Source organism: Mesoplodon mirus (assembly GCF_964341445.2).
Source record: "Mesoplodon mirus genome assembly, chromosome: 14".
NCBI lineage: Eukaryota > Metazoa > Chordata > Mammalia > Artiodactyla > Ziphiidae > Mesoplodon > Mesoplodon mirus.
This window is the reverse complement of record NC_138990.1, coordinates 28,350,821-28,494,999: the sequence shown is the minus strand read 5'-3', so window position 1 is coordinate 28,494,999 and position 144,179 is coordinate 28,350,821.

Sequence of the window (144,179 nt, the reverse complement as noted above, 5' to 3'; positions counted from 1 at the left end):
CCCTATGTGAGACGGCCAGGGGATTAGGAAGATGGAATCAGGCCCCATTCAGGAGGTTCGGAGGGGGGCTTTTTCAGAAGATTCTTCGGAACAAAGGTTGCCAAACTAAGTAGCTTTTTTTTTGTTGCTTAGCTCTGCCTTATTGTTACCACAAAAGCGACCTTTTCCACTTAATTGGGGCTTTAGAATTCCACCTCTATTGTGTTTGTCTATAAGAAACACTCTGCAGAGGGGCTGTGTAAGTTTATGAATATAAGCATTCTGCACTGGGTGATTCCAAAGCTATTTATGTATTTGGATCCATGGATATAAGTTACTCTAATAAAAATATTCATCATAAAATACTCATGGCAACAATAATTAGTTTCCATATATTGAGTTCCTATTATGTATCTAGCAGGTGCTGTAATCGATGCTTGGGGTATTTTGTTTCTAATGTCACAATTACTTGGTTACAGACCAGAATTAGAAAGCTCCAGTGGCAGGGAAGCCATCCCACACCACCAGCCAAGGCCGCACACTTCCGGCCCACAAGACATCATTTATAACATTTTTTGATTCTGCGTTTTTTTGTTGTGCCCTAGATCTCCAGTGAGGTTGTCAAGCCTGAACAGACAAGGGATTAAAATGTGCATCTATTTGTATACACAGCTAAAAATGCAGATGCCTGTAAGGGGCCGAGAGGAAGCACAAATGTGCACATGGGAGCTGGTGTAAGACAGCAGGGAGTGGTGAGGCCTGAGGAAAACTGGAGATGAAACACCTCTCAAAGACACTTTCATCCAAACTGATTGTATTTATGCATTTCTAAACACTAAGCCAACCTCAGAAAACAGTTCTGGGTCTGGATTTGGGGACAGGGTCTCCCAGCAGGAGAGTTCCCTGCTCTGTCAATGGTACCAAGGAGATGTGATAAATTTGGGACCCTCCAGCCACCTCCCACCCACGGACATGGTTAGGTACATGGGGCTCTAAAAGCCAGGAGTCTCCAAGTTCAGGTCTGATCTCTGGCTTCCCTGCAACTCTGGACCAGGGGTCTTCAGCAGTTGGCCTCAGATGGGGCAGGTGCTCCCTGCTGCCACCATACCTGGCCCACTTCACCCCTTTGTGCTGGTGGCCTTGCCTGCGTGGCTACTTGAGTTTGTCATCTCTGAGCTGGAGAGAGTGAGCTTCCCGGGGACTACTTTTCTATGCTCAGGTCCAAGGTGACAGGAGCCCTGACCTTCGTCTCCTGTCACAGGAAGAGTCCACACACCTAATTCACATACTGAGGGCTGCAGAGTCTTAAACTAGTAAAGCATTGAGAGATTCAAGGGCATCCAAACATTCATTTTATAAATTTTATGTTATGCCAAAAACAACAAAAAAAAAGCATCTAGCTACAGGGTGTCCAAGAAGATCTTGCTCACACTCTGCAGTTTGCATGGATGAGCCTGGATATTTTATACATAAAATATCATACAAATAGGTCAGCAACTGATAGGGCTCTTCAGAGAGTGCCTTATGTCATATATTTAGTTTGAACTTAGAAAAACAGAAAGTAGTCTGTTTTTACAGAAAGTGTTGAACTATCCAGAAAAGCTCCAGCAAAAAGCCTGGATGGATTCTCTGTCAAGGGAACTGAGGCTTTGTCTAAGATGGGGGGCTGTGCACCCCCTGCCCTTCCTGGGCTCCCTTTGGTGACCCACAAACTGTCATTAAGCCCATCGAGGGACTTAATGACTGTTAGTAGATCAATCAAGTACTTGAACCATTAAATTGAATCTGGACATTCTACACCATTTTATAGAGTGGAATATTCACGTCGCAGCTGAAATACTTCCAAGAGTTGGAAGTTAGATTTTGAGTGATCTCACCTCTTAGTACAATGGCCAACGGATGGCCACAAAAGAAACAGACAAAACCTCTTTGCATCGACTGACTGAGAAGCTGCAAAAGCTCTGTTCTAAATGCCCTGTCTTTAGTTCTCTCCAGACAGCGCTGAGTCCTCACTGGAATCCAGCTTGTTCCATATAGTTATATACATGAATATATAAAAGTATAACTTTAACCAGCTCCCTTGTTCATATCCCTAGTTCTCTCCAGATTAGAAGAAAAATATGCACATGGAGAACCATTGCTATTATTATAAGGAAATGTACCAATAGTGGAAGAAATAAGAAGTGACAGTTGACAGGGGGAAAAAAAAGCAACACTGAGAAGCATGAGGAACCAACTTGAAAACTCAAGAGATGCAGCAGCTTAAAGTTGTTCAAAATAGTAGAAAACCTCCCTGCAGAACCCTGAAAACAGCACTGTACTACATCACAATGTATGATGTTTGCTCTTAAGAAGAAAGAAAGTGGTATAATTAATGTTAAAGGATTTCTATACAAAATGGTCAAGGCTTTAAAAATGTTCGCCTTTCTGGGGGAACTCGCATTTCCACACTGACTCATTTCCTTACTATCTCAGATGCCTGACATCTTTCTTGTTTTAGCCATTAAATCACTTTTTTCTATAAAACTATGAAAATCGTGTAAGAGAAGGTGTGGCATGGAAGCCAGCCTTCCGCACCTCACAACCCTGCACCAGATCTTAGAGATGCAGCCTCTGTGGTCCCTTCCTGGTGTCCACACTGTCTCAGCATGGACTCCACTGATGCTCACTACCTGCTCTAACCCCTCTATTCTGGGGAGTCTACTGCCAAGATGGAGAGGCACAAACACATTAGGGGAGAAGGTACAGAAGTTCAGATGAGTGTGCAGAAAGAAAGCCTTGTCCCAGGGGGACCTGGCAGCTGCGGTGACGCCGAGGAAGAATGTCCAGCCCAGTTTGGGTCAGGACCAGAGAAAAGCCTTCGTGGGAGGGGTAATGATGCTTCACGTGTCAGGGCATGAATAGTCATGAACTAGTAAGGTAATAGGGGACACTGCATCGAAGCAGGCAGAGCTGCGTGAAAACAGCCCAAGGGAGAGACTTGTCGTGTGTACGTGCACGCGTGCAGGACTGCATAAAATTTTCTATTATTACAGTAAGAATTTTGAGACAGAGAATGGCAAAAATGAGGCTTGAAAGGCAGAGCCAGGCCCTGGGGGTTTTCATGTCCGCACAAAGGAGCCTTGATTCTGAGAAGCAGAAGCCTCAGCAGGGTCTCTCCCTGGTGCCTCCTGCCAGCCACTGGCTCTGGAGAGGAAGGCCAGTGGATGGCGGGTGGGGAGAGGGGGCGGGGACTCAGGACAAAGCCTGCCACCCTCAGTGGTGTCATTTTAGAGCTCCCCAGACTTCACCTGGTTTCCAGCACACAACCTGGGCCCCGGGGCCCCGGGGCCCCTTGCAAGCCAGCCCCGGCCGGGCACAACTCCTGAGAAGGTCAGCTCTCGGCCCCGATGTTACACAAAGATGACTCTCATGGACTGCTTAACTGGGATGGAAGCTCTTATTTATAAGATGTCACCTCGGTTGCCTTTCCTCACCGAGCCCCTCATGGCTGCATTTAGCTGCTTGTTTCAGGGGAACCGAGGTCTGAGGCTGAGGAAGGATTACGGCAGCCTCCATCCTAAGACCATTCAGAACAGGAGGGGCAGGGGCTCCACAAAGACAAGACCCAGCCGCGTGTCGCTCTGCGGAGGAAAGGCAGGGGCTGCAACTCTCCAGGGAGCACAGACTCCACCCCACTGCGCGCGGGGACCACACGTGGTCCAGAGCCTGTGAGACCTCTCTCGAGCCTTCCTCCACAGGGATGCTCCACCCCAAGGAGTCCTGGGACCCGTCCCTCCTGTGTGAAAAGGCAGACATCCCCACTCCACGAGATGGCAGAATGTCTGAATGAGTGTTGGAGAATTTGCCTATGACTTTCTCCCACTTGCCCACCTTTCCTTCTGGATAAAGCAGAAAACTGGGGGAAGAGACAAGGTGTTGAGTCTTTGTGCGGTCAAGCTGTAGTGATGATCTTTCAGTCTTCCCTTTCCCTAAACACGCCACCACTCACCACCCCCATCCCCATCCAACCAGCAGGAGTCCTGTGGCCTCCAAAGGCCATCACCCAGCCACTTCTCCCCTGAGACCAGGGCCCACCATTTCCTTCCAGATCCTTCTCAATAACCTTCTAACCCGTCTCCCCACTGCCATTCCTGTCCCCCAAATTCATCCTTCCCCAGAAGCCAGGGTGATCTTTCACAACACCAATCAGAGCATCTTGTCACGATCCAGTTCTAAAGCTTCCCAGCTGCTCCCCTGCACACTTTCCATAAAACGCAGATTCCTTACTTGGCCCTGCCTCTGCCTAGACCACAGCCCCCTCCTTCATCTGCCTCAGCCACGCTGGCTGGCCTCTTCTGCTCCTCACACAAGCTGCAGGGTCTACCCCAGGACCTTTGCACTGACTCTCCCCTCGGCTGGGGTCGCTCCGGCCCCTGATGTTTCATCTCACTCCCGGCTCAACGCAGTGATTACATCCTAAGTAGCCTATCTGGACAACTTAGTTGTCTAATCTTCTATCCCGCCTCCCCTGCATAGCGTATGAGCTCCCTGAGAGCACAGCCCTTGTCTTTTCACAGCTTGTCCTCAGTACTTAGACTGGTGCCTGGCACAGAGCAGGTGCACAATAAATATTTGTCCAGTGAATGAAAACAGGGAGTAGAAACAACATTCATAACTTTCATCCCCACACACTGTCTTGCAAAGAAGAACATGTGTTTTCAAAATATTCTCCACCTTTACAAAGTTTCGACAACTTCGTTTTGCTGCCCCCTTTAGAAACGACCGCCCGCCTGCCATGCCAGGCAGAGCCTTGAAGGACTTCTAAGCTCTTCCTTAGAGCTTCAGGCAGCGTCTCCTGATGGACAGGAACTATCAAGAGCCTCTCTTTAATATTGATAATTATCCATCAGTTCTTGTCACCAAAAAAAAAAAAAAAAAAAAAAAAATCTAAACACTTTAGCATCTCTTGCAGATAAATGAAGATAAAGACCTCAGGTAAGTAAGAGGTTAGAGAACTAGGATCAAAGCACCTGAAATCACGTCTTTGTGCTCCTGCCAATCTTGGAAAATTGTTTTCCTTCTCTGGACTTCAATTTACTCACCTACAAAAGGAAGGAAAATGCTGCAAGAGTTTAGATGAACGTGTATGTTTATTTCTGGGAAGGTCATGCTGCCATTAGAGAATATTATAAGGAAAATTGAAACGATAAAGGAAAATGATCACCATGAAAGTCAGGACTCCAAAATAGAAAATGTTTCAAATTATGTAGAAAACTTTTCAATTATTTGAGAAAAAATAATGAATAATGAGAGGTATTACATATATACATTGGAGGATCATGAAAGGTTTTTATTTTCATCTTTCCTTTTCCTTTATTCTCTAAGTTGTAATCAATAAGTATATAATATTTTCACATCCCCTCCTCCCCGTCCCAAAATTAATAAACCTAAAATGAAGCCAGCTAACCAGGGAACTGCTAAATTCCCCGCTTGCCCTGACAGCCTGCGACTGCAAGCTTGGAATCCATGTGGTTGTAGGATGATCTGTGAGTGCTGCTTGGTGTGAGGGTTGGTGAGAAGGCAGACCCAGGAATGGCCCCTCAAAACACTGCATCCCCTTGCCCCTAGAGCTGCATTTAGGAATGGGATTGGGAGCCTAATGAGGCCAAACAAAGGACACTGGGATTTTACTTGAACTCTGGGGAAAGAGGTCGTCTTTTATTATTGAGTTTACTAATTAGAACTGTCAGAGGTACCATCCTCCCCACCCTATAGGGAATGTTTGCTTGTGAATAAAATCAACTAAAAAAATAAATAAATAAATAAATAAATAAATAAATAAATAAAGCAGACCTGAGAGACAGGAAAAAAAGAACGAAATGCACATAAATACCCATAGATTTCTGTTGACTTCGTTGAACCCCTGGACTCAGCTGGGAAGAGAAGCAAAATCATATTTTGACCCTCCTGGTTACCTAGCCCAGTAAATGTCCCTTCACGTCTACACCAGTCTGAGACGTATTTGTCACGAGGCAGATTCTGACTCATAGACACCACCTGTCACCTGCATGTTCTAATTGCCTTCCTAGTGAGCCCTGTACCAAGTGCAGCAAAGTCCACCAGGATGGCGCCAGGGGACGAGGGCACCCTCTCAGGTGCCTCTTCTCATGTGCATGGCTAATGGGGGCAGGGCTGCCTGTGCACCCCTGGCCTGAAAGGCAGGGGTGGCCTCCTCACCTTCCAAACCAGAGGGCTCCGGACTTTGATTTGCGGACAACGTTAGAGTCTCACAGACCTCTCTGCATATTCCCCACGTCACAGCTGCAATGCGCTGTCACACGAGAGCAGAGCAATGCGGGGAATGAATACTTGAAACAATGCAGCTTATTTCCACTGGAGGCGTGGCCATCTCTGCCCACCCTCCCTTTCTCTCCTGGCTTCCGGCTTTAGCTCAGGGCTTCCGTGTCCCCTTTCTAGTCCAGGGCAGACCCAGGCTGGCAGCCATGGAACCCAGAGGGAGGCTTTCAGTGACCTGGACCTGGTCAAGCTACCTGCTCAGCCTTCTAAGCCGTAGCACCCCTGATGCCCCCCGTCCTGTTTTCCAGACACTGTGTTCCTGCTTTGGTCCCCTGAATTTTTTGTTGGTTTCCATTCCTGGGGAAGACGATGAAACACTTGGAGGCTCCGAAGTCTTTCCCAGAGGTGGACACTCTTTCTTTCTACATATGGTCAGACAAGGTTCTCCCTACTGTGTGCCAGACTCTGGGTGTACCAGGATGCTGAACCCACAGCATGGACTGGCAGGGGATGCAGGTGATTCCAATGAAATTCTGGCATAGAAACAACACAGGGCGCTTTCAGGGCGAGAAGAGAAACACCTATATGAGCCCCAGGAAGCTTCTTGGAAGAAACTGCAACTAAACTTGGTCTTAAACAATGAATACAAGTGGTACAGGTTGCTGGAGGGGGTGTTATAGGCTGAGGGTCCAGCAGAAACAGACATATGATGGTGAGAGCATCAGGGAAACAACAGGAAAATACGAGCCCCGAGCAGGTGCTGCTTGAAGCGTGAAGCAGAGGGTCCAGAAACGAGACCAGAAGGGCACAGGCGAGCAAGAGACAGAGATTGCAGAGGCTAGAATCAGCCTGGTGCGTCACAGGAGGAAGTCTGAACACAGCCCTGAAGGCAGTGAGGAGACATGACGGTGTCAATCAGGAAAGGATCAGTCATACCTGCCTTTTCAAGAGTTCAGCTAGAGGTGCCATTTGGAAGAATTTGCCAGCGATTGAAAACAGATATTTGCTTGATTATAAACCCTGTTTGCCACAAGGCTTCCTGATGACAGACCCCACCCAGTGGATCGGACATCTTGGAGACTGACCCCAATGTGGGTATGGCTCAAGGTTGTCAGACCATTTGGCCATCGTAACTGGGCTTCACCCAGACTGTTCCCCAAAGTCCCAGGTTCACTCCCATTTCTCTCCGTCCCTGAGACCTGTCACTGAGATCTCACTTCACCCAAAGCACAGGCCACCTGGGCCATGGCACTGACTCAGCACCCACATTCACCTCACAGCTGCTCAGATTCCTACTCAGGTCAACACCACAACACACGATTTTGCTCTGTTCATTTTGCAAATGGTCCGAAAGGCTAAAGGACTTCCCTGATATGATAACGCAGACATCATGGCCTTTCCAAGTTTACACCCATATTTTGTTGTTATGCTTCCTATTCCAAAGCACTGTGAGTCGGTGGGTAACTTTTAGGCACGCAGATCACCAGATCCCATGCCAAGGGTTCAGCACACAGAGGTAAACAGGACACAATTCTGACCCCAAGGACTCAAACCTGTCCCAGCAAATATTTAATCATGTTTTTCCCAAGATCACATGGCTTCCTGGTTACCCAAAGATGGGTTCTGAGTTAGAACTCAACACCCCAGACCCCCTGGTATATTCCATTGCCGCCATCCCAGTATTAATCTGGGGGCACCGTGAGAAATCGCCTCTGGGGACGTGCTAATCCAACTCTGGTCTGCTGTGACCCTCCTGAGAGCCTACGCTGGAATCCCCCAGCAGCTAGATTCTCTAGGAAACAAGCTCCCCGGTTTTAGAGGTGGCTTTCTGACCAAAGTGCATCATCAGACTAGCTCATGCTTCTGAAAAAGGAATTAGAGAAAAGGCGAAAGGCATTCGGCAAACATCCTGCCTGATAGCAGCGTCTAGTCCCAGCAGACTGACTTTCGCTCGTATGCACGGCAGAGACAAGACCCCACGGCCGGAAGCCTCATCTCACCTGAGCAGGGTCTCAGCCAGGCTCCCTTTGTCACTGCATCAGTGGGCTCCCAGCTGGGGGAGTTCCGTGCTCTAACCCGCGGCTTGTCTGGGAATCACCAATGCAGCTTCTAGTTTCCTTTCGCAAGGCGATCGTCAAAGCATCCTCCAGGCTGCAGAATGAAACCTGGATTTGGAACCCTCTCCAGGGCTGCCCGGGGTGCTTGTTGGCACACTCAGCTACGTCCGAGTCCCAGCCAGACTGCTGACCTCGCGCTGGTGCTGTGTGATATAACTCTCTCGCACGGGGAGGCATTAACTCTCTCATCCCCACGCTCGTATCTCTCATGTCTCTCCAAGATGCAGGCTCCTGCGATGCCACTGTTCTGATGCCCAAGCTTCTCTCTGCCAGGGCTCCAGCCGTGCAGGGGTTCACGATCCATCCCCTGAAAAAGATGCCAGCCAAGAGTTCATCATTTTCAGGAATGATTAATCCCAAGGCTCTGTTAAAGTTCCTCCCCTTTATTAATTAAGCCAATTAAAATATGTTTTCAGCATTAAGATATTTGTAAAGATTTGAGTGTTTTCCCATAAATACCTATTCATCGAAGTCTTTTTATTCTTTAAAAAAAAGTCCAGCAACCATTCCTTCATTCCTGTTTGTCATGTTCTCATTTGATTTACAAGAGTTTAAACTCCATATGGAAAGGATATGGTTGACTGGGTAGATATGGATATTTTTTAAAAGGTAACCACATAGGAAATTAATAATGCACATTAGAATAGGGATTATGTTATTGGAGGGATGTGAGAGACAGAGAAGAAGGACATAGCACTGAGACCAGGGAGACCTGGGTTCCAGTTCCAGATCTAACACTCATTTAACTGTGTAGATTTATGCAAGTGACATGGCTCTCAGGCTGCACCATGCTCCCAGGCTTGCAAGCATTTCGGCTCGTGGGTTGCCAAAGCCCCTTCAGCATCACCCTTTTAATAGCTTTCCTTTCTTGTGCCAAGAAAAGAAAAGCTCCCTGTTTGTGGCTTTCAGAGGCAGCGTGGCCATCAGAGGGGCAGTCACTAGAATCACTGAAGACACAGATTTAGACTCAATGCAATGTCCTTTCTGAGCTCTGTACCTAGGACAGATCTTGGAAGAGATGGGTGCCTCAGCATCCTCGTTCACAGCACGGGAAAGCACTACCTGCCACCTGGGCTGATACAGGTACTGTCAGAATTAAGTGAATTGATACATGCAAAACCACTGAGAACAGGGCTCGGTCCATGGTCAGTGCTCAGTAAATGTGAGCTGTCTTTGTTACTCTAGTCCACTGTTGGTCCTGGCTTTTCCTCAGCTATCTTACTAACATGCAAATCTCTTGTGGTGCTGTATACCCTTAAAAGTCGCAGCCCTGTTGAGATGGGTTCTCACAGATGTTTACAAAGATAAGACCACCTCTATATGCTTAGGAGGCAGGGTCTTACATTAACAAAAACAAAAAGAAACAAACACACAAAAACAAAAAATTTACTATGTGCTGGGCATTCTGTAAATCACTTTTTCTATATTATCTACTGTGTCTTGGAGCACTTTGTAAAGTGTTTCTCTTTCAATAATCATTTAAAATATTCCCAATTGTAATACTAATGTAGAAAAAATTATACAATTTACCCAAAGTGATAGATCTAATTAGTTTTGAATCAGGATAGGAACCCCGGAAGTCTGACTCAAATTCTACCTAAAACATGAAGTCATTCATCACACGAATTACCAGAGGAAGTAAAGGAGATTCCAACTAGAAAGTAAAAACAGAGATGGGGCTTTACACAGGAGAGAGAGGGATTGGCCTTTTCTCTTCAGTCTTTCTTTTTTTCATGGATAACAGGGAGCTGTAACTTTTTAAACATTTTTTTATTTTATTTATTTTTATTTGTTGCTGTGTTGTGTCTTCATTGCTGCATGTGGACTTTCTCTAGTTGCGGTGAGAGGGGGCTACTCTTCGTTGTGGTGCACGGGCTCCTCATTGCGGTGGCTCCTCTTGTCACAGAGCATGGGCTTCAATAGTTGTGGCATGTGGGCTCAGTAGTTGTGGCGCATGGGCTTAGCTGCTCTGTGGCATGTGGGATCTTCCCGAACCAGAGCTCGAACCTGTGTCCCCTGAACTGGCAGGCGGATTCTTAACCACTGTGCCACCAGGGAAGTCCCGAGCTGTAACTTTTTATTGGTGCACAAGCCTTATAGAAAGTTTAATAAGTATGGACACCAAAAGAGATACATATATAATATGATATAGACATATATAGATAGATATCAATGTCTCCACACCACACTGAAGGATAATAATAAGTAGTTAGAGCACAGCACCCAGAGCGGAGGACCTGGATCTAGGAGGACAGTGTCTTCAGTCTCCAGCCTTTTTGAGGTCACTTCCCCAGCCTCTGTTTATGAAGTTAACACTCTACCAGCTGCAGAGGAGAAACTTTAACAGGGTCCAGCTGCAGTAGCATAGGGCAGGGCAAAGGAGGGTGGGTTTAGAGCTGAGAGGCAATCCCATGATCACTGGCAAACTACCCAGAGGAATACATCTGAGGAGGAGAAACGCAGATGAACAGAGAGGGGCAGCCTTCCTTTTGCAGGAAGACCTGAGCCACGGCCAACCTCAGAGGTTTTGTGTTTTAGGGAAAAGGAGAGAGAGAGAAAGAGAGAGAGAGAGAAGAAGGAAGGAGGAAGGAAGGAAGGAAGGAAGGAAGGGAGGGAGGGAGGGAAGGAGGAAGAAAGAGAACAATCTCTTCTTCACTGGCTTGTCATTCATTAAATCAAAAATGTGCATTGATAAGTCCAATATGCTAGTCTCAGTGCTGACGATTTTTATAGATATAGGAAGAAGTCTTTATGTCCATCTTGAGTTCATTTTCCAATAAAAGGAACCTCAATTTCCTTCTAGTTCGTTCCTACTAGTTCTGAGTATTACTACATGTATACATTCCAGTCTGGGTTTTTCATAGAACTTTACCCAAGCTGTCCCCCTTTCAGTGTAACTGGTTTTGATGAGTCCAGCTAACGACACCCCATTCTATTTCACACACTATTTTCGGGAGGAAGCGCCCTGGTCTAAGGACTCATTCCAAGTCTATTTTTCTTGTGGGACCTTTAGGGACAACGGCTGTGCCTTATTCATCTGCGTCCCCCTGAATTCTAGTTTCAGGTTTCCTAACCTCTGAAACACTGAAATATGTGACTGACATCCTCTCTTTTCTGGGGGCGGGGCTGTTCTTTGCCCTAGGATGTTAAGCAGCACCCCTGGCTTCCAACTGCTACATGACAGTAGCACCAACCAGACAACTAGGAATGTCTCCGGACCTGTAGGATGGCTTTCCTCCGAGCCAAACCAGCCCTATTGGAGAGCCACCACCCAGTCTGATTTCTGGGTCTGAGTTAGTAGTTTAAAAAGTGGTTTCCTATGTGGGAAAATAATCTAAAAATGAGAGGATATATGTATATGTATAACTGATTCACTTTGCTGTACACCTGAAACTAACACAACACTGTAAATCAAATATACTCCCATAAAAACTTTTAAAATATGAAAGTAAAAAGTTGTTGTTGAACAAATATTAAATTACAAGAGGATCCACTAAATGTGACATAAGATGCAGCCATTTGACAATTAATATCTATCAATTTATTTCTCTCGGAAGGTACGTACTTCAATCATTACTTTAAGTAGTAAATCAAATGAATATACTGAACTATATGTTAAAGTATATGTTAACTATATGTAAAATACTTTCCTCAACTTGCATGTAGAGTTGCAAGAAAAATAAATGTCTGTCCTCATTGAGGCTAGCGGACAAATAAAAAGACTTTCAAAAACACTCCCACAAGGCTTTCCTGGTGGCGCAGTGGTTGAGAGTCTGCCTGCCGATACAGGGGACACGGGTTCGTGTCCCAGTCCAGGAAGATCCCTCATGCCGTGGAGCGGCTGGGCCCGTGAGCCATGGCCGCTAAGCCTGCACGTCGGGAGCCTGTGCTCCACGACCGGAGAGGCCATGACAGTGAGAGGCCTGCGTACCGAAAAAAAAATAAAAAGGGCTCTGTCTACCAGCTGATGATTCCAAACCTCCAGGCCTTTCTCCTTTTCTGGGTCACAGGCCTTTCTCTGTGACCAGGTCACAGTCACCAAGTCGCACAGGAAGTGGGCAAAGCATACATCTTCCCCTTTCTCCTGGTCCATGTTTTGCTTGCTTCTCTCTTCCTGGGACTTTGCCGTGGAGGCAGAGGATGGGCGAGCCTGACAAAGAAGGGCACCAGGTTCTGCATGATCCAGAATCAGTGCTTTTGTCATCTAGGTAACAGCAAGACATGAGTGCCACCGACCTCAGTCAGTTTTGGCAAATTATTTTCTCTTTCCAGTCAGATACATTATTATGCCCATCCTGTGAGATTTCTTTTTATAACTAAATTGTATTGATGTGTGTCTCAGTATCATTTAAAGAAAACCACATACATAGATTGAAAACATAAGTTTAAATCCCAGCTCTGCTATAAACGAATCATAGAGCTTTTGACCTATAGCTTAAACTGTGTAAACCTCAGTTTTCTCACTATTAAATAAAAAATAATAACACCCAACACTCAGGGCTGTTACCTGAGGACCCATATGCAAAGCCTCCAGACCAGTACCTGGCAGAGAACAGATCCTTTGGGCCCCGCCCTACTCTTCTTTCCCTGATCTGAATCCGTTTCCTTGCTGAAAATTGGAAAGTAACTGTCCTGTCGTGCAAATATTATTTCAACTCACTCTGTCACCAACCCTCTCGAGAAGGCAACATGATCCTCTAACATGAATGAAATGAAATCGCCCTGGCAAACAAGCTTTGTAAGATGTGAATCACTGTGCAGTGCAAACTGTAAAGGTCTTTAGCTGAGTAATTGGAGCACAGAGCATGTCGCTATTTGTGAGCTCTGGACCCCATTTCCCCTCCACCATCACTTCTTACTGGAATCCATTAGGACAAGACATAAAGAAACCTCAAACTGGCAGCAAAAATATTTCGCTCTGGTAGTTACCAGTTACTCTAGATACAAATGATTTCTGCATTGATGAGGCCATCTTTGTGAAGATAGAATCAGGTTATCTAGTATTTTTGAGAAACTGTGGACTTTGCAGGTGGGCTGCAGGAAAAGTCCTGCATGCTTTCTAGGTATCCCTCCGTGTGACCTCAGAGGCAGGAGCTCCTGGGGCAGCGGGGTGCACGTTCCACCCACACGAGAACAAGCCGAGCAGACTCTGGGTGTGGGGAGCCCAGGGCTGGCTGCTGGCTGGCGTGGCTCAGAAGCAGAGTTCTGCCCTTGAGTTGACCTCTGCCTTTTTTCCAGCCTCCCTCATTCCTCATTCCGTCATCACCTGCTCTTCAATTGCCCACCAGCAGCATCCAAGCATGTCCCTTAGCTTGGGGTAACTTTTCAAAGGACACAGGACATGCTTTTTCCTCCAGGGTCCCCAGGCAGATTCAGGGATGAAAAATGCCCATGAATATTTAATGAAGAGATGAATGTGGCAAAGCAAGGAATGCTAGAATCTGGGGGTGAGGTCCCAACCAGCTGATTTTAATTTTCAGTGAGATGTTTTTCTTTCTGGCTTCCCCCAATCTGAAGTCAGATGCAGATAAAAATATTTCACGCAGATCATCTGGCCAGCACTGAACAAAGCATGCTGACGTGGGCTGTACAGTAACATTTTACAAAGAGCCTGTGAGGTATATATATTGCAGATGAGTAAACCAAGCTCCAAAGAGTTGAAGAAAATTGCCTGATGTTGCACAGCTAATGAATAAAAGAACTAGGATAGAAACCCGTGTTAGCTGCCTTGAAAACCAAGCTGTAAGCCTGGAAGTGTACAGACATGTAAGATATTGCATATTCTGTGCATAACCTATTTAAAAATGAAATTGCTTTTAGTTTGCCCCTTAATTAGTTCATAACCATTGACCTAATGTGCTGTCGCATTTCCTGGTCTGAATTAGCAATGAGAAGAAATTGAAGCAACCCGTTATTACTATTCTATCATGGTCCTTGCAAATTTTCAATTACCCAAATCACTTCATTTCTTTAACTGCACAAGCCAGTGTCAAAAGGGCCTGGGTTATAGGTACATATGTGTGGTGTCACATGTAAAATTAGTACCATCCTTTATTGTTTTAGAGAATAGCTCTCAAAATGAGATTGCTTCCCTGTGACTTTAAGGATGTTATTTTGAATCTTCTCAGAATTCAAGGTCCTTCAAATGAAGTGAAGGTTTTGAATTCCACCCAGGTAAAAAGTGCACCTGTTCACACCTGCAGTGGGTGGGGGTCCTTACTTAATGAGGAGCCCGGGGCAGTCACAAAATGCCTCCTGACTAGTGGGTGAAGCCTGCCTTTGCTCCCATCCAGATTCGAGATGTTTGCTTATTGCCTGTAGTATGAGGTTTGTTTTTACCTCTAGCCTTCTATGCTAGGAATCAAACATCTCCTCTAGAGAAATGAGAACATTCTATTGATTCCCATCACGTCCCTGTGAAGGGACAATGATGTTTGTCCTTGAACTTCCGTTCATTTCACAGTTGGACAGGGACTCTGAGAGTCTCCGCCAGGGGGTAAGCTCCTGGACCCCAACCTCCCCCTGCAGCATCACCCACGCCACCTCGGGGGACGGCGGGGCAGTGAGCAGCATGTGTCCACCGCCCCAGGTTCCTTCCGCCATGACAGCCCACGATTGTTCTTTTCTTTACCTGGAGGTGTAACTGAGCAGAGCACACCGAGTGTCTCTGTGAGCCCAGCTGTCAAGGTGGGAGGAAGAGACCACAGCCATGCCCACGTCACTCTCCCCTCCTGAAAATTCACAAGGTCCCGTTCATTCAAGTCTTCCATCTGTTCTGCAAGAGCTACTGTGTGTTTATTCTGTGCGGGGCCTGATGATGCTTAGATCACATGGTCTCTGTGCTCAGAGGAGCACGGAGGACAGAGAGGCTAATACAGCTTAAACCTTGTCCCACCGGTGCCCTGGGTGCCAGGCCCACAGCAGAAGGTCTGGAAGCGCCAGCATTTAAGGAGTGGGTGGGCTCTGAGGATGAGTCAAGGACTCGAGAAGCATTCTGAAAGGGAGAGCATTTCAGAGAGAATTCAGGGTCGGCGCCCTGGGAAATCAGAAAGGTGGGAAGTTCGGGTGGTTGACAGGCAACCTCATCAATGTCAGGGAAGAGAAGAGAATGTAGGATATTAAAGTGATAAAGAGGAAAGTGGTACAGTTCCAGCTCTGGGGTGTCTGAGGCAGGATGCTCCTTGTATTGAAAAGACGAAGAGGGGGACTTCCCTGGTGGCGCAGTGGTTTAGAGTCCGCCTGCCAATGCAGGGGACACGGGTTTGTGCCCTGGTCCGGGAAGATCCCACATGCCGCGGAGTGGCTGGGCCCATGAGCCGTGGCCACTGAGCCTGTACTCTGCAGCTGGAGAGGCCACAGCAGTGAGAGGCCCACGTACCACAAAAAAAAAAAAAAAAAAAAAGAAAGAAAGAAAGAAAGAAAAGAAAAAAAAAAAAAGAAAAGAAAAGATGAAGAGGAACCCAGTTCTAAGGAGGAAGAAGCAATGACGGTGCTTAGCCCTTTCAAGGAGTTTGCATTGAATTGTGTCCCCCAGAAAGGTAGGTTGACATCCTAACTCCCCAGTACCTGTGAATGTGATCTGATTTGGAAATAGAGTCTTTGCAGATGGAATTAAGCTAAGATGAAGCCACTAGGGTGATCCTCAGCCAATAGGACTCATGTTCTTATTAAGATGAGGGAAATCTGGACCCAGACACATGGGGAGAAGCCTCTGTGCTGATGGTGTGGGGATCGGAGTGGGAGGCTGCAAACCAGGGGGTGCTCAGGATTGCCACAGCCTTCAGAGCCAGGCAGAGGCAGGGAGGCAGTCTGCCCGCGCATGCTCGGGCTGCCAGAATGAAGTACAGCAGTCTGAGGGGCTCAAGTAACAGACATTTAGCATCTCACAGTCCTGGAGGAGAGAAGTCTGAAGTCAAGGTGTTGGTGGGACCATGCTCCCTCTGAAGGCTCTTGGGGAGGTTCTGGTCCAGCCTCTCTCCCTGCTGCTAGTAGCTTGCTGGCACTCTTTGGTGTTCCTCGACTTGTAGACACATGACCCCAGGCTCTGCCTTCATCTTCACATGCTGTTCTCCTTGGGGTTACGCTGTGTCCAAATGCCCCCTTTTCATAAAGACTCCAGTCAGATTGGAGTGGGGAGCATGACCCTTCAAACTCCTCAAGTTGGGGCTTCTCACTTCCAAAACTGTAAAAAATAAATTGTTGTTGTTTTAGGTCACCCACTTTGTAATACACTGTTATGGTAGCCCTAGGAAATTAATACAGCTGCTAAAATAAAAGGAAAGATAAAAAGATAATTCACATAGGAAGTATATTTTGAGGGAAATGATGATTTCAAAGCAGCTAAGCAAGGGAATGGAGAAACTTGAACATGCTGGAGACGGAAAAGCAGGGCCTGTGACCCTAGGACAAAGAGGACAATGAATGGATGAATCGCAGGCTTGCATGGCATCGGGGGCAAGGATGCAAGGTTAAGGAGGGCGCTTGGGGTGGTTTTACTCACATATTCATTCAGTCACTGGTTTGATTGTCCACAGACAGGAGAAGCTAAGACAGGACAGACATGATGGTAAAACCTGGAGGGCCAGTAGGGGGGAGCACGGGGCCCTCAGAGAAATCAGGACCTTTGGAGGCTGGGGCCAAGGCTGCTATCACAGGGAGTCACTTGTGCAAGAAACAAGGGCAGTCTTTCTACTTTCTTTCCTTACCCTCCCTGACCCTCCATCCCCAGTCTGGACCTGTCACAGATTTCAACTTTAAACTAAAAGCAGTATTTCAAAGAGGAGTGGACCAAGGCAAGCTTCTAATTCAATTTTGACTTATGCAGTCAGTGTGAAGGATCACTTGCCATCTGGCATATTTCTTTCTCATCCGTGTTAGAGAAGGTTCCAACCCGTTTGCTGAACACCCAGGAGGAGATGCCGCCGCTCCTTCGCTTTCCCTCCTCGCCAGCCTGACCCAGAGCTGCCCCCAAGCTCAGTGGTGCTCCCTGGGCCCCACCCCAGGCCTTGGGCCACCCCCTGCCCCCCACCCAGAGCCTGACTCCCCCAGCACCCGCCACTGCCCTCCTTCCCCGCCAGAACAGTCTGGAAAGTCCATGGCTGAGTAGTGGTAAGGTCCTGCATGGTTTTTCTCTTCTTTAATTATTTTAGTCACACTGCATGTGCTTTGACTCATATTACAAATAAATAATGACCCATCGGTCAGAGATATTTTTACATCCCTTCATTAGCTTTCGAAATATATCAAGCCAAGTCACGTTTTTAGAAGACATCGTTTTGGTATACATTTCAGCTAAAAATCACTACATGGTTTCGGTTTCAGTGGCTGGTTTTGCAAATTAATATGGTTCAGTTCAGTTTGGGGTTCACCGTTCGGGTCAGGTCATGACCTTTAAAGCATTCCTAGATAAGGTGGATGATATTAATTTCTTATCATAATAATGCTGAAGACAGACATGAAAATAACCCTTTGTCTGTGACCTCATGGTCCTTGCAAAAATATAAATGAAAGATGCCTGAGTGATTTTCTTAAATCAGCACAAGGCCGGAGCTTCCATGGACTTGAGCTATGATGTAGGTGTGGGTTCCATTTCCAAAATAAGCAAGTTTGTGGTCCTTTAGAGATGACAGTCTTGCAGCTTCCTTTTAGAGAAAACTGGCATTTAATATTCAAATGACTCACCTAGACTGACTCAGTTTTTGGAAGAGGTAATTCAGGTGCCCGTGGGTATTCTGCCACATGGGAGTCCTGAAAACTTGAAACTTTCATCACAGTTTTGCTAAAACATACTTTGATCAACAATAGGATTTTTGTTTCATTGTCTTTGTTCTTATAATAACGTTTCATTACCAGCGTACGGAATTCTTCCTAAAAACTCTGTACACGAGTCAGTTGAAGTGTCCACCCCCTTATGAACCTGCAGATCCTTGGGGTTCATGTTCAGGCTGTGTCACTGTTACTGAATGTGGGCTCCTACGCCTGACGCACAGTGAGGCTAAACAAACCAACTCATAGGAGTTTGGAACAGAGAAAGTTTTATTGCAGGGCCAAACAAGGAGATGGGTGGCTTATGCCCCAAAATCCCTTATCTCCCCAAAGGGTTTCAGCAAAGCTTTTTTTTTTTTTTTTTTGCTGTACGCGGGCCTCTCACTGCTGTGGCCTCTCCCCTTGCGGAGCACAGGCTCCAGACGTGCAGGCTCAGCGGCCATGGCTCATGGGCCCAGCCACTCTGCTGCATGTGGGATCCTCCCGGACCAGGGCATGAACCCGTGTCCCCTGCATAGGCGGGCGGACTCTCAACCACTGCGCCACCAGGGAAGCCCTCAGCAAAGCATTGTTAAAGGTCAGGTGAGGAAGAGGATCCCGGGGATGTGATCGGCTTGTGTACAATTCTATGACTGGTTGATGGTGATCAATCCTTAGGTGCCAGAAGGTGTAGGGGCTACGGGCTCATGATCAGTAAGTAGTTAATGTCTCTCATTTGGTGGAGGTTTTTAGCATCTGAAAAACTCGGGAAACATGCACGAGTTATCATTATCTGGGTACTTCAGAAAGGAGCTACAGCGGAGGTGTGGGGGAAGGGTCCATCCCGGGAAGGCCCCAGAGGGTCCTGCTCGGTTACGTCATGTTTCAGGACGAGGGATGAACAACCAACAATATTAAAGCAAGAGAACATTCTGTACCTGAACATCTCAAAGACTTGATCCCAAGTCCCCAGTGAGAGATGAGGTATGTATACAAGGGAATGCTGCTCGTCCACACAGAAGATGAAATCTTGCCATTTGCTACAACATGATGGACCTTGAGAGAGTTGTGCTAAGTGAACTAAATCAGATAGAGGAAGACAAATACCATATAATTACACTTATATGTGAGATATGAAAAATAAAATAAAATAAAATAAACAAGGCCAAACACGTAGATACAGAGGACAGAGTAGGGGTCACCAGAGGGGAAGGGGCCAAGGGGGAGGGCAAAATGGGTGAAAGGGGTCACCTGTATGGTGATGGATAGGAAGGAAACTTTGGGTGGTGAGCACCATAGGGTATCCAGAGGTAGAACCTATAGCTAATGTGGTATGCATGAAACTTATATAATGTTATAACGTTACCTAAAAAAATAAGTTTAGAAAGAGTCCTTAAACGTTCCGTTCTTTTACTTTCCTTTATGCTTGTCTAAACCACAGAAGCATTCTGGCGCCTCCTTCAAAACTTTTCTTCCCCTGTGGTGGAACCTGGGGGGCCCCTCTCTCCCTGCCCTCCCCCTCCAGATGCACATCTTTTGAGCCTCTGGCTCCAGACCTTTCCCTTTCCCACTTGCCTCCATCTCTCTGTTTGTCTACTTCTCGTCACAAAATCTCAAAAAACAAAGCAGGAAAAAAAAAAAAAAAAAAAAAAAAACTCCTGGTGTCAGGAGTTGGTTTATGAGTTGTCATGAGATGATGGTTCTCCTGACACTGAAAAAGTAAGAGCATCATCTCCCCCTGCCACACACGCACACACACACACATACACACACACACTAATATATGTTCAGACCGGCAGTGCCCACACTAACCACAGGATGGTCCACACGAGAATTTCTGCCCTGAATCTCGCCACAGATTTCTCCACGGGGATCCCAGGCCGGGTCACAGAGCCCTCCTGTCACTCTGACTTCCGAACACAGCTGTTTATAATCCACGCAGCCCCCGCCCAGGACAGCCTGGAAAACCCCTTCAATTTTATACAGGCCTTGTCCCCAAGCCATCCCTGGCCCTGACCCCGCCCAGCAAGGCGGGGACCATGACTCAACCCAGCCCGGCGTTGGCGCTGGTCTCTGTGGGCACTCTCACCCGGAGACAGCTGAAGACCTCAGAGCAGGCGGACAGTTGGGAGGACTCTTGATTCCAAGCTCTGGGTTCTGAGCCACAGGGGAGGGAGGGAGGATGCTCCTTGGGAGCTCTCCAGGCTAAATCAATCCTTTCCCTTTCAGCTTAGAGATAAAAACCTTAAGTGACATTCCAGCCAGCGGCACCCAGGAATGTCCCCGCGCAGCTGACAGGCTTTGGCTTCCATCAGAACGTGTGGGACTGCTGGCTCTCAGACCCGCCCCTGTGGTGCAGTGAATGCCAAGAAAGTCCTGGAAATGGATGAATGAAATAGCCATCCTCCCAGCCTGTAAGCCTCACCCTGAGAGTCACTCGGCGCCCTAGCATAGCAGATCCGGTTGTGTGGGTGACAGTAATCCCTTATATTTATGTGGCACTTTTTAGCATACAAAGCACTTTCAAGTCCATCCGTGCACGTGATCACGGGGACAGCCCTGCAAGGCAGCAGAGGAACTATTCTTAGTGCATCCCCACCCTGCTGCCATAATTCCTGCTGCATTCCTCTGTGGAAACACTTCACACTCTGCTCTGTAATCACTTGCTTACACTGTGTTACGGTGGAAAGAACAAGGATCTTGGAGTCAGACCTGTGTGTGACATTTGGCTCTGCCTCTACTGATAGCCTGGTCTGAGGTTGGCTGCTTTCTCTCCCTCAGTCTTAGTTTTCTCATTTGTAAAAGTGGAGTTAAGGAGCCTATGATCTCAGCTGCTTGTGGTAAGGATTCAATAGCGGAATGCCTGTGAAAGCACCAAGCCCAGGGTCTAGAAGGTCAGACTTGATAAATACTGGGTTCTCGCCTCCCCAGGGAGAATGCCAGGGACTGGAAGGCTGGCACCACACTTTATTTTTGTATCCCCTGAGCTTAGCACAGGATTTGGTACATGGGTGCATTGTTTAAAAACAAGAGGGAACGTAAGTGCTGCACAAATCAATGGATCTTATTTTATAAACAAGTAAACAGAAGCCCAAAGTGGTTACATGTTCTTTTTAAGGGGAAACTGGATTTCTGATTCTTTTATGTGCTCTTCGTCCCACATCCCATCTCTCAAAGCTCCGTTGTTCAGTCTTCTCATTAGTTAATTATATTTCTTCTCCAAACTCAGTCTTTGTTCTGACACCTCACTGTGTCTCCTGGCTTTTTCCCAAAGACCTCAACTTTTCAAGAAAATGAAAAAGGCTCTTCTGCACAAAATGGCCGGAAACCCTTGTTGGTAGCATCCGCTGGGTCTAAGCTATAGTGTGCTAATTAGCCCAGCCACTGATATGTAGAGCAGGCACCTAGCGATGGAGATTTTCTGAGAACTGTCTATTAAGGGAGTGTAAGATAGAGCTGATGCAAAGACTGTTTTGGCTTTCTAGGTAAGTGGATACCAAATTGATGCTTTCAAGTTCAAATCTAATTATGTTAACCTTCGGCTTAAAACCTTTGGTGTCTTCCTCCATCATGTAGGATCAAGAGCCGAATCCTCCACCTGGCCTCTGAGTCCCCAAGTAGCTCTTGTACCAGGAAGCTTCCATCACTTCTCTCCCTGCCTCTTTCCCATCTAGCCCACTGGCCTCCATCTAGTTTTTTTTTTTTTTTTTTTTTTTTAATGTCACAATTTTCCCTTGAGCCTACCTGATTCATCTCTCCAGAAATCCATGCCCCTTTTTCCCTCGTTAAATTCTCTTGTTCCAGGTTTTTGTTCAAATATCACCTCCTCCAAGAACCCTTCCTTGACTGCCCAGTCTGACTCAAGCTGTTTGTTTATGTTCTTTTCCTTCCAACTTCTTATATTCGCTCTTAGGCGTACACTTTTTACTGTGGTTATTTGAGTGACATTCGCATTCCTCCTCAAAACTGTCAACTCCATGGGAACAAAGATTATGCCCGTTTTTCTCACTTTTGTGTCTTCAGTGCTTATCATAGAGGTCCTGCCTCAGAGCACATACTCAGAATTTGCTGAACAGAAATTTGTTCACTAGAAGAATGCAGATCTGAATGACTCAGAGGGTTGTTCCATACTAGGTCATCCATCCTGGCAGCAGGTTGGAAGTACAATCTGGTTAGTCATATTTGCTAGGCTTTTTGAAGCCAGAGACCTTTCAAGGAATAATAGTCTCAGAGATAAAAGAAAATTTAGACATCATCCAACCCAAGACTCCGTCTCTTCACAAACCTACTAGGGCATGTATTCCACTTGGTAAATGATTTTTCAGGCTTTGCTTGGGCTCATTCTGTGCAAGAGATCTCCATTAATAGATGTTAGGATTGCATCACCTGAAAGAGTCCTTTAAGAACTGTGTAAGGACAAGTAAAGAGTAAATGCACCCAGAAGAAATGTATCCACAAAGCTACTTTAAATCTGATAAACAAGCAGAAATGTATGTAAGAAATTATAGAAACAAACCATTCTAATTGAGGTGTTTTGGTATTAAGTTTCCATTCCTCTCTTCTGGGGAATGAATCTATCCTTGAACCAGGGTCATCTACACAAATGCCTCACTCTCCAAATTTGCCTCAGAAACTTCTGTTGCCCTGGATCGACACCAGATCTCCATAATCTACTGAGACATGACGAACTGGCCTGATCATTTCTTGCTTTGGGTATAGGTACTCTAACCACCCAAATCTCTCAACATCTCTCTCATTTGCTTAAAACTGAGTACATAAAGCATAAAATCTTTCTGCTTAAATTACAGAGGGTTCTACATGTGCATTTCTATTACTTTTGCAGGACTCCTGTGTTTCATTAATTTCCATATGTCTCGGATCTGGTGCTGGGACACGATTGAGTTTCACTGAACCATTCTATTTCTGGGCCTAATTTCTGAATTTAGACCCAGAAACAGGGAAAATCTGTGTCTCCCGGGCACAGCGTTGCAGGAGAAGTAACCTTCCTTCGAGGAGAGCTTCCTTAGCTGTTTGCACATGTCCACAACCACCAAAGTCTTCACAAACAATTATTTTCAGGCTGAATGTAGCCTAGACGGTACTACTTTTCACATTCCCTTTTCTCTATATTTTTTCCTTATTCTTTGCTACACAAGTCCCTTGACAGTGTCCCCGTGTTACAAATACAGGCTTACCCCCAGGCCGTGAGTGAATTCGCTGTCTGTTTAATAGCTACTCCATATGGAATAGATTAACACAAAAAGCTTTAGCCTTGTACAACACTCAGATGCTTTCATGTAATGGCCGTGAGGATGGGGGTGGGACGTGAACACATAAGTGGGTGCATGTACCAAGAACAGAAATCCATTGAGTTCCCCCAGACCAGACGTCTACATTCTCGAGGGCTCTCAGCAGCCAATAAATTTGACTTGAACTTTTTTATTTCATGCATTCTGCTGTTAAAGCAAACCCTTCTTTCTAAACTAAGTATAATTGCAAGATACTATTCCGAGTGCCAAAAATGTCAACTGTAAGTTGCAAACATGGACACATTTAAACAGAACCATATGTTAGATTGAAAGGAAAAATCAGAAACGAACCAATCATTCTACCTTTTGCTTAAAGAGATAAATTGCAGGGAAGCAACCATGTCAGAAAAGAATTATGGAACTGATGATCATTATGCAATACTGTATTAATGTATTTTCATCAAAAAATGTTATCAGTGTTCTGTGAACATCATCAGCCATATAAAAACCTAATGCTTTGAAAACAGAGGCATGATTCTTGTGAAGTTTATTCAACATCTAATTAGCTTATTTCATTCTGCACCAAGGTCATTGGATGAGAGTTAGGAAAGTTTGGTTTTGTTCATGGTCTGTCAACTACCGTTGTGTCACAGCTACCCTTGTGACCTTGGGTGCTGGTCTCCTATGTCACTCAGAATGATGCTTACTATCTTGATCAGGTCACATGTCATATGTCACTATACCACCTTCCACCACTCACTTTCCTCCTTGCTCAGGAATATATTATGAGCTAGGATGCTGATTAAATTCAGGTTCTGCATATGACCAAACTGAGGTGCAGGGATTTTAAGTGACTTTTCCAAAGAGGTACAGGTAAGGAATTGCAGAGTAAAGATTGTAAGACTTAATTTTTTTTTAAGACTCTGATTTTCGGGCTTCCCTGGTGGCACAGTGGTTGAGAGTCTGCCTGCCGATGCAGGGGACACGGGTTCGTGCCCCAGTCCGGGAGGATCCCACATGCCGTGGAGCGGCTGGGCCCGTGAGCCATGGCCGCTGAGCCTGCGCGTCCAGAGCCTGTGCTCCGCAACGGGAGAGGCCACAACAGTGAGAGGCCCGCATACCACAAAAAAAAAAAAAAAAAGACTCTGATTTTCTATTCGGTCATCGGACAATCTTTTCTTTATTTTAATAAGTTCATTCTGCTTTCACTAGCTCATATGTACCAAGAGAAGTCTGAATTATATCTCTACACTTCATCTTGTAGAATGTTTTTAGAGAGGGACATGAAGCATTTTTAGGTCATCATAGATAAACTTTAGGAAAAAATAGTTACACATGCATATGTAACTAAAACATAAAACGTAAAACTAGTTTATTAAATCCAGGATTTAATGGATGCTTTTGCTTAAGATGAGACTAAATTTATTTAATATTAAAAGTGAACTGATGTTAAGTAATATTTAGAAATAATTGTATATGGGAAATGTAGGCATAGCAAATATACATATATGTGAAGCTGATGCCCAAATACTTGAAAAATTGTAAAACAATGAAGTGGATGATGCCAAATAGTTCTTCCAGCTCTAATAATTCAGGAATCTGTGATTTTCCTTCACCAGAAAGAAAATGAATATATGTTTTTAAGTAACGCCAAATGTAGAATAATTGAATGATGGAAATGCAGGAAACCACTCATATGTAATCACCAAAATAATAATACAGTGGGGATTAACACTGAGCTTTAAGGAATTTCTAGCAACTTATTTTGTAAAATAGACTCATCTTGTCACTGTGACCACTTCTCTCCATGTGAGTGTCTTTAAGCTGCACATCAGCTGTCACGTAACTGTCTTCAGACCACGTCAACTTTGGCACTGTACGACTCAGGCCCAAAGTCCACTGACAGCGAATCTGGGATGAACTTGAGTCTGGGTGATGCCTGAGTTGGCGGCAGATGAGGCATCTTTTTCACTGAGGATTAACTGGCTCTGAGGCATGAAGTTATGATAAAGAGAAGTCAAAGGAAAGTTATTGACAAGTATACTACCTTTCCAGGAAAAAAGTGGCTTTCTAATCTCTTTTAAAGTACTCACATAAATCATTTGAACTCCATTTAATGAAGTATGCAAACTAATCTTAGTGCAGCTCATAAAAATTAGGTGCTTTAGAGCATTCAGATTCTCTATTAGTAATCGGTTGGAAACGTTCTCTCTAGATAGGATGTGAATGAGCAGAAGGAGAGTGAGTTTGCAGAAAAACAGTGGTCCAGCCACTCAACATATGGTAGAAAATTTCTTCCCCATCCCCGAGATTCATTTCCTTCACTAAAATTTCTCTATATCTGCCATCATCATCACAATCATCATCATCATCATCATTGATTTCTGTCTATCAAGCAACTATCATCTATCTATCATTTATTTATCTATCTACCCATCTACCTTCCTATCTACACATACATACAAGATTACTACATAATTTGTAGGACCCCAGCACAAAATGAAAATATTAAGCTTTTTTAAGAAAATTATTGAGAATTTCAAGATGCTGATCACAGAGCATTAAACCATAGGGCCTGGTGTGACAACACAGGCTGAAAGTGTGTGAAGCTGGCTCTGTATATATACTTGTGTTTTATGATCCTCATTGTTCCTGTAAAATTCCATAAGCTCAAAACCCTTAACTTCATGTGTTTTGGGTAGTATTTTATCCCACACGTGTGAATAAAAGACTGAGTCAAACCATTTTGTGAAAGAGGCAGTCAGAGCAACTCCTCACTTAGAAAGTCTTTTTTTTTTTTTGAGTCCAGATTATAATAGACAAAATATTTTTATATCCAAAAGTTCACATTACATTTTTATTTTGCCACAGAACCATGCAAATTGCTTATAATATAGGACAGTAAATGCATTTCACTGAGTTATTTGCCAAAGTGCCTTCATATTGGCTGGTCTGAGCTTCTGTTGAGTTGGTTTGCCTCCAAACCATTGTAGATAACTTGGGACCTTTAAGTTTCTCTGAAACATAAGTGGAAATGTCTATGGAAAATGGTGAAGAATAGAAACCCATAGACATACAACCAGCCAGCCACACTAGTTCTGTTGGGTCCCCTTAGGACACTTTTGATCCTCCATGGGCCCAGCCATGTTGACTTCAGCGTTCCAGATCTTTCCCTGTTCTACCAGCCCATACCTACACCGCCTGCTCTGGAGTTCTGGCTTCTGCTCCTGGCTCCTTTTCAGAATGCCTTGCCCTTCTCAATGTGAAGTCAACTCAGCTCTGGTTCTGGGTCCTGGTTTCTGACTCAGCTCTACCCTTCCTCTGCAGAAAAGCACGTCTCTGAATGGCCGTAAAGTGTGCTTGGTTCTCTTCAACTAATGATCTTATGTGTTTATAAAGTCCTGAGGTAGAGAATCATCTTCAAGATGATTAGGAAAGGGTGGAAGGTGGGCAAAATGGGTGAAGGGGGTCAAAGGGTACAAACCTCCAGTTATAAAATACATGAGTCTCGGGGACATAATGTACAGCATGGTGACTATAGTTATTAATACTGTACTGTATACTTGAAAGTTGCTGAGAGAATAAATCTTAAAATTTCTCATCACAAGAAAAAATATTTGTAAATATGTTGGTGATGAATAGTAACTAGACTCTCTGTGGTGATCATTTCTAAGTGTATACAAACTGTGAATCATTATGTTGACACGTGAAACTGATATCAAGTTATATGGCAATTATACCTCATTAAAAAAGAGAGAAAAGAAACAAATAAAAAGATAGTTAAGAAAGGAAGCTGAATGAGTAAGCCAAAGTGATAATTGCGGTTATTTCTTACCCTGGGCTCCAAGGAGGCCGACCCAGTGAGGTGAACACTTTCCAAAGTGCCTGCCTTCAAAGTGGAGTAAGCCAGCCCTGCCCTGGATCATAGAGAATAGATCATAAAGGGACCTTAAGGATCACCTAGGAATCTAACCTCTTGACTTCATATGTGAAGAACTGAGGCTCGGGGAGATTATTTCTATCTTTATAACATATATGCAAGATTGAATTGCCCACAGGATATATTCATAAACATAGTCTGGCCCATAGATGTGTCCATAAAGTCTCAGCCTGACATTCAAAGCTTCTTCTAATTTCCTCTCAACCTCACTTTCTAACATTCCTGAGCCGTATTGAACTAATTACTGCTCTTAATCACAAAAAGCACATTACCTTCTTTTTATATTTATTCATACTTTCCCTTTTCTAATGTTATTTCATCTCCTCTATTTCCTCCTAGGCCTGGTCAATTCATTTCCCACTTGCCGTACACATTTCTGGGATTCCTTTTGCATTGTTATTTAGTCTGTCAGTAATATTTAAGGCTTTTGTTAATAAATTTTATCGAAACTTACTTTTCATACACTGACTTTGATTTCTATAATGTGCTACCTGTTAGGCTGGGTGTTGGGCATAGAGAGAGGAACACAGCATTCTCTGTCTTCAAGGAATTCAACGTGTAGAAAATTGATCTAATTTAAAGGACCTTAAACAGTGGCATGTGGGGTACAATTGTTGGTATACGCTAGGGGGGCACAGAGAAGGGGTGTCAACCAAGTCTTGGAGATACCCATGAAGGCCTCCTAGAGTAGGTCAGGCCTGAACAGAGGTTCCACAAGTCACTAGAAATTCTCTAGATTGAAAAGTTTGAGTTAAAGTATCAGAAAACAGAAAGAAGAACCCCTAATAATTCATTACTTTTCCAAGAGTTTATTCTAATACTTGCACAATTATTTGTGATTTAACAGTAAGGAGAGCTCTATTTCTTCTTGCACATGATTGCACTTCTTGCTTTCCACAACAAGAAAGAGAGCTTTAGACAAGCCTATATTCCAGTTAACTACTGAGCAAGGTAACTTGAAAGAAAAAGGTGTTGCCAAATAAAGCAAGACATTCTGAGTGTTCTCCAAGTAAAGTTCACTGCATTCCATGCACATGGACCAGCATGCCATGCTCTCAGAGAAAAGCAATACAGAATTAGAAAATATTAACATTATCACAATTCTTATAGACTATCTATACCAATTTATTTTCTTTGACAAGCCTGTGAGGTGAAGGGAAAAAAAGTGATTTTTCATAAGTCTCCAAAAAAGATGAACCCAGAGTCAGAAGCAGCCTATTGTCCTAGCACACACCACGCTGCTTTATTCCTCTTCCTGTAAGGACACTTTGAAGGTGAAATTCAAGAGCATTATTACCTAATGGTAAAAAGTCCTACTAAGGCCAAGTAATGATAAATGTGCCAATAACTTATGGAAAAACAGAAGCAGCATGTGCAGGTATTACTGACCAGGGCAAGAAATGATTGATAAAAGTCTAATACAGTCTTTCCTTCCAGTTAGGGTGGGGAAAGGATGATTGGGAAAATTGTGATAAAGTATAAATATGTGGACAGTGGTAGTGAACTCACTCACTTGGCCAAGAACCCGGAGTGAAAAATGATGAGTCTGCTCTATTGATTACATGCACATGGGATGCATGAGCCAGGTTTTACCCTGTGTAGGAACAAGTGAGGGGTTCAGCAAACATCTGTGGTCTAATGGAAGCACTCACCCTGTGTGGATGGCTAATTTGCTGGTGTGTTTTAATCATGGCGGGGGGTGGATTTTCTGAAACGGAGTAGAAATACCGTAATAATTCAGCTGGTAGCATTTTTATAAGGCTTTGGAAGGCACTCTCAGGAATTGCTATTTCTTCTCTTCTAAAATCCCTTAAAGGTTATCTTTTCATCAACAGAATACTCATACTTCATTTTTCAAAGGTCTCCAATGCCCATAGAAGGATTGAAATAATATAAGCCTGGGAAAATATGCCTTAAAAACCATGGTGACATTTCTTGGCAAACAACTGACAATTTCCTACATTTGGTTTCTCTCTGATGGTAATTAGTTAACAGTGTTTAACTTGGTTCAACCTTTGAGGAGGTTGTCAAGATAATGTAGCTCTATTGCCTTTTAATTATTTTAAGCATTGAAACATTGCACTGATAGGTTCTCATTCTGTGGGAGTCAAAGCTTGTAGAGGGAAGCTGATCTGAAGCTAATGGAGGGAGAGCAGTAAACTTGCTGGTTAACTGCACAAACCCTCATCGAGCCCCTCCCATGTGCCAGGCTCTGTGCTTAAAGATGGAGAGTGGGAAAGAGGAATTAGCCATGGTTAATGCCCTCCAGAGGCTTAGACACACATATAACTAACTATAAACCATTTCATAAGTGATCCAATAGTGCCATAAACAAAGCATTTTGAAGATGCAGAGAAGGGAGCTATCTATTCTGCCTGGTAGGGTTGACAAAGTGGCCCAGTTAATGTGCTTTCGATGGAAAATGGCCAAAAACACAGCTCAAATTGGCTTAAAGAGTAAGAGAATATTTATGGAGTAGTGATGCTAATTCTTGGTCAGCGGTAGGATGGGGTTGACTTCACAGACCCTGCTTTTCTTATTCTCTGTTGGGTCCATTCAGCAGGTGGGAGGGGACTTCATTTTCAGATCATGTCAACACATGGGGCATAATGGCTGTGTCAGCTCCAATACTACATTTCTCCCAGGTTCATGTATAGTAGGCATGACACCTACACATTTCATGAAGATCCAGAAGAAGCCTTTTATATCTTATTGGCTCTGAACTAATTAGGGGGCATGTATTATTTTGATTGTGTCAATCAGAGTTCACCCACCACACTGCTTGGGAGTGAAATCAGCTCCATCCAATACTCATAGGTTAAGAGCCTTGAAAAAGAACCTCCCTCAAAAAAAAAAAAAAAAACTATCATTTTAGCAGAAGAAATTTGAATGGAGGTTGGGTGGCAAAAACAAGTGATATGTGAGCTGGATATAGAAGCTGGAAGATAGGAAATGAAGTTAGGTGTGGACAGCAGTCTGCCAGGCAGGCAGCACTCAGAGAGGGATGCCAACACAAAAGTGTGAAAACAGGGGTTTTTCAGGAAGCAGCAAACATTTGGTAAATGAATGGTGAGTCATCAAAAATGACCTAAATGCCATGATTAACAGCTGTATTACTGTCTATCTATCTTAATTGCTTATTTCTAAGGGTTTATTTTTAGAGTATGCATGTTGTCTCTTGAGAGAAATGTACATCTAACTTGGTGATTTGGATCTGGGAGACACATCCCAGGAAAGGAAGGTAGGAAAATAGGAAGTCCTCTGCCTGTTTCTATGTACAAATCCCAAAGCATCCTAAAAAGGTGTGCTACATTCATCTTCTTTCTCTCTGCCCATTCATCACAAGATAAGAGTACCGATGAATTAGCAAGAGTGAAATCAGTATGCATTGATAATTATTGCATCCACAATGGAAAATTGTTTCTTGCCCACATGAACTCTATTCCACTTCCAGACTTTATGACACCGAAATCATTGAAAAAATAATGATTGTGTCACCATCTCTATGGTCAAGACCCACTGAATAAATTACCTGGACTCATAATTTTAAGGTCTAGTCTAATTGGTCACAGCGATCGCTGTTCCATTCTCCTTATTTGAAGGCAAACTGTGGTTTAGGGAACTTTGATAAAAACTGTGGTTAATGTAGTATTATGCAAAGAAAAAAATATATGGAAATAAACTAAATTTTAAGTCTGACTCTGCTATTTTCCAGAAGGGGATACATTATTTTTCCTTCCTGAGTCCTAGCATCCACAGGGTTCAAACAGGTTTGACTACTGAGGATCACATGTATTTCCAGCGAGGTGAAGTATCCTCTTGTGTTGTTGAAAAAAATCAGACTAGGTAAGGCACTTGGTCCTTCTCGCATACTGTTTACTTTGCCCAGGGCATTATGCTTTTCTCCCCAAATCTTAATGCTTTAACTTTGCCTGGATAATTCGTACCTATGAGAACTGACCTTAGAAATGCCACTTAGTGTTTCTCTGACCCTTCTAGGAGTTCCCTCCCTTCTTTGAACACCACAGCAGCTCACTGTCCTTCCCTCCTTAGAGCCCCTTGACTGGTCTAATTCCTAGACCACTAGTCTAGTTTCCTCTTGACTCCATGAGGGTGGGAAACATATCGATGCTTTGCACTATTGCATTATTCCCAGGGACCAGCACAGAGCCTCACCTGTCACAGGCGATCATGTGTTGAATGAATGAATGAACCAGTGAGTACTTTAATGGGACATCGAAGTCATGTGCTTAATGACTGAGGTTCTAGGGTAACAGCCTGCTGAGAAGCAGATCTGTAGTCAGTTTGAAGTTACCTTGACTCACGTGGGCAAAAAGTCTTCATGATCCTTAAAGTATATGTGCACACTATTATATCTCCATTTCTGTCAATCAACACCTTAGTTTATTGAATGGGAGTTTCAACACAGAGAAAAGAGCACCAGACTTTGAAAATGCAGGCACAAGTTCCAGCTCTGCCCTTCCTAAGCTTTTTAATATCATTATTTCACCTGTCTGAGCCTGTTTACTAATTGACAGATGAAGAATAATAATCATTGTGCATATATGAAAACATAAATAAAATTCAATTTATTTACTTTCTATATGTTAATTATTAATATATATTAAATTAAGAGTTAGTAATATGTAACTTCATATATATATATATATATATATATATATATACACATACATATGTATATATAGGTGTGTGTATATATATATATGAGCCTGGTTAAGGTATTATACAAGTTAAATAAGAAAATAGAAAGCTTTGTAAAATGGAAAGTGATATTTAAAAAAAAGTAACACCACAAGACCAAATCTGCCCCTGGAATGCATGCAGGATCTGAACCAGGAGAGTTCAGGTCAACCTTGGTAAGAGAAACTTTCCAGCCCTCTCTCTCTCTTCTCCCCTTTTAGTCGTCAGTGATCAATGGACTTTGGTTGGCAAAATGAATGACCTGTGCATAGTATTCTTTCTTTTTGGGTAAAGTGAGATGCCGCAGGCAGTGGCCCCCTAGAGAATTCTGTACCGGCAGCAGAGACCCATCTCACCACAGCTCTTTTCCTTCATTTGTAAACTTGTACATAGCTTAAGGAAAATTCATTCAACATCTTGTGATTCATTACTCTTTGATTACTAAAACATTGTTTTGCTAAATTAATTTCATATCCAGAAGGCTCACAACTTCACTGTATAGGTCTTTTTAATGTTTTTGTTCTAGAAGCAGAGGGAACAGAGCCATATTGTGAACCCCACCCAGCCTTGCATACATGTAAACAAACCCTTACAAGTTTGAGTTTGGTTTAACATTTAGAATTTAGCATTCATGCTGATTCTAAATACAGTCAAAAGAACCCAACTCTCTTTCAGTAAGTGAACTTTCAATTTCCCAATAAGAAAACCACGGTATCGGACTGTGCTAAACCTGACTCAACATTGAATTTGTTGTATAATTAATATTAATTGAATATGAATTGATTTTGTTCTTTTGGCTAATGGAGTAATTTTAAAAGAAAAGCTTGTTTCAGTAATTAAGCAGATTAAAATAGACAACACATATTTCTTGTTTAATCAGTCCAATAATTGAGTTCCACTAGTTTAAATTCACATCTATTCCCTATGTAATCAAAGTTGAATGCTATGTTTGTCCTAAAACTAAAAAAATATATGGATAGCACATTTAACCCAGAGAATCACATTTCAAAAATCACCATGAGTAAAGATGTGTTATTCTTACCTAAAGTTCATCAGGGAATAGGCTTTCCCTGAAAGTGTATGTACTGAGGTTGTTTCTGAAGCCACACTAATGAGAACAACATGCCTGGGATGACACAGGCATATCACATTGCAGGCTTTATAGTACTGTGGGCCCCCACATGTAAATAAAGCGACCACAGCAACATCAACAATGGCCCAAACACAGGAGCATGTTAGCAACTGTACAACAGAGCTCACTGTGGTGCTGTAGATCAAAACAACAGCACAGCTGGGACAGAAACCTGATGTATGCAATTTTCATTCTTAAGGACCTAGAAGGGATTTAAAACTCATAGACTGAGGGAATGGGAGAGATTCCATGAGCTTCCAGCAGCAAAATTCTTTCATGCATAGAGGAAGCTATGACCCACAATATCCAACATATTATTGGAGGAGAAGAATACAGTTAGAAAACTGATATTATCTGACTTCAAGACTTACTATAAAGCTACAGTAATCAAGACAGTCTGATATTGGTGAAATAATAGAAAAAATAGATTAATGGGATGGAAGAGAGAGTCTAATTATAGAATCACATAAATATAGTCAACTGATCTTTGACAAAGGAGCAAAGGTAGTCTTTTCAACAATGGTAATGTAACAACTAGACATTCAACTGCAAAAAAAAAAAAATGAATATAGACACAGACCTTACACTCTTTAAAAAAATTAACTCAAAATAGATCACAGACCCAAATGTAAAACACAAAACTATAAAAATCCTAGAAGATAACATAGGAGGAAACCTAGATGATGTTGGGTAAGGCAATGACTTTTCAGATACAACACCAAAGGCACCATCCATGAAATAAATAATTGATAAGCTGGACTTCGTTAAAATTAAAAGCTTCTGTTCTGAAAAAGACAATACCAAGAGAATTAGAGGACAAGCCACCAACTGGGAGCAAATATTTGCAAAAGACACATCTAATAAAGGACTGTTATATAAAATACACAGAGCACTCTTACAACTCAACAATCAGAAAGGTAACAACCCTTTAGGGAACAATTTAAAAACTGGGCCGAAGACTTCAACAGATACATCATTTAAAGATGATATAAAGATGGCAAATAAGCATAAGAAAAGGAGGCATATCATATCAGGAAAATGCAAATTAAAACAACAGTAAGTTACCACTACACCCCATTAGAATGGCCATAATCCAGAACACTGACAGCACCAAATGCTGGTGACAATGTGGATCTCCCTTTCATTGCTGGTGGGAATTGGGTGCAGCCACTTTGGAGACAGCTTGGTAATTTCCTACAAAACTAAATGTACTCATCACATGACCCAGAAATTGTGCTCCCACAATCATGCTTCTTGGTTTTTACCCAAAGGAAATGAAAAGGTATGTCCACAAAGAAATCTTCACATGGGTGTTTATAGCAGTTTTCATCATAATTGCCAAAACTTGTCAAAATTTGAAAGCAACCAAGATATAGTAGATGAGTGAATAAATAAATGGTAGTACATACAGACAATAGAATATTAGTTAGCTATAAAAAGCAATGAGCTGTCAAGCCATAAAAAGACATGGAAGAAATTTAAATACATATTACCATGTGAAAGAAGCTAATCTGAAAAGGCTATGTACTCTATGATTCCAACTATGTGGAAGAGGCAAAACTATGGAGAGAGTTAAAAGAGAATTGGTTGAGAGGATTAAGGGGAGGGCAAGGGAGGGATGAATTGTCAGAGCACAGAGGGTTTCAGGGCCATGAAACTACTCTGCATAATACAGTACTGTTGGATACCTGTCATTATACACTTGTCCAAACCCACAGAATGTACAAAACCAAGAGTGAACAATAATGTAAGGAGATATATGTATACATATAGCTGATTCACTTTGCTGTACAGCAGAAACTAACACAACATTGTAAAGCAACTATACGCCAATAAATATTAATTAAAAGAAATAATGTAAACTATGGACTTTGAGTTATATGATGTCAATGTAAGTACGTCATTCATAACAAATGTACCATTTGATGGGGTATGTGATAATGGGGGATGCTGTGCATGTGGGGGGGTCAGGGGGTAGAGGGGAATTTCTGTACCTTCCCTCAACTTTGCTGTGAACCTAAAGCTGTTCTAAAAAAATGAAGTCTACTAAAACAAGCAAAATGTAGCCACCATGCTGTGAAGAGGTAATGAGGTCCCTGGATACATCCCTGCCTGAACCCCCAGGAATAGCCACGACCCACTTGCCTACTCTGTGAGGGAAGCCTTCCTTAAAGCAGATCCCACCCCCGTGCCACCCAAGGAAACCAACAAGGCTGACTCTGCATGAAACAGGCCTGCCCAAATTAGTTGAAAACAAAAATGATTACTATTCTTTTGAGCCACTGAATTTGGGGGGTGATTTATTATACAGGAGTAGGCAACAGAAGCAGGGAATCAAGAGATAAGGGCCCTAATTTCAAGTCAGCCAACAATGTATCATGAGAGCTTGGAAAATTATTTAGTTGCTTTGGCTTTCAGCTGAATTTTGCACTAAGCCAGACTCCTTTGGCCCTCAGATCACCGAAATAACTTCCAAATGTCTTCCTTACAAATACAAGCTTGCCTTTCAGAGATGCTCCTACCTAAAATATTTTCCTCTTCTCCATGGATATATATATATATATATATATATATATATATATATATATATATATATATATATATATATATATATGAAGTACAGGCTTAAATAACGAAATACGGGAACAGATTTCTTATTCAGGAAATTCAGAGCTTTACATAGTAATAAACATTTTGCTTCCTGCTTAAAATTCTTCCTGGGGAAACTCATGGAAATCGTGCATGTGTGCATTCAAGTCAATTGTTCTTAAACTCATTCTGCTGTGCACAAGTGACAGATTGGCATCTGGAGTCACCTTCCCGAGGGAGCCTCCACTTTCCTGAAGTTGTGTAAGTTCTAAGTCTGGCTGGGTACATCCACAATCTCCAAACTGTCTGGGGAGACCTGAAGCCTTTTCCCAAGGCTGGGTCTCACCTCAGAGTCACTGAGCTTGTCATAAAGGACACAGCTCCACTCCCAAAGCAGGGAAGCTATTGTGGCAACTTACTGGGAGGGGATGATAAGACATTTAGGTGAGATATTAGTCCCCTGAGGTATTTAGTGAAAGGAGGATGCCAAGGTCTACCTTTATGATGATACTCAAGGAGAGACATAAAACTATGGGATTAGAAGTCCTTCAACTTTGCTCCCCTGGATCCCCAATTCTATGAGTTTACTGTGAAATCAAGTCATTCTCAGGTTTTCTCAAAGGGACTGTTTGGCCATTGACCTTTAAAGATCTTGCTGTGAGGAGTCATTTGGAAATCTGTACAATCTGAGCTACAACCCTAAATGCTTGGGTGCCTTCCAGTAGAAGACTACAATAGCAACAGTGTAAGACTTAACCTTGTAAAACTGTGCCGTTGGAATTATCATTAATGCTGGTGATCCAGAGATCTGATTCTGAAAAAAAAAAATTATCCTGTTTCTTCTGCAAAAATAAAGCTGATGGTTACATTATTCCAGCAGCACTGTGTGATCAAGAGCCTTTCTCATCATGGGAAAAGGAAGGAACTGCAACATCAGGTAATACTTGCCCTTTTAGCCTACCTGGAACGACCAGCAGCCTCTCTGACCATTTAGACACACGCTCTGCTGGACTGGTGTTAAAAGAAAATTACCTGGTATGCACAAGGCCATTTATGTGAATGGCAAACCTCCCCAAAGGGAAGACAGACTGAGCCCATGTGTGGGGGCCTCTCCTCCATCTTGTGCAGACCACCGAGTGGCCCCCATGTGACGCTCCCCTTGATGATTACCCTGCCCCCATGCAAGATGAACTTGCTGAAATAGCGCTAATCCCATCACTCTCCTGTTCAAAATGTGTCCCTCCTTCCCTTTTTGCCTCCAGAACACAGGTCTCCTCTCCTGCTGGCCTCCTGGCCCACCTACCATCGCAATGATATTTCCAAGCAGCCCACTTTACCTGCACTTCCTTTGTCTTATCAGTGACTTATGGTTGCTTGCACATATTTCTATGCATTCCCATCTCCTTTACCTGGCTTCTACTGTTCTCCCCACGTGGACTGCCTTTGTCTCTATCCACTTGTCCAGAACGTTGAGATGAGATCAATTGCCATTTTCCCCATTATACCATCTCTGACCCTTCTCACATGAAAGGACTCTCTAGCGATTGAGAATTTACCAAAAGTTCTCTAACTTTTCTTATACAAGGCAAGACCACCTGGCCGTGTCAGTATTGAGAGCCACATCTTCCTCTAGACTATAAGTTGCTTAAGAGCAAGGTTGTACACAATGCAACTAATGCATTTTGTGTTGAAGAACAGAATAAATCACCTTTTTTGTTCTCATCCAACCTGCAAGTACAAAATAGATGGCTTGATTCAATATAGTAAAACTTCTATTAACAGCAATCAGATGAATTGAGATTTAAATTTCATTGAATCTTCACAAAACCCTTTGAGGAAAACTAGCTAGGTGTGTGATCACTAGGTTCTATGGTACTATGGGTTAAATTGTGTTCCCTAAAAAGATGTTGATGTTCTAACCTCTAGTACCTGTGGATGAGACCTATCTGGAAATTGGGTTTTTGTAGGTGATCAAATTAAGATGAGGTCTTTAGGGTGAGCCCTAATGTAATAAGACTGAGTTGTTAGAAAAAGGGGAAATTTGGACACAGGTGTACACAGGGAGAACACAGGTAAAGATGAAGACAGACATGGGGGTGATGTATCTCTGAGCCAAGGAACAGAGAAGATCACCAGCAAAACACCAGAATCTAGTAAAGAGGCCTGGAACAGTTTATGCCTCACAGCCAACACCTTGATTTCAGACTTGTAGCTTCAGGAACAGTGAGCTAATAAATTTCTCTTGTTTAATCCACCCAGTCTGTGTTACTTTGCTGTGGCAGCCCTAATGCACTAATATGTGTAGTCTGTATATTTTAACTTTATAGAAAACCACCAAACCCATAGCCAAAGTGGACACATCACATTGTATGACAACCAGAAACATGAGTATCCAATTGCTTTCATCCTTGAAAACACTTGGTATTTTTAATTTTATCCCTTCAAGCCAGTATGTCATGATATCACATTGTGGTTTTAATTTTCATTTCCCTGATTACTATTGACTGTGACGATGTTTATTTACCACCTTCATATCTTTTTTGGTAGAGTATTGATTCACATATTTTTCCATTTTATTTATGTGATTATCTCATTATTGAATCAAAAGTTAAATTCTGTATACAAATTTTTATCAAGTGTGTAGTTAGCAAATGTTTACTCTCAATATGTGACTTGTCTTTTCACTTCTTCATCAATGTCTTTTGAACAGAAAAAGAAATTTCAAATTTGATTAATTTTAGTTGATCAGTATTTTTATTTCTGGTTCATTCTTTTTGTATAACATCAAAGAAATATTTGCCTAACTCAAGGTCTCAAAAATTTTCTGCATTCTTCTAAAATTTTACAGCTTTATCTTTTATATTTAGTTCTGTATTTGATGTTAACTTAAATTTTTGTATACAGTTCAAAGGAAGATTTGAAATTCATTGTTTTGCATATGGATGTTACCTGGGTCCAGTGTCATTTGTTGAGAAAAAAAAAATTCTTTTTCTCATTAGGTTACTTTGGCACATGTGTTAAAAATCAATTAATCTGACGTGTGGATCTATTTTTAGATTATCTGTTGTGTTTCATTGATCTACATGTCCATCCTCACACCTTACACTTTCTTTATTATTGTAGTTATATAGAAAATCTTGACATCAAACATTGAGCATAGCATTTTAGAAATCTAGGTTGACTTTTTCTTTTCTTTCAGTACTTTAAAGATGTCGCTGTCTGGTTTCTGGTTTCCATTGTTTCTGATAAGGAATTGGCTGTCATCTTTATCTTTTTTCCTTCGTATGCAATATATCTTTGTAATCTGAACTTTAAAAAAAAATTCTATTTGTCACTGTTTTAAACAATTTGACTATAGTGCTTTTTTTTCATTTTTCTTGTGTTTGGGGTTTCTTGAACTTCTTGACTCTGTGAGTTCTCATGAAATTTGAAAAAAATCAATCATTATTTATTTTTACTAGTGATTTTTTCTGCTTGCCCCTCCTCCCATTTCCTTCGGAACTCCAATTACATGTATAGTATGCCACTTTGTGTTTTTCCAAAGCTCACTCAGTACTGTTCACTTTTTCCAGTCATTCCTTTCTCCACATTTCATTTTGGTTAGAGCCTATTGTTATGTCTTCAAGTTACTAATAATTTCCTTTACCTTATCTAATCTGCTGTTAATCCTATTCAATGTGTTTTTTGAATCTCAGGAGATATAGTTTTCATGGATAGGAGTCCAGTTTGGACCATGTTTATATCTTCCGTCTCTTCTTAAAATACACAAACTTTCCTTTACATTTTTTTAGGTACCACACACCACAGTGCCAGGGTCCCAGACCTACTGTGGTCTTGATTTACTGACACAAACACACAAGTTGTGTGCACCACTGTGTGGATGCACATCTGCTTCCTGAATTGTCCTGTGTTATCAACCCAAAGGGAGCCACTTGGTCAATCCTTGAGCTGAAAACCTAGTTTAGTTTGGAGTTCTGATCAGGGCATTAGGAAGCATTTGTGAATGAACTAGATTGGTGACATGTGACAAAATATTTTCCACAAAAAAGCCATCTTTCACGGAAAATGCTAGTCTCTGAAAATAATAAGCTCATACATTTTTACAGAAGATTGTGATTTTCCTCACCATTCCCTGTGTATTTCAAGTGCTATCCTTAAGAGCACTGCATTGCATGAATATTATACCAAAGCTCAGTTAGAATCAGTAATTCCACCAAGGTCATGTGTCTGATAAATGAAAAAGTCAAAATTGGCACTCAGGTTCTCAAACTCCCAGTTACTGTGGCTTCCACTTACAGCCAACAACATCAGAATCACCCTCAAGCCTTTCAAAAGTTCCTGGGCAGATCTCACCCAAGAACCACTCTGTCAAAATCCCTAGAATCGAAACTTGGCCGTGTCCATTTCTCAAAAGTTCTAATGTATAGCAGAGTGGGTTTTTAAATGTAAAGCTTATGATCTTTCTATGACAGCATTTCTAATTCAATTCAGACACCACACTCAATATTAACTGAAATCTTTACAAACCCAGATTTAGAAGAATGACTTATTTCTCTCCTACTCTCTGTTCTGCTGGTTTGTTTCCTATAGATTGATGTGGATAATTTATATTAAGCCTCTATACTCTTTCCTTATGGATACTCTTTCTTTATGTATAGAACACAGTCAAAACTCAATAAGTACTCAGAACATACCCACTGTTAACATAGTGCTAATACCATATGCAATAACATGCTGGAGAATTCTGAATTTTATATTATCTCAAAGAATTTTTTAAAAGATGCAGGCTTACCTGTCTCTGAGGCAAAGGTCTTTTACTGCTAACTTGTGTGTAAGAAAAAATGCTGCCTGATTTCCTAGCCTTGAGGCAAGGAGATTTTTCAAAGCAAAGGTCACCAATTATTTGGGTGCATAAGACGTTAAAGTTGGGAACAATATAAATGCATGCAACTTTATTGCTTTTAAAGAACATACAAAACAAAACATTGACAATAAAACCCTCAAAGTGGCTGAAAGTCCACATACACAAGAGGATCTGGAGGGAGCTTGCTTAAATACACAGATTGGAGTGAACTGCAAATAAGTGTGTCTCACAGTGCTAAAAATAGCTCAGTCTATTAACTTGCTTAAAAAGTGACCCCGAAATCATTTTTACTCTTTTGTCTTAAAAGAAGAATTTCAAACTCATTTCTCTAAGAAATACTACAACTTTGGAGTTAGGAAGGTCCGGTTGACTGTGGTTGTTTTCTACAGCAAAATCTCTATAAACATTTGGGAAGGTCGGAGAACAGTAGCTGTGTGCCTCACCGGCAAGCCTAGTGATGTGAAGCGTGCACCTTCCAGGGAGTTTTTATTGTAGAGGTGAGTGTTTGCCTTTGTAGATGGGCTTTGCAAATGTTTTGAAGTGTGTAATGTCCACAGAGTAAACATTGCCCTAATTTACTGACACTCTTTTTGAAGATTGTCCAACGCTACCACTCACCTGTAAAAAGCTAACTTTAATGCTCAGGCCATATGACCAATATTAGTCATGAGTATGGCTTGGTGATAATTTACTTGGTAATGTCTTCACAGACCAGCTGCAGTATGCTGCAACAATCATTTGTTTTGCTGGCAAGAGTTTTTAAGCAGAATATTTTCAGAACTTCAGGGAGGTAAATATTTGATTTTAAAGAGTTAATATTGGCCAAGAATTTTTCAAATGTCTCCTTGGGTTACCTAGTGTTTATTTTGGCCACTCAAAAAAAAAATTATGAACCAGAAAACTCTTGAGCCATTTTTGTGTTTCCAATTTATTTATTTATTTACTTTTTGTTCCCAACTTTTCTTTTTTTTTTTTATGTAAAGATAGTTTATGTTAAATATAGCAGTGTGTACATGTCAATCCCAAACTCCTAATCTATCCCTTCCCCTCCACCCTTCTCCCCGGTAACCATACGTTCATTCTCTAAGTCTGTGAGTCTGTTTCTGCTTTGTAAATAAGTTCATTTTTATTGATATCATTTTTTTTAGATTCTGCTTATAAGCTATATCAAATGATATTTGTTTTTCTCTGTCTGACTTACTTCACTTAGTATGATAATCTCTAGGTCCATCCATGTTGCTGCAAATGGCATTATTTCATTCTTCTTTATGACTGAGTAATATTCCATTGTATATATGTACCACATTTTTTTATCCATTCCTCTGTTGATGGGCATTTAGGTTGCTTCCATGTCCTGACTATTGTAAACAGTGCTGCAATGAATATTGGAGTGCATGTAGCCAATTTAAAATTAGTTACAGAAAACTGTTTTGTAATTGAGTTCTAACAGTTTTTTTACTGTATATATATATATATATATATATATATATATATATATATATATATATATACACATATATATAGTGAGAGAGAGAGACACTTATAGAGCAAGAACAAAAAGCCTACATTTCCAGGACAAAGCCTAGTACTTTCTACAGCTGTTGCTCTCTTCATGCTGCTCCCCTTTCCTCTCCTCTCCTCTCTGCACACCTGGAATCCTTCCACCTTTCAGAAAAGGACTCCCTAAAGACTCCCACCTCTTCCAGGACACCGTGTTTTTCCCTCCCTTGGAAGCCCCACTTCCCTCTACACATTTCACACATCTTGAAGTCCCTGCAACCTAGAGACATCACTTTTCAAGTTAAACGTTGGTTTTATGCAACTGTGCACACATTTGCCTTGTGTTCTCTCCTGGGTGTCCAGTGTGCCTGGGGCAGGGAGCTTGCCTTTGCTGCTTTATGTTTCCTCTCATGAGATCCCCCAAAAAGACCTTTATCAAATAGCATTTCAATGCACATGAACCAATTATAAAGTCATGTCTATGTTGGTGCATTCAAAGGTGACATGGTTAAAGAGTATATTCCATACTGACAAGTACATTTAGGAAAGGGTCTATTTCTATATATTTCTCTTCAAAACTCTGAGGAAAAATGTTCTAGCTTTTGCTCTTTGCATCATTATTTTTCCACTGCTACCTTTTCCATTTTCCATTAAAAGCAGAAGAACCCCCGTTGGCAAGAGTTAGAAGATGAGTGAAGAAAACATCTGAGTGGGCCAGGCTGTAATTCTTGCACACTGGAAAGGACTGAACACATACTAATCACACATGTAGAGCCCACCACATGTGTAAATGTCATAACTTTGTAAGCAGGCTGGGCAGAGAAGTGCACTCCTGGACACTTGCTTCATTAAGCAGAATCATCTCTCCTAAGAACAGTCAATGTCTTCCCCACACCCTGATTGCATTTTGCAGCCAAACATTGCAGGGCAGAATGAAAAGTGAGTTTGACTCACAGACATAGAAAACAAATTTATGGGTACCGAAAGGGAAAGGAGGGGGGAAAAATAGGAGTTTGGGATTAACAGATACACACTACTATATATAAAATAGATATCCAGCAAGGACCTACTGTATAGCACAGGGAACTATACTCAATATTTTGTAACAACCTAAATGGGATAAAAAATTAAAAATAATGGATATATGTAGCTTTTATTTCTTTTTCTTCTCTGACCCCTGGGCATATACTCAGAGAAAACCATAATTCAAAAAGATACATGCACCCCAATGTTCATTGCAGCACTATTTACAACAGTCAGGACATGGAAGCAACCTAAATGTCCTTCAACCAATAAATGGATGAAGAAGATATTGTACATATATACAATAGAATATTACTCATCCATAAAAAGGAATGAAACAGTGCCATTTGCAGAGACATGGGTAAACATAGAGACTGTCATACAGAGAGAAGTAAGTCAGAAAGAGAAAAACAAATATCATATAATATTGCTTATACGTGGAATCTAGAAAAATGATACAGATGAAATTATTTGCAAAGCAGAAATAGAGACACAGATGTAGAGAACAAACTTATGGATACAAAGGGTGGAAGGGGTCAGTGATGAGTTGGGAGATTGGGGTTGATATATATACACTACTGATATTATGTATAAAATAGATAACTAATGAGAACATACTGTATAGCACCAGGAACTCTACTCAGTGCTCTGTGATGACCTAAATGGGAAGGAAATCAAAAAAAGAGGGGGTGTATGTATCTGTATAGCTGCTTCACTTTGCTGTACAGTAGAAACTAACACAGCACTGTAAAGCAACTATACTCCAATAAAAATTTTAAAAAATAAATAAAACTAAGTAGGAAAACAGAAAAGCCAGAGCCATAGATTTTGATAGTGGGAAGAGAAGAAGAAAATCAGAGGGAGAATGGATAATAGACAGATTATTTCCACTTGTGTTTAAAAAAAAAAAAACAAAAAAAAAAACTAGTAGGCACTTTTCCTGTGTTTGAATGTCTGTAGTTCTCTCCTTAATTTGGGCTTATAGATGGCAGTTTTTTTCATGCCTTTCTGTTTGTTTATTTTGTCTCACTTTTAAAGCAACTCTGAGGTAATGGCATTGCTTTTTTTTTTTTAATAAATGAAGAGGCTACAGTAACTTGTGCAAACAGCTGCTGTGTGCTGAGCTACAACTTATGACAGCGCCCCCTTCTCCGCCCCACCAACCTCTTTCCCCTTTCAGACGTGCGTGTGCACAGGAAGGACCTGTGAGTCTTGTTAAACCACAGACTCTGATTCAATAGATATGAGTCTGGTGCAATACCTGAGAATCTATGGGTCCACCAAGCTCTCAGGTAGCGCTGCTGACCTCAGACCATGCTGTATGTAGCAAGGTACTATGTGCGTTACTAAAGCAAACTTTTCTGAAATTTAAGTATCTAGCTCTTCATTCTTATTTTTCTGGTGGTCATTTCTGACCCTCTAAAATATTCTTTAGAATTTCAGGGAGCCATTATTGTACCCATTTTATTATTTAGTCAACTTAGACCCCTCCAGTGAAAGTGAATTTTCTAAGTTCCCACAACAAGTAGAAGGTGATAGCATAGAAAGTCAAATACAATTCTTGAATTCCCTAGATTCAAACTATTTGCTTCAAATTACCACAGGTGTACCAGACAGTGCTACTCTGAGAATTAATCAAGGTCATGCAAATAAAGAATATAGAAGTCTTAGAACTTTTCCTACCGTGTAGGAAGCAGTTAATAAATGTCAGCATTTATTATTGAGATTGTGATAAACTAGAAACAATGGGCTAAAGTTAGTGAAATTGACACTGTTCAAGTTGTAGAGGATGATGGAGCATAAGCTGTGTAAAGAACTCAATATTTCACCGACAAATAACCCTACACAAGTCAATGGTGCAATGCTGCTGCCCAGACACAAAAGCAACCTTGGGTTCCATTAAAAGAAGCACATCACTCTGGACACTGGTTAGGAGGCAAATCACAAAGTTGTTACATGTTAACAAAGTTGATGCAAGAATCTTGTTTTCTATGGCCCCAAGGGGTTCATCTTAGCATATTTATCTTTCAAATAATATAAGAAAGCCTTATTGTAACTATTCCAGTTAGTTGAATTATGATACTAATAAACACCCATTGGAATAAATTCAGTCAATAAAGAAGAGTCTAAACACACAGTAACAACCAGTGTTAATTTGTTTGGTCAACAATGTTGATACTTTCCTATTTAAGGGAAAATTTTAATAGTTTAGATTATCCAACAATGACTGTTTTTGAAGCAGTGTGTTGTTTCCTGTCACTGAGAATTGTCCAAGAGCCCTCACATTGCAAGGAGATAATGGCATTGATTTGGCTGTTGGAAATTAATGCACAGAAGTGTCCTTTTAGATCTAAGATTCCTAATACACACTTTTTATTAGAGCTACCAGCCAAAGGCAATTCTACAGAGCCTAAAGCTAAGGAAATCTACCAAACCATTGCCCACATGTGTTTGAAAAGGAATGGGAGATGTTTGGGGAAGTCTCTTGAAGTGTCTGGGGGCTTGGCAGGGATTTTGAGGGTGGGAAATACTAAAATATGTAGAAAGGGTTTTATAGTGATTTCCAACAACCCAAGCCCTAAATTTGAAAATCTGTTTGTAGGTAATGACTCATTTGTCATGATTAGTTTTGAATGAAAACAGAAATTAAAACTACTTGGAATTATGTTTTAAAGTAGGATCACTTCTGTCAGGTGCTTATCACAAATAGCTATCAGGTGAGGCATGAGTTAATGAAGTTTTGTTCTTGTATATTTTGCTATACTCTTTCAAATCCTTCTTGTGTAACAGAGAAGAGAGGGAAACATTATCTAGCTTTCAATCTCCCAAAACATTGTGGATAAAATTTACTCTTACCCTTAGTAATGAACAGCCAAACACTTCATTGTAGAGCCCTTTGCATTTATTTTTGTCAGTTTCAAATGAATATTTGTCATGTGCCTAAAAGAACATGTTTAAATGGTTGTTAAAATTTGCTTCTTTTCAATTAAAAAAAGAATAAAGAACTGGAAATAAGTGTGAATACCGCTGCATTTCATGTTCATTAGTACTAAACAGCCTTAATAAGAACATGCACTAAAAACGTGTCATTCCTAATCTTTGTGAAGTCAATGTCTTGAATTGTATCTAAAGGCTTTTTAAGTAATACAAAGCTATTTAGTATTCACAGCATGGCATTTTTTTTTTTTTTTGACGAGGACAAAAGTAACTATATTTAAGCTCACACAGTAGAATACCTTTTACATGCTCCATATGCAGTTCTCTCAAATTTATAGCTCTACCCCACCAAACACTAAATTTAATACTCTGCTATGTGGTGAAATACAGACCCTTGGATCTGATTCATTTCAATTGCTTTTGAAAATTGAATAATAAATAAATGAGTAAATAAATAAATTATGAGTAAAACGACTTTCACCTTGCATTATAGAATTGTGAAAAAAAAGACAAGGGTTTTTGTTTGTTTGTTGGAGTTCCAAATTTTTAGCACTGGATGAAACATTTTGGGATTTGCTCTACAGGACTTTCAGGAAGATGCTTGCTTTTTGACAATTCTGAAAGTGTGTACTTTATGCATTTCATACATGTGACTTCCTTTGGCTACTTCACAATCCTCTGTTGATGATTGTCTTTATGACTTGAATCTTAAGTGCATAGCTTAGTATAATGCTGACATACTTTTAAACATCCCTGAGCATGTAGTAAGGCTTGAAATTCTCAGTGATAAAGTCAGATCTTGCAATGTCATTGACTTGAAGCATGCAACTCAGAGGTCAGTGGTGTTAAGTTACAAAATGTGGTCCTTAATGGGTTGACCAAGACCATCTCTCTCATCCTTCCCTGTGCCCTCCAGCTGCACTCACTCATTCCCTGACCTGCTCTTTCTCACTCTTGCCTCTTTATCTTGCACTTTTTCATTCCCCTCTTCACGTCTCTTCTTTCACCTCTCAGTTCCAGAGTCGTCTGCAAGAATCCCAGAAACCAGCTTCCGTAATACCACACCATTTTGTCTGCTGGTGTCCTCCCTTTCTTCCTACAGGGTCTGTGCATCCTGTGACCTCATTATATGGGACACATTGAAATCACCGAATACTAGACTTTCTCCCTACTGGTCTGAGAGCAGCTGGAGGATAGGTGCAAGTTCAATTCTTACCCCCAGGGACTGCTAGCTACATAGTTTGGGGGTTTGCTTTAAAATATAAAGAATTAGAAACCTTCTGGTCACATTTCCTCATTTGCAAAATTATCAGTTTGGCCAGTATTCTACTAGGATGTCATAAGAATGAAACAGGTGACTTTGTTTGATATCTCATTTAAAAATGCCTTTAATCATGGTCTTCGTGTCTTCACAAGCTCTTTGATGTGAACTGAAGACATTTCTTTTAATATCTTGTTGTTCATAATTCACAATTCTTTAAAAACTGAAATAAACATAAGATGTTTTTAAACATTATTTAGTAAGTCTTGACTATAGATTGGGCATTTTTCCCTCCAACAAAAATATATATATGTTCTATATATACATATATATCCATTCATTCATCTATTGAATCTCTAATAGGTGCTAAGAAATGAGTGACATGCCTGTGGGCTTACACATCCCTGTAGAAGAGGAAATTAGAGAACCCACCCAAGCCCTTCCTCCCCAAACTCTTGTCTTGCTCCATACCCAGTCTCTATAATTGTTCAAGCATGATACAGCATGTCACCTCATAGTCCCTCTTCCCGGGGACTATTCAACTGGATGCCAGGTTGCTATTCAACTGGTTCAATAACATTTGGTGAAAACAAACTCTCCTTTCCCTTTACAAAGTGGCATAGACTGTTCCCATAGTGTATTTTTCGAATTTCTCTTTGTAAATGAGACAAATGTCATGAAATAAGTTGCTGTGTGTGTGTGTGTGTATGTGTATAAAATAAGAAAGAACTTCTATACGGAAAACTGTACCTTTGGCTGATACCATCATGATAAATTTTGCTACAAATGTTAGAAAATATTTTTCCTTTCAAGTTATTCCTTGTTCTTATAAAGAAAAGGACCCCCATTGATGCATAAGGGCTTCAGGCCAAAAATGAACCAATTGTGAAGATACTTGAAGATCCATAAACTATAAGATAAATGAAACCAATTACGGATGCCAGATGCTGACCACTAACTGGCTGGCAGGTGCAGTTTAGGGCAGGAGTATTTTGACAAGCTAGGCAATCAAGATTTCAATGTGAATGTGACTATATGTAAGCAGCAGAATAACTCCAAATGTGTTCTGAGATAATCTGGCCTCTGGAATTTGTTTTTGCTTGGTTTTGGTAGAACATTTCCTTTAAAAAAAGACTCAACTTTATTGAGATATAATTTGCATAATTTGCATAGTGCACACATTTTTGAGTATATAGTTTGATGAGTTTTGACAAATACATACATGTACATTCACGATCACTCCAAAAAAAGATATAAAACATTTCCATCACTCGGGAAGATGCCTCTTGCTCCTTTGCAGTCAGCCCTCCCTTTCCTTATAAAACCAGTGATCAGATTTCTATCACTATCATGATTACAATAGGTTGATTTTGTCTGTTTTAGAATTTCATGTTAATGGTATCATTAGTACTCATTTCTGGCTTCTTTCACTCTATAATTTTTAGAGATACATCTGTGTTGTAGCATATATCATTTTTTCCTTCTTATATTGCTCAGTTGTATGATTAACCACAGATTGTCTATTAACCTGTTGCTGAATTGGTTTATTTCAGTTTTTAAATTATTTTGAATAAGGTTGGCATGAGCATATATGTACTAGTCTTTTGTGAACATATATTTTCAATTACCTTGGGTAAATACTTTGTAGTGGAATTATTGGGTTATATGGTAAGTATGGTAGACAGAATTCTTAAGAATGCCCCCAAGATTCCCTGCCTCCTGGGGAACATGCCCTTTTAATCCATTCCTCTGAGTGGGGTCAGGACCTGTGAATGCTGGATGTCATTCTCATCATTAAGTTGCAAAGATGCAGAGATATGCAGCAGTAATTAAAACTTCTAATCCATTGGCTTTAACTTAATTAACAGGGAGATTTCCGGGTGGGCCTAACCTAACCTGGTGAGCCTTTTAAAAGAGGCTCCAGAGTGAAAGATGTACCTGCTGGCTTCAAAGAACAAGCCACCCTGCTGCAAGGAAATCAATTCCTTGAGACAACTACCTTGGAAGTGGACCCTGAGCCTCAGATGAGACCTCAGCCCCAGGCAACACCTTGATTAAAGTCTTATGAGCAGTGGACTCAAGCTAAGCATTGCCTGCACTCCTAATCCATGGAAATTGTGAGATAATAAGTTTTCAACTGCTAAATGTGTGGTAATTTGTTACATAGAAGTAAAAAAAAAAACAGATAAAAATCAAAGGATAAACTAATGTGATAAATGTATGCATAATTTTATAAATACTGTCCAACGTTTCTCAAATATGATTGACTGTTTTACATTCCCAAGTTCAGTGTATCAGAGCTCAAGTTTTTCCTTATGTTCAACACACTTGATACATATATGTTTTTTTTATTTTATCCATTCAAGGGAGTGTATACAAGTATAGTGTTGTGGTTTTAATTTGCATTTCCCTTATAACTAATAATTAGAAGTCTTCCATAGGTTCCTTGGACATTGGTGTATCTTCTTTTCTGAAGTGTCCATTTAAGTCTTACCCCCGTTTATGTTAAACCTTTTTCCCCTTAATATTGAGTTGTACAAATTATTTATGTAATCTAGATAAGAACTTTTTTCCAGTTATAGTGATTGAGAATATTTTCTCCCAGTCAATGGCTTTTCTTTTTCTTTTCTTAACTGTGAACTTTTAAAGGGTAGAAGTTTTTATCTTTGAGGAACATAAATTTATCTATTTTAATGATTTATGCTTTGTTTGTCTTAAGAATTCTTTTCTTACCTCAAAATTGCAGAATTTTTCTTCTATGATTTCTACTAGAATTCTTAGAGTTTTAGTTTCCCTATTTTAAGTCCATGGTCTTTAGATCAGTTAGTGTAAATTTTCCAATATTTCCAACTCTCAATATATTTTGGATATTCTTCACACTTTGAATTTCCATATAAATTTTTAAAGAAGCCCAGTGATAACTTCAACAAAGCATGCATGGAATTTTACTAGGACCATATTGAATCTATAGAAAATTTGTAGAAAATAGATATCTTAAGAGCATTTAATATTTCATTTTATGAACATGAACTTTCTCTACGTATTTAGGCCTTTTCTGTCTTCTCTTAACAATGTTTTGTGGTCATTTTTGCACAGGCCTTAAATATCTTTCAAAAAATGTATTCCTAATTATTACAGAGGCTATTGGAAATGGTATTTTATGTTTAATTTTCCACTTGTTTGAGTTTAAGCTATTAATCATTATCTTACAACCTTGATAAATTCATTATTTGCCCCAGCAAATTCCTTAGAATATTCTCCATAGACAATCATGCCATCTGTGAAATTATTATGTTTTTATACCTTTTTCTTGCTTTATTCCAATAGCTGTGACCTACAGCATAATATTGAATGGAAACGGTGAGAATTATTACCCAAACCTTGTTCCCAAACTCAGGAGGAACGTATCTAGTCTTCTACCAAAAAATGTGATATTACCTGTGTTTTTGTAGATGTCCTTTTTTCAGTTGGATGAAGTTCTCTTCTCTTCATACTTTGCTGATAATTTTTTTCATGAATACATAGACTCTAGACTTTTAAAGCTGCATATAGATACATTTATAGAAGACTTTCACAATTAAATGAGATCAGAAGTAATAATCCTAATTGGGAGATTGGGATTGACATATATACACTAATATGTATAAAATAGATAACTAATAAGAACATGCTGTATAAAAAAATAAATAACATAAAATTCAAAAAAAAAAAAGTAATAATCCTTTGTCCATCCAGTCCCCTCAGTCAAACTTGTGGTTTGTAAGGAAAATATCAGTTCTTACAAGTGCAGGTGAGATGTTTTGCAGCCTCAGGTCATTCAGGAGGCACTGTACAGGTTAACAGTACATATATTTTTTCATACAATAATTACATAAATTAAACATCTCCATGGAACATTATACATAGAGTACTGGTTCTACATTATACTTTATAAAGACTGCAGCTGAAGGAGATGCTTGCCAGACAGGACTACACCATGAGCTCATTGCTTGGAAGAATTTATAAAAACATGCTCGGATGAAGTACTTCACCTATAAGAGAATTCATTGGAGTCAACTGATTCTTATTATAGAAAACTGAGTCTACATTCATTAATTTGGTTCATTTCTGAAAATGATTGTCTTAGACTCTTCCAGGCTCAGAGAATACATGAGTTGACACCATTCTAGAGCAATCATGACTTGGCAGAGGCAGTGCCATCAGAGGCACTATGCTTGAGGAGGACACACCTGGGACAGAAATGTCTATCTCAGCCCTGAACCTGCAAACATTTCTCCTGGTCATGGGCCACTGTTTTCTCACTGTAATAAAATTAGAACTGCATGGATTTTATCTTCAATCCTGAGAAATCCCAAGAAACAGAACTGGAGACAACTGGTCCAGTAAATTATCCATCACTGGTTGCCTGGATACCTGGAAGACAGACAACCAAAGAGCACTATGGAATCCCCACTCCCAGTGACTAGGGCTCTGGGGAAGAAATGCAGAGTCATCATCTACAACAGGAATGTTGGTGAAACGTTCTGTAACTTTGTTCATTCCAACCCGGGTCTGCACTTAAATACAGCAGGCACTTCAGGTGAATAAAGATACACAGACTCAGACCATGGACTCTTTGCAGTATTCTCTCTGTTACCTTAAGCATATTACCTAACCCCTCTGTGCATCACAGCAAGATTATAATATATTTGTGAGGATGAAATGTTAAATATTGGACATACAATATGTACTCACAGATTGTAAATATAAATAAATATTAATTCTAAATAAAATATTAGCTATTAGAATGATTTACATTATCACTCTTAATTATTTAATCCTAACAATCCAGTGATCGCCATATTGTAAGCTGGTTTATTTTTCTAATGAGGAAATTAGGCAACTTATTTGGAATCACAAGGGTCATTACATGATAAAGCCAAATTTTCTGCTCTCAGGTTCTTTCTACCACAGCCCACTGGGGAGATGAGAAACAGTGGAGTTAGGAAAGGGAGCTGAGGATGACAGGTGGAGATCCGGCACTGGACTTCACACGGTGCCAGCAATGACTTCACATCAAGGGTCAGTTACACTCAGGGCCCTTTGGAAAGCACCGAGTAGCACTCTAGCCTTGAGCCCTAAAGTGGACCTTTCCTACTGGATCCAGCCTGACAGAGAAGGTCTTGAGATAAAACTAGAAACTCTAGCTTTCCAGTTACATGCCTTTAATAAATCATCCAGCACATTGGAGTGAGATACTCCATAAATTCTCACTTGTGAGACCAGTACAAATTTCTCCCCCATTAGGCCCTGGCTGACTTCAGTACACCCCTAAGCCATAGAAATGTAATTGTGAGAGAATTCTCACCTCTAAGTTGTGGGTGAGCTAGCAAGCCTTCATGGGAATAGCCACTTGGAGAGGCTGATCCAAAATACAGCATATAATGTGGCTGAAGAAAACTCTATACTGGGACTCTGGCTCGGACAGCTGTTCAGGGGCTGTGCGTGAGAATGTGTCCTCTGTGGGACAGAGGGTGGTGCTGTGCCCTTTGGCTCACTTTTTAGCAGATCTAAGAAAGAGCAACCCTAAAGAATGACAAGCAAAACTCGTCAGTGTGTGGGCTGGGCAGACTGGAATGTCTTAAACACCCTGTTCCCCTCAACGTGTATCTTCCAGATGACATGGAAATGACTTGAGAGATGATAAAATGTTTCAACCTGAACAACCTCTCAAGGGCCTGTGGTCCAACCTCCTCCTGGTAAAGATGAGGGCTTAACCTCTGAGAGTGAGGTTAATGGGCCTGAGGTTAGATGTCACAGAAGCAAAGATGATTTTACAAACCAGAAACCCAAATCCAGTGAGGCCATGTTGCTTAGTTTTGTTTACAATGCTGCAGAAACTCTGAAACCAACTGTTATTAAAATTTGTGAATAGGTGGAAGGAGAAGCAAATAGATTGTCCAACTGTTTGGTAGATAAGGTGAAAGAAGGCGTATGTGAGTAAGAAGAAATGGGCTTCAGTGAGGAAGAAAGACGCTCCATCCTGAATTAAGAATTGTCCAGGCTCTGGGCTTCCCTTTTCTCAACCTGGGCAAACCACTACCCACCTCCAGGCTCAATTTTCCATCTTTAAAATACAATGACGCAAAGGGAGTCACAGCTACACGAGCCCTAACATCCCCTCCATGTTTAAAAATTCTCACCTCTCCAATGAGATAAAAGAGAACATAGAAGAAATAAGCACATAGAAGAAATAAAGAACAGAAAAAGAGAGAGCATGCAAAGTAGAGAGAAACAGAGAGATTCTTGTCATCAGCAGCCACCCAGTTTCATCTGAAAGCCAAGAGACCCTCCAGTGATGTCCCCAGAGGCAGCCATGCCCAGGAATTTTCCAGGGATCATGAGCAATTAAAAGATGCATAGTTTTCCATTTCCAGCAGACAGCTTCTAGGGCAATCCCCGGAAGGACCGGGGTGACACCTATGCAAGAATGCAGCTGCACCCTTCCTAGAAGGAGGTGTCAGGGCCTGTGAGACAGCTGTGGCCTGGGCCCATGCTTTCTGAGTCTCTCTTCATAGTCTCATGGCCTCGGGACCTATCAGGCATTCCTGGGTGTGGGCACAAATGCCTCTGACAGTGACCAGGCAAGAGGTCTTGGAAATGAGTGTCCCTCTGTATTTATAGCTGCTCCACAGTTATTTTGTTGTCTCCTTGGGTTGGACAAAAAGCTTCCATTCCAAGGCAATTCAGGTGCCTAATAATATTCTCAGCTGAGTTTCCAGGAGAGGCAAGAGTAGAAAGCGCCCAGGTCAGCCCTACCTGCTGTCACTGCAGGTACAGACGCTTTCCTCCTTTCCCACCACTTGGGCAGGTGAGGAGACAGGAGGTCTCTCTGACCCCTGGAAGAGCTGGGCCTGACCAAACTCCACACAGACCCACCACCCAGTGAGGACGAGAGTCATCTCTGTGGCATCGGACCTTCTGGAGAAACTGCTCTCATGGTCTGTGTCCCATCTCCATCTATCACATGCTGGTCAACCAGGGCCACCAACCTATTTGTACAGACAAAGAGCTGGGCAGTTTCACCTTCCTCAGAAGCTGGCCAAGTCAACGCCCTCAAGTCAACATCTCTGTTGTTCAGAGATGGTTTCATCAGATCCAACCTGTCACTAGTAACTGAAAAGAATTCAATGACAACCCAACCTGGTGTTTCTGGAGGAGGCGAGACAGCCTCACAGGGGTCTAGTCCTCATGTAGTCTCTACAGAGAACATCACACCACACCAAACCTCCCTACTGCAGAAAGATTGGGGCCATTGTCCTGATTGCTAAACCTGACTACCAGCTTCTAGAACTTGGAAAAGCACAGCTATTTGGTGTTTAGTTTCCTCATTTATAAGTTGAAAGAAATTCTAACTAGATGATTCCAAAGGAGACTTTTAGGGCAGAAAGCCTATGATTTGATAAAACCAACATATATAATGTGCATTTGTTATAAAAGATAGAGGGGCGAAGTTAGTTTTCTTAAATGTGAGAATGTAAGAGTAATGACCATGTTCTGGTTTCTAAACTGACTGCACTTGGAGCTGATGGTGACTTTAGTTTTAAAGCTTTCAGCAGATGCAACCAGTTTGTCTTTGAATCCAGGGTCACTGAGAATGGTGACAATTCTGCTGTGTTTCTATGTGAGGGACCAAGAAAAACTTTTGGAAAAGTGTCCATGGTGGGGAAGTTGTAGCTAAAGAAACGTTCTTGGCATTGTCTGTTCTGAGCAGATCGCAAAGGAAATAATCGCCCGGCTTTAGGCACTGAGGGAGGGGTTACTGGTATTACAGGCTTGGCCAAGTAGGATTTGTCCAACTGTTTTCATGGCCACTGTTCTGGAGATATCACACAGCAGTCACAGCAAGAGGTGAGGAAAAGGAAACTTCCTGAAGTCGTATGCCCAGGAGCAAGAGGAAAAGCTGAGCATTTGGGGAAACTGGTTTTATGAAAAACCTAAATAAAAAATGACTCCGTTTATCTGGAAAGACTTGTACCTAGTGAAACTGGCATTCTGGCTCCATCAGCTCAGCTGGCGTTCTCACTCCGGGGTGCTAGTTCCACCCTCCGGACCTTCAGGTCTTTGTGGGTCAGAGGAGGTCTGGGCCCACCTCGGTTGTGCCTCCTGCTCTCCTCCAGCTGGTCCAGGGGCGGCAGGCGTCCCACAAGCACAGCCAGCGGCTCCATCCTTGCTGCCTCCTGCATGGGAGACGTTGCGGCTGTTGGACCAGGTGGAGGGGTCAAGCAGCAGCCGGAAGGACACACGCCCATTGCATTGCAGCTATGTCCACAGCCGGTCCCTCCTACACAGGCCCCTGGGCAGGGCACGGAGGGAGGCGTCTGCAGCTGCTGGAGCCCAGCCTGGGACAGCAACCTCCCAGCACCGAGGCAAATGGTCTCACCGCATCTTCAGAGGGAGTCTCTTTTCCTGACCCTGAGCTTTGGAGGGGAGAAGATATGAAGCATGCTACAGTGTAGGAGTCACGATGCCCTGGGCACGCCCAGGATGGGAACCTGAGCATGGTTGGCTACCACACCAATCACCATCCTTAGTCCACAGATTTGTGTGCAATGCTGGGCCGCCAAGTGGACCACTTTAGAAGATCTGAGGGATGAAGGAGAAATCAGTATAGAAAAACTCATGGCGGACCATGATGCCAGAGTCTTTCTTACTCAGTTCCTACCATGCCGATTTTATGAATCAGCCAAAGCAGTTGGATGGATCAGATTCCCAAGCACAGGAAGCAGAAGCCTCCCCGATGGTGGTCTTTCCTTCCTCTCTCCCTTCTCTCCACCATTGGCCCCCCTGTCCTCTGTCCCAGAGCAGAGCTTTCTTCCTATTCTGAGTACCCAGAAGTCTTCATGCCTCAATGGCTTTGTGTTCCTGGCCCAGGGCAAGATCCACAGGGAGGGGAGGCTGGATTGTCTTCCATGTCTTTCTTGCCTCTTCCAGGTTATGCTGGTTCCTGGCGCCCCTCAGAGGCTGGTGACTTGTAGCTGCATCACTCTTGTTCCATGGCCATCTTTTCTCTGTGTCTTCACATTGTCTTCCTTCTTAAGGGTGTCTGTCTCTGTGGCTAAATTTCCCCTTTTTCTAAGGACAGCAGAGATACTGGACTAGGACCCACCCTAGTGACTACATTTTAACTTGATTACCTCTGTCAAGATCCTGCTTCCAAATGAAGGCACACTCTGAGGTTCTGGGGGTTGGGACTACAGCGTCTTTCTGATGGGATGTAATTCAATCTGGAACACAATTGCTCAAGTACTTTATATAAATGATTCCCTGTAAATTGTACTTCAATTCTGTGAGTTCTATGTCACTGTCCCCTTTGTGCACAAGAGGAAACCGACCCTCAGGAAGGGCAACAAGTCTTGGAGCCGAAGCTCTTAGAGAATGGCAAAGGAGGGCATGGAGCGCAGGACACACTGACCTGAATGCATATATTCTACCCATTACCCCACACTTTCTGGCATATTCCTATCATTCAAGATGCAATTCATATGCCACCATCCCCTCCATAAACCGTGCTCTGAATTCTATAATTAATAACTGACTTTGTGTTGGCAAACCTTTTCCCCACTATTCTATCTGCCAAGTATTTGCTTTCATTTCTCACCTTCAAAAATGACCTACCTTAGATCAGAACCCTATCCTTGTTTGTCCGTACATGTGCCAGAGTCCATGACGTTATAATCAGTATGCACTTGTGTAACTTGCTCATTATAGAGAAGAAACTGCCTTTTGTACATTAAACAAAGTTCAGCGAAGTATGTATTTTCCAAGGTGAAATAGGATGTTATTTCTGTAATCGGCTTGATTTCTTCCTATTGCTGCTATGGAAACACAACACTTTTGGTAAGAGAAAATGTAGTATGTATTAAGATAAAAAGTAGAATGTCATCAACAATGTAAATTCTCTTCCCTGGACTCCTTATCAATAACGGATTCCAGTCTCCACCCCGAAATAGAAACAAAATCCATGTTTAAATTTGGCGACTCCAGAACATCACTATTCAAAGTCAGCCAGTATGACTTTCTACAAGGAAGAAATGTAATTGCACCAAGAAGGAAATATTCATTCAACAAACATGTGCGTGTCACATACTATGTATAGATATTATGTAGGTTGGGATGAATGATGGGCTAGTCATGATTTCAACTGTCGAGATGCTGTGATCCAAAGGGGATGATACACATGGCCACAGTGTGATAGGTGCAAACAGTGTGTTAAATGCTACCCAAAGGAACAAAAGGCACAAAATGGTGATGGCTCACTCCTGAGGAGGAGCTGGGAGGAGTGTGAGGGCAGCTCCACAGAAGAGGAGAAGCCTGACTGAATCTTAATGAGCAGGAATTGGACACTTGAATGAGTAGGAAACATCCCACTGAAATACTGTCACTAGACATCACAGGAGTCCATAAACATTTTAAATCATTGCAGTTTCTGGTCCTATACTGGAATCACTTGGCTTAGCAGGAGATAGGAAGTGTCCACCCCAGAAATCCCACAGGTCATCTCAGGACACAAGCAATTGCTAAAGTTTATAACTTTATTAAGTCTTTGTTTTCTCTATAGTCAGACTCATGGAATACATACTCTTGGAAGAAAAGTCCTAGAATTTGGTGCTCCATATCCAACTGGATGAAGTTGAAGGACATCATAATAGTTCATATCTCCTGGCATTAAGTAATTTTGATTCTATGACCCTAAAAGCTAAAGATGAGATGATATCCAAACTTTGGCAAACAGCCCTTGCTCACTGCAATGTTAGTATTGGTTTCAACGGCCCATAAATCAAGGCCTCTTTGTTTTGAGATCTGGAAAAGGCGGCATCCAGTTTCAAGACTGTGTAGCGGGAGGTGATTAAGACCAACAAATGTTCTTTAAGATCAGTTTATTGCCACATCCCATTGCTTTATTGCCACCCTGCCTTCACGGCCCAAGAGGATGAAGTCACAGAGTCAAGAGCAAGAGGAAAAAAAAAAAAAAAGAACAAAAGGGAATGGATATGGTAGGACCATGGAAATGGGCTTGAAGTTCTTAGTGAAACCAGAAAAAAGATGAACTGTCAAACTTGAACAGACAGACATGATCTTACTGTGCCCACCCTGGTTTTCTTTCCTATGGTGTAAGCTCCTGACACCTTCTTCCACCCGAGGGAACCTGCCATGTCCCTTTTCGTAGAGGTCTCTTCCACTTGGAGGAGACGTTTTTCTGTCGGAAAGCTAAGCAAGAGAGGAGGGAAGCGTCCGGTGGAAAAAAGGCCAAGAACTAAAGATTTAGAAAAGCTTACCTCCAGCTTAGATCCAGAGAGTATCATTGTTTGACTGTTTGGTTTGGGGCTTGTCATTTATTCTAATAAGCCAACCGTTATTTACATTTTGTTTTTGTTTGAACAGAATCCTTGAACTTCCTGCATTAGAATTGCCTGGGATGTTGTTAGGAAAGCAGATCCTTGACTTCTCTGCTGTCCTAAATGTAAGCTTTGGGGGAAAGATTCAAAATCTGCATCTATAGTAAGTGTTCTGAGGGGCACCTCCACATCCTCAGGTTGGAAGCCTCTTTTCGGTACTTACTTCTGGCCACAATGGAGTAGCAAGACCGGGACTCCCCTCCCTCCTTAAACAGCTGGAGACCTGGATAAAACACATAAAACAGCAGTTGTCTGTCAGGCATCGAACAGGCTGTGCAGGACTTTGATTCCTGAAAGAAAGAATATGCAGAAGGCAAACCCCACAGTGGGTTTTCAGGCTATCCTGCTGGGAGGGGAAACCCAACCAGAGCCATCTGCTTGGGGAAAAGACACGTGTGGCGTGGAACAGCACAAAACCCTGGATGTAAACACTGTCTCCTCCACGCCTTGGGCTAGGTTACTTTTCCTCTCTGAGCTCCAGTTTCTTCTGCCCAATGGGGATTTAAAAAAAATACCCTTACAGAATGGATATCAGGCTCACAATCATAATGAGGTGGTATTGGGGGAAACACCTTCTATCTCTAAAGAAGTGCCACGCATGCTAATGCCTCGTGTACTCTGATGTGTTGTCCACTCTCATATCTTGTTGAGTTCAAATGTGTTTAACCAGGTTAAACAGCCACTTGCCTAAACTCCAAGGCTTTTTCAAACAAAGCCATTTACTTGACACTTTCCATATATGACTAACTTGTGCAAAGGGCCAGTGGTCATTCTGGCCCTGCCTGCTAAGGATATCTGCTGTGGGCCTCCAATAAGTCTTGTCCGAATATCTGCTCTGCCCCGGTGCTGGAGCAGCAGGCTTTTTGAGAATGAAAAAGCACATGTGATTTATTTCCCTAGTATGTCTGGCAAGCATCTTCCGATGCTGGGGGTATATGTGGTACACTATTATTAAGGTGCAACTGTGCCCAAGAACTCTCTACAGAAACACTACTGGAAAACATAGACAGTTTAGGTCTTCCAGAGGCGAGAAGATATACATACAAAGGAGAGTCTTAGAGGAGTGGGCACTTCCAGTTATGTCAGCTCAGAAAAGCAATGCTAATGCTTGCAGACATCTGAACCGAGCACACTATTGACTGTGACTATGGTACTTGTTTCAATGTCATCCTAGAGAGGCACTGCATGAGCACTGGTCACAAATAAAAGGGAAACAACAAAGCTCCGAACCCCCAGGCACACCTTGCTAGGAATCTGCATTCTAAAAGTAGAGCAGGATGAAAAACAGGAATTCTCAGTCCCAGATATGAGTGAGGATTGATTCCAAGCAAAATGGCATTGGACCAGTAACTCACCTCTGGGACATTCAAATGTTTTGGGAATAGGCTCCACTCCCTTTCCTGCAATCTAGAAGTTTTGAGTTGCAGTGAAGTATAAAATAAAACACTACCGGTGTCCAGGAAAGAAAGAGTTCACGTCTGACCTCATAGAACAGAGGACAAACAATCCTGCAAGCTCTGCAAGGTGTTGGGTGAGTGGTGGCTACTTCAGACACAGAGTTCAGAGATGTCACTCTCCCAATAAACCAACAGACAAGCCCACTGTAAAAGCATTAATATGACTATCCTTATTTCGAAAGCCTAACTTCAGGCAATATTGTCAAGCACAGATGCCTAATTTAGAGAGGTTAAGATTTCCTGCATCTATATTTGCATAGATGCCATATGGCAAGACCAAAGTGCTGTCCATCACCTCCTTGGGTACGACCTTCAACACACGCACACACACACATACACACACACACAAACGTATACATTGACACACACACACGGAGACATATATTTCTATTTCACTTCTGACCTGATTAATTCTGACCCTTTGTATTAAAAAATATATATTTTGTATGTTCTAAATGTCATAAAAGCCAGACTGGGTAAAAGATGTTCATAAAGGCAGGCTTCTTCAAGAAATATAATCTAAATCTTTGGAAATTTCTAAGAAAATAAATCAGTGTCCCACTGAATTCAGAGAGCACTGTCCATTTACCTGGCTTTCCCTGGGGACTTTCTATGAGCTGCCTTTCCCAGCGGGCACACCTCTTCTTGGGGAAGGCACAGCAGCACCCCAGGAAGTGGCTTTAAGGCTGCACTGGCGTGCTGAGGACCCAAACGCTCTGTCATTGCTCACCTCTACTTCACTTACCCTCAACCGTCTGGGTAGAGCGGCCCTTCTGAGGGGGTCTCCGGGCATTCACTAGAGTTTTATGAATCTTAGGCTGAAAGGCAGGTGGTTACGAAAGCCAGCAAGCTTGCAGCACACACCCACCCTCCTCATCTCCTTTGTAAACACTGCGTCTGTCAGGTTCTCAATTTATTTACAGGATGTGTTCGTTGTCTGCAAATGACAAGTTTACAGATCATTCACTGCACTCGTCTGTCGTCGTAGCACCATCCACACAAGGGCTGTTAGACTTTTCCTGTAGCAGTGTGCTTTCCTGTGAAATGTAGCTGGAAAGTGTCTAATTACACACAGGGATTCCAGAATACGGGCTCTGGGGCACACTTGCTGCTTCAGGATGGAGGAAGAAGGTGGCTTCCCCAGCTGGACTCCTTCAAGAGTTCTGATGTTTTTTACTTTATTACCCACTAAGATACTCGACACAACCCCCAATTACTAAGATCTCAGAAAAATTTCATCCATCATTAAAGCACCTTTTATTTTATTCCATTTTATTTTATTTTATATTGTATTATTTTATATTATTTTATATTTTATTTTAATTTTATATTGTATTTTGTTTTAATTTTATATTTTATTTTATTTTATTTTTTACAGAACATGTGAGCTAGTTCTAAGTGCTGGGAAGCTGACCATGTTTCTTTTCACTTTCACCTTTCAAGGCCTTGTCCATCATGGCCATGGTGATTATCAATTGGGAGATGCATGTCAGAATGACCTGAGACTTTTTAGGAATACAGATGCCCAGGTGATACCCAAGCCCTACACCATTAGGAGGCTTTGGCATAAGGCCCAGGCATCCGTGGTTCTAAGACACTGAGACTTGATGCTGACTGCTCTGTGGATGGCAGGACACCCAGCCCTCTGTGCCCAAGCTGTCACCTCTTGTCATCAGCCGCAGGAACGCTGTCTGCAGTCTGCAGCCCTCACAATCCACCGCTTCAGTTACTTACAATTCCTCCAGGGTCTCTGGACATGCAAGGGGATAATTGTCTGATGACTGCAAATGCACTGTTCCTTTTCAGACTATTCTTCTTATCTCCTTCCTAGAAATACCCCCCATGTCTCTCAAAAGCAGCTCCAGTCTCTGGGAGGTGCATTTAGTCAGCTGTGTCTTCATTTGGAGCCCCGGGTCTCTGTTTACACGTCTGTCCCTCCCTGCATCCTTCAGCTCTCCCTGCCACCGAAGCTCCTCATACTGTCTGCATAGATAGTCTAGGTGCAGAGTTGCTCTGGAATGAGCAGAGTCTCTGCCCATCGGAATCTGTAATAGAAGCAGCAGCTGGAACTTCAGAGGTGGGGCCCATCCTGGCAGATTTTCACTATTAGAGCCTTCCACCAGTGATGGGGGTGCTCAGACATGGAGGGGCTGGCTCCATGCGGGCTGTCAGAAGCCAGATCCTCCCCTTAGGGGCTAGAGCAGAGTGACCTGGGATGTGGGCTCTGTGCTGACTCGGATGACCAGGGCTGGGTCAATTTCCATCTCTGAAACTGTCTCCGATGACCACATGCACAGGGTCAGGGAGAATGGTTCTCAAGGGTGAACTCATGTTGGATAGAGACAAAAAGGTCTACGCTCAGCATAAGCCAGGATACACGCGGGGAAAAAGTCACACTCTGGGGCAGGGGCGCTCCTAAACCACATCTGACCGTTCACACACGGGTCCTGGGAGCAGCAGAAAGCCACCGAGATGCTTCAAGAAGGGGAGAGACATCCTCAAAGTTTCCAGCTAGGAAGCTCTCCTGGCAACTCTGTGAGAGACCGTGGATTGTTCTAATATTTATGTGTAAGAAGAAGGAGTGTTGTAGAAAGTGACTCTCCCACCCCAGAGGCCCCTGCAGTGCCTGACCGCACTTAGGTTAAGGAAATCTGGTCAGTTCTGCTCACTTTATAAGCTGGTCTGCATATTTGTCATCATCGGCATTCACAGCAGCATCTGAAAGCAGGTCTGGTCATCCTAGTTAGACACACTGTGGAAAAGTCTCCATCCTAAGCCCCCAAGGCTCCCTCTGTCTGCAGTAGACCATCTGCTCCAGGCACCAAAGATTCCTCCCCATCTGCCTGGGGGCCTCTGTTCACATTCAGCCCTGCTATGTGTCCCCTCCCCACTGCTGGCACAGACCAAGTCCAAGGGTAAAACCCAGCATTGAGGTCATCTTTTCTGGAAGACCTCTGTGCCTCCCCAGTGGAGAGGTGGCCGCCCCTCCTGTGCACCCGACAGCACTGCACCAAGCCTCTCCTGGTGATAATTAAATGCAATCTCTCCATTAGGACCAGTCTGAGGAAGGAATGTCAGAAACAGTATGGACCAGCTCAGAGTGCAAGGCCTGTCTAGATTACAGCACCAGTGCTGTGGGTCACCATGGGCAGATCTATCCGTCTCTCTGTCCTCAGCCTCCTGACGAATCATCTGACGGTAGCAGAGCTTCTTCTTGTTTGAAAAACATGATTGTGCGAATTAAAAAATGGAGCCCAGACCTAAATATTTGTTGAGGATTGAAACTTTTTAGGGTGGATTCAAACCACTTCTCAATTTTGCCTAAATCGCTGTTCTCTTCTGGGGGTCCAACATTCCTTGTTACTTCTGTAGCAGGTTTCTGGCCCCCCAAAAATATTAACTGACCACAGATACTAAAATATAGTAGGTGATCAATGACTGTTAGTTGAATGAATATATTTTTATCATTTTTAGAAAAATTATTCTTTTGAAAATGTATGTAAATCACATACGTCTCATAGCAATCCTTCATATCAATTTCTGTAAAATGTCAGAAAGTGTTTGTTCCTATCTGAAACAAACAATTGTTATTTTTTCCTTCTCACTGATTATCTTTAGTAGAAAACATGGTACGAGTATCCTCACATAGTAAACATTCTGTGCAAGCACTTTTTAATTTTAAAGAGAAGTTGTTGCCTTGCTGATGAGGTCTGGGACCCTGAAATACTATTGATTCATCTTGCTTTTGGATTATCTAGTTCATTCCACAGGGTTATATTACTTTTGTAGATTAGACTTCCCTTTCACTGTGCTCTCCATTCATTGGAAGCATATTGGAAAGGAAGCCTGTTACGCAGAGCTGGACGTATGCGTTTGTCAGGGGTGTTCCGCCCCTCCTCAGCCTTAGACCCTCTTGACAATGTGCCGTCTCCTCCTCGGCCTCCTCTAGATGATGAAGAAAGCTGAGGACACAGCCAGCTCCTCCTTTATGCTCCCGTATCTACATTAATCACGTTAGAAAACATTCTAGGGAGGTCTTTTGCTACAATTTCAAGATGCACCATTAACTACATATTCTAAGCACTTATTTTGTACAATACATAGAGCTGGGCTCTGAGTAAGTAAGTTAGAAAGGTAAAATTCCTGATTTCAATTGGGAAAGGGAAAAATGAAGAGAAATAAACTGTAACCGTTTCCATTAAACCATAATTTTCTTGAGGTCAAGAGTCTATTTTATTGACTTTATATTACCAAGGTTGAGCAAAGAGCATAAGTGAGACTAGCAACAACTGAAATAAAATAGACGTTTGGTGAATGTGTAATATGGGCCAGAATGAATAAGGGACTGTTAATAAGGGACAATGTTTAATGTTCATTTAAACATTAAAGCATCTTATGATCTGTATTAATATTGTCCCCGTTTATTGTTTGCAAAACTGAAGCTCATGGAAGAAAAACAATTTCTCGGAATCTGGGGCTGGGATTCGAACATTGATAGATCTGATGCCAAAGCCTAAAACCCTTCTAGCTCTGCCGGCTGGGTATCCACAGGGAAAACTAACTCCAGAATGAAATGGAGAAGAAGTTTAATCACAATGAAACTTCTAAATTATGCAAGATATCGTTTATATGTGGAATCTAAAAACATGGTACAAATGAACTTAATTACAAAACAGAAATAGAGTCACAGGTGTAGAAAACAAATTTATGATTACAGGGGTTAAAGTGGGGAGGGTTAAAATGGGAGACTGCCATTGATGTATACACACTACTCTATATAAAATAGATAACTAATAAGGACCTACTGTAGAGCACAGGGAAATCTACTCTCTGGAATGACCTATATGGGAAAAGAATCTAAAAAAGAGTGGATACACGTGTACGTATAACTGATTCACTTTGCTGAACAGCAGAAACTAACACAACAGTGTACATCAACTCTACTCCAATAAAAACATTTCTCTAAATTACAACAGAATGAGGAGACCCTCCGGGGCACGGGGACGTTAGGAGTCAGCAGGGCCGGTGGCCCAGTTCCCTGGGTCTGCCCTGTCCTCCTGGCCGAGGGCTCCCACAGCACAGCTCTACCTCCCTGTTTCCATCTCAGGAGCCCTCTGCTTCTCTCTCTCGGGCCTCAGAGCCCCAGCTTCCTGTCCCCTGTCAGGGACCCATCCCTCTTCCCCTCTTTTCCCTGACCACACAACCCTGCTTGCAACTGCTGCCTGCACTAGCATCTCCCCCGGCCCGCCCTTGTGACATGGCAGGCTCGGGGTGGAGATGGTGGTGGACTAGGGGCTGCTTGGCCAGGGAGTCTCACCTGGAGAAGCCACCACTGGGTCAGATCTGACCATCTCTAAGGACCCCTCTAGCTCCAGAATCTTGAGGGCACATCTGCCTGGCATCCGCAGCCCTCTCCCCACCCTCACCAAAGGGCTTTTGCCGGGGTCCCTTGCTGCTCACCAGCAGGGCCCGGCCTCCATTTGGCACTGGGGTGGTACCCACCTCCTCTGCCTGAGATCCCCTCAGAGGAGCTGCCCGGGATCCCCTCAGCTATGTGACAGCTTCCTAAAGTCTAGTGTGAATGTCCTCTTTCCTCGGTCCTAATTCAGCCCTGCTTAAGTGTTTCTCATAGAGGAACTTGGCCCAATGACAGGTGTCAAAAAAGGAAAGTTCCAGCCCTTCGAGGCCCATCGCTGCACGGGGAGCTCTGGCATCCCTTCCATTAAGCCCTAAGACGCCTGGGGTGCGGTCATGACGACCCCACGGCAGTGACCGCGGTTCCTTATCCTGCCCTGCACACAGAGAGGCAGGAACGGACACCCCATCCTGATGGCCCCAATCTTCCCAACCCAGACACTTTTCCTGCCATGCCACCCTGTTCTCCGCTCCTTTTCCTCTCCTTCTTTCCCCCGCCGTCTCCCCCGCCTTCATTTCCCTGCAAAGATTTTCTCCCTCTCTGCCTTCCAATTTGCACATCTGCGGGCGGTTCAGGAAACTAACCCCCTTACACCAGCCTCTCAGCCCAGCCCTGACTGCAGGGTGAGGTGTCCCCACCCAGGCTCATCGTTGCATTCCAGAGCCCTTACTGCCTGGACCAGATGCTTCATCACCCGGAGTTGCCTTGTCAGCATCTTCCTCCGTATTTACAGAGTAACCGGGCAGCAGGATGGAGATTATTCTTGTCCAGTTGCAGGAAGAGCCTGAAGCCAGAGGGCAGTGAACTCAGGGACTTCGTTTTACTAAAGAAAATGGGTTCAATGTGCACATGAATGAACTTTTGAAAATTAGCACATAAACATTAGAATGCCTCTGGGCCGTGAAGATGATTATGCCTTACTCATCTGCCTCTTTTTCACCTGTCAAATATCTGTAGAAATGTAGCAACACCCAAAGGATCTGCCTTTTCAGAACAGTTACCCTGCACAGTGGGGCTGGCTAGTTTAAGGGAAAAACATAAAGATGAACTGGGGGGAATGCGGATTAAAAATAAACCAAACACACATAAAAACAGGAACCCACATCTGTAAGAAGAAGGATGCTCTCTCTTACAACCTCTGTCTCCTTGACCCAGGCCTGCATCCATGGCCAGAGAAAGGGGCAAAGGGGCTGAGCATCGTTCTGAAGCATCCAGAACCATATCCCCTGTACCCCTGGTAACCCCAGTTCTGAAACTGCTGAAGCCAGACATGCCTGAGGGCCTGGGATGGAAGGGCTGAAGGGTCTTCTATCACGTGACTCCACCATGACTTAGGGCCTTGCTGTTCTTACCGGAAGCTAATGAAAGGGGAAAGAGAGCTTGTGGCGGACTCCCGCTTCTCAAATGTCCCCGTCTGATCGAGGCATATGTCGGTCCCACTTAGAATCCCCCAGGAGACCTACTCAAGCACTATGGTCACACACAGAGGCAAGGGGTGCTGGGAAACAAAGTTATTGGCACCTTACACCCAACGTACAATGGTTGAATAGGATTAAGTAAGACAGCAGTCAGGAATATGCTTTGAAAAACAGAAATCACATTTAAAACATTCAACCTTCTGTTGTGAAAAATATGGGTATCAGTTGTCTGAAACGCTGTGTGGTTTTTATTCTTATAAAAATTTTCCAAGTCTAAAACATGCTTCACCATTTATAAAGCATCTTCTTATATATCTTATTTTTTCTTCATTTATTGAGTGTGTTGGTGGGGAACACTGCTCTGTAAATTCCCAAATCTGAGCATCTGTGACTTCTTAAACCCACAAAAGGGATCCAGGTACATGATCAGAGCTCTGAGATCATAGAAAAGTCAAAGTGGCAGTAATTCTTTGACGGTGGGATATGAAGCAAAGGAGGAGATGAAAGTATAAAAGAGGGAGAAAATATGTAATTATAAAACCTGGGAATCCACGGAGACCAGAAAAATGTGCTGCTGAGGGGTTTCTGTGAATTGGCATCACTATCGACACCATACATTATCTGTTAGGATTTTAAACACTGAAGGCCTGACAAAATGTCATTTTTATTCCTTTTAATAAATAGGGAAAGGTTTTTTAGGGTCTCTTTAAGTGGTGTAAATAACAGGAGGGACCTAGGAGAAAATCCGCTGTAAATGGACAGGCCTGTTAATGAGGGGAAAGCGGGCTCCCCACCAGCCGTTTCCAAGGCAACGTGCGAATGGACAAGCACCACCGCTCTCTGTTCCTCATCACTGGGTGACCCCCCTGCCCTGAAGAGGAAAGAGCGAGAATGATGGGGACCTGGACTTAGTACAGCCAGCGGTGATCACAAAGCTAGGAAGTGAACAGATAATCCCTGGAAAGCTTCGTACAGCACCTGGGCCTCGTCCCGGGCACTACAGACCTGTGGACCAGGAGGGGAGTATCCCAGGCAGAGCTATACATTCTCTGAAGCTCTGACAGGAATCTGTTTTGGCCTTTCAGAGAGAAAGGGACATTTTCTTTCATCATTTATGAATCCTGTAATGACAGCATTTTTTTTTTAATTTTATGGAAGTATAGTTGACTTGCAATGTTGTGTTAGTTTCAGGTGTATAGCACAGTGATTCCGATATATGTATATGCATATATATATATATATATATATATATATATATATATATATATGCTTTTTCAGATTCTTTTCCCTTATAGATTATTACAAGATAATGAGTATAGTTCCCTGTGCTCTACAGTAGGTCCTTTTTGGTTATCTATTTTATATATAATAGTGTGTATATTTTAATCCCAAACTCCTAATTTATCCCCGCCTTTCCCCTTTGGTAACCATAAGTTTGTTTTCTATGTGTGAGCCTGTTTCTGTTGTGTAAATAAGTTCATTTAGATTCCACATATAAGTGATACCATATGATATTTGTCTTTCTCTGTGACAGCATTTTTTATATTTACAAGTGACATTATACATCATTGAAAGCTGAGGGAGGTGAGGGGTCTTGTCTTGGGTGGCTCTGTGAGCTGCTGTGAGAATGCAGACATAAGACCATGCGGCCCTTGCCCTTTTGAGACTGGCAGTTAGCGACAGAACGTTAGGAAGAGAAACATACCTGCTAAGAATCCAATGCTGGACAGAAAGTTTAAGCAGCGAGTCTGTGCAGAGCTTGGGGAGTCCAGGTGTGTGACTGTGGCGACCAGGACTGAAAGATGCTTCCAGCAAACAGAGGACCTCAATGTAGGATGGTCAATTAAAAGGCGGGGATAATTATCAAGAAAAAAATGCCAGGGACACAAAATAGAGCAGTGCCTTTATGGAATGGCGAAGAGTGGGCCACAGTGAGAAACACTGCAGAGATATAATGGACCAGGCAAATTTATCATCTCTTTTGTGTCTATTGAGAATTGTACCTTTTTTTTTTCTTTTTTAAGTTTAAGGTTAATTGTCAAAGGCCTGATTGCAGAGGTAATGCGATGTGACTAATGATTTTGCATAATGAATGACCTTGGTGTCAACCAGCAGGAAGCCAGCTTTGGAAAGAAAGTCTTTCTGTTCTCAAATATGTTAGGCCCTGACTTCTGATTCCAAATTCTGCAGAAGCATCTCGAAGAAACCAGGAGACTCAGAAGAGACGCCGCAGAAGTGGACACAGATCCCATATTTTCATGAGGCTTAGCTGTCTCATTCTAAGGTTATCTCACCTGGCAAAATATTGCAAAATTATAACCCTGATACCATCTGTAATTTTTTTTATCTTAATGCAAAGACTTCTCTGGGAGTTGCAACCTGTCGAAATGCAAACATAGATATAACCATTCAAAACAGAGAGTCATCCTAATTATGCAGGAAGATAGTCAAGGGCTTGATATGCAAAAAGTTTTCAAAGTTCTTTAAAAAGAAGGAGAGCTACAGATGAAAGGACTGCACGGGTTGAATGTATGCATTTCCCATTCGCTTCTGTTTGTGGAGTTTGCTGCAACTACATAGGAAATTTCAATGACAGAGAAGCAGCAAGCGAGAGGCCATTGTTGCTGGACTATTTGCTTTGACCACATAACCCAACACAATGGAAGGAGGGGAGATTGGTGAGCCTGCCCCAACTGTGATATAAGCATCATGAAACACTGGACCTCCAGCTCATAGGAAGGGGTCCAGTCAGGAAGTCTTTGCCTCACAGCCTGGAGAAAGATAAGGAATTCTTCAAGGAGCTGCAGCCAAAACATAGGAAATGTTTGACACCCAAAGGTTTTCCGAATCTTCTCTTATCTCGAAACTGGTTGCCTTTCTTTGAGTCTAGCATTCCATCATGATTTCTTTCCTAAATCACCAGAAGTGCTACCTTTATACCAGTGTTTCCTTTATCCCCTTGTTAAAATTTGCTGACATGTATCCAAATCTGCTGTCGTCCAGACACTGTGGCAAGCTCTATGTGGTGGTTGAGGCATTTCAGAAACAGCAGATGACCTTGTATTAAAAAAATAAAATACATTTTATCAGCTTATGTAGGGGGGCAAGCATGGCAAATGGTCAGGCTGGGCTCTTTTTCCACCCTTTTATTTTTACAGTCATTTTTGGTAATCCGTACTTGATATTTGAAATCCAGAACATGTGAGATTTTGCTAATTAAAGCTTGAAATAATATTTGAATAAAAGAGAGGAAGAGAGACCGGAAACTTTTACCCTTTGTCACAATACCAGGTGGAAAATACGTTTCTTTTTAAACACAATCGGTGTTGGGCATCCAGTCTCCCTGAGTGACATTCTGCCTCATTTAGCCACGGAAAGAATCAGCTCCGAATAAAAAACCAGAGAATGTGTTTTTCTGATCACTTGAGGAGAGAGATTGACATTTAAAATGGCTGCTCTGATACTAATGTTGTTAAACTCCCTTCCTTTGTAAGTGGCCTGTTTGAATGCAGCGGCTGTCAGTCTGTTTCATCTTCCCCTGGCAACATTTATCTCGTCAAAGTCCCCAGAAGCTGGCGGAATTGACACAGTGAGGGACAGGTAATTGAGAGGCCAGAGACAGAGCTCTCTGGAGGAGCTGTGTGTCTGCGCTGTGACCAGCCGGCCCCAGCGGTGGCCTGTGAGTGCCCAGGGCCAGGGTTGCTGCTGAAGGCCTTCTGCTGGCATGCTGCCTCAGCCACTGGCCTCTGCAAACTGGTCAAAGCCTGCGAAAAATCGGAAATCATGGCGTCCAAACCCATTATTCCCACTGAGCCCCCTATGGAGAGTAAACTTATACTTTGAGTTTTCTAAGGCAGTGATAATTGTATGATTTTCTTTTAAATAAATGCAACGTTTAATATAATAATTTCTTCCCTCGTTTGTGTCTTTTTTTCTAAATGCTTATTATGTTTCCCATTACAAAATACCCACCCAGTACAATAAATTTGGAAAATGAAGAAAAGCAGGAAAAAGAAATTTTCAAATCACTTCAAGTTCCACACTCCAGAAACAACAACTCTTGGCATTTTTGTATACTACCATCCCAGTTGTGTGTATAGATTTACTGATATTTAATATGGATGTCATCATACTATAATTTTGCCCCCTGTTCCTTTATTTTTGATTACAATGTAAATTCTTCTTTAATATTATTACAAACTCATTATAAACATTATTTTAATGACTGCCTAACTATCTCCCATAATTTACTTAGCTATTACCCATTTTTTAGACATTTAGACTGTTCCAAATTTTTCACTGTTACACACAATGCTGCAATAGGCGCTTGTTCATAAAGCAAATTCAGTTCTTTGGATTATTTCTTAGGATGGATTCCCAGCAGTAAAACTATTACATCAAAGTTTTTAAAATTTTCAATAGATTTTGGTATATATGGCCAAATTGCCTTCCACAAAGATTGCATAAGACAACTGATGTATAAACACAATTTCTACATTTAATACATATTATGTATATATTTAAGTATCAAATATATAAGTTGTTATATGTATATACATATATATATATATAATTAGCAATACGTATAATTATTAAATTAAAACTTAAAGTAATATTTTAGTAAAAAAGTGAAAGGATGCAGGATCACACAAACAGTGAAAGGGAAAGCTGTGAAAGTTAGGGGTTTGGTTTCTCTGTGTGTGTGTTTTAGGTAAAGGATAAAAGGGCAGTGGGGCTGTTCCAGGCCCAGATTTCTCCTTCCTGACACTGAGATGCTGCTTTTAGGAACCTGAGTGAGATCTGCATTACTCACCTCCCTCACCATGATTTCTGCTGTGAGCAGTCAAACATCCCTATAGCAATCATTCCTCTGGGTTATACGTAAAATTAAAAAATATATTTTGAACGGAGACTCTCATTCTGCCCTAAAACCACACTTGAGTGACAATTTAGTAGAGATGACAGAAAATAGTACTCCCCTGGCCTCTGTACATCTTAACCTCTTTAGGTTCTTTCTGGAAACATAAGCTTTTGACCACCATGTTGGTACCTGGAACTAACTCTTCCTTATTCCCAAGTTGGCTTCAAGGTCCAATTTCATTCATGTGGAAGAAGAATTTGTTATTGGAATCTTATAATGAGACTAGCCAGATACTCACTGTTGTGAGTTGAAATATATCCCCCCAAAAGGTATGTTCAATTCCTAACCCCCATACCTGTCATTGTGACCTAATTTGGAAATAGAGTCTTGGCAGATGGAAGTTACTGGGATCCTCTTATCCAAGATGACTGGTGCCCTAATAAGGCAAGGAGAAAAGAGGCAGGCAGAGAGAAGATGGCCATGTTTTGACGGAGGTAAGAGATTGGAATGAGACAGCTGTAAGTCAAGGAATGTTAAGGATTGCTGGTCATCACAAAAAGTTAAGAGAAAAGGATCCAACACATTCTCCCCAGAGCCTCTGCAGGAGCACACCTACAACACTTTGATTTTAGGTATCTAGCCTCCAGAATTGTAAGAGAATACATTTTTGTAGTTTTAAGTCACCCCATCTGTGGTACTTTGGCCGACCCAGGAAACTAATACACTCACCAACCAAATTTCCTCTTCTTAGGCACAAAGAAAGAAGGAGACTGTCCCCCAGGGCTTCTTTCTAGTTGGGTAGGGATTCTGTCTGGGTTCTGGCCAAAAGGGTGTGCACCAAATCCATACCTGGAGGTAACATATGATACGCTGCCTTCCAAGTGTTCTCTGTGAAGACAGCTGTGCCCTATGGTGGACGGGCCCTGCCACCCTTGAGAAACCTGCTTGAGACACAGCCAAGGAGAGCCATCTGACTTGCACTGAACCATGACACAAGCCAGCAACAAACTTCTGTTGAGTTAAGGCATTGTGATTGCCAGGATTTTTCCTTTTCTTTCCCCTGCAACATTATTTCACTGCTGGAAACTGACACACTGGAATGCAGGGCTATTATAATAAAAAAAAAAGGTAATATATGTGCCACATATAAGTATTCAAGTAGCAAGAAGTTGATGTTGCAGACAGGAAAGATGGAGACAGGGTGAGCAGTGGGAAATCACTTGGTTAACAATCACCTGCAGTAGCTGCAAAGGCAGGCCGCGTGTGACCCCGCATGTGTGTGCTGCCTATAATTGGCTGTGTGTACAAGGTGTTACCAGAATGAGGTGAGCTCAGGAAGAAATCAAGATGGATAGAGGTGAAATATATCAAATACAGTCAACTGTTTATGGAATCTAGATGCTGAGTGTATGAATCTTCACTGTAAAATTCTTTCAACTGTGCTGCATGTTAGACATTTTTCATAAAAAAATAATATTAAAAAGAGGAAAAAAATAGGCAATTTGCAAAAGAAATGAAAGGGACTGGAGAGCATCCAGAAACTCATAGGCTTTTGAGTTGAAAAACCTCACAACTATGTCTTAAAACATGAGACATGAAATTTAAAAGACTTGAGCAACAAAATCCCAGGAAAACTTTTAAGATGTATATAGTGACTCAGTGAAAAACTCAGATTAAAAATTTATCTCAATCTATTATTGCAGCTGGCCTCAGAGTAAAGACATTAAGTTAGAAGAGAAACACACCAGGGTAAACACAAAGAAATGAAGCAGATTTGGGGTCTATATTTGGGGAACATATAGACGTAGTTCTTGACAAATGAACTGACCAGTAGCAAATAAATCAGAAAGAAGCCAACTAAATTTTTGAGAAAATTTACTGCCAAAGACACCATAAGTCCATTTAAAAAATATTTTACTGTGCAGGACAAAACAGTAATCCTTGGACCTCTAGTTTTTCACCAGTCATAGGCAGGATTTGGAGATTATAGACGCCGCAAGATGGCACCCTCCTGAACACCCACTCCCAGTGTGGCCCTGGAGACTCACGAGGAGGAAGGGACGCACAGACAATGGAGTTGAAGGGCACTTCTCCCAGGAAATGCCAATAGGCCTGATCTAAGGGACCCTGCCCCCAAGGTGAGCAATCCACACGTCTTCTCAGCGGGTTACCCAGCTGTGCGGATGCAGAGCGTGCCGTGTGTCTCTCATCTCCCCCTTCTTCTGGTTTTCCCGTCTCCGTTCCATTCTTGTGTATGGGGTATGTTGGGACAATTTGTATTTTTAATGAGTTGACAACTTGTATTTTTTGTTGATCTTTTGACAAAACCAGAAGAGCCCATCTGGGCCTGATAGGAAGAGCTGAGGATGCCCAGGACTGGATGGAGAGTTGGGGTGTCTCCTTGGGAGGGGGTTTGCTCTGTCCTGTGAATTGGGGCAAGAGTGAAAGTGTGGCCAGAGGAAAGGCTGTGACAGGGGTTGGATTGGTGCTCTCCACCCACATCCTCCCTAGATACAAAGGGAGATGGCATTTCCAGACCTCCTTTTCAATGGGGTTAGAGTCACGTGGCTGAGTTCCAGCCAATGATACGTGGGCAAAAATAATGTATACTGTTTCCAGGTCTGCACTGCACAACCTTCTGTGCCCTTTCTTTCTTATTCTGGTGCCAGGGAAGGCACACGTTGAAGGAAGCCATGTCACAGGGTGGAAGGACCCTGGATCTCTGAGTCACTGCTCAGAGGAGAGCAGCCCAGAATATCCCTAAGCCCTGCATCGGACAGTTCTGTGGGCAACTTATTATATTTGTAAGGTGCTTATTATATTTCAGTGTTGACTGATGGCCACACGGCTGCCCAGCCTGAAAGTCACAAGCTGAGTAGTCCTTCCTGGAAATGCATTTGTGTTGGCCATTCTCTACAGCTACTGGGCCCTGCTGACATGTGCATACACACCTGAATCCATCACAGACAGTGTCCTCGCCGTGACCCTGGGCCACATGCCAGTCAGTTCTGGCCTGACTTCATCCCACGAGCAAATTCCAGGACCAGCTCAAGGCCAGCATAATTGTGGCCACTCAGACATCACTGCACACTAATCCTATGAGGTAGATAGCAGTACTGCCAGTCCGTGGGCTCTGGGAGTTTTTGTACCTTTATTTCTTACTTTGTGTAAGACTTACAGATAAGAGTGGCAGAACCAGGATTCCATTTAAGGTATGCGCACTGCAGCCAACGCTGCTTTCTTTCTATTGTTCTCAAGAGTCGTCCCTCTCCATGGATGATGTTATTGACCGAGCCCTTCTGACCTTCATGAGGCCCCCATCTCCTCACCCTCAGCATATATGGCAGTGACTTTAAATTACTTATGGTCCGTCAGACGATTAACAAAACATATACACCGTTTGAAATACTTCCAATAAAAGCCACTTGTTATATGCATTTTAACTATTTTTAACTTTGCTCTTTGGCTATGAGCCAATTTCCTAATGAGTAAAATATTAAACATTTTAAAAGATGAGTTGTAATCCCTAGAAAACAACCTTTCAAAACTTTGAAAGGACAGGAAGTGTGTAAGCAGTAACCTGGAAGCAGCCAGCTGCTAAGCCCTAATGAATAATTAAATCTTTCACAGTCCCCAGCAAGACTTGACCCTCACAGAAATTTACCAGAAAATGGAGGAGGAAGGCATGAAGAGGATTTTTCAATAAAGGAAAGAGAAAAATAAAGACTTGAAATCATAAAAGTTATTTTTTACCAGTCTGGTCATTTTAGGTCAAATGTTCCACATATCTGCCAATGCAGTTTTTGATCCTGGTTGGTTTTGTCACCCTCTGTCTATATTTTTTTACACAAAAGTGGGGTTCAATATTTTCTCTTTGGAAAATTACAATTTGGAGTAGGAATTGCGAGTTGCCTCCACTCCTCACTAGAGTATTTTATGTGTAAGTTTAGTTGTTGTCGGCTGCCATAACAAAACACCACAGATTGGGGACCTTAAACAGGAGACATTTATTCTCACAGTTCTGGAGACTGGAAGTCGAAGATCAAGGTGCCAGTAGCTCTGGCGAGGCCTCTTCATGGTGTGCAGATGGCTGCCTTCACACTGTGTCCTCACAAGATGGAGACAGAAGTGGTCTCTCTTCGTCTTCTTATAAGGACACTAATTCCATCGTGGAGACCCCACCCTCATGACTTCATATAAACTTACTTACCTCCCAAAGGTCCATCTTTCTAATACCAGCATATTGGGGGTTAAAGCTTCAACATACAAATTTTGCAGGTACCACATATTCAGTCCGTAACAATGTCTAATTTGACCATAGCTCTCCTCTAAATGAACAATTCCGTGGGCATATTTTCTACAATCATCAGGTCACACAAAGGAAAAGGCATACTGAGCCCTCCATGAAAAAATGCTATAAACTATCTTCTCCTATACAGGAAATCATTGTCTCCTCTGCACCTTTAACCACCTTTATCTGTACACGTATCCCTGCGAAGTTTCGGGTAGAAGGAAAAAGCATGGTGTGGGCTGCTTGTGTCTGGACTTCCCAGCAGAGACTGTATTCCTTGCTCCATGAACTTTTATTGTTGACCTTTAAAAAGCATAGCCAAAAATCCATTTGAGATCCTTTACGTTGAAAGTCTTTTACAAACTCTATGATAGGTCCCTATGGCTTGAAATGCCATAAATTGGCTTTGCATTATATGTAGGACTGTTGCACGTTAACAGCTCGGGATTTACTGTTTATTAATATCATGAAGCATCAACAGGTAAGAAGTGGAGATGTGAGCCTTTGTCTCTCTCATCTCAGATTCAGTCTGCCTCTCTCATGGACAGCGACTCTTGCTAATTAAATGCAGCTCAGAGGCTCCCACCTGTGGGTCACCTGGGACATGGGGCAGGGTCATGCAGATCTAAGGCTAGGCTTTTACGAAGTCAGAGACCCTTGTCTTTACCACTCCCAACTCTCTGTGTCGATTTCCTTTCTTTCTTCAAACTGCTCCCTACCTGAGTATTATCCTTAAGATATTAAAATGCTTAGTGTCTAAGAAAGGCAGTGAAGTCCCCAGGCTGATGGAGGGGAGGTGTCTGTTCCCCCTCATGGTCCAAATTGTTCTCCAATCCCAGAATCCCTGAATGATCATCCAGAGACATTCACTGCCTTCAACCCTGAGAGATGACTTGGAGGCCCAATTAGATGGATTGTTTGAAGAAAAGGGAAAAGAAACTGAAAAAAACACACTTGCAAAAATCTCAGTGATTTGGACCAAAGCAGTAGCAACAAAAAACAAATTCCAGAGGCTATGTTGTAGTCAACATATTCTGGACCATGATTTCTACCATCTGCATCCCCAGACACAGTTCTGGACAGCCATGACTGAGGTTAGATAGAGTGCCTCTGAGGCCCTGCATATGCCCAATAACTTGCAGACTTTTCTGACTGAGATATCAATATCAGCCCAACTTACCACTGGCCTCCGCTCCACAGCCTAGACCATTTCCGGAGGACCTGCCAAATCCCTCTCTTGGGTACCAGGCTTCCCTCGAACAGGAGTTTTAACAGTGCACTAAGTGATACATAATAGGGCAAGAAAGTGGGCAGATGAATTTGAAAAGTATTTTCAAAATCAAAGGGCTAACATTGATAATAAATCACGGAAACAATGGTCAAATTAATTTTGCCAGAAATTCAGTTATTCATAATGCTTCTGGGCAATAGAGGTTTTGCTGGATTTCCCAGAGAGAAATGGAACCATGTGTAGTCCCTCTTCAAACACTCTGCCCCAGCCTGTGGGGCAAGCAGTGACCTATGTGTGTTAGAATTTTTCTTTTTTTTTTCTTTTTTGCAGTACGCAGGCCTCTCACTGCTGTGCCCTCTCCCGTTGTGGAGCACAGGCTCCGGACGCACAGGCTCAGCAGCCCTGGCTCACGGGCCCATCCGCTCCACGGCATGTGGGATCTTCCCGGACCCGGGCACGAACCCGTGTCCCCTGCATCGGCAGGCAGACTCTCAACCACGGCGCCACCAGGGAAGCCCAGAATTTTTGATCCTCTTCTGGTCTTACTCTGGGTTTTAGTTCTACCCTTTGACTTGGAGTAAGAGAAAAGTCTTCTATTTTTAAATTAAAAAAAAATGTTCCCGCTTTACTGAGGTATGATTGACAAATAAAATTGTAATATATTTAAAGTGCATAACGTGATAAGTTGATATACATCTACATTGTGAAATGATGATCACAATCAAATTAATTAACACATCAATCACCTACCATAGTTATCTTTTTGGGGTTTTTTTTGGTGAGAATGCTTAAGATCTACTCTCAGCAAATTTCAAGCATACAATACACTAGTATTAACTATAGTCACCTAGCTATATATTAGATCCTCAGAACTTAATAATCTTATAACTGCAAGTTTCTTTGCTTTGACCAACATCTCTACATTTCCCACCACCATTCCCCAACCCTGGCAGCCATTCTACTCTTTGAGCCTATGAATTAGAATGAGTTGTTGTTTGTTTGTTGTTTGTTTTCTGTTTTTAGATTCTACCTATAAGTAGCACCATACAGCATTTGTCTTTCTCTGTCTGGCTTATTTTACTTAACATGATACCCTCCAGGTTCATTCATGCTGTTACAAAAGGCAGAATTCCCCTCTTTTTTAGGACTAGGACTTCCCTGGTGGTCCAGTGGTTAAGATTCTAGGCTTCCACTGCAGGGGGCACGGGTTCTATCCCTGGTAGGGGAAGTAGGATCCCATATGCCATGCAGCACAAAAAACAAACAAACAAAAAAAGAGGCAGAATTTCTCTTTTTAAGTTTGAATAATGTTCCATTGCATGTGTGTGTATACACACACACACACACATAAATTATGCATATATATTCATTCTTTATCCATCCGTCAATGGACACATAGGCTGTTTCTATGTCTTGGCTGTAGTGACTAATTCTGCAATAAATATGGGACTACAGATATTTCTTTGAGAGCATGACTTCATTTTCTTTGGATGTATATTCAGACGTGGCACGGCTGGATCACACAGTAGTTCTATTTTTTAAATTTTTTGAGGAAGCCCCATACTGTTCTTGTCAGTGGCTGCTCCAAGTTACACACTCACCAACTGTGTACAAGGCTTTCCTTTTCTCCATATCCTCACACACATTTGTTATCTTTTGTCTTTTTTTTTTATAATTGACACTCTAACAGATATGCATTGACATCTCACTACAGTTTTGATTTTCATTTCCCTGATAATTAATGATGTTGAACATCTTTCCATATACCTGCTGGCCATCTGTATGTCTTCTTTAGAGAAATGTCTGTTCAGATCCTTTGCTCACTTTTAATGAGGTTATATATTAATTATAGATATATAGGTGTAGAAAAGATTCTTAAAGGATGGACTATGTATATTACTAATCGAAGAGAGACAATCTTAGAAGATAGGAAGGAAGGATGGAAGGGAATGAGACTAAGAAGAGAAAGGACTGCATCAACTTTAATCTGCAGGTTTGAGTAATTAGTAAGTGAGAGATAGGCTTGTTTAAGTGGTGCAGATGGAGCACAGGCACTGTCCTCACACATCCCTGCAGGCTCGTTAAGATGAAAGCAAAGGTAGTGAAAGAATGGAAGCTACATGATCTACCAAGAACAAGGAGAAGTGGAGAAAAGGCAATGGCAACTCATACTGGGGAGAAAAGGATGTTGGGAAACTGATGGGCAAGAGGTGATGGATATAGAAGACTCAAAATGGCAGAATCAAGTCAAGAAGTAGGATAGACCACAGAGCAGGTCGCCATGAAAATCGCAGGTCTTTGGAGGTGCAAGGAACCTGGAAGTGCTAGGGAGCTTGGGGCAGGTCGAGAGGACAGGACAAATGGACTGAGAGAGGACTTGAAGTGGCTCCATGTGCTGGTGTCCTCCAGCAGTCCTGCCCCTCTCCAACCTCAGAAGAAAGAAAGGTTAACAACGCATACTCTAGACACAGAGATGTAAGGGACAGGTAAGGGCAGGGTCAGTACCAAAATGAGGATGATCAAGTGAAAATCAAAATACCAACCTGTGAAATCTAATCCTTGTCTCCTTCCTGGAGCTGCAAAACTACTGGCATCCAGCATTATATACTCAGAGTATAATCTTCCTCCGGGAGAAGTGGACCTTTTGTCCAACAGAGACCTTACTGTTGATAGCTGCTTGGAGAAATGGACCCCCCAGGGCAGAGCAGAGTCTGACATTCATCACCCAACAATCTCAACCATATAACAGAGCTTCCAGTCACCATCTTAGTGCCTTGTTCTTACAAATGTGCAGCTAACATTTCACCTAACATTTGAAGACAACAAGTCCTTTGCACAGAATCATAAGTTGCAAAAATGTTGGACTTTCTTAAAAACAACACAGGAGCTGGAAGACAATCAATAGATGCCTTTAAAATTGGGGAGAAATAATTTCCAGCATAGAATTCTTTACTAACCAACTCTCAAATCAATTGTGAATCATAATGCAAACTAAGAAAGTGAACCAATGAGGAGGACAGCACAGGCTCCAGTAGCAGATCTGGGAGAGCAGAGGTGAGGGACACTGGTCCAGCTTGACGCTCGCCGAGGCCAGCTGAGCAGCCATCCGAGTGCGTGATCATGTCTACATAGCATCAGGAAGGGAAAGCCCCATTAAAAAGAGAACAATGATAGAATCCTGATGGGGTTACATTATTACAGAGATGTACATTCTGGGAAAAGTTTGTAGCTGAATTAGTAACTGGTACATAAACAACCAAGCAAAAGAAAGAAGAAAGGGAAATTATTCATTCCTGGAGGTGGGGGAACATCATAAACATGTGATCACTACAAAACATAAATCGGCTATAAATAATATAGACATCATAATGTAAACACTGAATACTGATATAAGTAAAAATTGACATTTGCCATTTTAAGTGCATTGAGGAAAGGAAATTAGGTGGGAATGTGAGAAAGGAAGGTGCCAGAGCTTTCACTTTGAGTTCTGTAGTCAAGACACTCAGTGATCCTTAAAATAGAACAGAAGGCTGATGTAAGCATGAAATTCTAGAAATATTGAATGGAAATAATGACATACAAAACTTAAAATGTGGGACTCTTTGGGAAGCTGAAACAAGAAGCTGGGTGGACCTGAAAATGGTGTTTGGTTTCTTTTAACTCTACCTGCGTAATTTTGAGAAACTAAAAATTAACCACCCACCTAAAAAAAATAATTAATCACAAATAAATAAAATGAGGGGTTAGAGTAAGAAAAAAAAAAAAAAGAAAAAGGTGAGGTATCATTGGGTTTGAGTTACGACCTTAAACATGTAATAACGGAGGCTGGCTGAGTGAGCAGACAGATACACAGGAGGAAACGTTCATGTATACCCACCTCTGCTTCAAGCTTCCTGTCTGGTGCTTTCCTGAAACAAGTTTTGTAGTATTAGATGCCATTGATGCAGGCTGGTCTGACTGCTCCATCATCTACCCTCAGACCCAGAGCTCTACACCACCCCACAGAAGCGCAGGAAGCTGGCTGTGCCATGTGAAGGTGAACAGGTGTTTCTAGAAGGCCAGCAAAAGGAGCTACTCAAAGAAGCATTTGTTGGAATATTGTTTAAAGAGGCAAGATGCTAGGTAATCAAGTGATGGAGATAACCTACCAGGCATGTTAAGAGCCCTCATAAAAGACTATTTATAGAATTGTAATTCTGAAGGGGGCTCCTTCCTCCTGTGGGTAAGAAAACAAGCCCCAGCAGGCTTAGGGCACTTCTCAAGGACACAGCACGACTTAGCAGCACAGGCTAAAGGAGAGAGAAGCCAGACTTTCGGGGCCCTGGGCTGACTACTATAAAGTGTCTTAAACTTCTCCTCAGCAGAAACTAAGTATATAAGGAAAAACTCTAAGGAGTGGCATTTAGGTATTTATAGGGTCATGGAAAATGAGAAAAATGGTCAGATGTGATGCAGAGGGAAGTAGAGACTCATGGCATGATTATTGAAAGGCACTCTAATTAAACAAAGAATTATTATCTTAGAAATCCTGCTGACTGCTCTGGAAACCTCGTGGTTACTCATCTCTGGGACCATGTGATTTCCCCTCACTTAGAGCTGCTACAGAAAAGGAAACGTATTAAATACAACCTGTTGCAAAATGTTCTACATTGAATGAATAATATATGAATACAGCTTGACATTTTTAGGGAATTATTTTGTGAATTAGGCTATATTCTTTATGTAATGAAATGCAACACTTTTTTTTAAAATTTAGGATATAAATGTTTTTAATATCACTAATAAATGTCATTAAAACTTATTTAAAAACAAAACTTTTGGCAGGAAATTTACCAGATTTTCTTTTTCCATAGAACCAAGAGTCAGGGATCTCTCTAAGCAATGCAGTTGCTTGCCTCTTCAACCTACCTGTTCACTCCAGACCTGTTTGTCAAGGAAAGGGTTTCATGGCCTCAATAGTGTATCTGGCCATAAATTCTAACTGTTGTGTCTTGTGGTCAGCTGCAGTGGTCACAGTGTGCATACTGAGCTGGACCATAGTCCTGCTTTGGTCTGTGGTTTCACCTCCCTCCTGGAATCCTTTTCCCTGCTCAGTTTCTGAACCTGGCTGTCCCAGCTTCCTTGGCCTTTCCATGAGCTCCCAGAGTACATTCACTACATATTCTGTCTAGTTAAGTCAAATATTATCGGTTTCTCTTGGATGCCATCAAGTGTTTTGCTAGATACAGAAATTCGTACCAAGAGAGCTTATAAATAATAGACTCAAGGAAATAATAGAAACTAGAAATTGATACTTTGGACTGTTGTGGTTACCTAACAAATATTCAACTGGTGTTAAGAAAGGACTCTGGCGGGACATTATAAAACCCTTGATGAAATGATTAATTGTAGGCACCAAGAATGAGATGCACATTCCCACCAAGGCTTTGGGAGGAACAGCGGTCGTTGTCACAGACGTATTAGAGAACATGAGGGATTCAAGTCCTCTCAGGCTGCCTGGCCACTTAAAATGGTGCCGGTTATTCTCACTTGAGAAAAGAAAGTGAAAATTCCGAAGGAGTGAATACTTTGGCCAAGATGTGGGCTGAGCACCGGGGAATTCAACAACCATGTGAAAGAACAATTGTCCAGTGTGGCTGCAGGGATGTGTCAGGTAAAAACCAAGAGACTTTAATCTTCAGGTGGCTGGTTTATTAATATCAGGCAATTTACTTTCCCAGCCAACCAGTGCTGGCCCAGTAGGCTGAAGGTAAAGGTGACTACTTGGGCACTGATGGACAGGATCATGGACTCGGCAACATGAACATCCTTCACTAAAGCTGACCCAAATACAGCTATTTCTCAGTGCGTAGTCGGCCAACAGCAAAGATAAGCCATGAACTCTCAGAGGTTAGCTAACCACATTCAACTCTTTCTTATAGAAAGGTTGTGACTTGTCATGAGTGGAAGATGACCTCATCTGGAGAAGCATGTGCTTGCTTTCTCATCATTATCCATGAATTCAATATATCATCCAGATCCACTGAAGTTTCATTCTTGAGCAGTTCTAACAATGTGTAAGGATAACTCTCTCATGGCTTCTATTTTTTTCTTAAGATCTCCCAAAGAACAAAGAGAAATTTTACACATTTTTAAAAGATAGAATAAAACATTCTACCTTGCAATTATCATATGGGTCCATTGGATCCATTTATAAATCTAAAATACAATATGTGATCTTCGTCATCTTATTTTTCTTAGTCTGTGAAACATTTTAGTGTTTTATTGTCCTAGGAATTATTTCATCACATCAATTATTCGCAGCTCAGCCAAAAAACACTATAGTGATAAGAAATCATTAGAAAGACAGAATCGCTTAGAAAGATGATACAATGGTGAAATAAATTGTCACCCTTCAGGAATTGCACCATCTTTCAAGAAGTAATAAAATAATGTTGGAGATACCATCTATGTAGTCTACTTATAGCTTTCATTGAACATAGACAATAATTCAAAATGGTTCATTTTGCCACTAATGACTATCAAAAATCATAAAGGGTCTAAGATTCTACCAAAATTGTGAGCTACCAAGTTGGCCGACCACAGTTTCATGGTCGCTTGCAGAAGACATAGGACCCTAGATCCCAGACAAAAGACTATTCCTCAATGGAGAGAACACAGCATAGGTCATGATTGTACTGGCTCCCCTTGCCCCCTCACCCCACAGGCATTGTGGAAGACCTCAGTAGGAGCATCAGAGCTTGGGAACGCCAGACTCTGGGAAAACAAAGCCTTTATAATAATATAATCAAACCCAGCTTTGGCCCCAATTACCTTTATCACCTTGAACAGTAAAGAAACTTGACATTTTCTTTGGTGAAAGAACTCTTTCTGTCTTTCAGGGTTGTTCACTAAAAACTATCCCTGAGGGATATATGTATACATATATGATTCACTTTGCTGTACAGCAGAAACTAACACAACATTATAAAGCAAAAATACTCCAGCAAAGATTAATTTAAAAAAAAATCTTTGAAAAGTTAGATTTGGGGAACCCAACCGATGCCTTGGTTCACAGGCCTTGAAGAGGTCCAATAGATGCATGGAAATTTTCTTCCATAAACAGCAAAGAAAAAAAAAACAAATACACAATTTTTAAATGAAGCAGAAAATACGTGCAAAACACAGGTAGCAGAATTCCTCAGCACTACTGTACAATAGGGCTTTTGCTGTGAGAAAAACGTTCCATACCTGCACTGGCCATAAAGACTCCACGGGCCATTTAGAGTTGTCGGCACTTAAAATTTGAGTAGTGTAACCAAGGAACTGAATTTTTATTTGTATTTAAATAGTTTCAAATAATTTAAATTTCAATAGCCTTATGTTATTAGTAGCACAGCTTTAGAGTCTAATGTTGATTGTGAAATGGATTGCATAAATGAAAGCTCATAGTACAGACCCTTGGGTGGAAATACAATATCATAATTGAGTTATTCATAAACAGGGAAGACTTCAGCACCTAGATTTTGTGCCAAAAGCCTGGACTATCTCACTTTGTTAGAAGATATATGACAGTATTCTTTCATCTTGTATGATATTCTTGGGCCCAATTCACTTAAACAAAAAAGCGGGCTATGTTTAAATTCTTACAAAGATTGTCTTTCCTTATCCCTTTACTCTTACTTCTAACAATTCTTTCTTCTGACTTAAATCTATATATATCTTATATGTATATGTAACACATATATACATATGTATGTATATACACACACAATATATGTATGTGTGTGTGTATATATATATATATATATATATATATATATATATATATATATACACATACACACACACATATATAAACTGTCATTACTTTATGCTACCTGAGCAGAGTGGAACTTCAAAAAAATATGTGTACATATTTATATACATATATATGGATACACATACATGTATATGACTGCTTTTCTTGGTGTACACAGGGTTTAACACCATCCTGTTAGGCCTCCTAACATTTCTTCAGCCCAACAATATACTCCATGGTGAGACAGAAACCATCAAGTTAATGCTCATGAGATTGACTAGTGTTACCAAATACCCCGTTCCCAGTAGCAGATGCTTTTTGAAGCTGGAATGAACTGTTGCAGTTGCAAACCTTGTGAGGGCAGCGAGGGTCTCCTCCATAACCAGTACAGCTGTTTCCCCACGGCCAGGACACATGATTCTAGGAACCAAGGTGGAAACGGGAATGAGGACTTCATTAGCACATTCAGTGATGCACCGAAAAAAATGTGATTCGTCACTCTGGGACTCTGGGTTCTGCTTAGTTCAAGGTTTTAGTACCCAAGGAAGGAAAGTTCCCAAAAGGAGAAACAATGATATCTGAAATGAACTTTTAGCTAGATCATTTAGGGGTCCTTGTAACCCTGGATGAGTCAGCCAAAGCTTGAGGGTACTGTGTTGGCTGACTGTTCAATTCAGACAATCCATCTAGAGACCTCTCCATAGAGTCCTTCTCTTCTCGCACCAGATAGAGTCGCTCTCTGCTGATTTTGACTAAGCAGTATGACTGACGTAATCTTCCAAAATTAAACTCTGAGTCTATTCCACTGCCCAGCGCTACCTGGTAGTAAACCACAAGCAACTAGAAATGACAATGAAAATGTATGTTTTTACAACATATTATACCCTAAATATCAATGGAAAGCATGCTTTTAAGAACTGAGCTCTACTCTTAGTTTTGCATTTTCCATATTTATTTTATGCCAAACATCCCAAGCCACATTTACCTCTTTCTTCACTAAAGGATATGAACTGTTTTTTCCTCCTGCTTTACTTCTATGTCCTTTCCTCCTGCTTTACTTCTAAGTCCTTTCCTCCTGCTTGTATCTTTCAAATCAATTCCCCTAATCAATTGATTATATAAACAGAGTTTTAAATTCTCCCTATGTATATTGATTTCTTTCTTTCAATCTTCAGCCTATTGATCAAACCATTTGATCAACTGAATAAAGGAACAGTGTCATGTGACATATTCCACACTTGGGCACTTTTGCTTGAAAGAGAAGAATGCAGATGTTTGTTTTTATTTTCTAAATGATTACAACCTTAAATGCCACATTGGATATGCACATCAATAAACCTTACAAAGGTCTCTTTTCCAGGCTGTCTTCAGAGCCCCTAGGCCCAACCAGCCTGAAAACTAAATGGAAATAATATGCTATTTATACAGAGAATTTCATTTTGTAAGTAGCAGGCTCAATCCTTAACCTTTTCTCTGCCCCCTTTATAGCACTCACCACATGGTACTGTGTACCTGTCTTTCTATCCTATTATCCTGTGAGCTCTTTAAGATGCTCAACATATGTTATAGAGTGAATGATGTATAAAAAAGAAAGAAAGAAAGAAGAAATGGAGAGAGAGAGCAATGGAAAGAGGACGGAAGAATTTATCGTAAGAAACATATGGCATCTGGAACTTCCCTGGAGGTCCAGTGGTTAGGACTCTGCCCTTCTACTGTAGGGGGCACAGGTTCGATGCCTGGTGGGTGAACTAAGATCTCGCGTGCTATGACAGTCTGAAGAAACAAACAAGCAAACAAACAAAAAATAAATACAACTCTCCTTTAAAAAAGAGAAATATATGGCATCTATCCTGATCAGTGACATTTAAGAACGTGTGAGAACTCTAAAACACTTTAAATATGATTTTTTAAATATTTTTATTCTAATGTTTTTATTAACACTATTGTGCCTTTCTTTCAAATAACACTCCTCCAAACAAAGCTTGGACAAATATTAAGAGAATATTGGTTGAAGGGAATTCATATTACAAGCATGTGTCTCATTCTAGTTCTGGCCCTGGTTTCTCTAAAGAATGCGGATGAGGATTGTGCCAGAAACGGCCACCACTAATGCCTAATGAATTACATTTCCCCTCAGAAGGCAGAGCTATTTGGGACCCACAAAGATCTCCTCACTGTGTGCTCCAGGGTGGATTATTCCAGGAGGACTGGCCTTGGATCCCGAGCCACTTCTATATTATCCAGAGATTCTTGTGTTGCATTTCAAATGCCCAACATTCAGCGAAAGCCTAGGAGTCAACAACCTCTGTTACAGAAAAATATTGATTCTTTCTTTTGTTCACTCACCCAGCAAATGTTACCTGAGCCCCTAGTATACTCAGGTACTGTACCCCTGACTTCTCAAAGCTTATATTCTATGGAAGAAGACAATAAACAAAATAGTAAGTAATATATACATATTGTTAGACATCAATCATTTCTAAAGAGGAAAACAAAGCAGGGAAGGGAGTCGGGAAGAGTGTGGGTTAGCGTGGATGTAGCAAGGGCGGTACTTTAAATAGAGTGTGAGACAGGCTCTCCTCCCGTGTGGCTTTCTATGTGAGACACCCCTCCCACGTGCAACAGGCAGCCCCCAGGGGAGGCCCCATGCTCATTCGTTCAGCACAGGTGTATTGAGTTCCTAGAATGTTCCACACTGGGCCAAGTATAGGATGCGGTCAAATGAATGAAGTCCAGGCTCTGTTCTCAAGGAAGTGACAGTCTAATGGGGGGAGGGACATGCAGACAGATTAAAACGTTGTAACGAGCATCCTGCAGAGAGTGGCACAGGATGGGGGAGGGCTAGGAGGAGGGCCCCTAAGTCGGCCACACTGCTCTCCTTCAGGTACACAGGGATGGGTCTAGGCTGCAGGTAGGGACCAGGGATCCCAAGTTCTTCTAGAGCAGTATTCTCCAAACTTCAGGCCTTGATCCAGTGGGCCATGAAGTCAGTTTACTGAGTCACGACTAGGATTCCCTAAAAATTAAATAAAATAGTGTATGAGAGAAGAGAGTAGAATAAAATAAAATATTAGAGTGCATCACAAGATGGTGCAGTTGTGAAACATTTGTTTGCGTTTGTGTACAATGGGTTAAAATGTAGAATTTTTCTTGTCCTGGGTCTCCATCAAAATGAGTGTATAATCCAACGTTCTAGAGAACATAGTGGTTGACCAGGAACCTAGAACATGTCAAAGAGGCAGTCTGAACCTCAGAGATCAACTCATTCTGCTATGAGGGCTGCTCTGGAGCCTCAGAACCAGTGGGAAAGTAATAGATGCAGCTGGAGCTGCCTGGGAGGTTCCTCTTCCCCCCTCTCCTCCCGCTGCTCTAGGTGTCTCCAGGCTCCCATTCCAGCAGTGATGCAGACCAACGCACAGCACCCAGCTTCACCCCTGCAGAAGCCCCTCAAGGGCTGCCAGGTCAGTGTGCCCCACCCCGGGGGCAGCTCCTGGCCACAAGGACAACACATCTGGGACAAACCTTATCTGTCAGAATAACCTTAGGGTTTTTCAGCTGGAAATGACTTAAAAAGCAAGAAAATGATCAGTTCTAGCATCCAGGGGGATAACATCATTTAATTTGTTAAATCTAATTTGTTAAATCTATCAATGCTCCCTGAAGTTGGGTGGCCCTATGTACAATAGAGAAAACACTGGGTATTAACTAGTGAACTAGGGATTGAACCTCCATGGCTCCCTTTACAGAGCTTATGGCTCTGAGAAAAGTATTCCAGCTCTCCAGGCCACAATGGTTTTATCTTGTAAAAAATGTGTATATTAATAACCAGCTCATAGGATCTTTATGAAAATTAGAAAAAAAATAAGTCTAGACATCTCTGGGTATAGTGTCTGGCAAGCAGTAGTCATGCTAATTTAAGTTCCACTGAGTCATTTAGGGTGCATTATCTTACTGACCCTGTAATAGTTAGAGACTTGCAAAAACTCAGATTCAAGATTAAAAGGGGGCCAGGAACACCAACCGTTCAGGACAAAGACCCGTGATATTATTTAACACGATGCTGACATTGGAAAGAGAACTTCTCAGCTGGACTTAATTGATTTGAACAATTCAAGTTCACCAGACAAATCAGCCCAGGATGGCTGACCACACTGGCAGAGTTCAGTTTTCAGCATGGTTTTCACACGGCTGTGATGTTAGGAGGAGAGCAGGGACTCTGATGCAATCTCACTGCGAATGTTCTGCGCTGAGGTAATTGCCTTTCCTGGTACCAGGGTTTAAGCAGCATGATGCATTTAGGTCACATCTGGGCAACGGCATCACCCCCACTGTGGTCATTGTCTCTAGAACTCGACATGTGCACATCTCGGCAAAGACTGGACCAGCATCCCCTCGCACCACTGTGACACTCATCCCTGTCCTTTGCTCTGTGTCTGTTCTCCCGCTGCCACCCCATTTCTCACCTTCCTTGGAGCCAGACCCTGTGTGGATGCTGAGAGGACGACAAGGAGAGGGAATTCTGTGAAGTTCAAGGACTTGCTCAAGGACACGCAGTGGGGAGCTGACAGGGCAGGATGGGAGGAGTCTCCTGAGTGCTAGCCACAGGCTCCTGGGGTGACTCTCAGATACCCAGACACAGAATAAAAGTCAGAAGTCCTTCTGGGCTCTCTCTTGTAGTTATAATTTGGCAAACATACATATTTGGAAGTTTGCTCTACACCACTTTGCTTTTAAGAAAGACCCACACTAGTACCTGTTTTAACTAACCGAAAGAAATCCGAAGAGCATTTCCAGTTTTACGAAAAAAGGAGAAAAGGAAAAATAGCATCCAGTGTGTGTTTTGCAGGAAGTGCTGCAGAGGCATGCCACCCATCAGGGAGTGAGGCAACGCTGAGCTCCAATCTCCTTCCCGTACACCACACTCAGCATCCAGCCACCAGAGCTGGGAACTGTGTCCGTGAGCATCTGTGCTTTATCTCGATTTGTTCTGTGCATCCCTTAGCAAGATGTGCCCTAAGGTAACTGCTTCTTGGCTTTATGCCATTTCGGCACAAAAGGTCTCATAGGAAAGCTCTACTTTCAGAGAGCAGAGGAAACCTGTAGTAGGTCTCCATCCAAATCCGAATCCTGGAGACTCCTTGTCCTGTTATGCTCTGGCCTTGTTTCCCTTTGTGATCTCACCCTTTTCCTCTCAACCACCTTCTCCCGGAGGGTTTCTCCTCCTCTTTCCCTCCTTCAAGACCTGGCTCATGAGAAAAGAAGAAGAAATATTTTAATACTAATTTAGAAGTTTGGAAATTAGATGTGTGTTCTTTAATTATGAGTTTTTTAGTCATTTTTTTCTAGGGGACTATTTGTTTATTATAATAGAACGGTCCTTATAAAATAAAGACTTTTGAGGCTTATTGTAAAAAAAAAAAAAGACCTGGCTTATAACTTCTCTTCTCTGGAAAGTATTCCTTTATCTTCCCACGTTTGACCTTGTGCTCCCAGTGACACTTGTATCATTTCATTCACCAAACGGGGCTGTCAGATTCCCACATCATGGTCTGCCTTCCCCACAGCACGGTGACCTCCTTGAAGACTGGGATCTCATTTCTCTCCCTGATTGCCTAATTGCCACACTGAGCACATAGTAGGGACTGAGTCATGACTGCTATTTAAGTGAATGAAGTTCACATGTGTTCATTCATCTTTGAACGTATTTAATATAGAAATAAAATAAGATCAAATCACAAGAGTTGCATTAAAAGTAAAAAGAAATAGAGTTATTGCTCCAGTATGTCATGTCAGCTTGGCCTAGATGAACTCAGATTTGTTCTGAATCTGCGGTTCTATGCTTCTCAGCACAGGGCGAGGTTTTCCTTATTCTTTAATGTGATGGAATTGGTTTTCTCATTATTTTCAGCAGAACCAAAGACTCGGCCTACTTTAACAGTTTACTGAGTTGGTAAAACATTTCAAATTATGGAAAACAACACCTGACAATTTATTCTCCTGTGGCATAAAAATGGCAATATTATCTGTAGTATACACTTCTGAAATTACAAAATATGTTTGTAGTTAATGTTTAACTTTTAAAATATCACATGGACAAAAAAGTACATAGAACATATATCGTTTAAGAATAATAGTAAAAAATGAACACCTGAGCTCTAGAAAGAGCCCAAAGTTGGAAAGAAGTCTGGCCAATGATTTGAAGCATCCCGTTGCCCCTTTCCAGTCACAAATACCATCTTCCCGTCAGAGAAGGGATGACATATCATCAATTATATTTGAAAGTCCTTGTTTTCTTGCCTGATTTTATTATGTGTCTGCTATCTGTCTCCATGATTGATACATTAATTTTTCATCTGCTTAAGTGGGAACTATACTATTATACCTTTTTCCACTCGGCAGTATTTTATTTATTTATTTGTTTGTTTGTTTGTTTGTTTGTTTTGCGGTATGCGGGCCCCTCACTGTTGTGGCCTCTCCCATTGCAGAGCACAGGCTCCGGATGTGCAGGCTCAGCAGCCATGGCTCACAGGCCCAGCCGCTCTGCGGCATATGGGATCTTCCCGGACTGGGGCACGAACCCATGTCCCCTGCATCAGCAGGTGGACTCTCAACCACTGCGCAACCAGGGAAGCCCTCGGCAGTATATTATTGAGTGCCACCCACGCTGACATGCATAGCTGAGGTCCACGCAGCTTTACTGATGCACACAGCACTCCCAGTGTGTCACGTGCTTCTGTGAACATCTTTGTTCCTGTTTCCTTGGACATGTGCACCAGTTTCTGGGCAGGTACCCAGAAAGGAGTTGCCTCATCAGCTTTCTAGAAAATTCCAGAAAGCCCTCCAGTGATCGTGCCAACGTGCACCCAGCCAGCTGGTAAGACAGACACCACTGCTCCACGAGGTCTGAGGTACTGGATTTTGTTAGAAGCGTTTTCTCTCCACCCTGGTGCTTTCACTGTGGTTTTAATTTGCACGTCGTCACTGACGGACGAGGCTGAGCACACAGCCCTGTGATGGGACAGGATTGGGAGCCTGTTAAGTCAGTGGCCTGGGCCTGAGGCCCTGTGTTCTTCCACCACTCACCTTTACAGGTGGGAGGATCTGAATTAAATGCAGTGGATGTGAGTGTGCACCGGCTCCGCCTCTCACTGGAAACGTAATCTTGGCAAAGTCCCACATTCTTCCTAAGCCTGAGGAACTATAAAATGAGAGTAATAATCCCTCATCTTTCATGAGGAGGAAATTAGATGACATACATAAAGCCCATGGTGGTTACTATTTCTGGTTGTCACAACACTTTGTACGTCCCTCACTTTTTACCCCACGCCCCTAACTCAGGACAAGTCTTATCTGATGGACAATGGTTGGATGTCCAAGATACATGTTTAAAATATTTTAATATCTACTCAGTGATGTTGGAAATTTCAGCAGCTCTACCTCAAACCAGGACCTTTTTCTAAGTTAACTTTCTTGGCCAAGGGAATCTTAAGCTGCTGTCCATCTCTCTACCTCTCAAGATACAGATCAGAGAGAAATGGTGAGAAGGAAATGCTAGTAACCCAGGAGGAGGAGTGGTACCCAATGCCTTATCTAGCTCAGAAACATGTGAGGTCCCCACACGTAGGAGCAAAGCAAAGATGAAGACAGGGCTGGGAAGCCCAAGCATCATGGAGAGCGTGGGCCGGTGGTTAAACCCAGGAAGTTAAACTAAGGTGAAGGCAGAGGTCCACAGGGGTCAGATGCTGAGTCAATGCAACAAAGAAGCAAATCTTCCCAGGGGCTGGCTGGAGAATCTGTCACTCAGAGTCAGCAGGGGCTGACAAGGGGTAAGGCAGAAAACCAGTCAGGAAATATTCTTTGAATCCCAACTTTGTGTCAAGTGTCTTCCTAGGTCTTAGGAATCTAAAAACATTCTTGATCCCCACTTCCTGGGACTTAGAGGATGGCAGTGAAATTGAATGCTAAGCAAACAATGACAAATAGTATAGAATCAGTTTACAACTGTATAAAGTGACAAAAGAAACTAGAGGGTTCTAGAAGAATGTGGAAGAGAGATACTTGACCTAGTGAAGGCCTTTCTAAGAGTGAACAGGAAGAATTCAAGTGTGGAGGAACATTCCAGGAAGCAGCCAGCTGACAGCAGGCTTCATAAAGGAACTGAAAACAGTCCAGTTGGCTTAGAGAGAAGGGACCATAATGTTTGGTGAGGCCGAGAGGTAACCGAGGCCAGATTATAGAGAGCCTCTTAGGCAGGTACAAAGATTTTGTGCTTTATTCCAAGAGAAATGGAAAACCACTGGTGATTCTGACATAGAGACATCTCTTGCTGTGGCCTGTATGTTTAAGAGAGTCCCTCTGCTGAAGTACAGGGACACCCTTTTAAAGGTGACATATATATATATATATATATATATATATATATAGGTGACATTATATATATATATATATATATATATATATATATATATCTGATATAGATAGATATAGGTATAGGTATAGGTATAGTTGTAGATATAGGTAGAGGTAGAGGTAGAGGTATAGTTATAGATAGTGATGTAGATATATAGATAGGGCTTTACATGCTATAAAACATGATAGACCTGTAAAATAGTGTGCTTGAATTCCCCTTAAAAAATGAGTGTATTTCCTCCTCCTGCATTGAATTAAGTCATTACCAAAAGCATCATGCACATTTTATTTGCAGTTGAAACTGCATGTGTCTTTGAATCCAATCACACCTGGACAGAGTGTAAAGGCTCTGTTAGCAATAAAGACAACTGCCTGGGGAAGAATTAATTTCAAGTGAAGATGAGTTTATAATCCTAATACGAGAAAGACACCCCCGAATGGAAGAGAGGAGCAATTCTGAGTCAAACTCACTAGCTACCATTCATTCTTCTCAGGTCCATATGCCACGAACTCACATCTGGATCCTTGGAAAAGGAGCTGTGTGCTAAAAACTGAAAGAACGGAGTAAAATCTCTGTGGTTAAAGATTGAGACATTAAGGACACAAGGCAGGCCTATTTGTAGACTGTGTGGTGGGACAAAAAAAGGTGATGCTCCCCCACCCCAGGGCCACTGGGGGATCCTGATGGGGCACAGAAGGGCCATGGCTGCTTGAGTGTTGTGCCAGCGGAAATCTGGAAGGCAGAGGAAATGTAATAGGGAAAAACAAATCTGACTCCATATTAGATCTGTTTCTTTTATTTTAACATTTGTATTCTATTGCTTTGAGTTAAGAATGTTGCCTATAGACTGAAATATAAAGGACAGTCCATTCATGAGGCTCTACCCTTTAAGGGTATAACACTTTTCCATTCATTTAGAGATTAAAAAGTTGCAGAACAGAGAATAACATTTGTCTTGCTGGAGTTTACAGGAACATTGTGACTTGACCCGCATGGACAGCTTCAAGAACAAAGGATTCTGACACCATGACATTGGCAACAAGCAACCACACCACGTCCCCTTGTCGTATAAAAGAAGCCTGAATCCTGACGGGTGAGATGGCTCTTTGGGAGAGTGGTCCACCATCTTCTCCGTCTCTGGCTTTCTGAATAAAGTCATTAGTCCTTGCATCAACACTTCGTCTCCTGATTTATTGTCCTATGGTAAGCAGAATGAGTTTGGACTCGGTAACAGAAAGGGCAACTGAGAGGTCAGCCAGCAGGCACCAGCAATGGAAGGAGCATCAGCTGTCTCATCCCTGACCTGTTGGTACCTTTGACCAGCATGGACAGTGGCCCCATAGAATAGGAGGCAGACCTGGGAGGAGGAAAGGATGGATGTCCTGTGAGGACAAGGCTTCCTGCATCTGTGTGGGCAGGACACCATGCTGGGCTTCTCAGCCTTTGTCGAGGGCAGCTCTGAGGGTGAACTGGACTTCCAGCCCATCCCAGAGGGTGCCAGGGAAGTTGGCTTTCTGACTCTTGTTTTGACTGCCCAGGCTGAAATGGGTATTAAACACTTATGCGTATTTGGCACCAAGTTCTGTCTTGATCTTATAAGCCTGAGGCCTGTCCTTCTTTCTACCCATTCATATTTACCCATTCACACTAATCACATTAGCTCAGTTACAACTCCCCTTCTCATTTCGGTCCCGGTCTTGGCCCCATTCTCAGCTCAGTCTAATCTCTGTTTTGATATAATACCCAGGAGCTCAGAGCTCAGAGGTGTGTCATCCATGCACAGAGGAGGTTACTGCTGCCCGTTTCCTTTCTGACTCATCCTTGCTGTCATCAGACCTTCTCATGGAGGATTGATTTTCATTTCTTCTGGGTCCTCCTTGAAGCAGGCTTGTCGACACCTTCCCTTTCTCACACCCTCCTCCCTGACCAAGCGGGGGTCTTCAGGATCCCCCATGTCTCCTTTGTTCTTGTCTCCTCTTCTCTTTCTTGGTGTGCTCCAGGCACCAGCTGATCTGTTAGCCTCACCTCTGGAGAGGCATCCTGCTGGCTTTCTCCTCTCCTCTCAGCTGGGTCACTTCCCTATGTGGCCCAACGTTGTCTCTACCAAAGCATTCCATTCTTTCACTTAATCTTTCCCTCATTCATCCACTTAAGCACATATTTACTGAGCACCTAACTGTGCTGGGCTATGTATACAGTGAAGGAAGTAAGCTCAGCCCTACCTCTCGTGGATGTCACAGTCCATGCACTCATGGCATAAATATTTATTGAGCACTTAATTTGTGTTAGCCTCTGTCCTCACCTCTAGGAATATAACAGTGAATAAAACATTCTGCCTCCATTGACTGGTGAGATAGGTTAATCAAATATTCATAGTAGGAAATAGGTGATTATCTTTCATATAGATAAACGCTCTGAAGAAAAATAAATTTTCTAGGACACCTTATGACAAGCATAGGAAGTCTAGGAAGTATTTTTCTGAGAAAATGACACTTGAGCTGCTGTCTGAAGATGAAGTAGAGTTAATTAGACAATGTAGCAGGTCAAGATCTTCCCCAAAAGTCGAAATGGTTTGTTCAAAGACCCTGTGGTGAGAAGGACCCAGCACATTAGCATAACTGAAAGGAGCTCAGAGCAGCAAAGAGGGAAGAAAATGGAGAATGAGACTCAGAGGATGGGCAGCAACAGAGTCAGCAGGGCCAGACCCACTGTTAAGAAATTTGGTTTCTTTCTTAAAAGCAGTGGAAAAACACAGAAGAGTTTTTATGCTGCAACACAGAAAATGAGTTAGAGGGTACCATGGTAAGACGCTGGTACACTCGTTCTAATAGAAATACAGGTGAGATGGGAAACTTTTATCAGGGAATTGGCAATAGACAAAAATTAATGAATAGATTTTGAGTATGATTTGGAATTAAATTCGGACTATTTTTATAATTAGATATGAGTGAATAATAAATCAAAATATTTCAAGGTTAATTCCTAGATTCCTAGCTTTTACAACTGGGAGGTAGTGCCTGTATCATGAAGACAGGAAAGGTATAAGGGGACCAGGTCTAGAAGAGATTATAAATATGCTATCTGGTATGTTGCTTTTGAGATGTCCTTGAGAGATCCAGCTGTGAGTAGGGATTTGGATATGTAGAGCTGGAGCTTTCCTTTTAGAGGGAAGTTCTAGGCTGAATATATAAATGTGAAAGAGGTTAGTGGCCTATAGATAGCACTGTAAGTTGTTAGTAGAGATAAGTTTCCCAGAAACTATTACAATGAGCTATTTCTATTTCATCTCGTCCACAAGCTTCTCTACATGCTTGAAATTAGTCTTATTCTTCTTTGAATAGTCAGCTTCTATCACCTTACCCATCATACATTGAATAATAAATTACTAAAAGAATAAATACAAATAATACTATTATAAAGCAGGGTATTATACCAAGCACTTTGCAAAAAACCTAATCCTCAAAACAAGCCCATGTATAAAATAATGCTAACTTGACCATTTTTTTCTGATGAGGAAATAAACAAAGGGAAGAAGGTCAATAATTTTCTCAAGGTTAATTCCTTGGAAACAGTCAAATAGGAACTCAAAATAAGCTCTATCCAATGGCAGACTCCATACTACAACTCCTACACTCCAGGGTTTTTGTCCTGAATGGCAGCGAGTCAGGAAACCAAAGGAAAAACAAGAGTACATTTTCCATGTACTGAGGTAACTTTGTTAACAGTCAGTAAAGATAGCCTAAGTTGAATTCTGTTCTTCACTGAGTCAGACCAAGTGGTGCTCATGTCGGCCACAGTCTGTTAAATATAAAGTTCATTTGCTCCCAGTGAAGTAATCAGCAGGTACTGATTTCATCCTCAGGAGCTTCGGGGAAAGTCAACCTGTTTTATGGATGTTTAAAAACAACTGGTTTTAAGAGCTTTTTCTTCAAAGTTCACCTGTCACTGAAGAACTTTAATTCAGTGCTGGCTTTAGGATAGGTTTAATATAACAGAACTAGAAAGGTACTCTCTTTCTGGGCACAGATGGAAGACATCATCACCCTTTTCCCTCATTCTGGTCATGACTTTGCTCCAGTTACATCCTAAGTCAGTTACTTATTTGATGTCATCTTTCTCTTATCGCTCCTCTTAATGCACTCTTTTTTTTTTTATTAATTACATTATTTATTTATTTTTGGCTGCGTTGGGTCTTCGTTGCTGTGTGCGGGCTTTCTCTAGTTGCGGCGAGCGGGGGTTACTCTCCATTGTGGTGCATGGGCTTCTCATTGCAGTGGCTTATCTTGTTGCAGAGCACAAGCTCTAGACACACGGGCTTCAGTAGTTGTGGCTCGCAGGCTCTAGAGCTCAGGCTCAGTAGTTGTGGTGCCCAAGCTTTGTTGCTCCATGGCATTTGGGATCTTCCTGGACCAGGGCTCGAACCCATGTCCTCTGCATTGGAAGGAGGATTCTTAACCACTGAACCACCAGAGAAGCCCAAATGCACTGTTTTACTTAGTTACCTATACGATACATTCATTAACACATGGAAAAGCCAGATGGAATCCAAGAAGTCTTTGAATCGAGTTCTGGATATCAACCCAACTCACTTCTTACCAACTGAGTGTCCTAAGTGAATTTTGTTAAATGCTCTTCCTTCCTGATCCTTCATCTGCAATGGAAAAAAAAAAATGAAACAAATTTAAAAACCTGAACATCCAGAGGACTGCATACAATATGTGTAAGTCAGCTAAGACAGCATTTGACTTATCGTGGTAATTCAATAACTGATAGCTGTTTCTATTTTGCTGTCCTAGGATTGGCCTTCTTGGAAATTGCTACAGTAGAGTACATTATTTTTCTCCCCCAAAACCTTCACAGCTGAAGATGTTTTAAGCAGATGTTATCATTGCTCTTAGAATAAGAAATTAGATAAAAGACACTCATAAAAATGATTGTCTTGTAAGTAAAAATTGTGAGTTGAACATATGCATATCTATTTCTGCCTTTTTCCATTCCTCCTCTAAAACTACATTTAGTTTTATATATATTAAGAGACATAAACCTGCAAAATTGGGGAGAATAGGAGAGAAGTCCACATTTTGATAGCTGGAAAGCCAACAGATGAGAAATAACTGACTTAGCAGATCCAAGAAAGCCAAATCCTGAGGCTGCAGCCAGGAAAGATAAAATCTACATTAATCTACACCAAGAATCCTCAGAAGGTTCAATAACTCACAGGACCTTGTATCCTCCTCCGCATGCCTCTGAGCAACGGCTCTATTGCCTCCATGGAAGGTTGGAGAATTTTACTCTCTGAAGATGGTAAAAGAGAGGATCTTGGGATGGCAGAGGCACATTTACAAAACAAGAAATCTGGTGGAGAGAAGCCTACTGAATACGACCCTTTGAGACCCCAGCTCTCCCTCAAGACTGTGTGTCTGTGAGAGCTGGACCTCCCTCTCCAGCCAGGAGATTCTAAGTCTTCTCAAAAACACCCAGCCAGCCTAAGAAGAAATACCTAGAAGTACTGACACCAAGGGTTTTCCAAGAAATGCTCAGCCACACTAGTTGACAAACCCTGTCTAAGCACCCAGTGTTTGCACCCAGATGCAAACCAGAATGGCTTCAGATTTCCCAAAAGGAAAAGGGAACCCAAAAAAGCAATGAATAATCCCTTTGAATTTCTGAAGGAAAATTATTTCCAACCTAGATTTTTTTATAATCAAAGTCATTTCCAAACATGCTAGGTCTCAAAAAATGTACCCACCATAGCTGCTTCCTCTGGAAATTGTTGAAGAAAATGAAACAAGGGAATGAAGCAAGAAAAAGGAAAACATGTGATACAGAAAAGAGGAAATCCAACCTGAGAGAAGAAAAATGGTTCTCCAGAATGGTGGTGAAGGGAGATCCCAAGCTAACACCTGTTCACAGACATAGAGGGCAGCCATACTTTTAACTTGATGAAGCATCTGGAAAATATCCCCAAAAAAGTAAAGGAGACAGAAAAAAAACATGAGATTCAGAACTCAAGAATCCTCCTCAAGAGAAGGGGGTTCTGAGGATGACTATGATGGGAAGCCCAGGACAAGATTTGTGCAGCTTTTCTAGAGAGCAATCTGACAAAAAGAGAATGCAGTTCTTCCGGAGGGACTCCTAGAGAGAAAATATGAACTCATAACTTCCTTGATATGACTGACCTTGCAGGAATGGTATAAAGAGGAAGATATGGAAACAGTGAGCAAAGCATATAACAATCTAAAGAAATGATAAACAGTTGTTAACTTCAGGAAAAACATAAAGGAAATGTAATCACAATACAGTACAGAGCTCAGATATGAATAATATTGCATAGTCCAATAAGAATACTGAATATTGATTTAAACAAAATTTTCAAAATTGCAATTTGAGATGATTGGGGAGAGAATGGGAGGGAATGATATAAGAAAATAAAATGGTAAAGAGAATAAAATTTTCATCTGCCATAATAGGAATTAGATAGATAACATCAAAGACTGATTAATGAAAAGATAGTAGGCATATAAAAATTTGCTGAAGTTTCAGAAAAAGCTAAAAAATGGAAAACAATTTTCTCTAAATATGAGATGAGATGACATAAGGAGTAAGCTATATTTTATCATAAAACTTTTAGTTATATTCAGTAAAATGTAATTTAACTATAAAACATTTTTTTTAAGTTGCAAACATTCCAGTTCTCTAATCCAAAGGTACATATGACATAGTGTAATGAATCAATATTCAGTCCAGAAATGTTATTTAGGTTGTGGATGCTGAGTTAGTTGTAGAGTTTGTGAGTTTTGTGTTTTAATTTGGCAATCATCTCACAGCTAAGGAAGCAGTGAAATCAGTACTAGAATCTTCTCACTCTCCACAGCACAGTCCGGGTCCCACCATGCTGTTGTAGCACAGGTTTGATTGAAATGAATGGCCCTGATTCCGGCCTCAGAGTGGGCACCCTCTCTGTTGTTTTTGGAATGGTTAGCAAGGACACATAGTCGTGTTTTTCACCTGTGGATTGAACCCTGCAGCTTCATGGGGCCTCAGAAATTCCCACTAATCCCAAACAGCTGCTTTGCAAATGTATCATGAGCTCTTTATGAATTCTCTCATGCAACAAGCAGTGATTTAGCACCTGCTATTCTTCAGGCCCTTTACTATGAATTGGGAATTTCAAAAAAATGATTTAGTTGCAGAGAAAAGAGAACGGTTCTCCGTGAGAGTAGGGGAAAATATCTTGAAATTGATATCCTATGTTCAATTAACAAAATGCTTTTAAATTTACTATTTCATCTGATTCTCACCAAAAAAAAAAAAGACTGTATAGTACATACAGTATGTATTTTCTACCCTCCTTTGACAGACGAGATAACTAAATCTCAGGAAGGTAAAGTAACAGTTAAGTTTACAGAGCTCACATAGGATAGATCTGAGGCTTTGAATTCATCTTTTCCGAGGCCAAGTCCAGTCGTTTTCATGACACTAAACTGCCTTTGAAAATGATTTACTCACCCTTCTCATTCAGCAGATCAGGAAACAGAAATGATGTAGCCTGGCCACACGATAGGCTCAGAAATCTGAGTCCAGCTGTTGAGTGACTACAACAACAACTCCCTTGATTCCTATTAGCTATGCCCCTTGATAACTTCAGTGACCCCCCAAAGATTAAGCATGAGTGGTGTACAGGCTCTAAAATGCCATCACAGTCCACTGTGGTCAGCTCCCTGGCAATCGTTTCTTAAGCTGGGATAATGATGGCAGCCTTGGCTTTCACTGGACACAGCCCTGTTCTTTTCCAAGGAACTTAACATGACTAAATGGGCAAATCTGTGACCCAAGATGGAAAATTAATGTTGTGATTAGATGCATGCTTGTTCTATGTATGGTTGGGCATACTTATTTCAATATTCCCGTAAAGTTTTAAGTTTCAGTCCATTGAATTGGGCAGCTCTGCAGGCCGGGCCTATAAGACTCGCTGAATTCATGATGAATACAACCCATTCCTTATCCTGGTTCTAGGAGTTCATGATCTAGACTGAAGGACAGACAGGTGACCTGAATACAATGTGATGGGGTCTGTGCTAGAGACGTGAAAAGGGTTTCATGCATACATGGAACTGACAACATGGAAATGACAGAGCAAAAAGGAAGGAACATCCTTTTGCCCAGTTATTTACTACTTACCTGAAATCTGCTCCTGGATACTTTCACATTCATGTTTAGTGTCTACCATTCTAAGTGCATATATTTTCCCTTTATAGAATTTTTATCACAAATTTTATTTATATAGCCATTTGTGTTTTATTTAATGTCTTTCTTTTATACTAAATAGCTACACAAGGGCAAGAATTATGCCTGTTTTATTATCCACTGTACCTAATTCAAAGACTTGCACAGTGCCTGGCACGAAGCTTGATACACGCTTGTTGAACGAGCCAGTGAATGATTAAGAGTGACTGTGTGTGTTTATTCCTTCTTGTGAAAAAGTACCTTTTCAAGCCACAGGATTTTGAATCTAATTATTAGGATTATGAGTTAAATATAAGTTACTTTATCAGAAGACAATCATGACAAAGTGATTCATGAGGCTATAAACATTGCAAGCCTCAAAACTTCATTTTCAATTAAACAAAAGTCTAATTCCTTCTCTAAATGCTGTAAATCATTATGTGCAGAGTTAGGTATACACCAATTGACACTGTATCTGTCTGCACTGCTGACATGCCTCTGATGTTGAATTGTAAAAGTTGGTGAAAACAATAAAATGGCATCTCCAAAATTAGTTTTTACCTCCCTTGTATATAGGTTGGTTTTTATTTAATGATCATGACTATTTCAAGGGAATACATTGCTTCCCCAAATTCAAGGGGGGGGGGCGCTAACTTAATGACCCCAAAGTTCCCTTGCTCACCCACTCAACAGTCCTCTCAAATCAATAAGAAAATTACAAACTGGTCTCAGCTTCATCCCCATTTTCACAAAATAGCAGAGTAGTGACACAATGCCTCAGGAAGCTCTGGTGAACCTGATCAGAGTCTACTTGGATATCTCAGAGTAAAATCTAGGTTGCTGTGAGATGGACAATTCCCCTTTAGAAGGAATGCATGCTGGGAATTCCACTGGGGCCTGTTCCCCACCAGCCACACCTCTGCACCAAGATTGAAGTGACAGGAAGGGAGTGAGGGCCATTGGTGATGAGATGTGCTGGACCACCATTGCCCAAATTCTCTGCCCCAGGGAAATGCCCATCCTTCCCAGGGTAGACTGTTAACCCTTTTGAGGCCTCGGTCTGTTGCTGGGGAGAGAGGGCGAGGTGGGGTGGTGGCTACATTAGGAAAGTGGTTGAGGCTAAGCCTCCATTCCAGGACATGGAAAAACCAGAAGGAAAAGATACTAAAAATGAAAGGGTTTTCAAGGGACTGGGGAGCCTAATTCAGACTCTGAGAGATCATCTATTGAACCTAAGCCTTTGGACTTTTGGTTCACCAAAATTCAATAGCAAATACTTGAGATGCCAACTATGAAGAAGGAAACTTCTGGAAGAAAGGGACACAGACTCTAATAAGAGCAGTTCTGGCTCCCCAGGAGCTCCAATCCAGCAGAGGGTGTCAGACAACAGATAACCACAAAACCCAGTGATTGCCAAGAGGTAGAGAAACAGGCCGCGCTGATGACACAGAGGGACAAATGTTGACGAGTGTGTGGGTCGGGGAGGGGTGGTCAGAGGAAGCAGCACCAAGAAAGCTTTAGTCTTTTCTTATTCAAACCAAAACAGCTTCTAAGCACCCTCCTGTGCCTGAATGAGACGGTGCAGAGGAGAAGTGGAAAAAAGGGACTACAGTTCCTGCTCATGGTGGAGTCATTCATCATCAAATGCTGAATGAAGTAGAAAGGAAAACTTTCCAAACAATGAAAGAGCAGGTGTCAGCAGAAGGACACAGATGTTAGCTCCCAGAAAAGTCATAAGGAATCTACTGCTGCCTCAGACACACAAAATTCCCAGGGCTCCCACGTAAAGGGAGCCATTACCATTTCTACAGGAATGGAGAGAGGTTGCCCAGGGGCTGCCCTGTCCGTCTCTCGGCCACCTGGCCCTTCACATCCCCCAGTGTTGGTTCCTGTAGCACCAGAGACCAACATGCTCCATCACATCTAACCCCTTGTAACATATTCACAAACCCTTCTTCCCACAGACAAAATTGAGGTACAGGGTCATGAAGGAAAAGTTCCAAAATCACACACATATGTAGTGGCAGAATCAGAATTCACATCCAGGAGTGCATAATTCCAAATCTTATGTTTAACTCATTTTTCCCCGCTAAGACCATCCAGCTAGCACCTACTAGCACATCAGTCTTTGAAATTTTGTTCTTTTATGTTATCAATGATTTAACTCTGGAATAAACAATGATGAAAATAAGGATCAAAAAATACTCCCTCTCAGCTGTTCTGCTATACTACAGACAGTAATTATTTATAAATCCAAATCTAGAATCCAAGTTACAGGTTATTTGAACACTGTGAAACTGAGTACTTGAAGTCAATGAACATGAGTACTTCAAGTCAATGAAACAGACATGGGATAAAGGAAAAAATGATAATAGGAAAATCAGGTTTTGCCACTTTTGAGCATTTAGAATCTGAAGATTAGCCAGACTCGCTGCGGTTGTGAGAATGTTTGGCTAGTATGTCTCTGAATGGAGTCTTGATTTTCTTTTCATTTTCTCACGCAGAAAAAAGAGACACTACTCCCCAGTAACCCCTGGTCAACCAAAAGAGCAAATATTGATTATGCTGGTTCACTTTAAGGGTTTATTGCAGAAATTACTGGCATCATTAACTTTATTTTTTTTTAATATTCGCACAAGGCTTAAAAATCTACAATTCCCTCTTCGATGTAATGGTATACAATATATTAAGTGCGATTAAGCATTCCAGTCTAGGGAAATGAAGTGGCATTTGGCAAATTACTCCTACATGTGGATAAAAATACCTTAGCATATCAAAAAGGTAAATTTATCTCAGCAGTGCAAAAACAACTTCCTGCTTTCCTCAACAGGCAATGCTTCCAGGGAAGCAGCAGTTCTTGCCACGGTTGCTTTTTATGAATTTGTTGCCAATCTTTGAAATCGGGCTCCTCTTAAAAGGTAAAATGATCTGGCAACCTTTGTCTGACATCCCCCCTTAGCAGCAATCGGCTGCCCCTGTAGAAGGAGCTTAGGCTCTTTGGTTGTCCTCAACCTCAGCTCTTCTCCTTTGCCTTATACTTGGCCCACTTCTCCGTTTATCTTACCTACCCAGCCCTGGGAAGCGTTTGTGTTTGTCTTCCCTGGTGCAGGGTCTACTGAAGAAGAAAAAGACTACGCTATCGGGGTGTCTGGGGCAGCAGCAGTGGGGAGGCAGAAGGAACCCGGGAGAGAAGACAGGTTCCCAAGTATATGACGCAAATCCCAGAAGACTTCCAATTGGAAGAGTGATCACGGGATCAACTGTGTGGGCAAAGGGCACAGAGGAGCAGGTAGGATGCAAAAGCCCACGACATGTACATCACACAAATATTCCCTAAGCGCCGACCACGTGACCAGATCCGCACTGGGTGTGCCCCGGGAAGGAATGATCTATCGTCTGCTGGAACACTTCCAGTAATAAGGGGCTCACTTCCCATCAAACTCCCTCTTCCACTTATAGACATTTAACCTTGTGTAAAGAGAAAAATGCACCCCATTCCTTAGCATGTATAAGACAATGCTAAGAGTTTCGCATACTGCCTGATTTAAATATTCAGAGTTGTCAGATAAGTTAAACGTTTTTCTCTTCATCTTATAAGGAAAGCTGGGGAGGCTTAGAGAGGTTAAGGGATGTGGCCAAAAAACACAGCCAATAAGTATCAGAATGAGCACTTCCTAACTGTCTGACTGCAAAGCCTGTCAGTTATGGGTCTGAGACCCAAGGCCCCATAATTTCCTCAGAGATGGACTAGGTAACCAGTGTGTTAATTCCTAACAGGCCAATTCACATTAGATCAGTAACGATTGGAAATGGTTTATTGGGTTGCTCACTGAGATATGGACCCTGAAAGAGGAGGGCTCCTGGATTCACGGGGCTTTACACACAAAGCGCTGTGTCTCTGTGGCAGGGTTTTGGGCAATGGGGCTCTGCTTAGCCTGCATCAGTAGGTCAGACCTCACCCTACAGAATTCCACTCTCTCTGACCACTAACTGTACCCACGTCCTTGTGCAAATGACACCCCCAACGCAGGTTCAGGTTTCCATTTGTTTTAAATGAGGAAACTGCATAAGATTTTCCCCAGGAAGACTTGCAGGTCAGAATCTACACAACTGCAAGAATGGGAAGAGAAGAAGACTAAGGCATAAAGAATATGGCAGTTAGTGAGCATGCGGGGAAGGGCATGTAAAGTTGTTAGTATGAGATGGGAGAAGAAGCCAAAAATGGAGATTTGGGCTAGAAATACAAAGATCTAGTCCAAATGGAGTTTTACATCTCAACACCTGTTTTGTATGGCTCCGCAAGGAGAAATCCATCCCCATTCCCATCCCCAAAGCACAAAGAAAATATGCACACACACCCTCCTGTCATTTCTATCATTTAGACATCAGGTGGTGGCATCTGAGTAGGAGCAGATGTGCTATGCTTGATGGAGGTACATACGCACAGAGAAATACAAACATGCACACGCTACACAAACCCCGGCCTGCAGCGCAGTATCCGTATGGCCATTTATGGGACTTTTACAGAGTAAGCAGTAGATGAAATGGCAGAGTCTATATAGGTGATTTGCACAGAAATAATTGGGACCAGATCTAGCATTTGGGAAGCCAAGTGTATGATTTCACTAGGCTCTGCTCACCCTCAAACTCCTGGTGGACCCCATTTCTATCCAGTACCCAGGCTGCCCCGTGAATATCGGCAGAGAGCCAGCTCTGCTCAGAGCAGGAGCTCAAGGAAATGTTTGAGCCTGATGGTCCCTGATGTCCTGCTGGTGCTGGCAGTCAAAGCTGGCTGTCAGACAATAGGGTTATTGCAAATATTTAAGGAGCCCATCCACACTTCCTGAGGAGGGTCTGCAGGGCGGCCTTGAATTCCAACAGCCTGGCTAGTTAAGTACTTGTGTACTGGTCCCTCACAGACAGGATTTTACAGGTGTTTCCACTTTAATTTTCCTTTCAATATATGAGTTATCTTATTTAAAATCAATTTTTGGAGAAAGATGCTAGGTTACTTGCTCTCCTTCCTTTTCCCAAAGTCTCTTTCCTGACTTTTGTTTTGTTTGTGTGTGTGTGTGTGTGTGTTTTGTTTTTTGCTTTTTTTATGTCTAATACTTTAATGGGATTGTTTTTTGTTTGTTTATTAATTTTTACTGGAGTATAGTTGCTTTACAATGTTGTGTTAGTTCCTACTGTACAGCAAACTGAATCAGCTATATGTATACATATATCCCCTCTTTTTTGGATTTCCTTCCCATTTAGGTCACCGACTTTTGTTTAAAAGATCACTAGTCGGGGCTTCCCTGGTGGCGCAGTGGTTGAGCGTCCGCCTGCCGATGCCGGACACACGGGTTCGAGCCCTGGTCTGGGAAGATCCCGCGTGCCACGGAGCGGCTGGCCCCGTGAGCCACAATTGCTGAGCCTGCGCGTCTGGAGCCTGTGCTCCGCAACAAGAGAGGCCGCGATGGTGAGAGGCCCGCACACCGCGATGAGGAGTGGCCCCCGCTTGCCACAGCTAGAGAAAGCTCTCTCACAGAAACGAAGACCCAACACAGCCATAAATTAAAAAAAAAAAAAAGAGCTGGTGACACGTACGTGCGCTGAGACAGCGCGAATTGGAGAAAAAAAAAAAAAAAAAAAAACCTCAATAGGTTAAAAAAAAAAAAAAAGATCACTAGTCATTTATCAAGAACTATTTCAAATATGGTACAAGTAGAAAATGTACTATTATGGGCACCTCTGTGTCCTACCCTCAGACTGAGACTTAAAACACTGCAGATGAAGCTGAAGGCTGTTGAAGGATTCTGTTTCTCTCTCTGACTTCCAGCCACAAGTCACCCCTGTAGTGCATTTGATGTTGACCTTTTCCTTGTATCCCACTCTATTTTAACTATGTATATGCATGCAAATATGCACACACATTTTATGGGCTGAATCAGGCCCTCCTTAAAATTCCTTATTGAATCCTTACCCCACAGTACGCTAGAATGTGACTATTTGGAGATGCAGACCTTTAAATTAAGGTGATTAAATACAGATGAGGCCGTTAGGGTGGCCCTAAATCCAATATGACTTGTGTCCTTATACAAAGGGGAAGAGACCCCAGGAGTGTGTGCACACAGAAGATGCAGGAGAAGATGACTGTCTGCAAGCTGAAGAGAGAGACCTCGGAAGGAACAGACTTCACTGACACCTTGATCTAGACTTCTATCTTCCAGAACCATAAGAAAATGCATGTCTGTTGTTTAAGCCACCCATTCCATGGTATTTCTGTTATGGGAGCCTGAGCGTACTAACACAATCCACAAAATTAGAAACAGTATTATTTTCATGGTTTCTGTAGGTGAAAGTTTAAACAAAAGCATGTTATTTACATAGATGCCCTCAAAATAAACATTTATTATTTAAAAGGGAAAAATGTAACCTTACCATGGAGCAACCTGGCAGACAACCCCTTAACCATATGACGAAGGTTAATAACGCTAGTGGTCAGTCATATGGACACCGTGTACCCAGAGGCAGTGTGCGATCTCAGTCTGATCCTGAGAAAACTTTGGGCGAACCTAAACTGACAAATGTTCTACAAAATACCTGGCCAGAACTCTCCTAAAGTGTTAATGAATCTCATGAAAGACAGGGAGAGAGAGGGGCTGCCACAGGGTGGAGGAGACTAAAGGTGACCAGGGATCCTGCATCGGATCTTGGAACAGAAAAGTATTAGTGAAAACACTGGTGAAATGCAAATCAAGCCTGTGGTTTAGTGAATGCTCTTGTACCAGTATGCATTTCTTAGTACGAGCATTGTGCTGTGATAATGCAAGATGCTAACATTAGGGAAAGCTGGGTGAAGCGTGTATTGGACCTCTCTGTACTGTTTTTGCAACACTTCTCTATGTGTATAGTTATCTCAATATAAAGAGTCAGAAAACCCCAAACAAACATAATTCATGGGCACTTGCCACCTCGACTTCGAGTTTTCCGAGAGCTATGGACAGAGCAGCCCGCAGGCTTTGCAGTCAGAGAGAAGCGGCCTCCCTTCCTGGCTTCTCCCCCACCAGTTCCTGGGTGACCTAGGGGCCAGCTCCAGTGTGAAATGGATACCTCCGATACTGGCCTCACAGGTTAGTATGTGGATTAAATAAGTGAGTGTGTTCTGTGCGAGTACAATATGTGAGAGGTTCCAAAAAATGTACATTTCATTCCCCACCCATATCCTCTTGTGTTTACATTCAAGTGAGTAAATAATTGATCAAACTTCATCATTAAAACAAGAGGGGATGATTACATAAGATGAGACTTCAGTAGAACCATGGTAAATGGTGTCAATGCAACAAAAGCAATAGAGGTGAAAGAACTACCAAATGTAGCACGCTGAACAGTCCCCAGTGCCCTCCCCAACCTGCTCAGGGCCTCCAGAGCTGTTCTTAGTAACCTGTCTCACCAGGGGTCCTCTCGGGCTTCAGGGCTCAGCCAATGCGAGGCACTGGCAGAAACTCAAAAGAGAGAGAATGAGTGTATTTTCACTGTCCTCTCCCTCTGGGTCCCACACTTGTTGGGCAGCCTTCTCTCCAGGACATTCGAGAGGCTGCCAGCTGGGTTCTGAGAAACACTCTTTCTCCTTTCCCTTTAGGTGGTGAAGGGTTCCTCTTGTCACAGGCAGGGCTGCTTCTCTGAGCCTTGCTTCTCTCTTTAATCCCGACAAACACAATCAAGACCTAAGAGAGGTCTTGCCAAAAGGGTTGATTTACCCTGGATTAGTGCAATGTTTTCAGCATTTTCCAACAACTTCTGATTACCTTTTCTCCTCCTGGTGAACTTGACAATGGATGGAATTCAGGTTAAAAATAAATATTAATCTAGCAGATATGTCTGGCATCAACCTCAAACCTCTGCAGTCTTAATATTCCAATGTTGGCAACAGTGAAGAAAGGAGGGGCGGGATGGTGGCTGTAGAAAGCATGCTCTCAGGAGAAGGTAGAAATCTCTAGATGTCACATCTGTATCCAGTTAGTCATTGGTTGAATGCAGCAACCATAAAAAAGACTTCAGCATTTCCATCTGTTGGGGGGCCTTATGTCTGTGTTCTTAGATGACATCCTGAAAATAATTGTTCATTTTGTCTGAAGATGCTTTTTCTAGTGGAAGAAGAGGCATTTATATCCTCTTAGCTGTTGAACAATTGTGCTCAGGTTTATGTACTTTAACTACCATTTACTTAACAGAGATTTTGTATGGGGAAACCTAGATGCTTTGAATATATTATGCCTCTCACCACCACCCAGGAAAGTAGAGATTAATGTATTTTTCTTTTATTCTAAGACACCCTTTTATTTAACATTTCTGAATTTGGGCTATGTTTTATAACTAAGTTATTATAAATTTATAATAAATATAAAAATATTCTATCTAGTCCCAGCGAAGTGATAAAATATATTCTAATAAGAGTTGTCATTGCCATCACACATGAATTTTGTCAACTTTAAAAGGGAACTATGCAACCAATTATTATTTCAGTTCTGATATTTCCATTTATAGAGATAAGACTCAATTTTGCCTTAAACTTTAATCCTTAGATGTTACTTAAAATATCATTGAAATATAACACCTTATTCTAGTACTGGCATTAAAAAGGCTTGTACATATGGAAGATTGCATATCATGTACTAAGCAATGCAATTAAAGATGGAAAAAGTGGCCAAATATCTCAGAATAAATCATAGAATTTTCAATGCTGGGAGAACTTGATGAGACACTGAGGGACCAGATATCTAGGTTTGAAAAGTTTCCCCATAACTATTTATTTTCTGCATTGGAAGGAGTGTGGACATAATTGTCTTGAAAATTTCTACTGTTTTTCATTGAAGTCCTTGATCAATGTTTTTTTTAATTTCCTGAGACATCATTAGTTGACTAATTTTGGTAAAGTTTTATACATGCCTGATTAATGTTCAGAAAGAATAAATATACCCTGTTTATGGAATATTTATTTCTCCATCTTTTATCTGTGTCCTTATCCATTTCATATCAGATTGACATCCATATAAATTTAACTTCAACATATATATCCACATATATATAATTCATATATATGTATATATATATGTGAATTATATATATGTATATACATATATATGCATATACATGATTCAAATATTAGCATACATTAAAAAGTCAAGTTGTTAAATGTATTAATCAAATCTCCTGTAGCTGTAGTGAATTATTATCTACTTTGTTGGTCTCTGTACTAAATTGTACCTCTAGTAATTTGCTTTATATATTTTGATGTTATATTGCTAGTAATAGAAAGTTCATACCTATTTTAACTTTCCAAATAAATATTGTTCTTTGTTCCAGTTAATGACTTTTACATTGGATTCTCTTTTGGCTACACCACCTATGCTGGTTGCATTTTTATTAGCATTTGTCTAATATATCTTTTTCCCTATTCTTCAGTTTTAAACCTTTCAGAAATTTTGTTTTAGATATTTCTTTCTGACTTTAAAATGACTTTAATCCTTCCAAATTTATCATGGTTCTTAAATCAGGACTTATTTCTGAAAACTTTGTGTTTTCTATTTACCATGCTTATTAATTGTTCCCCCCCCCTTTGGTCCCATTTTTTTCTTCCTCTACAGGTTTGAATTAATAACCTCTATTTCTATTTTTTTCTAGTTGTTACTCAAACATTTGCAATAAACACTTAACTGATACCTTAAAATCTATTTGCTGTCTGCCTCACAACTGCTGCCAACAAGTGCTGCCAGCATAGCAGCATCAATTTTTTTTAAGTCCAGTGTGATTTACTCTCCTCTAATAGTAATTATTCCCCTCTAATATTTCTCAAATAGGAATTTTTCTTGTGGTGCCTATTCTTGTTTTATAAGCTCCAGTTTTCCTTTCATGGATATCTCTCTATTTCTCCAGTGATATCAAATTCACTTCTTTTCAACCACATTCAATATTTCTCTTTTGTTTGAGGTTTTTTGTTTGTTTGTTTGCTGAGTGTGTTTCCTTTATTTAACGCTGTTGGCTTTCCTCATATATTCCTGTGGATTTAGGTCAGAGGAGAGCAATTTCAGCTCCTGCTCATTCTACAACTTGAGGCTGAAAGTCCCCTCTAGCTGACACTTAAGAGCAGCTGTTTAACTGTCAGTAATACATAATCTCATTAAAAGAAACATTAGAACTGTAAATGTAAAAAAAAGTAGGCAAAATGCTGATATTATTCATTTTGCCTCAAATTAAGTTAGCAACACAAAAGTGTTGAAAAAAAGATTATTAGTATGGGTTATAAACATGTATCATGATGTGATGTACAACTTCCTATAAGAAAAATAATTCTGATGCATCTTATCACCTAATAAGAGGAACGTTTAGATTCATCATATTTTGATTATGATGTTGTAGAAGAAAGTGGCATGGGACATTATAAGTATGTTATCATTGGTTGAATGTGTGTGTGTATTATGACATACTCTATTATTTGACAAGATACAATATTAAATCTACAATATCCCTTACAATTAATGGCTTTTTCTAATCAAGAAAATGTGATATCATCCCAATTTTAAAGATGCAACACTCAAATACAAAGAGGTTAATACATTTGGTGAAGGTCACACAGAAAGAACAAGAATTTGAAATTAAGATGTCCAACCACAAAGTCCCTTTTCTTTTCTCCATGTGGGAGGTCACTTGACCTTTGCAAGGAAGGTTAACATGCTCAATTTCTTTGCAGAGAAGGAGAAAATATCTTGGGATGTGAGTGCTAATTTTCACTTCACTTTACTGACCACCCCAAGACTGAGCTAACCATCTCTTCTAAAGCTTTCAAAACACCCCCATTGTCCACTCTTGTAGGTCTTCCTAAAAAAAAAGAAAAAAAACAACTATATAATTGTTGTCATGTATTTGTTTTCCTTTGATGTTGTTCAAACTCTGGAGAATGAGTTCATTATTGCATTTTTAGTATCAAGCAGTGTCTAATATATAACAGAATATCAACAAATATCTTAATGAGTTAATACCACAATTAACACAATGCAAAATACACATATTAATAAAACATTAGGAAATAAAATAACAGTATTATGGGTGCCCTTTTTTTCTCTAGTTTCTAAAAAAATGTAGGATGAGATTTCAATATGTTGCGGGATGGGAGTTAGGGAAGCAAAAATACAGAGATGGTTAGAGTCGGGGAATCTGGGTCCATGTACTACATCTTCTACAAACTTAACATCTGGGGACTTAAGTAAAAATTAAATTTAGGAGGTTGTATTAAATGTTGTCTAAGGCCCCTTTCAGCTATCATAGTAAGTAATATTAAAAATCAGATCCTTTTTCATTGGTAAAATTAGAAATCTCTCTTCTCCCTAAGCATGTCTTATAATATTCTAATAGGGAGAAAACGGCAGCCAGAAAGACATGCAATTACAAATTTCATGATCATCTACTTTGTCCTCTTCATGAACATTAATCAAACCTATAGATGAAATTGAAACCACTATTGCACTTACACATGTCAATAGAATACCACAAGAATAACTGTCAAAGGATATCTAAGGGCATGATTGGCACACGCTTGGCAAGTAATTTGGTTCTCAAGGACCCATTTAGGGTGGAACTGAGTGTATTCACAACATGATGGTTCTCACACTGACGGGACAAGATCTAAAATGGTTATCTTCCTCATCCTTTCTTGACACAGCCAGTGAAGGGAACTTCTGAAATCATTCAATACATTTTCTGGCTTCCAGGCACTATTTCCGAGGATGATTAATCTTCTCCTTAAGTATTTACAGGACTCTTTCTTCTGCTCTGCCTAATACACATAATCGTTACCTTACAGAACATAATATGCCTCTTAGGGGCTAACATACTATAGGAAAAATGCTTAAGTACTCAGATTTCAGACTTGTTTAATGACTGGAAAGATTAAAGAGGTAAAATGAAGTCACGTAAGAGAATAAAGAACACTCAAAGAAAGATCAGACTGTTCCTACAGAGAAAAATGATCCAAACGATTGAAACAGGATCCCCCATAACTGTAGTAGTTTTGTATTCGGTTTGGAATCTCATGTGTGTGAATGCTACTTTGCCTGGAAGGTAAAAGTTATAAAACAGGAAAATCTTGCTTAACCAGAAATGTAACTAATTGGAAACCCCAAATAAGCTATTAGGGACTGCTCTCTATTCTAGAAGGAAGTAAGTCATAAGAAAAAGTCCACTTATACAGTACGGGTGGGCTCAGTAGAGTACAAGCCCACTTGCACCCCGTTCCACATATACAGGCCTATGTTCTCATACTGTTCTTTATAAAGATGTCCTGAGACCTTTTAAATTCTGGCTCTGTCCAAAGATTTGCTGTGTTCCTTAGAGCTGAAGTATTTCTGGAGGAACGTAGACTTGGCAGAAAATTTTTCTTTCAGGTTTAAACACTTAATGACTTCTTGTGAATCCTTAATTAACTCAAAAAACAGGTGTCCCAGAATCCTTTCCACACACTCCCCACCACCAAGGACCTTTATTTTAACCCAAGATGTACTGAAAATAAGAATAAATGGGATAAAATAATGACAACAGTGACAGGGGAATGATGCGTTAATTATGGATTGTATAAAAAATTGGTATTTGGAACTAGTACAACTCAGTAGCAAAAAACCAAAACAATAACCAGATTAAAAATGAACTAAGGACTTAAATAAATATTTCTCAAAAGAAGACATACAGATGGCCAACATGTATATGAAAAAATATTCAACATCACTAATCATCAGGAAATGCAAATTAGAACCACAATGAGATACCATCTCACACCTGTCGGGATGGCTGTTATGAAAAAACAAAAGACAGCAAGTGTCGGGGTGGAGGGAGAGAAGCTGGAGCCCCTGTGCTCTGTTGCTGGGAACAGGCAATGGCGCAGTCGCTATGGAAACCAATATAGAGGGCCCTCCGAAAATGAAAATAGAGCCAACATGTGACCCAGAGATCCCACTGCTGGGTATTTATCCAAGAAGAATTGAAATCAGGACCTCCAAGAAATATTAGCAGCCCCATGTTCATTGCAACACTGTTTACAAATCCCCCTAAGATGTGGAAACAGCCTAAATGTGTTTAGCTGCATACAAATAAATGGATAAAGAAAATGTCATATGTGTATATGTGAGATATATATATTTCTTTTCTTTATCCATTTATCTATAGATGGACACACATATAAAGAAAATGTGATATGTATATTATATATATATTTTTTTCTGTATCCATTTATCTGTAGATGGATATATATATATACACACACACACACACACACACACACACACACACACACAATGGAATAGTATTCAACCTTCACAAAGAAGGAAATTCTGCATATACAGCATAGATGAACCTGGAGCACATTGTGAATATTAGGCCAAGTGAAATGAGCAAGTCACAGAAAGATAAAAACTTATCTGAGATATCTGAAATAGTCAAATTCATAGAATCAAAGAGTAGAATGGTGGTGGCTGGGAGCAGGCTGGGGGGTGGAGGGGGAAGCAGAGAGTTACCACTCAACTGGCATAAAGTTTCAGCTAAGCAAGAGGAAGAAGCACTAGAGCTCTACTGCACGGCACTGAACCTACAGTTCACAGAACTGCATTGCCCACTTACATTTTCATGAACAAAGTAGATCTCAGAGTTGATGGTCACTCACAAACTACAACAGAAGTCAAGAAACGAAGCAGCTGTGGTAGGATATTGCATCTTAGAAGATGTAGTACCAACACGCAAAGACAGACTTCACCTTTGTATTCAGTTAGAGAAAAAGAAAGGAAGAAGAAGGAGAAGAAAGAAACAAAACAAAACAAAACAGGACACCAAAAGATTAACATGGTTCTCTATGAATACAGAAATTATTTTTATTCATTCACTGTGTATTTTTAACAATTTTCCATAATGAGCTTTGTAGTACTTTCTAACCTGAGAAAACACATTGTAAAATTTTTCTGAGTAAACAGAAAGCTTCCGAAAAGACCAAAAAAAAAAAAAAAAAAAAAAAAGAGGATGCTAATACTCAAATCTGAAACTTGAAAACCAAAATCTTTGAAATATGATTCTGATTCAGAGACTCATGAAATCTTCCATCCTGAAGTCTTCCTCCTACTTCCTACAGAGACACGTCCCCTCCCCGTAGCTGCCTGTCTTCCCAAGTAGGTAAGATGTACTGTCAGGTTGGGGGCAGGAAGGAAAAACGTTGGGAGATATTGATTGCAATTCACTTTGCCACTGATTAGTGGGTGACTCCAGGTGGGCCCTGCTATTTAGTAAATGGGGGTGAAGCTCAAGGATTAATGGAGTTTGTCAATAAGGCAGTGGGCTCAGGCCCAGAGGGTCACATAACTCCATTTTTCCCACTTTGAAAGTGAAATTATCAGGGAAACAGGGAGAGACGTTGTGGGAGCAAAGAGAATGATCAATGCCACTGATCATATTCCCATTCTTAATCACTGCGGCTGAGCTCAAAGAAACAAGGCTCGTTTTGTTGACGTTCAGAAGTGCAGGGCCTGGATGCCTTTTGCAATTAAATATAAATTGCAAGACTCTGCTTCCTGCCCGATGTTCTCATTTCTGGCTCCTGTCGATGGAGGCGTGGGCCACACTCTATCACTGTCATCTATTCACTAAATGCTTTTGTGTGGATGTCTTGGAGCTGACAAAATAACTGCCCCAATCAGAGGGAAAGGGTACCTGAGGAGGATGCTCCTACATGCCCTTACGTCACATCCTGGGTGTCCCCGCAAGGAAGGGAGGTTAGTCCCACTGGAATCGATCAGATGGAAGTCATCTCTCCTGAGACTCAGAATAGAATCAGGAGATAACTTATGTGCTTCTGCTCAACATTTCTCCAGCACTTGGTAACCCACGACTCCTGATTGATTAACTCATGTGAAAGGCCACTGTGATAAATGCCTTAATTCTCTGAGCTGATTCAAGAAAAAAGGAAATCAGAATAGCGATCACGGTGATGAAATTAAAAAGCACAGATTCCAAAGATGGAACTTGTGCAAAGTAACAGAGCAGCAGAAAATCTCAGGAAATAAAAGTTTTGGGCAGGTTGATGAATTCAAATTAATTTTAGTCTCATCATCCAGGCCTCCCATAACAGGCCTTTGTAACAGGGATGCCAGTTCCCCTAAATCAATATGTTTTCTCAGGGACTACGGTGCCCTCATAAATCATCATTTGCACGATATACTTGTGCTAATAAATCTACCTCAAAGGGAGACAGAGAAAGGAAAGTGGTTAACAATACACCACCTTTCTAAGCCATAGGGAGAATGACACAAAACCTGGGTTTCTATGGACACACAGATTTGTGTGGCTACAGGCAAGTTAAATGTGCTGGATGGCTGTGGACCCAGGCCAGCACAGAATGAGCTGGTGCAACGTCTCCTCCCTTTGGGGCCAGGGGACTGTGGGATATTCATGTGGGGGAAGAAGACCGAAGAGCAGAGCCATGAGAAAGCCAGTTGTAAGTTCGTTTGCCTTGGATGCTTCTCAATTGCTTTTCCTAAAAGGACAAAAATGGAGCAAGTTTATTTAGTGGTTTGGATAGAAAAGGAAGACATGGATTACTCAACAAACTAAAAATTTCCTCTTGAAGCTCCAGTGAAGGTTCAATGACCAGGAACAGTCCTACCAAGTCTGCACTCAGTTAACAAGAAGCCAAAATGGACGAATGACTTAATGATGATTAAAACATCTTCATAGTTTGCCCATCTTATTTGTTGTTTTGTGGAATGATAGTTTTATCCCTTCCTGAAAACTGTTTCATGTTAAATGCAGAGAATTACTGAAGATGATGGTGAAAAAAATGTGGGCTATGGAGCCCGACAGACTTGAATAGGAATTCTTATTCCATCCTTTATTAAATGTGTGTGTTAGTTTCCTAACCTCTATCACAGGGATAGTAACGACCACTTTGTGTGAGTTATTATGAGGATGAATTGAGATAATATATGTTAATTAAAAAAATACAAGAAACAATGACAATACATAGTTCAGAACCAGATGCATACTATATGTTCAAAAATGTTTATTTTCCTTTCCATTTTTTAATGAAATTATTTCATTTTCTTTTCATTTTAAATCAGGAATCATAGAGCTAAAGGGAACTTGAGAATTCACCTATTCTTTCACACATTATTTTGCAAATGGCTAAAAAGCTTTCTCAAAGACTTAAGAGAATTGCTTAAGGGTAGAGCAGCATAAAGAACTCTGAATTTCTAATTCAAGTTCTGCCCACAGCAAGTCTTTTTTTTTTTTTTTTTTGGCCAGGCCACACGGAGTGTGGGATCTTAGTTCTACAGATCAGGGATCGAACCCATGCCCCCTGCAGTGGAAGGATGGCGTCTTAACCACTGGACCAACAGGGAAGTCCACCAAGTCTTCCTTTTAAAGAAGAGTTGATTTTTGGTCTGTTTACCCAAGTAAAACTTGTTCATAGTTAAACATTTGAAAAATTGAAAAATAGAAGTACATAAAAATAACAAAAATCACCATAACACCTGCTTCCAAAGATAAATGCTGCTTCTGCTTTAGTATGAGAAATATAGGATCACCCAGCACAAGTCCTAACAGTATCCACGGGAAAGAAATGGCCTTCTTCACATGCAGAAACAGAACCAAACCAAAGTCCTTTTTCCTTTTTGGATGGCAAGCATTCTGCCTTATATCTCATCCCTTTTTGACAACGTGTCTCTTAAAAATCGTTACGTTGTTTCACATGTGAAAGCAAAAGCAGCTGTTTCTACCATCTTCTTTTCCCTCCATCCAGACAGAGGGCAAAGGCCACTGTTGGCCCAAATGCACCACCAGCCAGACTCTGCTCAATTTGGAATTAATAATGTTTTCAACCAAACTGTTATTTTATTACATGGTGGAAAATATGCATTGATTCAATTGCCCAAATGTTTAAATTGTTTGGCCCCGTGAAAAGCCAAGTTTAAAATGGGAATTTTTGGCAAGAAGGACTCTCCTGATAAAAAGCATGTGTTGAAAAGAAAACAAAAATATAGCAGGGGTACATGCTTTCACTCTGGGTTGGTCGACCAATAATTTATCCCGATCTATGTTATAAATCAAGCCCCTCAATTGTGATGCTTACCTAAAGAATAATTTGGCCCATTTTTAGAAAATTATAGGATTAGATCATACAATTGCACATAATCCTATCCTAGTTGTGTATGTGTATATTTTCAAGGAGGCATGTGTAAACACTTAACTTGCATACATGTGTGTGTATGTATAGATATAAATATGTATGTAGGAGCATTGTGTGTGTATTGAGAGTGAGACAGGGCCATTGACATTTGTTTCTAAACCCAAAGATGACATTGAAAACTAAGGCACTGTCTGTAGCTAAAAGGGATCAAGGCAGATCCAATGATGTGACACCAACGTCATTGATCATGTGCTAGATAGATACTGCTCTATGCAATATCCCTAATCTTCACAAAAACTCAAACAGGGTGGTCTCATTCCTTTAGTTTCACAAATGGGGAAACAAGTTTAAAGAGAAATGTTAACAGAGTGTCAGGCGGACAACTAGAATTTAAACCCAGGTGCATGTAAATTCAAATATTCTCATTCTCCTTCATTTTTCCCCTCCACTGCTCTACCTCTTGCAGTTGTGGGAAGACTTTGAGCAGAAGGGAAGGGAGCTGCCTCATGCAGGTGAAGAATAAGCAAAATAATTTTGTCCAGATGGGACTTGGGCATGGAGAGAAGTTCTGAATCTGCAGGAGGTGCAGTGAGAATCCTGTGTCTGTAGGTGCTTCTCAGAATAATCGACAGTTTCAGAAGAGAGTTGGACGGACCATGACGTGGAACTTTCCTTCTACCCAGCAGTGATAGACTTGGTGTCTTCGACTCCCGGGGAGGATCACTTTTAACTCCTCTCTCCTCAACAGGACAAAATTATCTTCAGTGTCAATCATGTAACAATCAGTAATAATCATTATTTCCTTGCCTCATTCTTTGTTTCTAAAACAAACAATTTAAAAAGACTTTTTTTTTTTTTTTTTTGGCGGTACGCGAGCCTCTCACTGCCGTGGCCTCTCCTGTTGTGGAGCACAGGCTCTGGACGTGCAGGCTCAGCGGCCATGGCTCACGGGCTTAGCCACTCCGCGGCATGTGAGATCTTCCCGGACTGGGGCACGAACCCGTGTCCCCTGCATCAGCAGGCAGACTGTCAAGCACGGCGCCACCAGGGAAGCCCGAAAAATAATTTTAATTTTAAATATATACAAATTCAGTAAACAATTATAGGTATGAACTACAATCCTCATTTGCCAAATAAAAATACTTCACCTCAGGGTTTGCACCGTCTCACTGTTTTAAATGGTTTACACAAATAGGGACCCTAATGCTCGCATGGAAGGAAAGAATTGGAGAAATTCAAGTTCCATTTCTTCCTCTTTCCAGTCACTGTGATGGATCTAAATTTAAATCTAAATATACTGTTGTGACAGGAATGTACAGGACCCCATCTTGGGAAAGAGCAGCTGCGCCTAGAGTGAGCCTGCTCTATTCTAAAGCACCCTGGGCCTGCTCAGATGGCAGCATGCAGCTGAGTCCACATGTGGGGACAGACCCAAGGGCAGGTCCTAAGGCTCCAGCCCAGGCCGGCAGCTCATAGCTGTCATAATCCCTCACTCCCAACTCAGCTTTGTTATTATTACTGCTATCGTCTTATTTTTCTTGCCACCTATAGGAACACAAGGAGGGAAAAGTAAGTCTTTGCACATCTCAGCCCCTGGTCAGTTTCCACATCTGGGGAGGTGTCAGGTCTCCTTTTTTTTTTTTTTTTTTCTTGAAGTATAGTTGATTTACAATGTCGAGTTAGTTTCAGGTGTACAGCAAAGTGATTTAGTTATACATACATATATATATTGTTTTTCAGATTCTTTTCCATTATAGGCTATTACAATGTATTGAATATAGTTCCCTGTGATATACAGTAGGCCCTTGTTTATCCATTTTCTATATAGTAATGTGTATCTGCTAATCCCAAACTCCTAATTTATCCCCCTCTGTCCGCTCACCCCTTTGGTAACCATAAGTTTGTTTTCTATGTCTGTGAGTATATTTCTGTTTTGCAAATAAGTTCATTTGTATCATTTTTTAGATTCTACATATAAATGATATCACATGATATTTGTCTTTCTCTGTCTGACTTACTTCACTTAGTATGATAATCTCTAGTTGCATCCATGTTGCTGCAAATGGCCTTATTTCATTCTTTTTTATAGCTGAGTAATATTCCATTTTATATATGTTCCACATCTTCTTTATCCATTCCTCTGTCGATGGACATTTAGGGTGTGTCCATATCTTAGCTATTGTAAATAGTGCTGCTGTGAACACTGGGGTTCATGTATCTTTTTGAATTAGAGTTTTCATCTTTTCCAGATATATGCCCAGGAGTATGATTGCTGGATCATATGGTAGCCCTATTTTTAGTTTTTAGGGAATCTCTATACTGTTCTCCATAGTGGCAGCACCAATTTGCATTCCCACCAATGATGCAGGAGGGTTCGATTTTCTCCACAACCTCTCCAGCATTTATTATTTTATTTATTTATTTTATTTATTTATTTTTTTTTTGTGGTACGCATGCTTCTCGCTGCTGTGGCCTCTCCTGTTGTGGAACACAGGCTCCGGATGTGCAGGCTCAGCGGCCATGGCTCACAGACCCAGCCGCTCCATGGCATGTGGGATCCTCCCGGACTGGGGCACGAACCCATGTTCCCCGCATCGGCAGGCGGACCCTCAGCCCCTGTTCCACCAGGGAAGCCCTACCACAGTTTATTAAACAAAACAAGATTAGGCCAACTGTGGGACAAGTATGAACTGAAGGGTAAAACCACTATGGGGGAGACCAGATCTTTAACAAGAATTTCTAGAAAAAATGTAGTTCTACTTTAGAAAAAAGGTGAATATGACTTCAATAGTCAGGCATTACTTTGGCCAACCAAACCCATTATTAGCTGCCTTCCACTCTAGGCTGGGTTTTTACTCATGCCTGACTTTCTGTGATTCACTGGGCCTTCCAGGGAAAGCAGTAAAGTCAATTAGATGCTTGTTTACTGAAAAATAAATGCCTATCAGTTGCACGGAATGTTTTTGTTCTAATTGACATTCCTAGAGCCCTCTTGCTGGCTGGACGGGCATCCTCCCAGCTTCGCCAGAAAGATGAACCCATGCGTGCATCACGGGTCCTTTGGGGGCAGCTGTATCCCATGTAGCCAAGTGTGCCCCACATTTGGAGTGGTGTTTCCTACACTGTTTTTTGCTGATTATTTTTCATCTCTACATTCTCTGTATCTGCCAAAAGGCTTCTTCGCTTAATTAGGAAAGCAGGTTTGGGAAACAGAATTGCATGAACCAACAGAAAATAATTGCATCTTGGATGCAGGATGTGTGGAAAATTTTCTGCTCATCCCTCTCTCTGTCTCTGTACCTCCAGCATCTCCCAGCCAATATGTGTCCACTGGAAAGAATATTTTAAAAGACAGCGGGTAATTAAGACATTTTTGGCACTGAGTAAGAGTTCCAAATCAGTTTTCATAGTACAATGGGCTTGAATGCATCCCCAGTGCCATAAGGATCATCCACAACTGTCAAGTAAACATGAAGATCAAGTTAAAATTGATCTTAAAGAATAACATTTTAAAGTAGGAAACCACCTTAACAATTTACCTTAATCTCCTCATTTTACAGATGAGCAAACTGAGGCGTGGAGGGGTTAACTGACCTTCCACAGAACTAGCCAGTGCCAGAGAGGAGAATAAAACCCAGATGCCTGGCATTCTGAGGTCAGCTATTTTTCTATTTATGGAAGAGGAATCAAATCTGCTTGTCTTGTATTTCACATTGTAAAAAGGTATGTATTGCAAAATGAACTTAAACTTGTTTAAGAAAAAACATTTAAATAATGAGCATAATTATACTTATAAAATCACTACACAACATCAACATAATAGATTTATACAATAGTAAACTAGTTCAACAATAAATAAAAAGCAACATAAAATTGAGGAACTCAAAGGGAGAGGAGAAGCTATGAAGAATGTGGAAGCATGTCATTCATTCATTCTTACTTTCTTTTTTTAAAATTTTATTGAGGTATAGTTGATTTACAATGTTGTGTTAATTTCTAGTGTACAGCAAAGTGATTAAGCTATACATATATATATACTTTTTTATATTATTTTCCATCATGGTTTATCACAGGATATTGAATGGCATTCCTTATGCTATACAGTAGGACCTTGCTGTTTATCCAGCCTATATATATTAGTTTACATCTGCTAATCCAAACACTTAATCCATTACTCCTCCACCCCCCTTCCCCTTTGGTAACCATAAGCTTGTTCTCTATGTCTGTGAGTATGATTCCGTTTTGTAAATAAGTTCATTTGTATCATTTTTTTAGATTCCACATATAAGTGACATCATATGGTATTTGTCTTTGTCTGACTTCACTTAGTATGATAATCTCTAGGTCTATCCATGTTGCTGCAAATGACATTATTTCATTCTTTTCTACAGCTGAGTAGTATTCCATTGTATATATGTACCACATCTTCTTTATCCATTCATCTGTCCATGGACATTTAAGTTGTTTCCATGTCTTAGCTATTGTAAAGAGTGCTACTATGAACATAAGGGTCATTCATTATTTATTTATTCAGCTACAGGAACCTTCGGTTTGTTGACAATGATGTAAGGATGGACGGCCCTGTTTTCAACAGGGAAACATAACCCAAAGCAGGAATGTGATGTGGACCCTCATGGCAAAGTTCTGCAGAAACCAAGAAGACTCCATCCTGGAAAGCCTCTCTGGAAAAGAGTGATCTGGGCTGGGCTTCAGAGGTTTAATCCATGCCTCCAGGGTCCCATGGGGTACCTACACTTGGGAGGTGAATAAAATCTCATTTCTGCTCTCAAGGAGTTTGCAGTCTAGAGGGGGAGGTAGTGATTTGAAGATAAAATGTATATCATGCATCTCCCCCGAAGAGACCACATGCAAGGCAGTCTGAGGAGAGTTCCAGAACCACTTCCTGGAAAAGGAGCAGCTCCCAGGGAGTCTTGAAGAACACGGTGTGAGTTAGGGCACATGTGCTTCTTCTGGAGAGAGGCTGAAAGGGCAAAGGGAGCCGCAAGTCTTTCTGGAACTATGGGAGCTGACATGAGAGGCTAGAACCCAGGGCGGGGACTGGGTAACAGGGTTTCCTGAGAACGAGGTGCAACCGAAGTTTGGGTCAGACAAATGAGATTTATACCCCAATACAGCCCCTTAGATGAGTGAGAGGTGTGCTGGGAATGACAAGGCAGCTCCTGAGTAGGGAGGCTTGGGGACCAGTGGACAGGGAAAACGTTCAAGCATGATGTGGTGAAACCATGAGGAGAGCAGTGGCAATGCAGATGGAAAGGAAAGAAGAGATTTTAATTAAAACAAAAAAAGTGGTATTTGATAGGATATGAAGGAAGCAGGATTGAAGAGCCTCTGTATATTTCCCACCTGAGCGATTAGATGAATATGGGGTCATCAACTGAGATGATTAAAAAAAGGTATATTTGGAAATAAGATAAAGGCTTTTAGTGATTAAATCAAGTGCAGGGCAATATTTATGATTTAATATGACAAATTTAACAAGGTTTGCAATGTAAAAGGTAATTTTCATGTACTATAAGGAATTGTTATTACCAATAAGAATAAGGTTAATAATTAATTTCAATAAGTATTAAATGAAATAAAACATTTTACTGAGCATCTCCTTTAGGTTCCCAGACACACAGGACAGTGGTTTGATACTAGCTCAACAAGTGTCTTCAAATAGATGGCCAATGTTTGAATGAGAAGACTCAAAATCCTGAATCCCAAGTTCCTTCCACACATTCTAACATTGAGTGTTTTAGTGTCGTATGTGTCTTTTTTTCTTTTCTTTTCTTTGTCACAGCTTACCCTTCCCCCTCCCCATATCCTCAAGTCCATTCTCAAGTAGGTCTGTGTCTTTATTCCTGTCTTACTCCTAGGTTCTTCATGACTTTTTTTTTTTTTTAATTCCATATATATGTGTTAGCATACGGTATGTATGTGTCTTTAGAAGTTGTCACACCTGTGTGACGTGACTCATAGAAGCCCCTTTAAAGACCTAACCCCATACCCCATTTGTCATGGGGTTCCACTATCAGGAGGGAGTAAAGCTGGCCCCGGCTGCCACACTAGCCCTCGGATCTTCAGATTCCAAATTCGGCATCGTCCCCATGGGCTCTGGATGTCACCAGGGCTTGTGTCCCATGGGCTCACAGTCTGCTCTGTCTGTTTGGTGAGGCCCAGAGAATACCAGCCTGGTGCTGCTGATGTTCTCCAGAGAAACCTCTTCCCCAATCTCAGCCAGGTTCACTAGAACAGGTGTGCTGACCTTGACCCAGGTCGTGATCACACCTGCCTCCCCCTTCACTTAGAAGGCACTCTGTCCCACATGCATCCTGGGTCTAGGTCTGCAAGCAGCACCTGCAAGCTGGCTCCTGCTTCTCTTACCTCCTACCCAGATTCTAAATTTATGCGGCTCCACAGGACTCCCACAGGTCTATGCTTACTGACCGCCCTTCACAATCACCAGCTCCACCCCCAGCCTTGTCCCTGTTCCTCTGCAGCTTTCCCAGTGCTTTTTTTCCCCATATCTCTTTGCTCCCTCTACCATTTCTCTCTATATTATATTTGTTGTGTGTCTTCTCCTCTTAGAGTGTAAACTCCATGCAGGCAGGGCTTTATGTTTTGTCCACTATGGAATCCCCAGTGCCTACTGAGTGCATCAGACAATAGATGCTCAATAAACATGTGTAGATGCTCAATAGATATTCCATCACACTGACGATGATGGAATTGAACCCTACAGGTGGTCAATACACGGAATTGATATAAAGAGTCAGAGAGCTCCCAGTTCGTTGACCTTCAAGTACAGTCAACCCTTGAACAACTCAGGGGTTACAGAAGCTCAACCCCCATGCTGTCCAAAACCCAAGTATATTTTTTTAATAAACTTATTTATGTTATTTATTTATTTTTGGCTGCGTTGGGTCTTCGTTGCTGCACACGGGCTTTCTCTAGTTGTGGTGAGCATGGGCTACTTCTTCGTTGCTGTGTGCAGGCTTCTCATTGCAGTGGCTTCTCTTGTTGCGGAGCACGGGCTCTAGGCGCACAGGTTTCAGTAGTTGTGGCTCACAGGCTTAGTTGCTCCACATCATGTGGGATCTTCCCGGACCAGGGATCGAACCCATGTCCCCTGCATTGGCAGGCAGATTCTTAACCACTGCACCAACAGGGAAGCCCCCAAGTATAACTTTTGACTCCTCCAAAACTTAACTACTAATAGCCTGCTGTTGACAAGAAGCCTTACAAATAACATAAAAAGTCGATTAACACATATTTTTTATGTTACATGTATATCTACACATTTTATGCATTTATGACATACCTAACTTTTTCTCTTTTGATGATATTTCTAGGCTATGCAGCTCATTTGCAAGTTTTTTTTCAAATTGTAGCAAATCTCAAAAATATTTTCCAATCTCTTTATTGAAAGAGCCACATATATATGTGGAGCCACATAGTTCAAACCTGTGCTGTTCAAGGGTCAACTCTACATTGTTCTGTGAGACCCTTACGAGCCCTGTTAGGGAGGTGGGTTATCTTGGATGCCCCAGCAGTCATGAGGTTTAGACATTTGCACTAACTTACCCCAGCTTCCCAGCCCTCGATGGGCCCCTGGCACATCCACTACTGAATTCAGCTCTTCTGGAGCCAGGGTTCTGGATTCAGGAATTACTTTGTTCCAACCATCCTGCCCTAAATGACGTTGCAAGGTCACACAGCTAATTAATCAGTGGCAGAGCTCCAACGCTGTCCTTTTCGTGGTGGCCCTCGTTCCACTACCCCAGACTGCTTCCCAAGAGGATTCAGCCCCAAACCAATGGGAATAAGTAAAAATTTCCAGAAAATACCCAAACCAGACACTCAGGCAACAGGAGAAAAAGGACATGTTATTTGACATAAACAGTTGCTTGTGATGCCCCCCCCCAGCTGTATGCATATCACCATCTTAAGTATCATTTATTACTAACAGGTAACAACAAAATCTGAGGCTGAGGAGGGTGGCGCCACACGCAAATGCTGAGATGTGTTTCTGCTTGCTTATATTTGCCGTCTCCTAAATAAATCCTCAGCTGTAGGATCTGACTTCCCTGAGTGATTTTGCCTGGCCTGGGGCAGCTCCCTTGACCTGCTCTTCGAAATGTCTTCCAAAACCATGTCTCCATCCCAGGGAGGGTAGGTGGCGAGTTATTAAAAAAAATCTTCACTGTGTCCGTTTTTCCCTTTGCTGACTTCACCTAAATTGCCTCTCTCCTCTGCCTCTAATCCTTTGAGCAAGCAAGATAAGAGTACTTAATATAGATTATTTTACATTTGAATTTATAGGGTGATTGATTAGGATGTACGGATGTGTATTTCCTTGTCTGGGCTTCTCTCCTCTTTGGACACCTTCAGATACAAGATGTTACATCTCAATGGGATTCTTTTCCTAAAACCCGTTAATAAATTTTTGTAAAAAGTCACGTTATATAGGCTTGCATGGTCTTTTTATAGTTCGCTGTAAAAGATTTTAGTTGTCTCTTCAATCCTTTCCCTGGTCTTTCCATTTCTAATTTCAAGGTTTAAAAGTTACTTTTGAGAGCCAAAAGAAAACACAGTTAAGTCGAGGATGAAAGAAGGGGAGAGATATGGTCCCGTAAATGTAAGTGATGGCCAGATTAGGTCTGACAGAGCTGTTTTCTCTTGTAGCAGCGTTTTACAGCCTTGCTGAATAAAAAGATACTACAGCGTCCCCAGCACATGCTGCTTGCGCTTGTGTTTTTATGGGGCTCTTTCATCAAGAGCACGTAAACCTCACATGCTTTCTCAGGAAGCCTTGCCTGGGCCTCTCCTAAGCTGCACTGAGAAGTCAAGGGGAGTCTGCCCAGAGGAGAGGGCAGGGGTGACTTGGATAAAGCCGCCCCAGGCTGGTGTCACTCTGCAACCCAGCCCAGAAGGGGGAGCAGACAAGGCCTCAGGAAGATGGCTTCCAAAGCACTGCCAGCCGACCCCTCAGGTCCACCAGCCTTAGCCTCTGCAGAGGGAGAACCCCAAAGAAGTAACTCAGGGGCGTGGAGACAGGAGATCCCGCCATCCTCGTGAGATGTGTAGCTGATCTGTCTGTAGGCTTCCCCAGACTGGCAGCTTCTTCTCTCTGGGAGCCTGTGCAGAGCCCCTGCCTCATTTATCTTCCATGACCAGGGCTCACCCAGGTGGATGCGCTCCAGGGGCATTTCATGCAGATGCTTACCACATGCTTCACCTGCCCACTTCACAGATGTGAAAGCAGAGATGCAGAGTCACTACACACCTTCCAAACAGACAGGGGGAAAGAACACAAAGGTGACATCTGAGCTGGGCTGGCCGTAGCCAAAACTGGATCCTGTGAATTCCCATGGTGGTGTGTATGGAGAATGGAAGGTCGCTGACAAGCTCTTAGTGAATTTGGAGGCAATATTCTCTTTCCCGGATAAAGAACTTGAGTCTGAAGTTGACTGAGCTGGCAGTTAATGGGGAAAGCTGGGCAGAGCCCAGACCCCCGACTCCCAGCTCACCACCCTTCCTGCCTCACCGCTGCTTCTAGAAGGTGGCAGCCTCCTCGCACCTCGGGAACTACCTTAGATATCCCCATGTGCACCACGCACCAGATCCTGCATACAGCAGGTGCTCAGTAAACGCTTAGCACGTAAATGAATACATAAATAGGTGGATGGGCAGATGAACCACGATGACTATAAATGCAAATGAAACGGGATCCTAAGACGTACAGAAGCTTATCCTTCACCAAAATCGCTTCTCAGATAAAATAGAACTTAGCCAAAATATGTCCCTCTCCTCCCTCACAATCCACCTGGAACAGACAGGTAGCCAGAATACAGACTGCCTCTCCCTCATCACCCTGGTCCTCCCCACACCTGCACGTTAAACACACAGAGAAGCAGAAACAGTGGGTAAAGAGCCGTAAAATGAGCGGAGGGTGCGATTCCACGCGCCTCTGCGGGGTGCACGCTCACGGCAGCAGCAGGCTCCGCGGGCTCTGTTCGTTACAGGAACGTAAATGGGAAACAGAATGCGTGCGCTCTGGCGTGCCGCCAGCTCCAACCCTTCCCAGCCAGACTGCAAGTGCGTTCAAACTGTGATACAAGCGAGTGGAATCCCTGGACATCAGCGCATCTTCCCCGACAGTGCACCCTTAGGTTTCCCACCTCAGAGAGTTTCCTTGAATCTTGGTCTCCTTTGTTCCCCTCGGCCAATGCCTTCCTGAAGCTGGTGTCTTCCTTATAGAGAACACGGCAACATCTGTAACCTGTCCTTGGAAAGGTTCCTGTCTCTGCCGCATCCGTCTTCAGCACTGCTTCCAGAAGATCTTTCTAGAGCACCATTTCATCCCACCACTCTCTTATTCAAAATTCTTCTGCAGGTGCCCACAAGAGCACTTCAGAACATGCGCAGAGAGTAAGAATTAGCAGAAACGCTCCAGTTGTGTTCGTTTCTACTCAAGAGGTAACAAATCAAAGACTAGTATCTAGATGGTGAGGCCAGCCCACCTGATTTCTAGTCTCAGTTCTGCTGCTCGAAGCTATGTGGCCTCGGGAACATCTGTCTGCACCTGGAGGATGGGGAAGTAGCAGAACCTACCTGCTGGGTCATGGGGAGGATGAGCTGCGTCCATGCCCCGCAGGGACCCAGCACTGTACTAGCATTACCGTGAGAACCCCTGTAGTCATCCTAGTAAAGAAAATTTCATTTCTCTGAGTCCCATCCGTCAGCCAGGCTAACAGAATTTTCCATCCCGGTAATTGCTGGGGCTCCCTGCCACAGTCTAGGGCTCTGTGAACATGCTGGGATTGTGCATCTAACGGAATGATAGGCTCCCTGGCTCAGGGCTACAGATGCCCTTGTGTTCACAGATCCATCCTGCCCAGCCGCCTGGGGCCCGGCCACCAGCTCCACTGCCCCTTGGCCTGGTTGTGAGCCTCCTCTGCCTGACCCCAGCATCTTCTTTCCCTCGCTCTGTAGTGCACACTGTCACTCCAGTCAAGTTCAGCCCACTCCCTGGGAGGCTGGGAGGGGACAAGACTGACCTCTCTATTTGTACAAGATACACAGGACCTTGGGACTGGAGTTGATACTCGATTTTACCTAAAGCCTTTTTGACCCAAAGACCTATGGGTCCTTGTGAGAAACTCTGTTGCAAATTGAGAGAAGAAGAAAGAGTTCTTTCATTATTTCAGATTATTCTACGGCAACAAAAAGAAAATACAAATTGGCATCTCTGGTCCTATAAAAACATCTGGGTTAAATCCCAGGGCCATCCTCCAATGCACACCCACCACACCACTTACCTGCCCTTCCTGAACACCAGGAACTTGTACCATCACACTTGTGATGCACTCTGCCTCCCCTTCTCTAACCAGTGAACTCCTGACCATCCTTCAAAACCCTTAGCAAATGGCCCACCTTCTGAAATTTCTTCCCAAAGAATGATTTCCTTTCCTCCCCTAGACTTTCCTCCAAGATTACTGGTAGACAAAGCCAAGGACAAGTTCCACAGCTTACACAACTGTCTCTGTCCAAACAAAAACAGTGAGCGCCTGAGAGCAACACCCTCCTAACTGCAGGGAGCCAAGCTTCCCAAACAACTCTGCACCCAGCACTGACTAGGGCAAGCGGCAGTATCTCTATTCCCTTCGTTCTCAGTTTCTACCTGACTAATTTACATCCCTGACCTCACAATGCAACTAAAATTGCTGAGGAATCTGCTCTTTTTATTACTGGAGATAGCCAGTTCCAAACATTCAATTTTCACAGGGGTGATATGTGTATTCTAAGAAATGTGGCTTCTTCCCCTGGTGTCATTGGTGGGTCCTGAGGCCTGAAGTGACTCCCTTTGCCCCTCCCAGCCTTTACCCCACCCCCATCAGATGCTCGGAGCCAGGCTACCTGAGACAGTTTACGGAAGGCAGGTAGGAAGCCCTCTGTAAATGTTAATGTCCCTTCCCTCCCCCTGGCCAAGTGGATTGGCTACCCCTCACCTCCCACCATCCCCAGATTGTGCCATTATTTTTGTGTTCAGGGCCAGGGCAGCTTTGTCTGTTAACAACCCTAATAAAGAAGACCAGGTCCAGCCAGGATAGATGGGGGGATATTTGCCCTGCGAAGAGGCCCTGGTGGTCCTTTCCCAAGCGGGCTTGTTCTGGCTGCATTCAGGCTGCCTTGACTTGAAAGGTACTTGATGACTTGACGGCTTTTTCTCACCCTGAGGCTCTGGAGCAGCCAGTCTTCAGGAAAACAATAACAGGGTAAAACAAAAGGATCTTTCTTTTTTGAATATTTGTTTCCAACAGTCTAATAAATAAATGATGCTCCTGCTAATAGACTAAGAACTATCACCCCCTATTTTCATGCCGCTCATAACCATTTACACCAGGCTCTGGCCCCCAGGTTCTCAATTAATTCCCACCACAACCCTGCGAGTCAGGCAAGGGAACTGTGTCTGTCCTCATTTCAGAGAGAAGGAAACTGAGGCACCTAGTGGTCAGGTGACTTGTTCAGGGTGATAGCATTCATGGAAAAGCTGGCAGGGAAAAGTAGGTCCTCTAGTAGTTCCTGATTTTTTTCTAATTATGCCAGGCTGAAATGAAAATAGCTGTCTTCTAATCTATACAAAACGATTTTTCTGAAAAATGTGTTATAATGGTAATAGTGACCTATACTATAAGGGCCTGCTACAAACCAGGTACGTCTTTTACATGATGTCTCTTCCTCAGGAACATTCTAGAAAGTGGATATTAAAATCTTGTAATAACCTATAATGGAAGAGAATGTAAAAAACAGAATATATATATATATATATATATATATATATATATATATGTATGTATAACTGAATCAATTTGCTGTACAGTTGAAACTAACACGACATGGTAAATCAACTGTATTTCAATAATAACATAAAGTAAAATAAACTCTGCAGGACTCTGAATCTCAGAGAAGTAAAGCGACCTGTTGAAAGTCACAGGCCAGCAGAGGGAGAGGAGTTGAGCTTCTAGATGAGCGCCTGCAGTCCCCCCGCTGCCCCCCTCGCAGTCCCACCCGGCCCCATGCATCCTCAGCCTCAGGCAGGCCTGCTCACCTGGGAGTAGAGGCGGTGAGACCCAGGACACATGTCTGGTGACAGCTTGGGCCCTGGCACTGGCCACGTGAGCCCAGCAGGTTTAGGGCTCTGGGAGTCCAGTGGTGGACAAAGCCATCAGCAGCCCCTGCCCTCCCAGAGTTTATGTTCTAGTAGATCAGATCTTGGTGAGGGCCGTATTCTTTACAATAGCCACCAGGTGGATGGATAAACAAAATGTGGTCAATACACGCGATGGAATATTATTTGACCTTGGAAACGAGAGAAGTTCTGGCGCACATTACAGCATGGATATACCTTGAGGACATTACGCTGCATGAACTAAGCCAGACACAAAAGACAAACACTGCATGTTTCCACTCATATGAGGTCCCTAGAGCCATCAGATTCATAGGGACAGAAAGTAGGATGGTGATTGCCAGGGTCTGGGAGAGCGGAAATGGGGAATTTTTGTCTAATGACAAAAATTTTCTTCTTCTGCAAGAAGAAAAGAGTCCAGGACACAGATAGAGTGGTGGTTGCAGAACAATGTGAATGCACTGCATGCCACTGAACACTTCCAAATGGTTGAAATGGTGAATTTTGTATTATAGATATTTGATCACGATAAAAAGTATTGACATTTTAAAGCGTTTAAGACCAACTCTTCTACCCCGAGCCTTTTCCATTGTCTTTGCTGCTGGAAAACCCTTTTCTCTGTCAGTGGGTGTCCCAGACTCACCTCTTCTTTGACGCCCAGCTGAAACTCTGCCTCTTTTCTAAACCTTTCCTGGTGCCTCAGGAAAAGCAGCCTCTTCCGACCCTGAACTTGTGTTACTCGAGGCCATATTCCTGCACCTGTTCCATCCTATGTCCCTCATGTTCTAAGGTCACTTTCTTGAGGGTGAAACCAATCTGTTACAGTTTCTAACCTGAAGCACCCAGGAGGAGACCTGGCATATGGAAGGTTCTGGATGTTCCAACGAGCAAGGGACCCACGAGCAGCTGTTAGCTCATCTTCATGTCCTTTTCCACCATGAACCCTCGGAGCATCCCAGCTGGAGAGCCCAGGTCAGAAAGGCCTTTCCATCTGACCTCCAGACCAGAGACAGAGGCAGCCAGACCAGGAAGAGCCATCCTCTGAGCAGCTACTTGCAGAACCTCGCGAGGCCTGTTTTCCCTCACTGCGGCATTGCACCTGCTTCCTGAAGCTGTAAGCTCATTCCTGGCCCACAGCTGCGCAAAGGCTAAGGGTAGCACATGTTCCATCCAAAGTCCAAGCCCAAGGAAGCGGCAGAGCCAGGATTTGAATCAAGTGGACGGGACCACCTGCGTCTGTAGCTCCTCTCGCGCATCACCTGTCCCACGTGTGGACTTGGCCAATCAAACGAAGTTGGCCGCATGGCCTCACCTAGGTGGCCTCCTCTGGGATGCGGGATCAGCCTTGGGGCAGAAACACACGTGGCTTGAGTTCGAGAACGTTTGCCTTCAGGGTGACAGCAGCCCCCGGCTAAGGCAGGCTGGCATCTCTTCCTGGGGGTGGGGAGTACATGGGGGAAATTACGTCTCCAGTCAACTGGTGTTAGGCCCTCATACTGTGAAAATGGCAGCTACTTTTTATCACGTTCCTTGCAATTTGTATAAAATTATTTTTAAATGCTAAGAAGTCTCAAAATGACCTTTCCTTGTGGCAAAAGTGTCCAAAGCTAAAGCGTAAGAAATGTTTGGTTTGACGCCTGGCAGCCAACCTTGAGAGTCAAAGCGAAGAGGATTCATGATATCTGCAGAGCAACTTCGAAACCTGTTTGGGAGGGAGGGGCTGCCCCAAGCAAAGAGTGTTGATGGTGCCAGTGTGTGAAAGGACGAAAGGAAGTCCCCCAGAGGCAGTGGGAGCAGCACTGTCCGACAGGCCAACTGGGGAAGCGCCAGCCTCCCCTCCTGGCCAAGAACCAAAGCCCTGCTTTGCTGAGTACCTGAAGGATGAGGTCTGATGCAGGGGCCAATGCAGCAGGAGAGCTTTCCTGACTCTGACCAGCCAATGAGTACGAGACCTGGCCTCTGCGAACCTGCAGGGCCTGGGGGCTGCCCCTGGATGGGTTGTCATCCAGGAGCCTGCAGCTACGCTTGGCAAGGAAGGTGGCTTCAGCCAGCTGACCAAAGGCAGTTACTGAGGTCACGCCTGGAGCAAAGGAAAAGTGCCCACCTTCACCTGGCGGGAGGTGGGCTCTGGTCACCTTCCTCCCCTGAGACTAGACCGAATGCTGCGATTCTGTTGGAAAACCTTCAGGGTATTCAGCATCTGAGCTTTGCCACTGGTGCAGGCCCATGATGGGAGCTGCTCACCACTGGGCCCCTTTAGATTCCATAGAAACGCCTTCATGAATCTATCCCACAAATATTAACCAGACACCTAATAGGCATCAGGCCCTAATCTGAGCTCTGTGAACAAAACACACAGAAATACACACAAACAAGTAGGAGAGAGAATAAAAAAGCAAATCAGAGAGGAAACTGGAGTGGAAAATGCTGGTGAAAATAAGGCAAAGAGAACAGAGTCCAAGTAGGGAGGGTGCAGCTTTAAATGGAGTGGTCGGGGCCTCCCTCCGGGTGGAATGTGGTCAGACCTGAGGAAGGGGCTGGGGGGCATTTGAGATGCCTGGGGAATGTGTCCCAGGGGAAGTGGTGGAGAGGACAGCCGCCCCGAGGTGTCCCTGTGGCCGGCACATTCAGTGAGCGCACAGCAAGGAGGTCCGTGAGGCCTGAGCCACCAGAGCAAGGGCAGCCTCACAAGACCTGAGGTTGAGATTAACAGGGCACAGGGGGGCTGAGGGCCCTGTGTGGACTCTGAGGGCTTTTCGGGAAGGGAACGTGTTTCAAACAGAAGGGTGGCTTGAGGCAACTTTGGTCTTTACAGATCACTTTAGCTGCCTGCCTTGTAGGGCCTAGTCAAGAGGTATCAGGGATAATCCAGGCAGGAGATAACTGTGACTTGGACTAAATAATGGTGGTTGAAATTTCAAAATACATACTGAAAACACAGCCAATGGGACTTGCCCACAGACGGGTTGAGAAAATGAGAACTCAAGCATTCAGTTTGGACTTGACCAGCTCCATAGAGGGAGCTGCTGTTCCATGAGATGGAAAAGCTGCCGACGATGCAGGCCTGAACAGTGGAAGGGGAGGAATTCAAGTTTGGATGTGTTAAGTATGAGATGTTTGCCAGAAGTTCACGGCAGGGGAGAGATCAAGTCTGCGGATGAACATATAGAGCTGGATTCCAGGGGAGAGTGGAGCTGGAGATGGAAATCTGGGTGTTGTCAATAGATGGATGGGATTTAAACAGGTGGAGAGAGATGAGATGGCCAAGGGCAGGGCCATGAACCGGGAGAGAGAGGTCTGAGGCTGAGCCCGGGGTCACTCCAAGACTAGGGGGTTGAGGGGATGAGAGAAGACAGCCAGGACCCTGAGAAAAAGTGAACATGGGGTCCTGGAAGCCAGGGGACCAAAGCGTTCCTGGGACAGGGAGTGACCGGCTGTGTCATTTTTCCACAGGGACATCAAGATACAGCTGGTGAGCCAACCGTTGGATCTGCCATGAAGAGGCCGTTGTGACTGGGATCCGTTCCAGCAGGTGACAGCAATGATGAAGCTGAGGGGCTAGAAGAAGGGGCTGGGACTGGAGCAGAGGAAGGACAGGAGATGGTTGTCTGGAAGAGCAGGACAACTGGCCAAGGCTCACCCTGGGCAGCTGGGGGTGCCCACTGGAGGTTAAAAGTCATAAACGTAACTGGAGCCAATCCAAGCCAGCTGCCCAGGCCAAAAGAGTATCCAAGAAAAACCTAGAAGCCTATAGGTTTCATAAAGTCAAGAATGGATGGAGAGACCCGGGAGAAGATAGCGGAAGAGTAAGACGCGGAGATCACCTGCCTCCCCACAGATACATCAGAAATTCATCTACACGTGGAACAACTCCTACAGAACACCTACTGAACGCTGGCAGAAGACCTCTGACCCCCCAAAAGGCAAGAAAGTCCCCACGTACCTGGGTAGGACAAAAGAAAACAGAATAAACAGAAACAAAAGGATAGGGCCGGTACCTGCACCAGTGGGAGGGAGCCGTGAAGGAGGAAAGGTTTCCACACACTAGAAGCCCCTTCGCGGGCGGAGACTGCGGGTGGCGGAGCGGGAAAGCTTCGGAGTAGCGGAGGAGAGCGCAGCCACAGGGGTGCGGAGGGCAAAGCGGAGAGATTTCCGCACAGAGGATCGGTGCCCTCAGGCACTCACCAGCCCGAGAGGCTTGTCTGCTCGGTCGCCGGGCGGGCGGGGCTGGGAGCTGAGGCTCCGGTATCAGTATCGGGTTTCAGTCGCAGCGCAGGGAGAGGACTGGGGCTGGCGCGGGAAGAGAGCCTGAAGGGGTTAGTGCACCACGGCTGGCCAGGAGGGAGTCCGGGAAAAAGTCTGGACCTGCCGAAGAGGCAAGAGACTTTTCCTTCCCTCTTTGTTTCCTGGTGCGCGAGGAGAGGGCATTAAGAGCGCTGCTTAAAGGAGCTCCAGAGACGGGCACGAGCCGGGGGCAAAGGCGCGGACCCCGGAGACGGGCGTGGGACTCTAAGGCTGCTGCTGCCGCCGCCAAGAGGCCTGTGTACGAGCGCAGGTCACTGTCCACGCCCCCCTTCCGGGGAGCCTGGCAGCCCGCCACTGCCGGGGTCCCGGGATCCAGGGACAACTTCCCCAGGAAAGCGCACGGCGCACCTCGGGCTGGTGCAACGTTATGCCGGCCTCTGCCACCGCAGGCTCGCCCCGCCTCCGTGCCCCTCCCTCCCCTCTGCCTGAGTGAGCCAAAGTCCCCGAATCAGCGGCTCCTTTAACTCCGTCCTGTCTGAGCGAAGAACAGACGCCCTCCGGCAACCTACACGGAGAGGCGGGGCCAAATCCAAAGCTGAGACCTGGGAGCTGTGAGAACAAAGAAGAGACAGGGAAATCTCTCTGCGCAGCCTCAGAAGCAGTGGATTAAAGCTCCACAATCAACTTGATGTACCCTGCATCTGTGGAATACATGAATAGTCAACGAATCATCCCAAATTGAGGAGGCAGACTTTGAGAACAAGATTTACTATTTTTTCCCCTTTTCCTCTTTTTACAACGAATTATCCCAAATTGAGGAGGTGGACGTTGAGAGCAAGATTTACGATTTTTTTTCCCCTTGTTCTCTTTTTGTGAATGTGTATGTGTATGCTTCTGTGTGAGATTTTCTCTGTATAGCTTTGCTTCCACCATTTGTCCCAGGGTTCTATCCATCCGTTTTTTTTTTTTTTAAATTTTTAATAATTATTTTTTATTTTAATAACGCTACTATATTTTATCATACTTTATTCTATTTTACTTTATCTTCTTTCTCTTTTTCCTACCTTCCCTCCCTCCCTCCCTCCCTCCCCCCTCCTGTCTTTCTTTCTCTTTCTTTCTTTCTTTCATTCTTTCCTTCCTTCCTCCCTCCCTCACTCCTTTCTTTCTTTCTTTCTTTCTTTCTTTCTTTCTTTCTTTCTTCCTTCCTTCCTCCCTTTTTTCCTTCCTTCTTTCTCTCTTTCTTTCTTCTACTAATTCTTTCTTTCTAGTTTTTCTCTCTTTTATTCTGAGCTGCGTAGATGAAAGGCTCGCAGCCAGGAGTCAGTGCTGTGCCTCTGAAGTGGGAGAGCCAACTTCAGGACACGGGTCCACAAGAGACCTCCCAGCTCCACATAATATCAAGCAGCAAAAATCTACCAGAGATCTCCATCTCAACACCAGCACCCAGCTTCACTCAACGATCAGCAATCTACAGTGCTGGTCACCCTATGTCAAGCAAATAGCAAGACAGGAACACAACCCCACCCATTAGCAGAGAGGCCGCCTAAAAACATAATAAAGCCACAGGCACCCCAAAACACACCACCAGACGTGGACCTGTCCACCAGAGAGACAAGATCCAGACTCATCCACCAGAACACAGGTACTAGTCCCCTCCACCAGGAAGCCTACACAACCCACTGAAACAACCTTAGCCACTGGGGACAGACACCAAAAACAATGGGAACTACGAATCTGCAGCCTGCAAAAAGGAGACCCCAAACACAGTAAGATAAGCAAAATGAGAAGACAGAAAAACACACAGCAGGTGAAGGAGCAAGATAAAAACCCACCAGACCTAACAAATGAAGAGGAAATAGGCAGTCTACCTGAAAAAGAATTCAGAATAATGATAGTAAAGATGATCCAAAATCTTGGAAATAGAATAGACAAAATGCAAGAAACACTTAATAAGGACCTAGAAGAACTAAAGATGAATCAAGCATCGATTAAAAACACAATAAATGAAATGAAAAATACTCTAGATGGGATCAATAGCAGAATAACTGAGGCAGAAGAACGGATAAGTGACGTGGAAGATAAAATAGTGGAAATAACTGCTGCAGAGCAGAATAAAGAAAAAAGAATGAAAAGAACAGAGGACAGTCTCAGAGACCTCTGGGACAACATTAAACGCACCAATATTCGAATTATAGGGGTTCCAGAAGAAGAAGAGAAAAAGAAAGGGACTGAGAAAATATTTGAAGAGATTATAGTTGAAAACTTCCCTAATATGGGAAAGGAAATAGTTAATCAAGTCCAGGAGGCACAGAGAGTCCCATACAGAATAAATCCAAGGAGAAATATGCCAAGACACATACTAATCAAACTGACAAAAATTAAACACAGGGCCTCCCTGGTGGCGCAGTGGTTGAGAGTCCGCCTGCCGATGCAGGGGATACGGGTTTGTGCCCCGGTCTGGGAGGATCCAATATGCCGCGGAGCGGCTGGGCCCGTGAGCCATGGCCGCTGAGCCTGTGCGTCCGGAGCCTGTGCTCTGCAACAGGAGAGGCCACAACAGTGAGAGGCCCGCGTACAGAAAAAAAATAAATAAATAAACACAAAGAAAACATATTAAAAGCAGCAAGGGAAAAACAACAAATAACACACAAGGGAATCCCCATCAGGTTAACAGCTGATCTCTCAGCAGAAACACTACAAGCCAGAAGGGAGGGGCAGGACATATTTAAAGTGATGAAGGAGAAAAACCTGCAACCAAGATTACTCTACCCAGCAAGGATCTCATTCAGATTTGATGGAGAAATTAAAACGTTTACAGACAAGCAAAAGCTGAGAGAGTTCAGCACCACCAAACCAGCTTTACAACAAATGCTAAAGGAACTTCTCTAGGCAAGAAACACAACAGAAGGAAAAGACCTACAATAACAAACCCAAAACAATTAAGAAAATGGGAATAGGAACATACATATCAATAATCACCTTAAATGTAAATGGACTAAATGCTCCCACCAAAAGACACAGATTGGCTGAATGGATACAAAAACAAGACCCTTATATATGCTGTCTACAAGAGACCCACTTCAGACGTAGAGACACATACAGATTGAAAGTAAGGGGATGGAAAAAGATATTCCATGCAAATGGAAATCAAAAGAAAGCTGGAGTAGCAATTCTTATATCAGACAAAATAGACTTTAAAATAAAGACTATTAGAAGAGACAAAGAAGAACACTACATAATGATCAAGGGATCAATCCAAGAAGAAGATATAACAATTGTAAATATTTATGCACCAAACATAGGAGCACCTCAATACATAAGGCAAATACTAACAGCCATAAAAGGGGAAATCGACAGTAACACACTCATAGTAGGGGACTTCAACACCCACTTTCACCAATGGACAGATCATCCAAAATGAAAATAAATAAGGAAACACAAGCTTTAAATGATACATTAAACAAGATGGACTTAATTGATATTTATAGGACATTCCATCCAAAAACAGCAGAATACACATCCTTCTCAAGTGCTTATGGAACATTCTCCAGGATAGATCATATCTTGGGTCACAAATCAAGCCTTGGTAAATTTAAGAAAATTGAAATTGTATCAAGTATCTTTTCCGACCACAATGCTATGAGACTAGACATCAATTACAGGAAAAGAGCTGTAAAAAATACAAACACATGGAGGCTAAACAATACACTGCTTAATAACGAAGTGATCACTGAAGAAATCAAAGAGGAAATAAAAAAATACCTAGAAACAAATGACAATGGAGACACGATGACCCAAAACCTATGGGATGCAGCAAAAGCAGTTCTAAGGGGGAAGTTTATAGCAATACAATCCCACTTAAGAAAGAGGAAACATCTCGAGTAAATAACCTAACCCTTCACCTAAAGCAATTAGAGAAAGAAGGACAAGAAACCCCCAAAGTTAGCAGAAGGAAAGAAATCATAAAGATCAGATCAGAAATACATGAAAATGAAATGAAGGAAACAATAGCAAAGATCAATAAAACTAAAAGCTGGTTGTTTGAGAAGATAAACAAAATTGATAAACCATTAGCCAGACTCATCAAGAAAAAAAGGGAGAAGACTCAAATCAATAGAATTAGAAATGAAAAAGGAGAAGTAACAACTGACACTGCAGAAATACAAAAGATCATGAGAGATTACTACAAGCAACTCTATGCCAATAAAATGGACAACCTGGAAGAAATGGACAAATTCTTAGAAATGCACAACCTGCCAAGACTGAATCAGGAAGAAATAGAAAATATGAATAGACCAATCACAAGCACTGAAATTGAAACTGTGATAAAAAATCTTCCAACAAACAAAAGCCCAGGACCAGATGGCTTCACAGGCGAATTCTATCAAACATTAGAGAAGAGCTAACACCTATCCTTCTCAAACTCTTCCAAAATATAGCAGAGAGAGGAACACTCCCAAACTCATTCTACGAGGCCACCATCACCTTGATACCAAAACCAGACAAGGATGTCACAAAGAAAGAAAACTACAGGCCAATATCACTGATGAACATAGATGCAAAAATCCTCAACAAAATACTAGCAAACAGAATCCAACGGCACATTAAAAGGATCGTACACCATGACCAAGTGGGGTTTATTCCAGGAATGCAAGGATTCTTCAATATACGTAAATCAATCAATGTGATACACCATATTAACAAATTGAAGGAGAAAAACCATATGATCATCTCAATCGATGCAGAGAAAGCTTTTGACAAAATTCAACACCCATTTATGATAAAAACCCTGCAGAAAGTAGGCATAGAGGGAACTTTCCTCAACATAATAAAGGCCATATATGACAAACCCACAGCCAACATCGTCCTCAATGGTGAAAAACTGAAACCATTTCCACTAAGATCAGGAACAAGACAAGGCTGCCCACTCTCACCACTCTTATTCAACCTAGTTTTGGAAGTTTTAGCCACAGCAATCAGAGAAGAAAAGGAATCCAAATTGGAAAAGAAGAAGTAAAGCTGTCACTGTTTGCAGATGACATGATACTATACACAGAGAATCCTAAAGATGCTACCAGAAAACTACTATAGCTAATCAATGAATTTGGTAAAGTAGCAGGATACAAAATTAATGCATAGAAATCTCTGGCATTCCTGTACACTAATGATGAAAAATCTGAAAATGAAATCAAGAAAACACTCCCATTTACCATTGCAACTAAAAGAATAAAATATCTAGGAATAAACCTACCTAAGGAGACAAAAGACCTGTATGCAGAAAATTATAAGACACTGATGAAAGAAATTAAAGATGATACAAATAGATGGAGAGATATACCATGCTCCTGGATTGGAAGAATCAATATTGTGAACATGACTCTACTACCCAAAGCAATCTACAGATTCAATGCAATCCCTATCAAACTACCACTGGCATTTTTCACAGAACTAGAACAAAAGATTTCAAAACTTGTTTGGAAAAACAAAAGACCCCGAATAGCCATAGCAACCTTGAGAACAAAGAATGGAGCTGGAGGAATCAGGCTCCCTGACTTCAGACTATACTACAAAGCTACAGTAATCAAGACAGTGTGGTACTGGCACAAAAACAGAAAGATAGATCAATGGAACAGGATAGAAAGCCCAGAGATAAACCCACACACATATGGTCAACTTATCTTTGATAAAGGAGGCAAGGATATACAATGGAGAAAAAACAGCCTCTTCAATAAGTGGTGCTGGGAAAACTGGACAGCTACATGTAAAAGAATGAAATTAGAACACTCCCTAACACCATACACAAAAATAAGCTCAAAATGGATTAAAGACCTAAATGTAAGGCCAGACACTATAAAAGTCTTAGAGGAAAACATAGGCAGAACACTCTATGACATAAATCACAGCAAGATCCTTTCTTACCCACCTCCTAGAGAAATGGAAATAAAGACAAAAATAAACACATGGGACCTAATGAAACTTAAAAGCTTTTGCACAGCAAAGGAAACCATAAACAAGACCAAAAGACAACCCTCAGAATGGGAGAAAATATTTGCAAATGAAGCCACTGACAAAGGATTAGTCTCCAAAATTTATAAGCAGCTCATGCAGCTCAATAGCAAAAAAACAAGCAACCCAATCCAAAAATGGGCAGAAGACTTAAATAGGCATCTCTCCAAAGAAGATATACAGACTGCCAACAAACACATGAAAGAATGCTCAACATCATTAATCATTAGAGAAATGCAAATCAAAACTACAATGAGATATCATCTCACACTGGTCAGAACGGCCATCATCAAAAAATCTAGAAACAATAAATGCTGGAGAGGGTGTGGAGAAAAGGGAACACTCTTGCACTGCTGGTGGGAATGTGAATTGGTACAGCCACTATGGAGAACGGTACGGAGGTTCCTTAAAAAACTACAAATAGAACTACCATATGACCCAGCAATCCCACTACTGGGCATATACCCTGAGAAAACCGTAATTCTAAAAGAGACATGTACCAAAATGTTCATTGCAGCTCTATTCACAATAGCCAGGAGATGGAAACAACATAAGTGTCCATCATCGGATGAATGGATAAAGAAGATGTGGCACATATATACACTGGAATATTACTCAGCCATAAAAAGAAATGAAACTGAGCTATTTGTAATGAGGTGGATAGAACTAGAGTCTGCCATACAGAGTGAAGTAATTTAGAAAGAGAAAGACAAATACTGTATGCTAACACATATATATGGAATTTAAGAAAAAAAAATGTCATGAAGAACCTAGTGGTAAGACAGGAATAAAGACACAGACTTACTTGAGAATGGACTTGAGGATATGGGGAGGGGGAAGGGTAAGCTGTGACAAAGCGAAAGAGAGGCATGGACATATATACACTGCCAAACGTAAGGTAGATAGATAGTGGGAAGCAGCCGCATAGCACAGGGAGATCAGCTAGGTGCTTTGGGGCCGCCTGGAGGGGTGGGATAGGGAAGGTGGGAGGGAGGGAGACGCAAGAGGGAAGGGATGTGGGAACAGATGTATATGTATGACTGATTCACTTTGTTATAAAGCAGAAACTAATAAAAAAAAAAAACTAAGTTCAGAACACTGTGGGAAATGCAAAATATGGAAATGACCTCTTCCCACTCAAGGAAATTTTCCTAGTGCTACAGGAATCTCTTGCTAATGGCTTCCATGTAATTTACCACTAGCATTGTTTAGGAAATACAATAAGATAAAAAGAATGGATTCTTAAAGTCTACGATACAGTAAGAGAAACCTAGAACAGTCATCCACTACTTATTTAATCTTTTGGTACAAAAAAAAAGAGTTCCTCTCCTGAATGATCTGTTTTAAACTTACGCAGAAGTTTCCTCAAGGAAGCTAAATAATTGTCATCAGGGTACAGAAGTTAATGCATAGTCAAATTGTTGTTTATTTCTTCTAGTCTAAAAACTTAAGGACTGAAATGTTTCCTTATAATTTCTATTTATCTTTCCTAAGATTAAACTATACCTCTCCCCTGAATTTTTGTTTTCAATCACAATTTTTCAAGCTATGAGTAAAATGCTTTTTTGTGCAAAAAAAAAAAAAAAAGAATGGATGGAAAAGGATGAAGATGGCTAGAGCTTTAAAACAATGAATCTTGATTCTGGGCTTAGCTCTTCATGCACATTGAATGTGAGTTCATTTTACATGC